Source organism: Rhipicephalus sanguineus, chromosome 8 (assembly GCF_013339695.2).
Source record: "Rhipicephalus sanguineus isolate Rsan-2018 chromosome 8, BIME_Rsan_1.4, whole genome shotgun sequence".
NCBI classification, from domain to species: Eukaryota; Metazoa; Arthropoda; class Arachnida; order Ixodida; family Ixodidae; genus Rhipicephalus; species Rhipicephalus sanguineus.
The window spans coordinates 38,984,004-39,087,151 of record NC_051183.1 but is presented as its reverse complement, the minus strand read 5'-3'; the positions used below and the strand labels follow the sequence as shown (position 1 = coordinate 39,087,151).

The following is a 103,148-nucleotide window of genomic DNA, read 5'->3' as shown; positions in this document are numbered from 1 at the left end:
GGAAAATGATGTTTCTCGTGTTAGTAAAGCACTCTTTCACAATACCAAAATCACCACGCTTGCTGCGAAAAGACGCTTGGTAAGCAACAAAGCGCGTAAAAACAAAATGCGGGTGGCGACGCCACCTTGAAATTATCACACCAATCGCCGCGATGTCACAGATTTTGACGGCGCCTACCTAGTTCCTAATTGGTAGAAATTAAGTACAATGTCCTCTGAAGAAGCCAGGGACTTAACATACGAAGTTTTAGTGAATTTCGTTGAGTCAATGTCGCCAAAATACGAAAAAATTCAGTTTAATATCGATGACATCTTGCGCGGAAATTTCGGTGCGAAGTTCAAAAAAAAAATTTGATCTTGATTTTCTCCTCTATTAATATGCCTGTGATGGTGAAATTAACGACATTAGTGTTTTCAGGGTATGATTAATCAATCTTTTTAATTCTTTGTTTCACTTTTGTGTAAGACAAGGGTGCTGCCCGAGCTTAGAAACTACGGCATACGCTGCTCGACTCGAGGACACCAGTTCGATTCCCATGCTAAGTATTCCTGCTGTTTCTGTGACTGGTGTCCAAGAAACAGCAAGCGACATTGAGCTCTTGATGAATTGAACCTCCTGCTTATTCAACACGTCTTCATTTAACTTCAGTAGAGTACGTACCGCTGCAGACAATAGTTTCGCTGTAGACATCATCATGCTGCACATCTCGTTCGACATGCTTCATTTCGGCGGTTGCGTCGAAAACTTTTTAACAGCGAAGCTAAGCTAGTCTTAATGTGTCCGATCCCGTCTCGAAAAATATATGGGTATGTGCCACAGAAATTGGGTAAATCCCACTACTCGTCACCGGTCCACTAAAAACGAAGAAGGCAACAGGTAGCCAAACACTAGGGAACGGGAAAGGCAACGGCAGCTAAGACCCCGAAGTGATGGAAGGCCTACGCCAAAGACGACGTGCCCGTAGATCTATGAGAGGTGCGAACGCTTGGCTTGAGCGCGAGTTAGTCTCTGGTTGGACATCCATGTTGTGTCTGTGACTGTATGAGAAGTGCGAACACTTGATTTCAGCCAGAGTTTCTGTCTCTGGAGTTTGGACATCCTATCTGTGACTGTGTGGTTTAACTCGAACCTCTCTACGCTGAGAATCAACATAGAAACCTAGCTAAAGCCTAGCAACAACCTAGAAGCAACCTAGGAACAACCCTCATCACCTAGCTAAGGCCTAGACACAACCTAGAAGTAACCAGATTAGTCTTCAGTCCAGTTTCGCTGTGTCAAGCCTTACGGGGCTTAGTGCAAGCTTTGCCAGTTTTTTGTTTACTCTGAAAGAATACAGCCATTAATGAATTGTGCACGTACTTTGAGCCCAAGATTTGATGGAAGAATACACAACTGACTTAGGAATAATTATAATTGGCTGCACTTGTCCCGTCTTCATCTCGCACCCTGTTAATTTTCTGTGCTATGGTTTCTGCAGTACGAAATAATGAGATGTTTAATTACATTCTGATTATTCAATAAAGCACAAATCGGTGCACTACCACACCTTTCTTGCAACACACAAGGCACTCTTTGGAGTAAAGTCGAAAACTTGACACACTTACAGAAAGTCCGTTACAATGTGCACCTGAAGGGGATGTTAGAGAAATGGAAGTGTTGTTCATCTGCATACGAATGGTACCATCTTGTTAGATATGCAAATCCATTAGATATCAAATGCCGAGAGAAAATACAAATTTTCAGTCTTCACTTTCTGCACTTGCCAATTGCACTTGGTCCTATGTTAGCAATCCTGCATCACGTGTGATTGTTCTTTTGATTGGAGCAAATCCAAAATTTGTTTATATTTGCTGCCGTCGGTATGCATGCATGCTTAGCGATTATCAGACGCAGCAAGGGTACTTGTTGAATACAAATGCGTTATTATTACAGCGAGGCTGTGTGGCGCCGGTATCAAGCAGTAGTCATGTAGGCAAGATTTAGGGTTGCAACAACTCCAACAGAACCGTCATGTTGTGTCGGAGCACGCAGACGCCTTGAATATAGTAATGTCAGAGTTCGTTGTTTCTATTAAATTATTTCTGCAGTTTCACTTGCTTGTCTATCATCGTGTTTGCACGTGTGGCGTCCGGGTCACCGACCTTGGCCCAATATGGCGCTCACCTGGACAAAGGGTGTCGCCATCCTGCTCCCGAGGGAGACTGCACAGCCTTCGAGGCAGCCTCATTCAGACAGACACGTCGCTCCTAGGGTTGCCACCTGCCTGGCTGGTTTTAGATGCGAAGCATCTCATGGTGGAGTTCAAACTGGTGGTGGTGATGGTGGTGCGCGGCGTGACCACCCTAACTGCGCATGCGCAAACCCTCACCACTCCCCCTCTGAAACGCGGGCTCGACATGCCGAAATGCTGGTTCGCATTGTCTCATGGTCCCCTTTAGCGGGAGATGGTGTGATTTTTTTTAGAAGTGGGCCGGTCCGCACCTAAGACTGGCCATCATTTGCTGGTTTTCTGGCCATCATATCGCGATTATGTATTTTATTTCTTTTGCATTTTATGAGCGCAAATTCAGCAACTTCGAAGATACTACATATTTTTTGTCAGTCTCCAAAACTCTCACGTAATTTTCAACCAATTTCTATCTTGTGCCCATAAGAACACGAACTGCTCCCTCCAGTTATACCGCTCATTTATAACTAGGACAGAAAATGGGTATCAGTGGCTACGTGCTTGCATCATGACCGCAAATTATGCTCTTTCAAAGCAGCGAAAATTAAGTCAATGTCTGTCACAAAAGATGGGAGATCTCAACCTGAGAATGAGAGCGGGCTTCTGGCTGTGAACGACATGTAATAATAACAATTGCTGGGGCTTTACGTCCCAAATGGATGGCATATATGTAGACAGCATTTATTTTTACGCCAGTAGAATAGCCTGTTAGCTCTGTTTTCTTTTTTTTGTACATGTACATGACATTGCGTGTCAGACTGAACATGGAGTATTCTTTTTTTTTTTGTCGTCTTAGATTAAACCACCTGTATAAGTAACTCCCCCTTCCCCCTCTGCCGAAGAGCCAGTTTTCTTCTAGTAGTAAGGCGGCAACTCTAGTCGCGCCATGTTGTGGCGTCATATGAAACGCCGAGTTGGCGGCGTTCTTAAACTTAGAATTGTAAAAAGCGTGCATCACACCCCGCTTTTTGCAGGACCTTGGGTTTTGCTTCTTCGTTACATGACCTAGCTCAGACTGCCAGCGTTGTGAGCGTGTCTACGCTAGTACACGCACTGTGATTAGCCTAGCCGTCTTTAATAAGGCGTCATAGTTTTTCTCCACTACGTCTCGTCACCAAATGCAGCTGTCTGTTGTATCGTGGTGCAAGAAATTGCACTAGTGACATGTTCAGTTGCTCTTTGGACGCGCTATGGATCGGACACCAAGTGTACATTCCAAAGAGGAGCAGTGGCAGTAGAAGAAACGTCGGCACGCCCAGAAGCGAGAGTGTGCGCGTTGCTGCCGAGCCTATGCCACCGACAATGATCAGGCAAGCGAAGACAAATGCATGCGCAACGCCTCGCCATCGGAACGCTTCTCCAGTTTCACGGGTCTTCCCTGTTCACAAACAGTTGGAAGGACTCTAAATAAGGTCTACATGTTTTGTCTCACAGCCTACTGATGGCTGTCGAATGCCGATTAAAGAAAAAAAAAACTTCAGCCATAGCACACCTTTCACAAATTCCACAAGTATTGCATAATTAGGGCTCTGTGTTTTCGGATGAATCCAAAAAAGTGTGACAAACACTCGCCGGTAAAACTTTTTACAAATCAGATTTATCCGATAAGCTCTGATTTTAACAGTCAGTACGATTTTAATGACCCTGTTCCATTCCTTACCGAAAGGGCACGTCCTAAGCGGTCACTGATACATGGGCCAGTTTGGCCGATCTGAACTTTACTTTTCACCAACAGTATCTCGTAGAGCCGCCCCCATTGCACATTTAACAAAGGGCCCGTTGCGTACGATGCGAGAGACGTGAGTGTATGTAGGGCCCCTGGGAGCACGAGATGTCATCTTGATATACGGTCGCCTTGCGGCACTGGGGCGCGCCAGACAACATCAAATATAAGGATCCTATAAAGTATGCTTGTGCCTATTACAACAAGCTGTAAGGTTGTAATACGCACGAATGTAGGTGTTTTGTATACAAGTATTTGTGCTTGTGTGTGTATGTGTTTGTGCGTTCAAACCTTCTAGACATCTAAAATATGCTTTGTGTGTTATGATAGTTTTCGTGTTCAGATATCATTTCATCTAAGATATTGGAGTATTGAGAATAATGCAAAGTAAACTCTGAGCTTCGGAGGACTGGAGATTTATGAGAACTAAACTCCGATAAATGTCGAATTTCCACCAAAAATAAATTCTGAAAAACGCCCTCCAAATTTCAAGAAAAATAAACTCCGAAAACAGAGCCCTATGTATAATCTATGTTTTAATGTCCAACAGGCACAACATTTACAGGTCAGAAACATTACTTTGCCGGTTCAAAGGTGTAGTGGACGACTCCGTCATTCGGCATCTGTACCGGAATCTGGAAGAGCACCAAAAGAAAGCAGAATGTTACAGAAACCACAGAAGAGCTCTGGTGGGCGAGCAAGGCAAACATGGGCAATGACGACAGTCGGCAATCGGCAGAGCAATGTGTCAATTTTCACAGCAGCCTTCTCTATTCACCTTCACTACTTCTGTTTTAGTATCGTAAAGGGTACCTTGCCAGGCTTACTGCAAATTTTGATCACACCGTCGTAGACGAAGGAGTGCATCGTGTTCACGTGGCAAGCCCTGCCTCCCTCTTTTTCCCTTTCCATTTTTTCATGCGCAATTTCCTATGGTGGCATTGCATGTTCTGCATTCGACAAAGAACAGAAGTCGCGTTCCACGACAAGCTATCTTCCAAGCAGTGTTTGTTTTGCAAGATGTGTGCGTACAGACAAACCTCAAGATAATGAATACAGATGCATCTGTTACGACAAAGTAGAATAGTTCTTCCATTAATACAGTGTTTCGAATATACAATTATGACGTATTTTCGGATGTAACAGTGATTGTCATATCGGATGCGATTTCGTTGTGATAACGTTTGACTGTAAGACTTTCACTCGTTCGAAACGAGATTCCCTTATAAGCAAGGCCATGCAACCTTATGTTCAACTGTTTTCACACCACCGGAATGCTTCATACTTTGTGATCAACGTGTTGTGCTTGCTGTGGTGCCCAAAGCTGGTAAGCGCAGTTCAAAAAAGATCACGCACTTACGATGCAGGACACATTTGTAGTCAAATCTCACAGCAAGGTCTTAATCTGACAAGAAAATATCTTCGTTACTTCTGATGTAAGCAACAGACGTCTTCTGATTTACTCTGCAATATCTGCTCATTCATTACAAGTCGAACTTCCATATTGCTACGTACCAGTGGCATCGTGGTCCACAAGACGAAGAAAAGGACGACAATAGGATAGACTGGCGCGAGCTGTTCCTATCGGCAGCGCTGCTCGGTGAACTACTTGTAAATACATCTGTTGCTAGTCCTTCGAGTCTCTGTTTATATTCCCCGTAACATATTTGGTGGAGCGGTGCGATCCCCGTCCTCGCCACGGAACTCCGCAGCGGGCGTTCGCTCGCGGCTTTCAACATGGCCTCTCAAGACTCGAATGCACCCACTCCGGTCGTCACGCCTCCTGTCCTGCCTTCCAACCCAGCGGCCGCAACAACTTTCGTGACGCTTCCCGTCTTGAAAGACCCTGGCGTGTTCTCGGGCGTCGAGGGTTCCGACGTCGACCAATGGCTGCGCCTTTACGAACGTGTCAGCGCCAGTTACAGGTGGGACCCCACACTCATGCTCGCGAATGTCATCTTTTACTTGGACGGAACCCCTCGTGTCTGGTTTGACACACACGAGCATGACATTACAAGCTGGGACAGCTTCAAGGAAAAGATCCGTGAGCTTTTTGGAAACCCTTTTGGTCGTCGACAAGCCGCAAAGCATGAATTATCTACTCGCGCGCAAACTTCCACTGAGTCCTACATCAGTTATATTCAAAGTGTCCTAGCACTCTGCCGCAGAGCCGACGAAAACATGTCCGAGCCAGAAAAGTTGCGCACATCCTGAAGGGTATCGCCGACGACGCGTTTAACTTGCTGGTATTTAGTAACGTTACGTCTGTTGATGCGATCATTCAAGAATGTCGCCGCCTGGAACAGGCTAAAAGCAGACGCATCTCACATCAGTTCCAACGCCTTCCGAATACCGCAGCGACGTCATCTTGCCTGGACACATATCGTCCTCCAGACACTTGCGATAACTTAACACGACTCGTCCGGCGCGAACTTGAAGCAGCCGCTCCAGCTACAGTGCCACCACCGCACCCTGACCACTCTCCTTCAATCCCCTTGCCCCTAATTCAAGCAGTCGTGCGACAGGAAATTGCCAGCATGGGTATTTGCTCCATTTCGACGCCTCCCCGTACCGACTTCCAGCAACAATTCACGACTCCACGTCCATTCCCCTCTGGCTCTCCATCAACATTCCGCAATCCGTCCGCATGGCGAACACATGATGACAAGCCCATTTGCTTCTCTTGTCACCGTATTGGGCACGTTTCTCGCCATTGCAGAAGTCGCTGGGGTCCTCCTACACAAACTTTCCAGCGTTCTTCCAATGGCCGTCCCGTTTATCGTCATGCGACCAGCCCAGACTACTTTGCCCCTCAGGAACCTGTGCGTGATCCCCGCTACTCCCGCTCACCATCGCCCCAACGTCGCCAGTCTCGTTCTCCCCAGCCCCGCCGACCACCTTCGCCCGCCTTCCCACGCCGCTCCTCGACGGAAAACTAAATGTTGCAGCCCCTGGAGGTGGCGCTGCATCAATGGGACTGACTGCAAATCCTCTATTGACCATACAGACGAAACGGAACCTTATCGATGTACAAGTGGACGGTGTGCATGTGACTGCTCTTGTCGACACTGGGGCTCAACTTTCCGTCATGACCACTGATTTTCGCCGAAAGCTCAAGAAAGTTCTCACACCTGCGACGACTAAGATCATCCGTGTTGCCGACGGGGGAACAGCATCTGTCGTTGGAATGTGCTCCGCTCATGTAAGCATCGCTGATCGCCACACAGTTGTTCTCTTCGCCGTCCTTGAAAAATGCCCACATGACATAATCCTAGGCCTCGACTTCCTGTCTGCACATTCTGCCCTCATTGACTGTTCGGCCAGTACACTCCGTCTTCACTTGCCCATAACAGACCCTGCTGCACCACGGCCGAGTCGCCTCTGCACTGCCCGACATGCTCGCCTTCCAGCCCAAACACTGACCTACGTCGAGTTCGTATCAAGACCACCAGTTCCCGACGGCGACTATGTACTGACACCTATCACCGATGTCCTCATCAGCCGCGGCATTACATTACCGCACACCGTTCTGTCTGTCGCAGGGAACTTCACGTGCCTTCCAGTTGTCAATTTTAGCTTGACACCTCAAGTGCTGCCGCAAGGCATCGCTTTGGCATCGCTGTCCACCTTAGAAGACAACGCAGTGAATGCTTTCACGGTGGCCACTCCTTCCGATACCTCTGCCCAGCACCAATCCAATACTTGCCCCGACAGCGCAATTAGGTCGATGATTGCTTCTGATTTAACACCGCAGCAGACTGACGAGCTCCACCGGGTTCTACTGTCGTACATCGACGTTTTCGATCTCGGCGGCCGTCCATTGGGGCAAGCTACTGGTGTGACGCACCGCATAAACACCGGTGATGCGCCTCCTATCCATAGGCGTCCATATCGCGTGTCGGCGACTGAGCGTCAAATTATCCAAAGTGAGGTCGACAAAATGCTCGCCAAGAACATCATTGAGCCATCCTGTAGTCCTTGGGCGTCCCCTGTCGTACTCGTCCGCAAGAAAGACGGCACATGGCGTTTCTGTGTCGATTATCGACACCTAAACAGAATTACAAAAAAAGACGTGTACCCTCTGCCACGAATAGATGACGCCCTCGATTGCCTCTATGGTGCCCGCTATTTTTCCTCCATAGACCTACGTTCCGGGTACTGGCAGATTCAGGTGGATGACATGGATCGTGAGAAAACGGCATTTATCACACCTGATGGCCTATATCAATTCAAGGTCATGCCCTTCGGCCTCTGTAACGCTCCAGCCACCTTTGAACGAATGATGGACTCTCTGCTCAGAGGCTTTAAATGGTCCACCTGTTTGTGCTACTTGGACGATGTCGTTGTTTTTTCACCTACATTCGAGACTCATGTAGAGCGCCTGTCAGCCGTCTTAGATATCTTCCGTCGCGCTGGCCTGCAGCTGAACTCGTCCAAGTGTCACTTTGGCCGTCACCAAATTACAGTACTTGGCCATTTAGTAGACGCTAACGGCGTACAACCAGACCCAGCCAAAATCAGCGCAGTCAAAAACTTTCCTGTACCACGATCTGCAAAGGATGTTCGCAGCTTTCTCGGACTATGCTCTTACTTCCGACGCTTTGTGAAAAATTTTGCAGACATAGCGAGACCCCTTACGCAGCTCCTCAAACAAGACGTCCCGTTTTCATGGAGCTCAGAAGCGGCCTCTGCGTTCTCCAATCTCATCGCGCTCCTCACTACTCCTCCGATTTTGGCCCACTTTGACCCTGCTGCCCCTACTGAGATCCGTACGGATGCAAGTGGCCATGGCATCGGCGCAGTGCTAGCTCAACGCCAACGTGGCCATGACTGCGTTATTGCATACGCCAGCCGCCTGCTATCAGCCCCTGAACGCAATTATTCCATCACAGAGCGCGAGTGCTTGGCTCTCGTTTGGGCGGTCGCGAAATTCAGGCCATACCTCTATGGACGCCCATTTTCGGTAGTTACCGACCACCACGCGCTCTGCTGGCTGAACTCCCTCAAAGATCCCTCAGGGCGCCTTGGTCGCTGGGCTTTGCGTCTGCAGGAATTTTCTTACTCGGTCGTGTACAAATCTGGTCGCCTGCACCAGGACGCCGATTGCCTCTCCCGGTACCCTGTCGACGATCCTGATGACAATGACGCCAACACGGTGCCCTCCATCTTCTCCGTGTCCGCCTTCATTCACATTGGGGAAGAACAGAAACGGGACCCACTGCTGCTTGACATCATCAGCCGCGCGGAATCTTCCCCAAACGACGCCTCCGTCCGTCACTTTGTATTTCAAGAGGGCGTCCTATACCGCCGCAATTTCCGAGCTGACGGGCCTGACCTTCTTCTTGTCGTGCCTAAGCATTTACGGCGCAGTGTCCTCGCTGAACTTCACGATGCGCCTACAGCTGGACACCTTGGCGTATCTCGGACATATGAGCGCGTACGGCGACGTTTCTTCTGGCCAGGCCTTGCTCGCTCGGTACGCCGATACGTCGCTGCGTGTGAGTTATGTCAACGTCGCAAAACACCGTCGCTGCTACCTGCTGGCCATCTTCAACCAGTAGACATACCCACGGAACCGTTTCACCGCGTTGGGTTAGACCTGCTTGGTCCTTTTCCCGCATCAACATTGGGAAACAAGTGGATAGCAGTGGCTACTGATTATGCTACACGCTACGCTATTACGCGAGCTCTACCAACGAGTTGTGCAACCGACGTTGCTGACTTCCTGTTACGGGACGTTATACTGGTTCACGGTGCCCCAAGACAACTGCTCACCGACCGTGGCCGTTCGTTTCTCTCTCAAGTCATCGCCGACATCCTGCGTTCCTGTTCCACGCAGCGCAAAGTGACCACTGCTTACCACCCTCAAACCAACGGCCTCGCGGAACGGTTCAATCGCACGCTTACGGACATGCTCGCTATGTATGTGTCGCCGGACCACCGAGACTGGGATATTGCCCTACCCTACGCAACTTTCGCGTATAACTCATCGCGCCACGACACAGCCGGCTTTTCACCTTTCTACCTATTGTACGGAAGAGAGCCGACATTACCACTGGACACCATCATTTCATCCAGTACCTCGTCAACCAGCGAGTATGCTCATGACGCTATCGCGCGAGCCGATCATGCCCGTCAGCTCGCTCGCGCTCGCCTGACGGCGTCGCAAAGCAATCAACGACGTCGGTACGATGCCTCACATCGGGACGCACATTTCGTTCCCGGTACCCTTGTGCTACTCTGGTCCCCTAATCGACGAGTGGGCCTATCTGAAAAACTTTTGTCACGTTACACGGGACCTTACCGTGTAGTGCGTCAAGTAACACCTGTCACCTATGAGATTGGCCCCATCTGTCCCTCGTCATCTGTTGTTCGGTCCAGTGATGTTGTTCACGTCTCACGGCTCAAGCCCTACAACACGGCTTCTGAAAACGACCTTTAAAGCTCCGGGACGGTGCTTCCGCCGCCGGGGGTCATGCTACGTACCAGTGGCATCGTGGTCCACAAGACGAAGAAAAGGACGACAATAGGATAGACTGGCGCGAGCTGTTCCTATCGGCAGCGCTGCTCGGTGAACTACTTGTAAATACATCTGTTGCTAGTCCTTCGAGTCTCTGTTTATATTCCCCGTAACAATATGAATCATTGGACATGACAAATCAGTTATGCAGAAGCCTGCAATGAGGAATAAACATTGCAAAATAAAGAAGTGGTCACCTACCTGTTTTATAGCACAAACCCACAAGGAAACCCATACAGATTTCTCGAAACAAAAGTTACCTAGTTGAGAAAAAGTTCGTCCTGGTCCGAGATTCGAAAACAGGAACAACGGATGATAATCTTTCCTACTGAATTTTTCCTATGCCATGCAGGCTTTTACAGAACTGATTTATGACATTCAAGGGACCTGCACTGTGCATTGTCGAATTCACCGTAGTGCTGCAAATTTGTCTCCTAGTTAGCTGGGATGGTAAAGCGACCACCCCAGGAAGTCATTGGTCGCGAGCTTTAATTCCAGACCCGAGATGAAGTCTCGTGCACATTGTATCTCTGTCCGGTTTTTGAACGTTTGCTTACCACACTACCGACCAGCCAGAAGCAGTTAGACGACGCTCGAGGGTAAAACACAAAAACGGCGGACGACGTGAACGAGAGCAGACAGAAGACGCGCTCTCTTCACCCCTCGCCTGTTTTTTCGCAATTTACGCTCGCGCATCGTGGTTTACCAAACTGGCCCAAACCACCACCTTTCTGTTCAACAACAGCAGGTAACTTCTGGCCAATCGCGTGAGTCACAACCAAATAGAGACCCAATGTGTACGATGATCCAATAGAGACAACTTTATTGCCAACGAAGCTTTTGTTTCATGATATTCTAATGGATTTTCTTTGTAGCTTCGTGCTACGAAATGAGTGGACAACAATTTGCCCCCTCTATGAACTGCAGTTACACCTTGCATAAAAGAATTTCTCAATATATTTAACTTTCTATAACATTGCGTGTACAGAACAAGTAACCTCGGTATCCCGGAGCAAGTTTCAACAAAATTCGAATTCATCAAAAGGTTAAACAAAATTGACACATTACTTCAGTTATATTTTTGTACCCTCCTATTATACAAGGATATCTTATGGGGCACCATTTATGCAAAAAAAAAAAAAAACTCATCCGGAATTGTACATTATATAAAAAGTCTAATTTCAATATAACAAAGTGAATTGCTCGTTTCACCAATTCCATCATGTTAAACTGAGATTTAAGCGTATATACATTAAGGGTACAAATAATTGATTGAGACCAGGCTTGCTGGTATTACAGTGTAATGACACACACGTTTTATAAAAAAGGCATTTTTGTGTCGGAAACGAATCCGTTTCAGCAAGGTTCTGCTGCAGCAATATTCGCTGGAAAGACCTACGGTCTAATGCTTCCCTCTAGAAGCGAAGCAAAGTCCCGCGGCCGTTCGTACGTACGTCATTAATGGTGTACTGAAATGCAAGCTCGGGGCGGTTGAAGAAGTCCATGAGGTACCAAAGGCCAAGCACGACGCCGAGGAATTGTGCAATCTGTTTCCGTCTGACAAGAAAAAGATTAGGAAGAAATCAGGCTCGTCAAAGGGGTGCACAAATAATCACTCTGAGGCCAAATCGAGTAGTTTTAGAACACTATCGGACAGCCATTCTTAAAATCATTACAGAACAATCTTTAGATGGAAGTATTCCAGATTTTAGCGCTAAAACAACACTCGGAGCATTAGGAAGTGATGATATAGGTGTTTTATACAGGGGCTATACTCCGTTTCATACATCAAGTGCAATGCTATGGATGCTAGCAAGACTTTTTGCAGTAGATGCGTTTGCACCAAGAAATGGTTCAGTGATTTTACCACCTGTAATGTGGCTTTTTCATTTTTAGACTGAGTAATAACTGAAGGTACCTTGTGTCTTCGTAACAAACAAACCCCGTTATTTACACGGTTGTCAGTGGGTTGTTTTGGATCACCTAGCACCTCTTTGCTTCTTGTATTGAGGCCTCCGTGATCAATTCTGGTAGTGTGCAACTAGAACCAATCGCAGAGGCCACATTAACGACAAATTCACGCGCGAGACGCGCGGACTCGCACATTTTGCTGACCGAACGTCTTGCACAGCTTCCACAGAACTGCACCTGATGAATGAAATGGAGTACAGTTGTGGCCAAAGAACATCAGAACACAGCAATGGTGTGATTTTTTTAAAAAACAGTAGGCGACTGTAAGGCGGGTGCACATGGGCCTAAGACTGTGCACTGTAAAAGCGCATGAAGTTAAATTTACAGTGAAATGTCGATATAATGAATTATCCGTCGTAACAAAGTAAATGAAGAATATTCTTTCCATTAACAGTGCTGCAAATATCAGTTTATAAAAAATTTTCGGATGAACGGAGCTATCTTCATATCAGATGTGGCTTCATCATATTAAGGTTCGATTGCATCTGTATTAAAATCATGACAATGGCGTAAGAGGTGCACAATCAATACAAAAATTTAGCGCGAAAGAAACATCTTGCAAGGTGTCAGTGGCATCAGCATTATTGCCCCATTGCGACCCTTACACACAAGGATGCTTGAGACGTGAATTGCAGATATCGTACGGTCGCGGAAGCATCCTCGGGTGAAAAGTATGCACTACGAATCTCTTGGGCAGCATTAGGAATAGACAAGCAGAATCTTTGCTTGCACAGAACTCTAGCAACAATACAAATGACTCCTGTACAACCGGTAAGGCAGGGCTCCACTAGTGACGTAGCCTAGCTGCTGCAATAAGTAAAAGTTGTCGCGCTTTACGCCTATGCATACTACCTATGAGAATAAAATTTATCATACTCCTTCTATACCAACGCTGTGTTTATTTCATTGCAGTTGACATTTTGGAATATTCATAAACTCTAAGAAAGATATTCGCATATACGAATTGCGGCTATTTGATTTGTAACTGGGGTTTTGCATCTCAAAAGCACGATATGGTTATGGGGGAGGCTGTAGTGGAGGGTTCCGGAAATGTCGACCACCTGTGGTTCTTTAATGTGCAACTAAATCTAAGTGCACGGGCCTCTAGCATTTCGCCTCCATCGAAATGTGGCCACCGCGGCCGGGGTTCGAACCCGCGACCTTCGCGTCTTGGCAGTCGAGTACCATAACCACTAGACCACTGCGGCGGGTATTCGTGGCTGTTTGATTCGATATTCACATTTTTCTAAGATTCCCACACCTCATCTTGTTAGTGTTGACACAGGAGAACCGAAATATTCTTCTTAACTCTGTGACACTGCCAGACTCAATGAAGCCAACGCATGCGGGCACTGAATACACAATTTTAGCTTTTTACACGAACAAAATAACACTGCTCATGCTGCCTGGTACAAGAAGGAAAAACTATGCAAAGTATTGCAACAATAACAATTTCAAAGCAAAGGAAAGCATGGCTCATAATATTTTACAACTGAACTAGGAAATGGTAAACAAAAGAAACTGAAAGCGGACAAAGAAAGAAATGGCCGTAGGTGTAGCAAAGCGCAAAATTTCAACGCGGTATAAACAAAGTTAAACGTGGTATAGACACGTCCCACAATTGCCTTTCCAGCAGTAAATGAATTTGCATTCAAGAAGCAGTTTCAAAATTTGTACGTCCATTGAAATAAATGTCTCTCAAAACCACTGTAAATCCGAAACTATCTCAAACGACAAATTTTTAGCTGACCACATCACCAGGCAGCTAAGGTGCAATTTCGCGATGTCCCTGCCTCCAGTAAATGAATTACCAATCACGAATCCAGGTTGCATATCTTGTTACTTACATTGGAACCTTATACCTCTTCAAATCAAGCCTTTCAGGGGTGTACGCGTCCATGTAGATGTTAACCTAGATGGAAGGAAACAAGGGAATAAAATCTTTGGTGGCATTTTGATAGCCAACAGGTTTTGCAAGCTGCTGCCATTTAACCACCCTTGACACCATTTCGAGACATCACAAATGGGACATTTTTCATTTCCTTGGTACAAAGTGTTAAAGGGGCACTGACACCTTTTTTCGAAGGCGACTTTACTCTGCCATACAAATCTCCTGTATGCAGAGACGGCTCTGAGCAAGTGTGAAGCTCAGCAAATGCTGATATTTTATTTTGATATGAAAGTCACCTTTTCCAAGGCGCACCTACCGATATCGACACTAGCTTGACGTCAGGCTACAGTACTAATTCTGGTGACTTCACGCAGCAGTCCACTGGCTAGCTGCGATGACGTCAGGTACCAAAACTTCCAAGATGGCTGCTTGTGTGTCACCAACGGATCCATGGTGTGAAGCGGCCGCGGAAACATCACTATATATTGTGCGAGCATGTGACGAGGGGCTCATACCGTGTTGTGACGTCAGGGTACAGTAGGAACCGAAACTCGCTTTTAAAAACATACTGTAATTACTTTTTCAGGATGCACTCACACTTAGCACTACCTTTTCTAGGCTCTTGAAGGTTTGGCCTTTCATTTGACGCAAAAGAACAACAGAAAATTTTCGTGTCAGTATCCCTGTAATGTTCTCCACACGCCGAAGTCAGACAAGACGTATAAAATATTTTAATTTGATTTTAAAGTTTTCGTCGCTCAGCATCTGCAAGCCAACCCCACCGCAATGGACATTATCACGACAAGTCAACACAGTTCTACCGAGTTTGCGAACTCTGCGTCCTGCATGCAGCCTAAATAGCGGAAATCACTCTGGGGGTCGCTGGATGACAATTCACTCATCATTGTTTACGTGCACCATGACGAGCAGTCACAGATCTGCCACTAGTACGTCGTGAGTTGCTGTCTCCTCGTGACGTCACACTGTGATGACACATCACTGAGAAGCCGCCCCCTCTATATCAAAAGCAAAAGTGTTTCTTTAAGGTAGAGATATTAAAAACATATTCAACGAAAGCGATATTAAAAATATATTCAATGTATTCCCTGGCACCACAATATTCTTACGGTTCTCCCTGCCCATGTTTTTATTTAGAGCAACAATCTAAAAATATTTAAAATTCGTGTCAGTACTCCTTTAACCACCATTGCTTCACCTTTGTGGCAAAACCGTGACTTTTACAGCGAAGCTATCTAAGTCTACCCTGTGCAATCATCATAGTAGTAGTAGTAGTAGTAGTAGTAGTAGTAGTAGTAGTAGTAGTAGTAGTAGTAGTAGTAGTAGTAGTAGTAGTAGTAGCAGTAGTAGTAGTACGTGACCAGAGGGGGCAGTGAATAAAGAAATGAATAAAACAAAATGATGATGAAAGCTAAACGATGACGATGCTTGCGACCACCTAAGCCCGCTAGTCACGTGATCTCACTTTGCCCAATCAAGTGTAGGCACGCATACTTCATATATAGCGGTGGATTTACGACATCATGTGACCTTACTAGCCAATTACACACACTCGCACGCTTTGCTGTCCCGGCAGTTTTCACGGCGTGGAGCTGGCTGTATTTTTTTTCTATTACTATTAAAACTAAAGGGGTACTGACACCAATTTTCGAAGCTGAGTTTACTACGTCATACAAATCTCCTATGTACAGAGACGGCTCTGAGCAAGTGTGAAGCTCAGTAAATGCTGATAAGATATTTTATTTTGACATTAAAGTAGATATTCGCATGGTGCACCTACTGAAATCGACACTATCGTGACGTCAGGGTACGGTGTCAATTCTGGTGACTTCACAATCCAGTACGCCTAATTGTGATGGCGTCAGGTACCAAAACATTCGATATCGTTGCTTGTATGTTACCAAAACGTTCAAAATGGGCACTCGTGCCTCACCAACACAGCCACAGGGCAGAGCAGTCGTGAAAACATTATGAAATCTTGCGCGACGAGAAGTTCATACTGTGTGTGGACGTCAGGATACAGAAGAAACCGGAAGTAGCTCTAAAAGTATACTGTAATTACTTTTTCAGGGTGCACTAACGCTTACCAGCACATCTTCTAGGCTCTTGAGGGCTTGGCCTTTCATTTCACGCAAAAGAACGACAACTAAAAATTTCCATGTACGTGCCCCTTTAAAACGAAAACATTCATCCGTCTCTCTCACCGGCTCGCCGTAGTTCCGCTTCAGGGTGGGAAAGTCGTAGTCTTCCTCGGGATCCCTGGATCCCGCCGTCACCGTTGGGATCTTGGGGTAGTCACCCCACGTCAGGCCCTCGCTCTCCGCCCGCACCTTGTAGTCCTCGTAGAGCATCTTGTACTTCTTCGCGGCCGCTCTCATCTCTTCCTCAGTCTTCGGCGTTGGACCGGGGCGCCAATCCTTGTTCCAGTCTGTGGCCAACAAATAAAAAGAAAAACAGAGGTGCAGGCTAAGAAGTCATGTCGAGATTTTAAAGGGACCGACAACTGGGCAGAACATGTGACAAGATCCTGGTAGAAATGAAAGGACCGTAAAATATAGTGACAGATTCTAGCAACCTTTTCGCGTTGTGAGTAGGGTTTATATTTTTAAATCGTGCTTAAATGTAACAATAAACCGGCAGGTCACGCAGCCTAGTGGAAGATCCTTGAAGCTTAATATGAGGTCAATCACTTTGCTGTACGTAGTCCGACGCTGTCAGGGCCCCCAAAATTAGAGTATGTATATTATTATCCATTCCCGCTCTATTCTGTGCTGCTTACGAGGTAAAAGGAGTTGCACGGTGAGAAGCAGCGCTGCCTTCGCGGCAACTAGTGGAACATATCGAGCCGCGGCGCATGCGCGCGGAGTGCACGCATGCGCAGTGAACCACCGTGCTCCAACACGAACCGCTCTTGCTCTCAATGTTTGCAGCATGTGTCGTCACATGTGTATACGACTTCATATTGGCCGCAGATAGAAAAATTCCGATTACAAATGTTTTGCGGCGTTTTTCATGTTGCCATTCCGTGATTAGACACTCTGACCGGTAAGCTTTTGGTTGTGCTAAAGAAAATAGGCACCATAAAAAATTGGTTGTCAGTTCCTTTAAAGGAGTAAGTGACACTATTTTGAGGCATCGTAAAAGGGACCTTTTTTTTTTGTTTCCTTGGTAGGCAGCGTTAACGCCGTCCACACACCGGAACCAAGCAAACACGTATGATGTATTCTAGTTTGATTTTAAAGTTTTTGTCGTCCAGTATCTGCAAGACAATCCCACCACAATGGACATTATCATGACGAGTCAACACAGCTCACTGGATTCACGAACTCTGTGTCCCGGATGTGGTCGAAACTGCTGTCGGAGTTGCTGGATGTCAATTCACCCTTTGCTGTTTATGTGCAACACATACAACTAACAGCAAACTGCAGGGTGCTGCAAGAATGTCAAGAGTTGCTGTCCCCACGTGACTTAGACCTATGTGACACTGTGTTTACATGTCACTGTGCTACGACCCCTGGATATCAAAACCGAGTGTTTTTTTTTTAAGGAAGCGGTATTTAAAATATATTAAATGTGTTCCGTGCAACCATGATACACTTTTAAACGTTCTTGACACCAGTCTTTTTTAAGAGCAACAATATGAAAATTTTAAAAATTCATGTCAGTACTCCTTAATCGCCCGATGCTCCCTTGGTACAACATGTTTCTGTTAAATTATGGGTGGGAGTGATTTACTCTAGTTGCAAGAAACCAATATTACAGGAGTATCCAACCACACCAGTAACAGTTCGACCCTTCTGAGTGACCGAGGCAATTAAATAAAAATCCATTACACTAGGCGTTACCACTGCAAGGTCAACTCCAGACACGCTTGAAGAACTTAAGTGTCGGCTTTAGAACTGGAAAGAGTCGCTTCTGAATATGAAATCGAAGCTATCATAATTTTTCGATGCTTCTCCCGAAGCTAGATGCTGATGCCCTTCAGGCATAAGACCGCGTGTGTATCGTGTACAACCACGGATCAGAACTTAGAATTCGCTCGTATATGTATATCTGGAGATTAGCTTTCAAAAGCGTCAGCGAGCGAATTTGATGCATGCAGGATAGCGAGAGTACCAGAACGTGAAACTCTGAAGAGCTCATTGACGAAAGCATACTGGGTTTAGGAACAGGACGGCTAATATTGGCAAGGCACGGGATCGCTAGCTCGCTTCCTCTGGTTCATTTTGGCGGAGAGCAACCCACATTAAATCATTCAATCGCTTCACACTCTAGCCATAGGTCTAGCCGCGACTCTGCTCCTATAGTCGTGTACGAGTTAACTTTTCTTCTAAGCCACGCAACATTCAATCGTCGCTGTTAGCATGTCTGCGTTTTGTGCCAACGTCTAGTTAATGCGAGGCACTAAACAAATACGGTAGGATGGAGACTTACAGCCCGCTGATCGGCATGATGTGATCACCGGAGCCTTGAGCTGGCACCGAGCAATTTGTCCGAAACGACCGGAGAGACCTACGAGGGCAGCCATTTCTTATTACCTCCTCTGCCTCTTCACTAGACCAGAGCGTGCTAGAGAGATGAAAGTAGTTTCTTTATTTCTCTATAATTTTTAGCTACCGGAAACGCCGAGGTGTGCCCTGGCGGCGGAAAAGTAAACTTCGGGAGCCAACATGGCGGCATGTCGTCAGTGGTGTGCCGTGGAGAGGTAATTTCTGCATTTTCTTTGCGCTGCTACTCCGCTCGAAACGGGCTCGAGTCCGCGTCAGCAGCCGCGGTTAAGTCTGGACTCGCGTCTCGGACCCTCCGCGTAGATCCGCGCAATGTATATACCTTCTTGCCGGCATGCTTTTGACGCGGTGCTGCCATTCCGTTGTTCAGAAAGGAACTCTTTCCCCCCCTCCGTGCCCAGCTGAGAAAATGTGTCGAAACGAGGTTGCCTGACGCGCAAAAAAATTCGGAACGTGTCCCCGCAGAAGGGTTAGATAAGTTTCCGAACCACGGAACGGTAGGGACGCTGGAATTCGCGTCGGCGTTGCCCCATGCCTAGCGAGAAGGCCCTGAGCAGCGCTGCAGTAATCATGTGCGCCGTAGGCTCCTCGCCGGTAGGCTTATCACAACCACGTCGGGGGCCCGTCCCAAAGCATTGCGTCGCGTTGTTGCCGACTTCGCCCGCATTGTTGCCGACTTCGTGCCACCGTCTTTGCGCAAACTGTCACCGACGCCTTGACACACTTTTCGTGACTAGGCAAAGTGACCCGTACGCTACTGGACCGCTTTTTCGGCTACCTCTTCTCGGTAGTCGCTCGATTAGTCATTCCTCGCGTGTGCTGGTCGTTGGTGCGTCTTTCCGTGCGATCACGCCGTTTTTTTCGAGGCGTCGCTTTACGAATATTAACGAAGAAGCGTGTTTCAGCTTGGGTCGGCGCTCGTGGCGTACACTGTTTCGTTTTTTTGTCGTGCAGTCGCGTATTTTGTCTCGCGTCGTGATTGCACCGTGACGTAGCAACAAAATCCGGACCTCCCGATTACACGCATCAGCGCGATTAATCGCTTACCCGTGCGTTAATCGCTACCGTGAGACTTTAATGCGTAAATACTAGCCTGTTACGCCCGCTAAGCCGTAAGACTCGTGCGACTCTTAAGTGATCGTGCATTTCGACGTTTTGTTTCTCGATTTTTCTTTCCCTGTATTTCCTCGAGGCCGCGTTTCTTCGCACTACTGCCAACTTTTTTTGCTTTCTCATTTTGCTGTTTGTCGTTCAGCAGCTCCTGAGCACGTAGTCCTGAAGGATTTTCTCACATCGGCGTATTTTTTTTGCTGCCTTTGAAACGCGTTCAGCTACAGGAAAACAGATGACTTGTGTCGGCGCTTCGTAATCTGCTTGCTTCAACACCTGCGCCACTTTATGGCCTTTAATAAGGAACAGTGATCAAATCTTATGCTAATTCTAGTGTTATCATGCGAATACGGGTAGATCAGAGGCAGCGTGTGTCACAGATCTGAAGTCTTTCCCATGGGTTGATCAATCACAGATGTGACTCTGGCTTAAGTACTGGTTGAATTCATTTACCCGAACACTAACTATCATAACTAATGATTATTTGTTATCTGTGTACTTAGTAATGACAAACATTGTGCAGCAAAGCAGTCTTCTTTATCCGGCACATCAATTCATAACTAGTTCTTCATGACTGATGAAGGAATGTGAGGTGTTTATTCATTGGTAGTGTCTTGATTCAGACCTCTCAACCGTGAAGTTGAGCATGTGTTTTTCTGGTAGCTGTGCTCATGTGAACATTTTCAAGAAAGGAATGAGCCAGTTTTATTTTTTTTTATGTTCTAGCAGCTGCTAGCTGGTTACTCATACCAGCTTATAGAGTATTGTAAATTAGGACACTTCAACGCTTGCCAGTGTTTTTTCGATGGTTTTGAACATTTTCGTCTTCACTTAACTTAATTGACATGTTAGTGTTAGTACTAATTAAAAGTTTTGTATCTCTTCAGTGAGCCACCAGCAGTCTGAAACAGATCTAATTTCTGAATTTACATTTGTGCCTTAATTTCTGCATAGTAGTGTGCAAATATTCAAGAATATAAAATAAAATAGTTACCTATTTAAATTGGTCTGCAACTCAAATAGCTGCTATTTGTGAATAATAATAGTTTGCAAATATATCAGTGAGAGCAGGAGCACGTAGTACAGGCACAAAACGTGATAGCTTACTTACTGCTGCATGCAACTTCGCTTTGACAGCCAGGATTTAGCGGCTATTCCACAGTTGCTCGCACTTTTAAGTGTTTAAACGGATAATGTGGCAACTGTTCCTGTTGCTGTACTTATGCTTTTAATGCTGAAATTATAAATGCTTGACTGTGAACATCATTTGTTTTCACTGAAAATGATGGCTCATTCAATTAGATTTTGGTGTCGTTTAATTTGTATTTGGTTGGATCTCAAGCTAATTATATGCGCGGCTCTTGTATTTGGTTGGATCTCAAGCTAATTATATGCGCGGCTCTTGTATTTGGTTGGATCTCAAGCTAAATATATGTGCGGCTCTTGTGTTGTTGGAAACACGTGCTGTTTATAGTCGGTCATGACCTAAGAAAAAATTTCAGCTCCACCCACTGCCATTGCGGTCCCTCCCACAGACGATTTGCATAATTACTTCATTTGATAGCGCTTACTCATTTTTCTTGGCAAGCACATCTTGGTTGTTTCCCACGTTACGTGGAATCTGCCGAATTTTTACTTTGATTTCGAAGTTTTCGGCGCTGGGCGTCTGCAAGCCAGCCCCACCGCAATGGACATTATCCCGACTAGTCAACACAGTTCCACCAAGTCTGCGAATTCTGTGTCCTGCGTGTAACCTGAATCGCAGAAATCACCGTTGGGGTTGCTAGACGACAGTTGACTCATCGTTGTTTACGTGCACCACGAGCAGATGACAGATCTGCCGCTAGTATGTCGCGAGTTGCTGTCTCCCCGTGACGTCACACTGCTGTGACACGTCGCCAAGAAGCTGCGTCCTTAATATCGAAACCAAAGAAGTTTTTTAAGGTAGCAGTATTGAAAGTATATTTGATGCATTCCCAGGCACCACAGTACTCTTTTTAGGGTTCTCGGCACCAGTGTCTTTATTTAAAGCAACATTCCGAAAATATTTAAAATTTGCGTCAGTACTCCTTTAACTCTTAATGTGCATAGTATTTACATGAACCAAGAAAAAGTACCTAAGGCTTGTGTGGAAACCAGCCAGCATAACTTTCAGAGGTGAAGGACAGGCCAATTGGGGTTCTGTGAGCAAAGCTGTCATTGTTTCATAGGTAGTAATAGACTAAAATGAATGATGCCCAACTGCCTCAAGCCTAACGTGCAACTGTTTTCTTCTCTCTTGTTTTTCAGCAAAGCTCACCACTAAAATAAGAAAAAAAATTGAAGCAAAACTCCACCATCGAAAAGGCACTCACACGACAGATCCGGTCCGATTGATCCATATTCCACGGAAGGAAAGAAAGTATTAAAACCGATTTCGCCCTTCATTAGCCCGAGAAGCTGCCAAAAAAAAAAGAGGAAAAGAACCGGTTTACAAAAGAAAAAAAAAACGGTGCCGCGTTTGTCCACAATTGGAAAGAAAGCTCATCAATCCAGCAGCAGCATCCGAATCTTTCGGCTTAGAAAAAAAGAAAAAAAGAGAACCCAAGTTGGAAACAGTGCTCCAGTTTTTTTTTTTCCATCAAGAAGTTTTCTCTTTCAAAAGAAGGAAAGAAAAAAGAAAGCAGACGAAAACCCACATACTGTTGGGAAAGTCCAACGAAGCCAGTGTCTGAAGAAAACGCTAAGCCGCACAAAGCACAAGCCGAAGCCTGTAGTTTCATCTCTGGCCGGTTCAGCACACATCTGGTACTGTCATGGCCAGCGCTAAGTGGCAGGTGAGTTTGTGACCATGTTGTGTGCGATATCACTTGATGGTGATAGTGTGGTAGTGAGAGTACCTTTATTAGCACTCGTTTATCTGAGTGCATGCTTGCAAAGGCAGGTATTGAGCACATTAACAGAGCGGAACATAGTGTGAGGCATACTTAAGTTGTATTGGTTGTGGTACCACCAAGTAATGCTTCGTGCGGTATGTTGGGTGATAATTGGGATATTATTGGATGCTCTGCCACTCAGTGGTACCGTGATACATTGAGAAGGTGCAAGTGGAGGAAGTTACTGAACATCATAACAGAGTGGTACATACGTAAGTGGTATTGTCTGTGGTACCACCAAGTAATGCTTCGGGGGATGTGTTGGGTGGTAATTGGGATATTTTTGGATGCTCTGCCACTCAGTGGTACTGTGATACATTGACAAGATGCAAGTGGAGGAAGTTTCTGAGCATCGTAACAGAGTGGTGCATGCGTAAGTGGTATCGTCGTGTGGTAACACCAAGTAATGCTTCATGGGGTATGTTGGGTGGTAATGGGGATGGTATTGGAGGCTCTGCCACTTGTTGGTACTGTAATACATTGAGCAGACACAAGGGGAGGAAGTCACTGAGCATGGTAAAGAAAATTGTAACATAGTGTGGGGCATATGTGTATTGTATTGGGTGTGGTACCACCAAGTAATGCTTTGTGTGGTAATGGGGGTGGTGTTGGACAATCTCATGCAGTGGTACTGCAATATGTTGAGCAAGTGGACATAGTTACTGAGCATGCTAATGAAGAGTAGTGTGTAGTGTGGCACATGCGTAGTGTGAGATGGTACTGTCAAGTGGTACTTAGTGCGGTACATTGAGTGGTGGAGAGGGTGTTGGGTATGTGACCAAAATATTGTGCTCATTGTGTGGTACTGGCAAGTTGTACTTTGTGTGGTACATTGACTAGTGGTGAGGATGTTATTGGGTACCTGAGAATGAAGTGGTACTCATTGCATAACATTGATTAGTATTAGTAAAAGGCGGATATTGAATAGAGCACTGAGCGGTACTTAGTGTGGTAGGCGTAAGTGGGGACGATATCGTGCATGGTATGTGTTACCTAGGGTGGTGTGTTGAAAAGATGTCGGAAAGTGCTCTGGGTGCGATCGGCATTGCATGGTACATTAGGCCTAGGTGGCTGGCTGTGTAGGGCGTGGTACTGCCGAGTTGTACTTGGTGGGGTACGTTAACCAATACGCGTGCCATCAAAATCGACACCACAGCCTATTGATGGGGTGCTGGGATGTTTTGGGGCTATTTTGAGTGCTTATGGTTTGACTACATTGTTGAATTCTGCCACGTTTTAGTTTTCAGCTGATTGCAGAACAGGATAGCTTCCCTGGAATCCAATCTGAGGTGATTGGATGGCAAAATTTGAGTGCCCTGGATCTGTGTACTCGTAAGACAGGGCAGTTTCGTGCAACTAATGTCAGATGCATCAGCATTTACTAAAGACCGCATTCAAAGCACAGTGCCAAGGGCACCATCTAATTATCGTTAATTGTGGATGCTGTCACTTGTCGACCCGCCACGGTGTCTAGTGCTTGTGTGCTCAGTGACTGCTGAACCGGAGGTCGCGGTATCGAATCTCGTCCGTTGCAGCGGCATTTCAACAGAGGCGGAATGCTCGAGACCTGTGTACTTAAATTTGTGTGCGCGTTGAAAAACACCAGATCGTCAAAATTTCCGAAGCCCTCCACTACGTTTTCCCTCATAAATCATATGGAGATTTTGGGACGTGAAACCCCAACAATTATTATTAACGCTGTTGCTTGTCAACACGTCCTCTGACAAGTCACTCGGAAGACTCAGGAAAGCATAAGCATGATATTTCATGTACAGTACCTCACGGCTAGTAAGACCGATCTCTGAGCTTTTGTGTTATCTCGTTACGTCGCATCTTATTCCAAGCCATGCTATAACTCCACTTTAGCCGCTGTGTTGAGATAAAATACAACCACGGCCTCGTTTTGTGGCATTTAACACCTCAACCGCTGCACGTTTGACAGGCGTCTGGCACTCAACAGGGCGAAGACGAAGCTGGAGACCAGGCATCGTCCGGCTCGCCCAGGCAAAACGGCAAACAAGGCAATGCCCACAGGGAAGCCGGCATTGTTGAAAAACTCCTGGTAAGTTATTAGAGTGGATATAATTCACTTGTTATCAGTTGGTCACGTGCACCCTTCAAGAGTGCATTCGAACTTAAAGGGGTACTGACACAAAATTTCGCGGCCGAGATAGCCTGCTGGATCGATTCCCGTGTACGTGCGTGTACCATCTGCAAAATATCGACAGCGAATAAAGCTCGGAAGGTATTTTATATGAATTTTGAAGTTCGCGAGTGTTATTCAGCATTATAGGCCGCACCTAGTGCATTGACACCCTCGGAGGTAACCCGAGGTGACCCCCCTACTTCCCCTACGTAACCGTTGCAACCGGTACAACAAGTTATGATGACGTCGTAGCCGCCATTTCTGTTTTGACGCGCTTCCCGACGGATCGTCCCTCGCCAGCAGGTCAAACCTGAAGTGATTCGCCACGTCGAAAATTCCTTCGATCCCCGCTGCAAGAAAATCGTCGCCGTCAGACGACGATGAGCCCGACGACGACAGACCGCGCGGAAATGCGTCACTGTTCTGTGTGCTCACGTGACCGAGCGTTTCATTCGCTAGGTGGTGATAGTTGCACCCGGCGGCTTGTCGTTTTTGGAGCTCTGTCAAACCAAAACTGAGGCTGTGTCGGTAATGAGGAGCTTGTAATTAATTATCTGTTGCGCGCTGCAGTAAACGATGTGCCGTGTTATGACTAACAGGCCCCAATCAACACATTGCAGCAAAAAAACGCGGGGCGAAAATTTTTGTGTCAGGACTCCTTTAAAGGGGTCATGAAGCACCCCTTGGGCTTGTTGAAAAAACATCCTGCGGAAAGCTGACACGGCTATGAACTGCTCTGCCAAATATTACAGTCGTGCGCGCCGCGTAATGGCCACAAGCGGAGCGCGAAGTTGCCGTTTCCCCAGGCACCCTCTTTTCAAACAGAGGCCGGTTCTCACTCTCGTCGGTGGGCGGGGCGTCTGTCCGTTTACGTCGCGGATCTGTCCGTTTACGTTGCAAGAGACATAGCATGCTTATTGGCCGATAGCCGACGTAAATCGAGAGCGGCGTTCGGATCAGATGCGCTTCTTGCCGCGGGGTGCCGCCACTTGCCGGCGCCGCACTCCTCAGTACACGGTAGCCGCACTCGCGCAAGCGAATGACAGCGGGAGAGCGATCGCGTTTCATGACGCGCGCCGACATAACTTCTTTCCCCTATGCCATCCCTCCCTGTCTAGCTTCCAGTGCGCTCGTCGGCACGAGAAAAGAGAGCGCTGGGAGCGTGCGCCAAAGCCCCATAACTCCGCTGTTTCTTGACAGATTCGAGAAATTTTTGCGGCAATCGATTCGGGAGGTAGTACACTCCGATACTGAGGTCTTTAGATCATTACTTGGAAAAGTGGTTCATGACCCCTTTAACCCTTTCCCTCCCGTTCACGAGTATAGTCGTCAGGAGATTTTGTACCAAAATGTCCGATGACGATTATACTTGTCATCAGCGAAAATTGGTCTCACATGGAACTGACAACTATACTCATCATGGTTGTGTTTCTGACACTTGTCCATGTTGTGCCATATGTGTCTTGGCCTTCACCGTATTGCCATCTTTCGTTGTAATGCCGTGTGGTGAAGCCATCTTCGAGCTATCTTTTTACGCGAATAGTGAAATAAAGGAACCCCATTAAAACGAAATAATGGTGCCATTTTATTCAGAAACAAAAGCTGTACAAAGTGAGCAAAAAAAAATTCCAGTAAATTTGGTACAATTTTCCTCTTTTTTTTCACGGTAGGGAAAGGGTTAAAGGGATCTTAAAGTAAAACAATAAATTAGTTTAGGCTGATAAGTTACGCTCTTAAAACTCTAGTGTCGTTAATTTCACCACCATAGGTTTATTAAAACATAAAAGAATTGATGTCCAAAATTTTCATTTTTAAATTTTCTGCGGAAATCTCCGATGGTCACGTATGTCAAAGCGCTTTTTCCACTGTGGCCACATCAGCTCAACGAAATATACTGAAACTTGTTATGTGAAGTCTCTGGTTCCCTTGGAAGACAATTTACTTAATTTCTACCGATTAGGAACTATGTAGGCCCTGGTAGTCGCCGTCAAGATCTATAACATCATGGCGACAGGTGCAGAAACTTCAAGGTGGCGTCGCCACCTGCATTTTCTTCTTGCATGTTTTCTCACATGCCAAGCGTCTTCTCGCAGCAAGCGTGAGGTTTTTTGGCATTGCGAAAGATTAATTTACTAATGTGAGAAAAACCTCTTTCTCTTTAGTGTCCTTTTAAGACAAAGTTGCGGTGCATTATGTGAGTAAATGCGGTGTAGAAAAGCCGTAGCTGATATTGTGGTGTATTACTTTAGGTTTTGGCTGCAAAGAACAGACGACTGCTCTTACAATGCCACGCGCAGGTTTTGTCAACTCTTGAGTCTCTGCATAAAGCAACAGCCTTGCTCATTACCCTTGCTTGGCTGGCTTTTATCTTCCCAAAATTCTTATTTACAGTCAAAATCCAAAAATTTCAAAATATCTTTAGCTCGTGGCTGTAAGAGTCCAGTATAGTGTGGCAACACGCACAGTGCCACCACTTGGCAGCGCTAACAACATTTTTTATTCGTATATCTTTTGCCTTGGCTTGGCTGCAGCACTCTTATGGATTCATCCGGTGCTGCGAGCGGTCGGCACGACTGTTCTTCCACTACAGCCAGTTCTCGGGAAACATTGAGCACCTGCGCATTGGAGGTGAGCCACCGCTGAGCGCCTGCATCATTTCTTTTTCGTATTTTCTTCATGGCTTTCATATGTCTCGCATTCTGATGGACAGCTTATCTTGGCAGTGGAGCAAAGGCTGTGAAGGCGGAGCTTCCGTACATTTTGTATTGCTCCACTAGTAGTGTGGAGGCTTGCAGCTGTCTTCAGTTTTGCTCGCTGGCACCATTAACGTGTTTAGAAAGGCAGAGAGACATTTTGATTGTTCAGTGTACATTTCAGTGTCATATTACGAGTATATTTTTCTTGAATAACTAAATGGTGAGTTAGCGGCCGCACACATATTCACGCACATCCTGGACACCATGTTACATTGGAAAACAGGCGTGCAGAAAACCTGGTGCTGTCAAAGAAATGGAAAGAGAAAGAAGATATTATTTTGTAAAGGGAACAATAACTGTATTGTAGTCTCATAAAAAATAAAGCAGTGTTTATTTCAGCAAGGCAAATGAGAAAATCAGGAATAAACTTGGGTACTATTTCCTGGCGCGCTAGCAGGTGTGCGTTTCGGTTCCATAGCTTCCACAGTACTGCAAGAAAAGTTGTCCTCGAGTATAGTCTAATAGCTACGGATGACCTCTCGCTATGGTGGGCGATACAAAACAAACAGTATCGGGGAAAAAAAGAAATGAAAAGGTCAATATTCTTTAGGAATAAGATTGGGCCTTATCAGATACAGATGAACCGTAATGCGAGCTTTTATCATCGTCAGCTGCATATTCTGTGTTCTCTGCAGTGCAAAGGGCTCTCCTACTCTTATCACCGTTACCATTCATTCTGCTTCCTCTTGAGAGATAGTGGTAAATTACCATTCATTCTACTGTATCACTTTACAAAACATTTGTTGCTTGCCTGTGGCCTTAGGGCCACCAAGAAATATGCACCTGTCACGTTCGTCATGCTTGAGTACAACTCCCATGCGTTTCTTTTTTTTTTTTTTTGACCACTTGCCTCAGACCCGGTGGAGTTCGAGATGACCAATGACCGAAAATCGGGAAAGCCCGTAGCCAGCGCCGTGGTTAAGATATCGTCCGAGGCCCTGTCCAGCGAGGTGCTTAGCGATGAGGTGGCAACGGGCTTCATCACGACTGAAGCCAAGGATGGTGCCGAGGTGAGTGAGAGAAAAGGCGCGTCATTTTTAGGCTGCTGTGCTTTGGCGTGTTTTTAATGCTCACCTGCCTCCCAAGCTCAGTGTAAGACACAGTAGATTCTCAATAATCTGCCTTTTTCATTTTCCTCTGATGTTTTGGTAGGGCTTTAACAACCAGTATTCCCAGCACGAAAGCCTCCGAGATAAAGGGGCATTTTGCGATTTTTCCACTAGCGGAAGGGTGAATGGGGGGGTGTCGTGGCATCATGAAAGAGGTGAATTCAAAACTTTCGGTTAATTCACACAAATCTTAAATTTTTGGTTGGCTTGCTACGTTTTCAGTGTATTTTAAAGTCCCTTAAATCAAACTGCCCTGTTGCACAAATTCGTTTAACTCTTTGCTTTTATTAGTAAGTTGTGCTTCAAATAATAGCAAGGACTTTCCCACAGCAGCTCACCGTAGTATTGTAGATTTTGATACGTCTCCTCGGGCTAGTAGGTAAGTTTCTGCTCAGGAAAGATGGGCTAGAATGTATTCCATAGGGCAACCTTGACAAGTTTCCAATAAATGCTCATTCACTGCTGCCCTAAAGGGGAGAGTGGGATGTCAAGGCGAGGTGAAGGGGAAGTAGCAATACAGGAAAGCGTGGACCCTGCATGCGCCATCGGCACACTTGATGACGCGGTCGTCGATGTGCAGCTCCACACGCTCACAGTCCTCCAACACAGTTGATGCCGCTAACAGTTGAAAAGTGCGTTGTAAACTCTTTATCGGAACAGTCATGCATTTTGAGCGGAATTTCAATGCTTTCCTCATTTTTTCACATTTTTGTTCGTATCCCTTCAAAGGGATATTAAAGTTAAGGAAAAATTTATGTAGACTGATGAATTGTTCTCTGGAAAATCTAGTGTTGGTAATTGCATCAGTTCTTTCATAGATGAGGAAATCAATGTCAAAAAGTTTCATTTTTAAATTTTCCACTGAAATCTAGGATGGGGACTTAATAGATTTCAAAGTGTTTTTTCGTATTTTATGCACACTGGCTCAACGAAATTTCCTACAACTTGGCATGTTAAGTCTGAGGCTCGCTCAGAAGACAAATGTTTCATTTTGTCCAATTCATTTCACCAATTCATTTTTACCAATTAGGAACCATGTATGCCGTAGTAGACGCTGTCAAAATCAATGAATTGTGAAAGAGTAGTTTTACGAATGAGAGAGAAACTGCTTTTCTCTTTTAGTGTCCCTTTAAGGGGAGACTCTGGTCTTCTAAAAAAAACTTTTGTTTATTGTCATATTCAAATGAAATTTTCAGGCAATGTATATTTTAACCTGCTATAAACAGATATGCAATCCATTTTTTCTTAGCTCAAGTAGTTTTTGAGATATTAAATAAATAATGAATGATCAAATTGCCCAATTGTTCTGCAATTTAATCATTGAATATCCTAGAAAACTTGATATGGCCATATTCTAGAACAATCAAGGATCACAACTAAACCATTACTGTAATTTTAGCTATATTTTTATAAAAGTTATTGCCATCTGTAATGTAATGGTTGGGAACATGAAAATTTTTATCAGTTTTATCAGTATATAAAAAATTTTCTCTTGACCAAGTCCATAATTTAGTAGTATTATTGTGTATAGGAACTCATAAGCTTTCAATTGCAACAAGAATCATTCAAATCTGATCACAAGATCAAAAGATACTGTGGGCAACAGTATAGCACATAGGCGAAAAATGGATTTTGAGAAAACTCAGAAAGAAGTTTGAAGACTTGGTATAGGTTTCTTCTTGCTGCTAAAAAGCAACAGATGGAAGTCCTTTTCGCTCTAGAAGCCACCAGGCACATAATCACTATCATTTTCTTTCACACGCCTCCTCTTCATGGCATTCCTGAAGTTTTCTGCTCTGGTATGCTTCTTGTCACATGCCGCTAGCCGCCACTGGTCCTTTTCTAGACACCTTTCAACATCTGTGCTGCCTTGACTCAAATGCAGCTCCTTCAAAATGGCCTCAGAGGCACGTTTCTTTCCGGCATTGAACCGGGCGACTGCTTCCGCAACAGCAGTTTCGACTGTGAAGAGCGAGGCGTGTTTGGTTTTTGGCACAAGCGACCAGATTACTGAATGGAGGCTCTCATTTGAATTCTGAATTTTGCCTCGTTGACAGCGCTCCAACAGCTTCCGATCAGAGAGGTGAGTGTACACTGGGAGGAGGGCTTCAGCAACATATTCAGGGAGGTTGTACCGGTGCCTGGGAAGAGCCTGCTGCCTTGCCACTGCCTTGTTGTGTGCACACCATGATTCTTCACCTTTTGGGCACCGTGAATGTTGTGGCTTTGTATCTGTGGAAGTCACATGATATCCACGTGGCAAGGACAGCATTCTCCATCTCATCAATGTTTCCCTGGTGTGCCTTGAGTGCCCAGCCATAATAATTCGTAAGCTTTGTAACAAGCTCAGCAGTGAGCTTGCCTTTGCCACCGAGGCTTGGCCGACCTTCCCCTTTGCTCTTCTGCAAGAGGTTTCTCAGCGCAGCACCCATTCGTTATGAATGTGATTAACACAATCCTCCTTTTCGATGGGCACAAAGCCATACACTTTCTCCTCCTGAAGGCTGTTGAAAGCGCGGCTATCGCCGTCGCACAACATCGTTGTGTAACGCAGTCCATGTTTTTCAAGGGACCGGCCAAACAGAATTTTGGCAGCCTCCACCTCCATTTGGCCAGGCTTGCTCGAAGAGTTTTTTTGGCACTTATGACGAGCTCGCCACTCACTGTATCGTGGGTCACCGTCCTTGGGGCCGATTTCGCAACCCAAACAGAAGTTCGATGGAACTTTGAAGTCCAGCACGTATCCCGAAAAGAGTTCGATCACAGTTCCCACACAAATGTGTGACAAGTGTCCACGAGTGAGCCAAGTCCCGTCAAATGAAACTGCGATATTGCCGGGGTTCCCGAAGTTCAGTTCGGAATAGATGGCCTTCACAGCTGTCGCGCACTCACTCATGACGCCCGCGGATGCGTTCACGGCGGCAGGGTTCATTTTTGTTTTTACGTAGTTTTGGTAGGTTTTGTTGTGCATACCGCGACGAGAAACGTTCAGCGCCGAGAAAATGTCGTTTAGCACGGTCTGCCCATTTCCCGTGCTCATAACTGCCCGAGCAGCAAGCACGTTCACTTTGAATGGGTTGCAGGTCGCATTCCCCCCTGCTCTCGGCGAGCTCCATCCGGTGCTGACATCTCCACAGACGGCACAGTTCACCACTATTTTAACTGCCACTCCGTACTCACGGTCACCTCTTGAAACGTTCAAAGGGCCGGAGCAGAATTCGCATTTCGCGCACCGAAGCAGTTGGTTCAGCAGCGGTAGGCTTAGCAGCGTAAACTCGGTGCCGCACCCCGCCGCTTCCGGGGAATCTCCGATAAGCGACTGCTTTCAGCGCGTAGCTGATAATGAAGAAAGCTTCTGGCGTTGTGCTTCCGCGCGATGCTCAATCGCCACTTTCTCAGCTTCTGAAACAAGGAGCGTGTCAACGCGCATTGTCCTCGACGTGTCGTCGGCCACAGGCATCGCTTGCGCGGCTGCAGCTTCGGTGGATGTCGTACATCCGCTGGCGCATGTCGCAGAGCTCGTCGCCGTCGATCCACTCGATGCTGCTTTAGGTATCCGAGACCGATGCTTGCGTTTTTTGCCATAGGCATGAGCCGTCGCGAACTTGCGTCGCCCGCCAGCCATCATCGCGTCCGAACAATTTTTGACAAGGCGTCTCGCATTGTCGGGCAGACGAAACTCCGGTCGTCCAATCAGAGAGCAGGATTCACCCCACGTGGTACAAACGCGCCAATGCCGTGCGAGTATTTTCTTTTTTTCGGTGGCGTGCAGCTCCATAGTCGCCAGACCTAGAGGTGTTTTCTCGCTAAAAACGGAATGTAGAAGAATTCAGCTCTCGAATGATTCCAAAATGGCCGCGCTGTGGCCAACGGTTACCGCAGGCGACGGCATTGAATTTGCCTGTTTTCGGGGGGCGTTTTCGAGCGAAAGCGATCATGAAGCTCTCTTTAGAGCGCAATAACAAAATAAATACTCGGCGGAACGCGTTAATATCGCAGCAATAGATTCTTTAGGACGTCTAGATTGCGAAAAAAAATATTTCAAAAAGTAGATTTTTTGGCGATTTTTTGTTCTAGAAGACCCGTGTCTCCCCTTAACTCCATAGACCAACCAATCATGGTTTAGACCCGGTGCACTTCTCACATGCCACGCAGGGCCGAGTGGCGTACGAGAACCGTGGCGAGTGCTTCTTCCTGCCGTACACGGAGCAGGATGTCGAGGAAGGCTACACGCTGCACCAGAACGACAGCGTGCGCTTCTACCTGGCCACCTGCAAGGAGACGGGCGCCCCCTGCGCCAAGCGGGTACGCCCTGAGAACGCCCCGGCCAAGGGCACACCGGAAGCCCGGGGGCCGCGCAAGAGCCTGCCGTCAGCCTCACCGTCTGGGCAGCGCAAGCAGGGTGTCGTCTGCGCCCTCAAGGACACGTTTGGCTTCATCGAACGGGGAGATGTCGTCAAGGAGGTGAGAAAGACTACCCTCTCGATAGCACAAAAGGCTTTGTTCTCACCGAGTGGGAACGATGTCCTAGGGCTGTCACTTTGTAGAATGCGGTCACATCATACGTGCATTACTTACGCAAACTTGCCCGATTATTCTGGAACTTCTGTTGCTCCAGCACGCCTCGCCAGTGTTCCAGTGCTCGCTCTGGGAGAGCGTCATCTGCTGCTTGTGCATCGCTATGTCACGGCTGTAAAAAATTGTGCTACTTAGTGATTCGTTTGCACTCGTTCTGTGTTCGCTGGTCGACAATCATTTCGAATATACCGTATTTACTCGCATAATTTGCGCACTTTTTTTCGCGAATTTGGAGCTCCAAAAAGGGGGTGCGCAAATTACGCGGAGATTTCACGAGCACATCTGAAAGAACGCACAATATATAGTCCTAACGCGCGCGATATAATCTATTAAAGAAGAAAATAAATTATAACGCAAACGAAGAGTTTTTAACAGAATTAGCACGTACTTTAACCAGCCAGATTCGGTCATGCACGGTCTAGTCAGAATCACTGGTTGAGAAGTCCGACTGAGAATCATCGCCGCGGCCGCTGTCACCGCCCTCCCAAAGCGCGTCGTCCTTGGTTCCGTCGAGTGCGTTGAGGTGTCTTCTTGAAGCTCTTCGCGACAATGCTGGGAGTAACGAGGTGCCACGGCACGGCGATACCGGTGGGCCTAAGCTCTCGCACATATTTGAAAAGGTATTCTTCAACGGCAGGAAACTTTCCATGCTTCGGTCGATCCTCGGAACGGTCTCCTTCCCGGTCTTGTATTAAAAAGCGAACCCTTCTGCGGCACGGTTCCCGTTTCCTTAGGCAAATTCTATAACAGTGAGCTTGAATTTTGCCGAATAGTTATTGTAGCCCAGCGCAAGAGAACAGTGAAAACGCAACTGGCTGATCGCGAAACCTAAACTTCCGAAATCAACGAAGGCTGCGTCAGGCTGCGTCGCAGCGCGGACGCCATGGCGGACGCAGAGGAGGAGGCGAGGAGGGTCAGCGAGGGGAAATGTTGGCGCGACTGGCCCTCGCGCGCCTCCGATGCAGAAAGTAGTCCGTGCCGTGTCGCGTGCATGCATTCTCACGGCGGGAGAACGCTCGAACAGTTCCGACAACCCGTGAACACGTTTGGGTGTTCGGGTACGGTTGGTACGGTCTCGGCGGTTTCCGGAGAATAGAACGAAGTAATCGGAAGAAAGGACTTTGCACTCGCGGCCTGTCTTGTGTATGACTGCGCTCGCCTGCTCGGTGAGGGCCGCGGGAACGCGGCGACGCGGCCGTTCAAAGTTTCCCCGTGCGCGCGGGCCGGCGAGCTGGCTCGAGCGGGGCGGGGAGCGCAAAATATGCGAGTAAATATTTTTTTTAGCAAAGCTGGCTAAATATTAGGGGTGCGCAAATTATGCGAGGACGCAAATTATGCGGGTAAATACGGTAATTAAGCTTTTGTTTGGCAGCTGCAAGCGGAAGCTCATTCATCAGATTACGATAGCACACCGCGCTCGTTGCGGACATTCCAGGCACGCATCTCAGATCGACTGTTACTTTACTTGTGAGACTCTCAGTTAGAGGTTCTACTTATAGTTATCAGCACTGTGAACCTCGTGACAAATACCATCGCAGAATAACTCCTTGTACTCGTGATCGAACGTGATGTACTTTGAAACATCGGGCACCTCGGCCACCCACATCATAACCGAGCTTATTGCTCGGAGTCGTGGCTAGGCCTAACTCTGCTCGTGGTGCCGATGTACGAGGTGAATCCGAACTTTGCGGGCAAGGACATAACGCTAGTGGACATGTGAAAGAAAACAAGTCGCAGTGCATTACATCACAAGCAACGAATCACATCCCCCACTGACTCCTCGACACCGCAGATGGGCATTCGGCAGCGGCGTATTCATCATGAAAATAACAGTACATCATTGTTATAGACACGTGTTTATTTTTTTCTTGATACATTAGATCAATTTCGACATTTTTTCCGGTCCCATGAAATCCAAATTAACAAGTTTTTACAGTACAAGGTTAGGATATTGTGATGCAGAAGAACCAAGTGGCGTCATCAATGGCATGTCAAATCTATCGCCTCGCGTCTTTTCCAGATCTTCTTCCACTCGAGCGAGTGCAGCGATTTCCGTGCCCTCTCGCTGGGTGAGGACGTCGAGTTCACCGTGCAGCTGCGCAACAACAAAGAGGTGGCATGCAACATCACTCGCCTGGCACCTGGCACGGTCATCTTCGAGGACGTCGACCCCGAGGTGCTCCAGGGCCGTGTGACAGTCGTGGCCGACCGGGGCCGGCCGTCGCAGGCAGCCGCTGCAGATCCTCTGCCAGGACGCATCGTCTACATGCGAGGCGAGGAGTGAGTGTCGAAAGAAGGTTGCCGTACCTACTGGAATCTAATGCGGCACCCTATTTTTAAGAGAGCGAAATATAATTGCCAGAACGTTACCAGAATTTTTGCGGTTGAACCCATTTATGTAGAAGAGGCATGCACCAGGGAGCAGTTCTTGTCCCTTATACGAGCTGTCTTTTTTTGTGAGGAGGGTGCCATGTTCTCATTTTCTAATTACCGTATTTACTCGAATGTCACGCGAGTTTTTTTCAAAATCTCTCTGAAGTGACATGGGGGTCCGCGTCATAATTGAAGCACCTCAAATCGTGCCTTGGCGGTGCCGCCCCACTGGTTCCTTAAAATGGCTACGACAAACCTAGCGATCTTTCAACCTTGTGCTGGCAACATATGCACGCTGGCAACATCGAATCGAATCCTATCCAATCCTATTGTTCACGACGTGTTTTGTGGGCGGTTCATTTCCTTTGTGCTTCCGTGACTTCGGCTCGAGCAAATGGCAGCGTGACGAGTTCAGTACGATGACCGCTTTAAGAGAAGTGCAATACTGATGGCTGAAGAAATCAGGAACTCAGCCGCGGCTCGACGGCTAGATGTGGCGGAATCTACTATCCGTGGGTGGAGGCTCCAGCGTGAAGCGCTCTTCAAGAGTGAGCCCGGCCAAAAAGGCTTCCATGGACCTCATTGTGGCCGTCACACATAACTCGAAAAAAAAAGTGGCGGAGTTTGTGATTGAGCAGCGAAATCGCCTATTGGGGGTCAACGTTGAGCTGATTCAGTGGAAAGCCCGAGACGTAGCTCGAGAGATGGGGATCCCGCGGGAGAACTTTAAGGCTTCACGTGGATGGGCACAAAAGTTCATGTGAAGAAATGGATTTTCCCTCCGGCGAACAACATCGATAAGGCAGACGCTACCAGCAGATTGCGAAGCGAAGCTAGTGGAGTTTCAGCGCTATGTTGAGGATAGAATGCGGCAGCTGTAGGGAGAATGGATGCGAGAAGATCGGGCTTTGACACCTACGGGTAGGATAAAGCAACCTAGCGCCGCGAAGATTGCCGAGTGGGTGTCCGCTGCTTGGTACGGCCTGCCGCACGACATGATACAGCATAGACCGCTTATAACGTAAGTCGCCGGAGTCGCGAATATCCGCACTATAAGCGGTACCGCACTATAACCAAAACAACATTTTTGAAAGGTTGCGCATGTGCAAAACATGACCAACGGGTAGGCGCGCGATTCCGACTATCGAAGCATGCGACTGGGACGTAAGTTTGCGTCTGCTTACATTTGGGAATGTTGAACGGTTAGCGTCCGCGGACCTGCGGTGCCGACATAACGAACGCGGAAAAAATGTGCCGTCATGGGAAGTCGCCGCGGTAGCGCACTGCGCGTGCGCCATGTCGAAAACGGTGGCGACGACGAGCCACCACTTGAGTGTTTCACACGCACGCCCGCGTTTTCGTTAAAGATGTAAGTCACCCCTTCTAAATGCAACAACTGCAAAATGTTTCATTGACTCGGCACCAAACCGCAACTTCTGTAGTCCGCGGCCACTGACATGGCAGCTGGCGCTCGTTAGGCCTAGCGTGCGCGTTGCAATTTGGCATGCCGCCGCGAGAAGCTTGCCCTAGGAAACACGGGAGATCGGCGTAGAAGAGATCGCACTGGCGAGCTAAACCGAGGACATCACGCGTGAAATGCAGTTTCGGTTCGCGGTCGGGAGAACAGTCGCGGCAACTATCCTGAAAAAGTCTCTCAAGCTTGTAAGTCCGCCTGTTGGTGGCAAAGGCGAAAGGTCAATCGCATCTCAAAGCATTGTTACTTGCGGGGGAATCGAGGTTGCACGCGCGATATCTGCGCTCTACGACGAAGCAACTATTTTCCCGACGGAGACAAATAGCGGTAACGCGCTCTTGATGCGGAAGCGGGCGCCCGTACGTAGCGGAGCGCGCATGTCATGCGGCCGGGGCAAAGCGCGCATGTCAAGGGGGTAAAGGTTTCTCCGTCGGCCACGCAACCAACGCAACCGCTCCCCCTCCTAACACCACGCACCTGCGCCGGGCTGCTGCCCCCCCACCGCCATCCCCCTTTTTTTTCTCCCCCCGCTCCTTGTTCGTTGGTTCCGCGTCCCCTCCTCCTTCGTAACGCCGTCGCCGCTCTCTCCCTCGCCGGCGCATCTCCGCTGAGAAGCACGCTCGCTCCCTCACATCTCTGAGAACGTTCCGGCAGCCGCATTATAACCGGTCTTTCATCTCGGGGGACTGCACAATAAGCGGTATGTGTATACATGGAGTTCTATGGGAGGGTAAACGGGAGTCAGAAAAAACCGCATTATAGCCGGTACTGTACTGTAAGCGGTTACGTTATAAGTGGTCTAAGCTGTAGTTCGCGCGTTCAAAAAGTGCTGTATATCGAACTATATGGATGGCACGGAGGATGACCTCATCTGGGAGGAAAAAGTGACAAAGAGGGCTCGACCACCGGTGATTATGGCGATGAAAGCGACGAATGAACAAAACTCACTTTATATTTAGAAACTGGGATGTCTTTGCCACTACAGTCGAGCCCGACTATATCGAACCCATTTATATCAAATTATCCCGTATATCGAACAATTTCTAAGCACGGTAAATTTACATTGAGAATATATAGCAAAAGTTACTGTTACATCGAACGAAAATAGCAACGACAACCGATATATCAAACTCCATATGCCTCAAAAGTGCCCCAGCAAGTTGGCTTTCCCTCGCGGTGGCGGGGAAAACTGCCGGCGCCACCCTAGAAAAAGTGGTTTAGACCCGGCTGTGCACGGGCGAACACCCCCCTCCAAAAAATGATCATGGCCTGCTCGCTGCACTTACAGCCAATCAGAGGCCGTCGAGCTTTCTCCGAGGCGCGAAGGCGGTACAAGTGAGCACCATTTTTTCTTTCTTTATGCTTGCGTGCCTGCTGGTGCCTCTTTTCCTCGGGTCCTCATTCAGCGTGGTCCATGCTGGTGGTGTTGCCTGTTGGCGCTCTGTGATCTTTCTTGGCGCGCTGTTGTCATGGCTTGTGCAAGGAGGCAGAATTTGCCGTTTGCTGCGAAACTCGATGTCATAAATCGAGTCGAGCGCGGTGAGAAGAAGTTCGACGTCGCCGCCGCGTACAAGATTCCAAGGAGGTTCCAACTGCTTTAGGCATGCCGGCTTCCGCATGCCTCCGTAGCTGACACCGCAGATGTTTCTGCCAAAGTTTGCAGCCAGTTGGCAGAGTTCCCGGGTGCTATTAACGGATCGACATTCAACGAGTTCGTCAGTGCAGACGATGATGTCGCCATCATATGGCAGCTACAAGATGAGGACTATGTTGCATACGTTGTGCTGACCATGAGCCAAAGCGACAGCAATAAGGAAATTGACGATGGCCCGTTGCCTACATTCTCCGAAGGAATTAGTGCACTTGCGTTGGTACGGCGCTATTGCGTGAATATGGAAGGTTGCAGCCTCAGCTGCTCCGACTCGGACAACGTGGAGGCATGCGTGCTGACCCAGGCAGCGAAGTCATTGAAACAGAAAATCCAAGACTATTTTGTTCCAAAGTAGGGCACGCAAGTAAGCCACCATATTAATAAAGTGCTTTTCTTATTGGCATGTGCCTTTGTGTCATCAAATCCTATAGCAGGCCTATATCGAATTATGCCATATATCGAACTAATAAACGTTTTTTGGCGAGTTCGATATACCCGGGTTCGACTGTACCATGTGCAGCAAATAAAGGTACTTTTTCCCCCCCGCTTTACTCGCGTTACATTCGTGTTCTTCTTTTTTTTTTTTTTCGGCACTGAAAAGTCACCCCTCGCGTTACAATTGCGGTCGCGTTACATTCGAATAAATACGGTAGCAGGGTAGCAGCTTGGGCTAGTTGATAGGTCATGACAATTGTTATAGCGCAGAAGCAGGACAAAGACAAAAGGTACACGAAGACGAGCGCTCATCTTCGTGTACCTTTTGTCTTTGTCCTGCCTTTGCACTACAGTCGACGTCCGATTTCCCGGACCCTCAAGGGACCGCGAAAACGTCCGGAAAATCGGGCAGTCCGGAAAAACGAATGCACGTGAAAACGCACATTTTTGGTGGGTATTTTTCGCCGACGGAGAGGGTCACAGCCGGAGTACAAGATTCCCATAGCAATTCAGCCAATGCATTGTTTAGGTGGCTCTGAAAAGAGCCGTTTATAAAAAAAAGTACGACGTGGCCGACACTACCTCATAGGTCAGCACTTGGGCGCAAAGAAGTCGCTTATTCTCTTTTGCACGGTCCGCTTGCCCGCGATTATGTCTGCCTCAATTTCAGTCAACGTCATGTTGCCGCTGTACACCAATGACAGTGTCATCAGTGCTCGCGTCAACTCCATGTTCGTTGGCTGTGTAGGAGCTGGCTTTTCGTTCTCGGTGTCGGAATCATCGGAATCCTCCGTAACTTGATGAATGATTTCGTCATCGGTCAACTCCGCACATAGCTCGAGAGGTAATTGTCAGCGTCGGCGAAGCCCTCAAGGGTTATCTCGGCTGGAATCAACACGCTGCCAGCGCGCAGATCGTCGAAGGCAATGTCCGCGGATGGCAGTTCGTCATCGTGAGCCTATGAGGTGGCTTTGTGCGCTTCGAAGGCGCGGACGAAGACGAAGGAGCAGTCGGTGCCATTGTTGTAAACGGCGAATCCGCTCGACGAAAAGCGCAGCACGAAACAGCTAGGAACTCGGTGGATGCTGAAGGTCTGGAAACGTGATCACTGAAGGTAGCGCGCAGCAGCAAACGATCAACCGCAGACACGACCGCAGAGCTGGCACAGCTGACAAAACAACATGTGAACGAACACAGTGAGGTTTGGCTTGGCTAAGCTACGGCTGGCAACGGATTGACACGTGCGGTTTCGAGGTTACGGCGGCTGCGGCGCGATGCGGCGTTGCTGCTGATGCGAGTATGGTGGGTTCAAGGATATGAAAATGAAAACAACCAAAATGGCGGCGTCGGTGGTGACTTTGGGTCGGCGGTTAACAGTAAAAAGTCCGGGAAATCGGATGGTGAAGGCTATAAGCGTCTGGAATTTCGGACTTTTTAATACATTGACTCTACGGGGAACTTGACGGTGCCACAGATGAGTCCGGGAAATCAGGCATGTCCGGAATTTCGGGCGTCCGGGAAATCGGACGTCGAATGTATAACAATTGTCTAATCAGTGCCCGTTTCAATGTAGGCACACTGGTGTCTCCTGTACCTAATTGGCTGTTACATTATTGTCCCTTATAAAGGGGTTCAACTGTAAATGAAATAGTGTGTGGATTTGTGTATATGTTGTGTACCGCTTATGTTACCCCCCAGCTCGTTTCCGTTGCGCTTCGGCTTCGCGTTGCCTCGCAGCTTCGAGATTCGCTTGCCGACGTTGCCGTTTACGTTCAGCTTCGCGAGCGTCCATAGCGCCGTTGCGAAGGAGAGTGCAATGGGAGTGAGCGCGCTGCATTATATACGAGCGCACAGCTATGGCGGAGAGAGAGAAACGGGAAAGAAGAAACGAAGCGAAGGCAGTGCACACGCCACCTCCTCCCACCTCTCGCTCACGTGAGGAGAGGGGGGAGAGTTGGCGCATGCGCGTGGGGGAGCGGACACGTGAGGGAAGGACGGACACAGCCCCGAGTAAAAGCTGCTTTGCATCTAAAATCATTGCTCTGTGTCATCATGCTTCAAGCTTGCGCCTAGTATGTGGGGCCGCGTCATTTGCTCTTCGTTTTCGATGCCGTGCGCGCGTGATTTCAGTGCACACACATAAAGCAGCCCCTACGACGTGCAGCTTTTTATTTATTTATTTTTTTCGCGAATTACTGCGCCGTTACTACTGAGATGTCAGATTAGGCGCTGGTGGAAACTGTCTGAGACGAGGGATCTTCGGAGGGCGACTCGTGACGCGCTTTGCCGTCTTGTGCATGCCGCGGGTTTGTGAGACCATGGCCTTTGTGATTAGCTCCAGCAATGCGCCGTCGCGTTGCCGGCGCTAATCTGGGAGGCCGCGGCTAGACGATGACAGAGCAGTGTCGTATTGATGTCCTACGAACATCTAGTGTTGCCATCCCCCACAAACAAGCAAGGGAGCAAAATAACGTAGTTTTTTGCTGCTAAATGAATGTTTTGTGTGAGCTCTGCCTTCAGTTCTCCTTTTGTTTCGTTTGTGCGTTTCTTTTCCCAATTTTCGTGCTGAAACTGCTTATAACGAAAACCCGTTTCTAATGAATTTTTTCGGGAATTTGAGTTTCGTTATATCCAGGTTTAAGTGTACAAACTTTACTGGCAGTCATTGAGAACTGTTCATGACGTTACTTTGGCCCTGAGAAACAATAAATTAAAACGTATGCCAGCTTTCTTGTGTTGCGTACTGATTTTCCATGTTTTCTGTTGATAAGAATTTCGGATGCAATGAACATTTTTTGTTGCCCCGTGAGATTCGTATCACCGAGGTTTTACTCTGCAAACCACAAAAATTCTTTAAGAAACAGATTCCAGTGTATTGCCGTGAAGCCATCTTTATTGCATTGCCACAAACCCACCTTGCACACTCAAACCCACATACCGTATTTTCTCACGCATAACCTGCACCCTTAACAATGATTCGCAGAAAATTTTCCAAAAATGATCCCCGCGTATTGTCATAAAACCAGCTTTCTTGCATGGCTGTATAGCACCTCCGTGAAGCCGCCTTTGCTCACTGGAATTCGTGTTTTTTGTCTGCTTTACCTCAAAATTTGCAAGATTTCTTGTGCTGGTTATACGCGAGATAATAGGGTATGTCCCGCACCCCGACTCTATTTCCCAACTATATTTTGTGCATGTTATATGCAACAAAATACAGTACCTTTATAGCATGGGAAGTTTATTCTCTTGGCAGTTCCTTTTATTCTGTGATTGTTGGTTCTTTTCTTTTTTTTTTTCCTTCAGGCTGAATGGTCTCACCTGTTAATATGTTGAAATTAGTGCGTGCGAACTTTTGAACCCACTCATTGCGCACCACCTCTTCCACAGAGAGCTGGAGATGCCTTACGGGGAACGCGACCCAAAGTGCGAGTACTCCCTTCAAGTCGGTGACCAAGTCCAGTTCAGCATCGCCACCGACCGCCGGGATGGCCTCCAACGAGCTACCAACATCGAACTGCTTGACCAGTCGTTTGCCAACGAGGCCCGGCAAGTGGTGAGGCCACTCTTTTCCTTAGTGTTGCAAAACAACATCAGTTTATACTTTGTCCCATAAGTCAGGTTTAAAGGGACCTACAACTGGCCTGAATATGTGATTAGACCCTGGTAGAAATGAAAGGACCTTGAATTATAGTGACATATTTAAAGGGGCATTGCAGCACTTTTCCAAGTAATCGTTTAATGGCTTCACTAAAAGATCTTATTGCCTCACGAATCGACTGCCGCAAATATTTTTAGAATTCTTCAAGTACGAGTAGAGTTACAGGGGTTTGACGCATGCTTTTAGTGCTTTCTCTCTCCGTTCGTACCAGCCAGCGCGCTGGAAGCTACGAAGGGGGCCGGGATGACAAGGGGGCAAGAAGATGCGTTCCTTTATCGGCGTGCGTCGTGACCTTGAGCATTTCTTTTAATTTTTTTCTTTTGGAACTCACGGCTTCAGTGTGAACGCGCGCGTGGCCACATGGCGGCATTCTGCTGCAGCCACGGTAACTACGCAGGTCACGATGCTCAAATCAGCCAACGGCCGTGAGCTTTTTGGGTATAAGGTGCAGTAATTTTGGGTATATAGCATCATTTGTAGCGAGAAGAGGGAGCTATTTATAGCTGACTTTGAGAATTAATTGTAAATTCCAGACCGCGTGCTGCGGTATGTTTGGCTCGCATGTTCTCGTGAGCCTCGACTGCCAATTGGCAGTGTTTTCTGACCATGCCGAAAAAGTGTTGCTGGGCCCCTTTAAGCATGATTTTTGAGATTTGAATAGAATTGTATCTTCAAATCTCATTTAAAAGTCACTAAAAATTGGTCCGTCACGCAGCCTAGTGGAAAAGCCTTGATGCTGCACCATGGAGTCGTTCCGCTTGCTATACGTTGTCCGATGGTTTTATGGGCACGACAATTAGTGCTCAATGTTTGAGTATGTATATTATTTATCCCCCCTATATTCTATGCTGCTTACGAGGTAAAAGGAGTTGACGCTGAAAAGCGGCGTTGCTTTTGCAGCAACTGTGGAACATGTCGAGCTGCAGCACATGCACGTGGAGTGCACACATGCGCAGCAAGTCACAGCGCACTAGTACAAATTGCTGTCACGCTCACCTCCCACTGTTTGCAGCATGTGTTTTGTGTATACGACTTAATAGTCGCCGCAGATTGAAAAATTTCTCTTATAAATGTTCCACGGTGTTTTCGCGTTACCATTTTGGGATTAGACACTTAACTGATAAGCATTCTGTTGCACCGAAAAAAAAAAGAAAACTATTGGCACCATCGAAACTGGCTGTCGGTCACTTTTAAAAGGGCTCTGTAAAGTTGCGTGCTTCAGTATTTGTCACACGTGCGCTTGGGATGTTTGAAATCCTTACTGAGCAAAAAGCAAAGTGCTGCCATTTTTGGGTGCAGTATTGTTGCGGTGGGTGCAGCATTGCAAGAAATACTGCGTGCAGTGCTACGGAATGTTTAGGTGCTGCTTTACGGAAAATTAAAAACTGTGTCTAGTGTTGCAGAACACTTGTATGTGGCAATGTGAAAGAGCTTTGGTGCAACGTTGCGGAAAATTTGTGCATAGTGCTGTGGAATATACGGGTGCAGTTTTACGGAAATGTGTGCAGTGTTACGGAACAGCTGTATGCTGCAATATGGAATGGTTGGGTGCAAAATTACGGAAGAGTTTGATGTGATGTTGCAAGAAACGTAATGCACAACCAGGTCTTGGTTTCCATATTCGGTGGCCTGCACATACAAGGCGTAGCGAATAAAGGGCTGAGGGCTTTGGTTTTGCACTGCTCCACTAGATTCCATCCGAAGCTATTCACTCCTGCAAGGCTGCACTGTAGTGGTCTTTGACTTCAACATTAGTACCTGCTTGTGTTTAATCATTCCTCTCATATTTTTATCTGCTTTGTATTTTATGTATGAAGGAATTTTAGCGCAGTTGTGTTCAGTATAGTCATTTTTAACTATGGCACCCTGTTATTTGCCTTAGCTCTGTTACGCGTTGTGTTGCTAGGTCTTGTCACGAGAGCAGGAGCCACTTTTGCATTTGCACACCGAAACTCAATCTTGGTGCACCAGAGGCTTGCCTAATGTCTGGTATGTTGGTAACATTTGGCAAGCTTAGAAGTGGTTACCAAAGAAACGGGTGTCCTTGTGGTAGCAGTGGCCTCGTTTTTTTTCTGTGTGTGTTGAGGTTTACAACCGAGGCTTGCCTGATATTTTGTCTAGTCATCGCCAACGCTTGGAATTTCCTCTTGGCAAGACTAGTGGTAATCTCTACACTCAACATTTTTGGGGTTTAACTTTTGGTGCTAACAGAGGTGCTGTTACCCTGTCATTATTCATAGCCCTGCGTGGCAAGGTTGTTACATTTGACCGTAGGAATTAACAAAACAAGGGAAATTTTTTCAAAGGGCTCGTTTCTTTGTTATACTCAACCAAATGGGTCCAACAGGCAGTTACACCAAGGTAAGCATAAAGGACATTGATCGTGGCTTTTTACTGTAGTGTAGTAATAGCACCCTCTCCGTTAGTGGGATGAACCTACAACCTTCAAGTTACGTATCGGATGTTGGCTAACACTTCCAGGGATTACACGTACCGAAATACCCAACGAAGTGGACGGGGAAATACCTTTTTTTTGTAGGCAGCTCAATTGGCAGAGTATCATACACGTGAAGGTTGTGGGTACGAGTCCCACTGACAGGAAGGGTGCTTTTTCATCCACTTTAATTCATTTTAATTTACATCATAATTAACTACGCCACAGTTAAATACAACAATTAATAACCTTTATGCTTTCCTTGGCTTGATTGCCTGTCGGGTTCATTGCGTAGGAATGAGTCTCTTGGCAAAGAACTTTGGCAAGCGGCGAACTTTCCTTGTTCTCTTGTGCCTTCCCTCCTGGCGTGCGTTGTAGGGAGTTGTGGCGACCGTGAAGGAAAGCTTCGGCTTTATCAGCTGCCAGGACCGCGACAGCCAGATTTACTTCAAGACCTGCGAACTGCTCGACCCAGACATGACCCTGCATCCGAGCGACGAGGTGGAGTTCACGGTGGCTCAAGTAAGGGACCTTCTCCCGACACCCGCCACTGCCGCTGCGCTCGACTTGCATATGCTTCGCGCCAACGCACGTGCATGTTTGCGATATCGGTGACGCTGCCTGCAAGGCTTGCCGCTGCTACGTGCAATGTTGCATCGTGAACCAGGAAAAGGGGTTCTTTGCATGCCTTGGTGTATGTGGAGTCGTGCGCTGTGAAGAGCTGTTTTACAGGGAAGTATAAGTCCGGTTTAGATTGTGCGTCGTCAAAAGGTTGGAAATGGTGTGAAACACACGGGATCGCTAAAAAGACAAGAGACAATACAAGCTGTTTTATCTTGAGGTCTAGTGCAAGATGACAGAGGACAATTCGAGGACACCGCTTCTGTTATCCTACATCATTTCTTTGTGCTAGACCTCAAGATATGCATTACCGACTACATTCCAATACGGTGTGTCTCATAGCCCGAGTCACATTAAGGCATTGAAGGTGTACTGGCACAAAAATTTTCAGCTGTCTTTTTTCTTTTGCATCAAATGAAAGGCTAAGTCTTCATGAGCCTAGAAAATGTACTGCTAAGCGTGAGTGCAGCCCGAAAAATTAATTACAACATGTTTTTAAGAGCTAGTTTTGGTTCCTACGGTACCCTGACGTCACAATACTGTATGAGCTTCTCGTCACGTGCTCATGCAAGGTATAGTGACATTTCTACGCCCGCTCTGCTGTGTGGCTTCGTTGTTGACACACGTGTGGCCATTTTGAGTGTTTTTGTTGATGCGCCTGCGGCCATGTTGTATGTTTCGGTACCTGACGTCATCACAGCTAGCCATACTCATACTGGTGCGTGAAGTCACCAGAGTGGACATCACGCTAGTGGCGATGTCAGTAGGTGCGCATTACAAAAATTGACTTCAATATCAAAATAAAATATTGGCGTTTACTGAGCTTCACGCTTGCTGAGAGTGGTCACTATACAGGAGATTTTTATGACAGAGTAAATTCAGCTTTGAAAATTAGTGTCAGTACCCATTAAACCCCAGAAATGAAACCTAACCATAAACCTGTGTAGTCATGTTTGGAAAGGCAGCTGTTGTGTGCTGGTACACTGCTGCGATATAAAAAGTACCTCAGATGTCATGCTGTAGTGCACGCTTGTGTGTTTTGAAGTGTTTAGTTAGCATGGAATGTGAAAAATTCTGACATGCGATTCATGTGCCTCTAAATGTCTTTCTCTCTTGCGTGTGGTGGTGGTATTGTGCACGTGGAGCCAGTGGGGGGAGCCCAAAACATTATTCGATGAATCCTCATAAGCTGTTTGCTGCAAGGCATGCATCTGCACATCTGCTTGCTGTCGTCAGGTGGTGGTTGTCGTGGGTGACATAACCAGCAACAAGATACATGTACAGTTGTTGCTGTGTTGCTTAGCAGTTCTGTCGTAATTGCATTGTGGGCCACATGGATGACTAATGTGACGACGTTATGTATATTGCTGTGCTTGCCAATCGTAAAGAGCTCTTGGACTATACTCCATTTCGTACATTAGGTGCAATGCTGTGGAAGCTATGCAAGAAGTTCGGTCAGCAAAATGTGCAAGTCCGTGTGTCTTGTGCTTGGCTTTTGTCGTTGCAAACGCTCATGCGAGACGAGCAAGATCGTGCGTGAGGCGCCGCGACGGGCCGCAAATCAAACACACACAAAAAAAAAAAATGAAGAGACACTAAGCAATCCAGAACAATGTATTGACAAGCATATAAACTGGGTTTGTTTGTTTCTAAGGCACAGAGTGTCTTCATTTATTACTCAGTGTAAAAATACAAACCAATCACGTTACAGTTGGTAAAATCATTGAACTATTTCTTGGTGCGAACGCACCTACTGCAAGAAGTCTCCCCAGCCTCCACAGCTTCGCTCCTGGTGCACGAAACAGTATAGTTTTATGGAGCTGGCTTATCTTTGACACTGTTTGGTTTTGGCAGTCTTCTCTCTTGGACACTCACTGCGTGGCAATGTTCAAAACAACAGAATTTAGTGTTCTGTAAAAAAAATTTTACAGCATCATTTTTTCTAGTCTTAAACCTTGTCTTGTGCATTCTGCTATTGACCTATATGTAATTTATATGTATATTTCTGTGTAGTGGTTATCTATTCTAGCAACAACAAAAGAAATTGTTTTCTTGATAGTATAATGAAATAATGAACCTACAGCAAAAGTAACTGCACTTTTAGAATTGGAAGAAGCTAAACAAGCGTGCCAGCTTTTATTGAAATTGGTTGAAAAACAAATAAGGACAGCTTTAAGGGGGGACGTGGGAACGAAAACTGCTTTTATTATTTATAGGGGATAAATCAATGAAATTCGGCAGCAGAATGTTATTTGTTGTACTGATTTAACTGCAGCCGGTTTGAGCTATGTGTAGTCATTCCCAAATTAATTTATTTATTGTACAATAGTTGATTGAAATTCTCGCATAAGCATATTCGCAAGGGCCCATTCTGTACTATAAAGCTATTGGTTTTTTAAAGGGGTCATGAACCACTTTTCCAAGTAATAATCTAATGACCTCAGTATCGGAGTGTACTGCCTCCCGAATCGATTGCCGCAAAAATTCCTCGAATCCGTCAAGAATCAGCGAAGTTACGGGGGTTTGGCGCCCGCTCCCAGCGCTTTCTCTCTTTTCTCGTGCCGGCGAGCGCACTGGAAGCTAGACAGGGAGGGATGGCATGGGGGAAAGAAGTTACGTCAGCGCGCGTCATGAAACGCGATCGCTCTCCCGCTGTGATTCGCTTGCGCGAGTGCGGCTACCGTGTACTGAGGAGTGCGGTGCCGGCAAGTGGCGGCACCCCGCGGCAAGAAGCGCATCTGATCCGAACGCCGCTCTCGATTTACGTCGGCTATCGGCCAATAAGCATGCTATGTCTCTTGCGACGTACAGCGGACAGACGCCCCGCCCACCGACGAGAGTGAGAACCGGCCTCTGTTTGAAAAGAGGGTGCCTGGGGAAACGGCAACTTCGCGCTCCGCTTGTGGCCATTACGCGGCGCGCACGACTGTAATATTTGGCAGAGCAGTTCATAGCCGTGTCAGCTTTCCGCAGGATGTGTTTTTTCAATCAGCCCAAGGGGTGCTTCATGACCCCTTTAATGTTCAAATATGCACGAAAAAAGAAGTAGAAGTTTGAAGAGCCCTTATATGTTTGTACCGGGACACAATTTTCGGCTCTCACATAATTTTTACATATTCTTTTTACTTGATGTAGGATCCCGCGTCTCCCAGTCGTTTCTTGGCAACCCGAATTCGCCGCCTATGGTCCGTGTGTGACGACCAAGACGGTCCTCGCACAAGACGCTCGCTGTCCAACGGCGATGGGTCTGCCGTCAACGGCGACGAGTCCAAGAACTTGAGAAACAGGGTAAGGTCCGATGATTGTCTTTAGATACAGAGCCACAGATATTCAAGAAATATTCATGCGTCAAGTCACATCACTAAGGACGAAACATTCCTTTAGTCATTTGATCTACCACACTTGTGCCATCGTTTCACATGCAAACATGTGTTACAGCTTCCACATCCCTGGAATGTGTCGCTACTCCTCTAACCTTGCATGTTGTCTGTCTCTGCAGGGAGAGTCTGGCAAAGGCCGTGGTGGGCGAAATGGCTTCCGGTACACGCACCGTGGCTACATAGCGGCATTGAAAGAAAGCTTTGGCTTCATCGAAAATGAAGAGCACAACCAGGACGTATTCTTCCATTTCAGGTACGCTGTCAGCTGTGAGAGATTTGTAACGGATATTTGTGACCAATATATGCGGTTTGCACCGAAGGGGACAAGATCAATGGGATACAGCAGAACCCCTTTATAAGAGGCATGCACCGGGGAGCAGTTCGTGGCCCGTTTGTATGAGGTGTCTCTTATAAGCAGGGTATCACAATCTCATTTTCTGATTAACGCCCATTTCAATGTAGGCACGCTGGTGTCACTCATACCCAATTGTCTGTTACATCTGTGCCTCTTATAAAGGGTTTCAACTGTATAAATAAAACTTCATTGCAACAAAGTCGCATCTGACGTGGAAATTGCTCCGTTATATTAAAAATTTTTTTATAAATATGTATTTTTCACACTGTTTTTGTAGCAGGAATTTTCTTCCTTTACTGCGGTATAACCGATAATTCGTTATGTCGAGGTTGGACGTTAGGTACTGGGCTCACCGGTTGAAATGTGACATCAAAATTTTTGGCATAATACAGTAGAACCCCGCTGATACGTTTTTGAAGGGACCGTAGGAAATAAACGTAAGAGACGGGAAACGTAAGAGCCGAAAAAGAGGAAAAACGGCAAAATATTTAGTGGTACAGAATTTTATTTCAATTCTCACGAGCAGCACGAAAATTGGCGCGCTCAGCCGCGATCTAGTCGATGGATAGAAACGCGGAGCTTAGGACGGCCTCATCCACAGAAATGTAATCAACGTATGTGATTTTTTTAACACCAACAGGTGTAGGCATGAAAGAACTAAGCACACGCAATCACGACCGGCGCGGCGAGTCCGACCGCGAACCGCACGCACGACCATGCGAGCTCCAACCAGCTCAAACTCCTCCCGTTCTCCGACAAATAACGATGATGATGAGTCTACGCCAACGCGATGGCAGAAGTGAATGCCAATCTCAAAGGCCTTGCTTTCGCAAGCAATTACGTCATGCACGCTATGTTTGTGCAATGCAGATCTCAAAGGCTCTGCTTTTGTCAATAGTAAATGCCAATCTCGAAGGCCATGCTTTTGTTTGCATCAATTGAAAGATTCCGTTGCTTGCGCCTCTCGTGCGGCTAATATTACGGTCAAACGAGGCCAAGCTGCGTGAAAATGCACCATGGCCGCTCTCTTTCGTAGTCACACGGTCGGCTCCGAGCGCACTTCGCGACGTATCATACGGGAACGGTCCGACAGTTACGACGTAACAGCGGGGTTCCCAATACATTGTATCCTATGGGAGCTATGCCGGGACCGGCGGAAAACGACGTAACAGCCGGGAAAACGCAGCAGTGAGGAACGTAACGGCGGGGTTCCACTGTAACTGGTATGTGTGATCGCTTGGGATAAGTGCATCATGTTGCTACGAATCTGGCCGCTAAAGGTGCTTGCTTTGACGCGAGTGTTCAAGTTCAAATTATGTCAGTATGACTCGAACTGAAGACGGTGCCAACAAAAGTATGTGCATTACATGGCCCCACGTTGTAGCTTTTCAATCTGGGAGGACTCTACGTACCAGTCAACTGTTAAGGGGGGACATGGTACCTGGAGCTATTTTTTTTATTTATGAACCAAAATCAATTTAAAATCACAGGTATATGTATTTTGTTGTGCTGATTTCAAAAATGCAGTGATTTTTTCTGTGACTCAATTAGTTACCGAAATAATTAGATATTAATTACTAATAATTGGTGAGACAATAGATAAAAATCTACTGAGCAGAAAGTTAAATTTAGTGCATGAATGCAAAGTAGAATACATAAGGATTGAACTGCTGCAAGCAGTTTTCAAATCCAACAACAATTAGCAATTTAGGAGCTCATCAAAGCTTAGATGTTTATGTCACAGCCACTAATGAACTTGAACAAAAGCAAATAAAAAATTATAGAGAGAGAGAACAAATAATCTGCTTGCAGCAGTTCAAGCTTTAGGCATTCAGCATCACATATAAAAAAAATTACAGCTGTAGCTGTCCTAGGAATTTAGATATCACTGTACCAAACAAGAAAAAGGAGTAAAAAGCTTGTTCTGAGAAAATCGCGAAAAACGTAAACAGCTCAATTTATTCCAGAATATCATAAAATATTTACAATTTACCAGTTGTAAATGATCAGTAGCCCCCTGGCACATAGTCTGTCTGCACATTGTTGCCTGTGTGGCGTTTTTTCAGGGCTCGGTGCATATTTTCTGCCGATGCACGCTTTCGAGTTGAAGCTTCCAGGCGCCGCTGATCTTTTTCAGCCATACGATTTCTGCACAGTGTGCTGGGGCTTAGGCTCAGCTCCTTTAGTATTGATGCAGTTGCTCTCACATTTCCTGCATTAAACCTTAGCACTGCCTCCGCCACAGCTGCTTTTACGGTAAAAAGGGAGGCATGGCGCTCCTTTGGTGCAAGCGACCATATGACCGAGTGGAGGCTCTCATTGCTGTTTTGAGTCTTCCCTCGCAGGCATCTCTCAAGCAATTTTCTGTTGCTCAGGCGTTCGTATATAGGCAACAAAGCCTGACAAACATGAGGAGGCAGGTTGCGAGGGTGTTTTGGTGCTGGCTCACCCCTAGCCTCTGCGGCATTTTGGCGGCACCACGAATTGGGGCCTGTTGGGCAGAAGGAATGGTTTGACGCAGTGTCATTAGACGTTATGTGATGGTAGGTTGCCATCACTGCCTTGTGCATGGCATCCACATCTCCTTTGTGCGTTTTTAGTGCCCATCCGTAATAGGAGCTTAGCCGCGTAATTAGGTCAGCTGTGAGCCGACCTTTTCCGCCAAGGCTCTCAAGGCCAGAAGCTTTGCTTCTTGAGACGAGGTTGCGTAGTGCCGTGCCCATACGTTTTTGTACGTGGTTCACGCAGTCCTCTTTTTCCACTTCTACGTAACCGTAAACTTTCTCCTCTTGGAGTGCGAGATACGTACGGCTGTCTCCATCACTAAGTACTGTAGTGTACCGAAGACCGTGCCGCTCGAGGGACCGCTTCCATAAAATAAGAGCTGCCTCCACTTCCATTTCTCCTGACTTTTTGTTAGTGTTCTTCTGACACTTGTGGCCTTTCTTCCAGCTTTCGAAAGACGAATCGCCTTCCTTTGGGCCCGTCTCGCATCCCGCGCAGAAATTGCTCAGGACAACGTAGTCCAAACAAAGCCCCGTGAACAGTTCTATCACGGTGCCGACGCCGATGTGCGAGGAATGTCCGCGAGTCATCCACGACCCGTCGTACGAAACCGCGATGTTTCCGGGGTTGCTGAGGCACAAATCTTGATAGAGCTCGCGAACCGAGCGCGCGCACTCGCTTGTCACATTTTTGGCCGCACGATCCGCTGCGGGAACCAGCTTACCTTTGAGGTAGCTTTGCCACGTCTTTGTGTGGAGGCCGCGACGGCTAATGTTCATCAGCGAGAATATATCATTAAACGCTGTTTGTCGGTTTCCTGTAGCTTGCATGGCGCGAGCCGCGAGAACATTCACACAGAACGGGTTTGCCTTCGGTTCACCACGGACGCGCGGCGAGCTCCAAGTCCACGTCACGTCACTGCAGTTCGTGCACACGAGACGCAGCTTGACGGCGAGGCCGTATTCACGATCGTCTCTGACGATTTCTAGGTCACCAGCACTGCATAATTTACATTTCGCATGCACAAGCAGAGTGTTCACCAAATCTAAGCTTACAATTGTAAACACACTCGCGTCAGGCGTTTCACATGCGGCATCGGCGTTGTCGGTCAGCAGATCCCGTTTCCTTTCCGTCGCGGGGGTGGACGACAGCTGCAGCAGTTTATCTTGAGCTCTTTTTCTGCCCTCTTCCAATTCTGCGGGCTGCAGAAACTTCGTATCGCAACGCACGCGACCGTCGGCACCTCCGCACGACGACGGGCTTGTTAGGCCTAGGTCCGTATCGGCGGCGGCCGCGACGCTTTCGACGTTCGGCTGCGTTACACTCCTCTTCCTGATGTTCTCGATAAGTGCGCGCCGCACTTTCTTCGCCCCAAATGCTTTTTTTGTGTGCGACTTCTTCCGAGCCATCGTTCTACACTTCAGCCACACCGGCGTTGGTCACACACTGAAAACATGGCGCATGGCCGACAGCGCAGATGAGCGCTGTGCAGACGACAAGAAAGGAATTCCGCCAATCGTATGCCGAACTCAGGTCACGTGCGCTGGGCAACGAATGAGGGCTTGCGCTGGGACTCTTTTTTCGCGCGCTTTTTTGAGAAAGCCAATGGCAGCATAGAACAGGAGTTGGCGGGAAAATGAAGAAGAAAGATAGCTCTTTCAAACGAGACCAAGATAGCCACGCTACGACGCGTGAAACGGCCGCTGCGTTTTGCGAAAAAAGGGCCTTTTTAGCAATAACTTCGGCTGCAATTCTGCCAGTATTGTTGAAATAGAGTTATGCTACGGCTAAAATATTAATGCAAGAGCTGAGAAACTTTGTGTAGTCGTGTAATAAGACCTCTAGATTTCGAAAATGCCATTTTCCAAAACTCGATTTTTTCGCGATTTTTTCGTCCCAAAGACCCGTGTCCCCCCTTAAGGGGAGATGCGGGTCGAAAAATAGCGATTTTTTCGGAAATTTTCACTTTTGAGATATTCCTTCTAAAATTATTTTTGGTCATTCAACTCTCATTTCCCCAAATATCAAGGCTAAATTCGAACGAGAAATCGGTGAAAAACCGATCTGCTTCAACCAAGGCAGCTCTCTAAATCACAAACTCGCGCATACAACGGCTATTTTTGAAAACCCGCCTCTCGGGAACTCGACGTCGGCCGCCATTGCGGTTTGTTCGGTGACGTAGATCAAGCCTTCTCCTAGTGTACAAGCGTCCCCCCAGTTTCGTATTTTGGCAGGAAAATAAAAAAAAACAGCGGTTTCGAAGTCTGTTTTCAGCCAAGTTGCAGCCGCTCCGGGGTCACGTGGTACGCTACCGAGGCCGCCATTGGCTACATCTGATCGGCCCCGCTGGCGGCGCGCTTGCGACGATCAGCGCTTGCCGTGCGTTTGTGTGTTTTTCGTAGTCCGCAATGGATCACTCGAAGAAACGCGACTTTCGAGCTCGGAAATTCGGAAGCAAGAACCAGTACCGAGGACGTCGTCGTAGGCCGAAGCGCAAAGCAATCGTAGAAGAATGCGAGTCACCGGCCGCTAGGCCTAATCAAGACAGCGTGGATACGGGGGCTTGCGGGAACTTCGACGAGATCGACGCCGCGATGAAGTTCGTCAGCGCATCCGAAAGAAAGATAGGACAGTTCGAAAATAAGAGGACGATGAGTGGTGGTGGGTCTGTGAGCGGTGTAATCTGCGACATCGGTGCTCTGACAGCGATGGTAAGCGGTGCCGTTTGTCCAACGTGCCGCACTACTGGACTCGTCGTCCGCGACGCCGCAAGCAAACGCAAGGGCCTCTCTGCGTTTCTCGAGCTGTACTGCGATAACAGTGAATGCCCAGCGTCAGTGCTTTCCGCCGCGCATAGTTCACGGCGTGTTGTGCCAGAAGGACATCCCATCGGTGCCATTGAAGACCGGAGCTATCGAAGCGGCAGCTCGCGCGACAGCTTCGCCGTGAATGTGAAAGTAGTGGTGGCCGCGCGTGCGATAGGCATCGGACATGAACAGCTATCGCGTTTTTGCGCTATTCTTGGCCTGCCAACACCTATGCATCACAAGACTTTTATTGCAATTGGCAAAAAAGTTCATGCCGCGGCTGTTGAAGCTGTGCAAGAAAATCTTGCGAAGGCAAGAATCAAAACAAAAGAGATGATGGATGGAGCTGATGTTGCTGTCATGTATGATGGAACTTGGCAAAAGAGAGGGCACAAGAGCCACAATGGAATAGGCACTGCCGTGTCTGTGGACACTGGTTTGTGTCTAGATTATGAGGTGCTCTCAAACTACTGCCTTGCCTGTAGCCGACATCAGGACTTGGGTGCTGAGGAAGAAATATGGCAGGCGTTTCACAGTCCCATATGTGAAAAAAATACTGAATGCTCCTCTCATGCTATGGAGACTGAGGCAGCTTTGCGTATATGGGGTAGGACGCCCTCATATGAAACACCATTGCGCTTCACCAAGTTCCTCAGTGATGGGGATAGTAAAGCATACACCGCTGTCGCTGAGGCCAAGGTGTATGGTGAAGCAGTTGTGGAGAAGGAGGAGTGCACAAACCATGTGGCCAAGCGTCTGGGCACTGCACTTAGAAAGCTACCAACACGACTTCCACGAGGAGAAAAATTGAAGGATGGCACCATTCAGAAGCTTCAAAACTATGCCATAACGACAAACAGGGGTGATCTTCTGAAGATGCATCGTGCCATCTGGGCGTCTTACTTCCACTCATCCTCCAGCAACAGTGCAGGCAGCCACAGATACTGTCCAGAAGGGGTGAGCTCCTGGTGCAAGCATAGGCGAGCCGAAGCTCTTGGAGAGCCTACACCAGACCACACACCGATCTTGACTAAGGCACAGGGAATGGCTGTTCTTCCTATTTACAAGCGCCTCACAGAGGAAAAGTTGCTCGTTCGCTGTCTGCAAGGAAAAACACAAAATGCTGCAGAATCCTTGAACAGCAAGATCTGGCTTTTGTGTCCGAAGACAAAGTTTGCCTCCCGGACAACAGTGGAAACTGCAGCTGCAATGGCCGTGTTGTGGTTCAACAAAGGTCACTCAAGCTTTGAACAGGTCCTACAAGAACTTGGTGTACTGCCACCTAATGAACTGATCACCCTCGGCCAATCCCGTGACCAGAGAAGGATCCAAAGAATGTCTTCATGTGAGACAGCTGAGGCAAGGGCTCATCGTCGCAACATGGTGAAAAGAGCGCGCCTTGATGACTCCATTCTCAAGCGGCGAGAAGGAAGAACATATGGAGCTGGACGTTTTTAAGTGCTCTGGCTGTTTAAAGGGTGAATTGTTCTATGCTCTCAAAAAGTTTCATGCAAATCGCACTGTACATTGAAGAATACGTGTATTTATAACTTTCAAATGCGTTTTTCTCAATTTCCATTTTGAGGCAATTTTCGCATGTTGTGCACAAACTTTCATGCACTTAAAATAGTCCCATCTTAATGAAATATTGCACAAAGCTTTATCAGCCACTCTAGAATACAGATATCTATATAAAGTTGCAATATATGTAACAGATTTTTTGTTTCATTACTTGATATGCTGATAGGGGAGCTGTAAAGTATACGTTTGGCACTCTTGATTTTTTTAAAAAAAGGTAGCAAGTAAATCTCTCATTTGAGGTACTTTTCAGTATTGTACTGCTCATTTGCAGCAAAATGAGCCATATTGGGATTCTGTGCGAAAATTTTTAATAACCTTAAAAGTGTGCACAAAAAACCCTATATTTTCTTATCAAAGTTGTAGTAACTCTGGAACTACTATGGCTATCAGAAAAATAATTACAGTTTTGAAATCAGCAATGCAAGCTCTACTAATATCTAAAATTTCAAAGATCTAGGTCAAGAAATAAAAAAAAAAACCTTTTTCGAGTAGCATCTCCCCTTAAAAGGAAATAGTCAAATTAGTGAAAGTTTTTAACTAAACAATTTGTGTACCCCTGTCATTAAAAAGCCCCTTATCAGTCGATTGGACATACTTTTAGTCATTGTCTCAGAGTCCTTGCACTGCATCTCAAGCAACTAGAACAGAAACCAAATGGTGTGTTACCTTTGACATTGGACTGCACATCACCGATTGGACTGAATTTACCACCGATTTGTAGATTATGCTGCTTCGAAACGCTTCTAAACTTGTTTGCCTTAAATTTGCTCACTTAAGAAGCTCGCTCTACAGACTGTTTATGAAATGTGATACCCATTTCTGGCATAGTTATGATCCTGCAGTCCTTGTGTATCAACGAACTTGACAAATACGGTTTATGGGTATACAGTGAACTCCCGTTAAGACGAACTCGGTTAAGACGAATTCTCGCTTATACCGAACAACACGGGACCATTTGTTTGGTTTCCCATAGACTCAATGCAAAAAAAATTCGCTTAAGACGAACCGCCCAACTGTACTCTTCTGTTAAGACGAACTTTCGCGATGATCGACAACGCTAGCGATTCTGCGAAACGAACACTGCAGTCTTGGTGGGGCATTCAGGCGACCGAGAAAAAGCAAAAAAGACGAAAAAAAGCACTTCCTGGAGCAAACGAAGAAGACTGGTCAGCGGATAAAGCTGGTATCCCCTCTCAACCCCTGCCTGTGGGTAGGGGGCAAAGAAAGCAACAAAAAGAGTGGGGGATTTACAACTTGGACCCCCAAGCCATTGCGTCCTTTTGTATCCCCCCCCCCCCCCCCCCCCCCCCCCCCCCCGTTCTTCGGCTTCCCAGCTGGAGTACAAAGGAAAACAGAACAACACAAGGGCTTGGGGCCCCTCCGTGGTCAGAGGGGGCAAACGAGGGGGCAAACGCAAGGGGAGTGGGGGAAAAAAAAAGAAAGCGACAACAGGAACAAAAATGGTCTGTGCATTACAATCGAGTACAAAACCGAAACCACCATCGTCTCAGGTGCATTGTCATCGCCATCACACAATGGCGGCCGAGCACATGTATTTTGTGGTCAATTCGCGTTGGTTCGCGTAGGACGTTCTATCTGTTCCCAGTGAAGTGCAAATTGTGATGAGTTATTTTGATTATGGAAGGGCACGACAAAGGAAGGCTATTTTGCACAGTGAATATAGCTGCGTCGTGACCGTGAGTAGCCCGATGGGATATCTTCAGCTGCACGTCGATCAGGAAAAGTTCCTACGGGCCGAAAACGGGAAAATAGCCAGACCTCGAAGAAAACCTTGCAGACTTTCTTAAGCAACTCAGCATATAATGACTTTGTCAAGGCAACAGCACGCGACCGAGGCGTATCCAGAAGTGATCTTAGAGCCAGCAAAACAGGCTCACAGAAGAAAACGAACTGCCAGGACAATAAATTTTACATTCTTTGAAGGAAAATTGTGCTTGTCTCTTAATTTTTTTTTCTAATCGTCAACATAGGAGCGTGTTACAGTTTTATCATTAAAATGTGGTAGCAAATATCTTCACGAGCATTTTTATTTTTGAACACGCGAAATGGGTGCTCGTAAGATTCGTGTAAATGCTCTGCTTGAAGGCATAGTCTTTATCTAGATGAGCCAAATAAATGCTTTTTCTTGTCTTTTTGCCGCACATTGTAAGTCTACTGCATTCAGTGTTTCAAGTAACATATTTGGATGCACTTGGCATGTTAGCATCTCTCTTTTTGGGGGCACTTCTGATAAGCCGAACTCCTGATAAGACGAACAGATGACCGCGGTCCCTTCGAGTTCGTCTTAACGGGAGTCTACTGTATATCCGTTTTTGGTACAGTTATGGGTCGGCAGCCCATATGTTTTAAGAAGCTTGGAAAATGTAGCTTACGGAAATAATCCGTTTTTTGGCGGAGTTAGAAATTCGTGATGCTTGCATTTCCAAAAGCTCGACAAACATAGTTTATGAAGCTGTGATATTTGCTTTTGGCACAGTTATACAGTCAAACCCACTTATAACGATCTCAGATATAACGATCTGTCAGTTATAATGACCATATTTTGTGCACTTACAATATTTCTACGCTACCCATTGAAATTGCGTCCACATATAGCGAACATTTTTCAAAGCCTCCTACTTTTACAACGAACACTTTAGACACGGTTGCGGTAAAAATATGGCGTATACGAAGCGAAAAAATGTTAAAGCAGGCCTTCTAAAGCATGAGAGGCGCGCGCTTGCGTGTGCCCCGATCCAGTTTACTTGTGACAAAAGATACCTGAGATCAGCGAGCACCACATGGGCTGCTTTCGGCCGCTACGAGCGAGGTCGCTCATGTTCCAGTCGTTTCTTCAGTGGCAGAATGGCAGTGGGGAATAAAAAAGAAAGAAAGAAACAAAGAAAGAAATAGGAGGCAGCATGAAGCCTTGCAGTCAGCTTTCGCACGGCAACCCTTCCTGGCTCCGTTCTCTGCAGCTATGACCGCCTACGATGAACCTATGTCTTGGAACGCAAGAAGCCATAAAATGTAATAAGCGATGACCGCGGTAACTTTTCGGCGCTTAAATGTTCACTGCGTCAACGTCACAATGTGCCGTAAAATGTCTTTCATCTTTTCGGTAATGGCAGAGATCGTCCGATCAATGATTACAACTTCCGCACAATTGCGGCCATTCTTTCACGGATAAGCATCAGAAGAGAGCGAAGGCGATGTGGCGGCCGGCGATGAACATGCCATTATGATTTATCGCCGACAACCTTATCACAGTCATCTGCAGCTATCAGCTTGGCTGCACGTGTGGCGTAAACTGTTCGGAGTGACGACGGTACAAGCAGTACAAGCGCGCGATGCCATTGCCGTTCGCAAGTTCGCCACCGCCGCGCTGTGCGAGATAAAGTGCGCGTCGCTTCGTGTAAACGAATTTAGCTCGCTGGTGTTGAGCAACATGGGCACCGAGAAACATTGATGCACTTACAGCAAGCGTATACAGTGTGTTTTATTAGGTGGCAACCCAAGCGCGCCGCTCGTGCAGGGCCGTCAGAGCATCGCAGAGACGTAGAGTGCACGTTGCTTGCAAAATGCTTGTCTTCGCCACGTTGAACAAACAGGCTGCTCACCGCACCCGTGCATGGTCCGAAATGAAGTCGGCACAAAGAGCGCACAAATGCGCGTACAAATGCAAGCAGCCCGGCAGTGACAGCGTGAGCCGAGTAGGCGACGCGCTGCACGCAACTAGCCAGTGATGATCGGCTCCACGTAGCTGTACCACGGTTCAGTGAAACGGTGTCGGTTCACTGCAAAGGCGATTTAATTCGCTCGTGCATGCAGTGGGCATCGCTTCCCGACGCAAAAAAGCCTAATTTCTCACCGGAGAAGTTATCACTTTTCAATAAAAATGTGCAGAAAAAAAATGCTGCTTGGTCGATAAGTGCATGTTTTTGAGGGCGAGTCCATTTAAATCGAACTACTGATATAATGACCAGTTTTCGCGGCACTTTCGAGTTCGTTATAAACGGGTTCGACTGTAGATCTGTAATCCTAGTGTATCATCTTTGTTTTTTTAACGTTTCGTCATTTTCTCAAAAAGCATTGGGGCCTTAAATATACATACCGTTTCCACCAGTCAGTAGAATTCAGCTTTTCTTATGGCAGTGAATTTTATTTAAATTCATTTCTCATTGCGCTTGAATAGGAAAATCAGCATTGCCCTTGAAATGCCTTTTATTAACACACGTTTTATTTTGTACCTGGATTATTAATTAAAATTCTGGGCACCTTAAAGGGGTCCTGCAACACTTTTTGAACATGGTCAGAAAATGCTGTCAATAGGTAGTTGAAGCTCCGGCAAACATGTGAGCCAAACATTATAGCGCAGTACGCAGCATATAAATAAAAAATAAATTCAGTAAGCTAGAAATCCCTCACTCTTCTTTTGACAAAAGGTGGCATATACCCAAAGTCAACTGCATCATATGTTCAAATGCACATGGACACGGCTGTTGGCTGATTTGAGCATCGTGAGCTGCATAGTTACTGAGGTGTGCTGCGGCATGCCCGCGCTGCACTCTACATCAGCGTGTTTGTGAACACACTGAAAGTGATATAGGGAACCAGCGCTGGAGTTTCCGCGGCCGCCCTGGCGGTCAAAGCGCGCATACTCCAGCCGCTCCCGCGGACGAGAGTGGCGACTGGTTGAGGCGATGCGGGCGCGTATCGCCGAAACAAAACAAGAGGATGCTGGCGGTACTGTTGCGCATTCAACTGCCACAATACAGTGCAGACCACTTATAACGTAACCGCATATAGTGCAGGACCGGTTATAATGCGGTCTTTTTCGACTCCCGTTTACCCTCCCATAGAACCGCATGTATACGCATACCGCTTATTGTGCAGTCCCCCAAGATGAAATACCGTTTATAATGCGGTTGCGAGAAAATATTTCTGACAAACGCGGTAGCGAGTGCGGTTCTCAAAGGAGGTACGCCGCTGGGGAGGGAGCGACGCGGTCGTTACGAAGGGCGAGGGCACGCACAGTGAACGAACGAGGGGCGGAGGGAGGAAAAAGACCGCGGCAGCGCTGTGCGGGCTCGCAGAGTGGGGAAGGATGGTGGTTGCCTAGGCGACGGAGTAGCCTTTGCACCGGCGGCGGCAAGGCTCCGCGGCCGCTTGCCGGCAGCGCGTTTTACGCGTGGAACGTACGATCGCGTCCTCATCAAGTGCGCTTTAAAGTAAGTTTCCCGTCGGGAAAAGCGTCGTCGTTATCACACTTGCTACAGATATCGCGTCTGCTACCTCGTCCGCAAATTGAAAAGTTTTGCGGCTTCATGACGCGAGCTTTCGCCTTTTCTGCCAGTGCGCGGACTTAAACGAGCTTGGCGGGCTTTTGTCGCCGTTGATCTCCCAGCCGCGAACATAAACCGCACAAACTTCGTATCATGCGCGCTGTTCTTTGGTTAGTGCTTGAGTGCGATCTTTTCGACGTCCGATCTTCATGTTGTCTTGGAGAAATTTCCCACGACAACATGCTGAACCGCACGCTAGGCCTAATCAGCGTTGGTTGCTTTTCGGTAGCGGTCGCGGGCGATGAAAGTTGCGGTTTGGTGCGGAATCAACGAAACTTTTTGCGATGGCTGCACTTGAAGGGAAGAGAATCATATCGTTAATGAAAACGAGGGCATGGTTGGCACATGCAACTCTCGAATGGTGGTTCCGGATTCGATTGCAATGTCTTGGACATCGCGTGCGCGCCCGTGATATCGAACGATCGGTACCGCTCAGCACGTGAAATTTCGGTCGCGATTCGACATGGTTTCTGTGTAATACGCATACCGCGAGGTGGCCTGAAACGTAGTCGGCGAATTTCCGCGATGGCACTTTGTTTTGTTTGCTTTTCCCCCCCGTGTTCATTTCGTTGGCAATGCGGGTCTTTGGCGGTTAATTTTTGAACATTCGGAGATTTAAGTGGTTGTAAACGCCCCACATCGCATATGTCGATTATGGGACACGCGAGGCTACATGCTCAACACGTTTTGTGCAACTGCAGCCTTTGTAGAAGGTTGTTTTGGTTATAGTGCGGTACCGCTTATAGTGCGGATATTCGCAACTCCGGCGACTTACGTTATAAGCGGTCTATACTGTACGTAGAAATGAGGGAGGACGTATCCTTCTATGTTTTTCCTTCTAAAACATATGAATATGAACAGATGCGGCGTTGCATCCCGGCAGTCAGGCGAGCACAGTATGTTCTGCTCTTGCTCTACTGTCTAGTGACGTCGGGCTGGTTTCTAAACCGAATTGCGCGTGCCTGCTAGATTTATTCGATAGTGAGGGCCACCAGTGGAAACCGGGGCCAACGAGAGGAATTTAATCGGTGTTTTGTCGTAAAAAAACGTACATATTATGCAGGATGCAGCATTATGCAGGATGCAGCATATGTAACAATTTTTTCATCTGACCACCACCAAGTTCATTTCTGATGCCACCGCGTGCAATGAATGATACAATAGGCAGGTAGTCTGCATCATTTACAAACAGTTACGCAGAAGGAAAGCTGTCTGTCTACGAGATGTGTACGGGGGCAGGTTCGCCGAAGCCGCTGCAAAGTTATAAGAAATACGCCCGCGATGGATGCCTCCGTTGAACTTTACTTGTGCTACAGACAGAGTTGTCACGAACACATCAGCGGACTACTCAAAGCTTAGCTTACTGGAGTCAGCCGATGCGGTAAAGCTTCTTTGTATATTAGCTGCCGCGGCGAAGTGCCATCGCAATTATGCCTCGCTAGAAAAGGGTCAAATATCTTGGATTTTTACTCGCCGTTTAATTCGCCTAACGTACTGTGTTAGTTTTTTCGCTTGCCTGTGCCTGCTTAGAATAAACGTATATGATCAACATCGACACTTGCTAGCGTTTTACGTGCCAAACAAGGTATGATTATGAGGCACGCCAAAGTGTGGGAATCAGGATTAATTTTGACAGCCTGGGGTTCTTTATTGTGCACAAAAATCTCAGTACGCGGGTGTTCTTTGTATTTCAACCCCATCGAAATGCGGCCACCGTGGCCGGGAATCTGTCCCGCGCCCTCGAGCATAACAGCGCGACATTGTACATGCTTTGCTAGCACGGTGCTTTGCTTGAACGTCCGCGTGCATACATACCGCAGGCTGGGCATACATACCACGGCAGAAAAACGTTGACGCAGATACCCCTTGCCTCTTATTATTATATTTTTTTACTGCAGTAGTGGGCAGCTGGTATCGACGCAGCTCGTACTTATCAATGGAGGCTTGTGAGCCTGTACTGGCTTGACACAAATCCCAGGACGCAACCAGAAAATGGTGACGACGGAGTCGCCACCAAGGCACAGCATTGTCTCTTTGACGCCGTATGCACAGACGTAGTCTGCTTTGTAGGACTTCTCTCCGTTTTCCAATGCTTTCCTGAGAAAGTAGCCTTCAGACAAAGTTATTTTTTTCTAAACCATAGAGCAGTATTACTGGCGCAATGGCTGCTCGAGCTGTTCGCGCCAAAATGAAGCACGGGAACGGCACACGCGCGTGCGCTCACCGCGGTGCAGTGCGGCCGGTCGTTTGAGTGCGAGCGGCATGGCCTCCGAGATTAGCCGGCGGCGCGGAGGCCATGCGAGCGGCTGAGTTATGTCGCGACTCCCCACCAGGCGCCCTTTTTCGGCGCGCCACCTATCCAGCGCTGGTCTCCCATATGCGTTCAATGAAAACAAGGAAAAAAGTGCTTAAGGTCACGATGCACGCTGACATATGGACATAAGGCAAGGGAACCCCTTTGTCATCCCTCCCCCTGTGTAGCTTTCACCAGGCTCGCTGGGACGAAAGGAGATCAATTCCTGTAATTCCGCTCGTACTTGATGAATTCTAAAAATTTTTGCGGCAGTCTATTCGTGAGGCAATAAACTCTGGTACCAAGGTCCTTTGATGATTACTTGAAAAAGCGTTGCGCGGTCGCTTGTGCCCCTTTGGTAAGCGTAAGTTATTCTTTTGCTCATCTCTCATAACCCTTTGTTTCTACAGCGTGTTTGAGGGAAACCCACAGACCCTGGAGCCCGGCCAAGAAGTGGAGTACGGCATGGTGCTAAAGGGCACCAAGCGCAGTGCCGAGTGCGTGCGCAAGCTCCCGGCCGGCACCCTCGCCGATCCCCAGGAGGTCGTCAAGCCTGAAATTCTCAACGGCACCGTCGAGCGCCCTGTGCGTTGCTTCAACCCGGATCAGGAGCAGTACGCGGGACTCATCCGCCTCAGCGTCTCAGGTGAGTCGGCCAGTTGCAGAGGAGGGAGAAATGGGACTGCTGGTTAAAGGGCCGATTGCTAGGAAACTCCTAACCGTGGAGCTGTTTAAGCTCGAGGTATGTCCGCATAGTGTAGACCAGGAACGCTGCGTCTAGCTGTGACGTCACTGCGCATTGCCTAGCAACCACTTGACACAGCTGTGCCAAGCCTCACATAACTTCACGCAGCTGGAAGAGGTGGGAAAGGGAAATGAGGGGGAGGAAGCGGGGAGAGGGTAAAGCATAGCATAGCCTTGTATAGCATAGCAAGGGGGTGAGAAAGAGAAGTGAGGGTGAGGAGGAGGCAATAGGATAAAGCATTGCATAGCCATTGTGGCATAACAGCACAGAAAAATAGCACGAAGAACATACAGGTTCTTCGTCCATACATGCGTCACATTTTCTTTATCCCGTTTTCTGCGCTGCCCTGCCACGATGTTCATGAACAAACGATGGCCATGTATAGCATGGTATAGCAAGGGTGAGGGAAAAGGACGTGAAGGTGAGGAGGATGGGAGAGAGTAGAGCATAGCGTTGCCTTGTATACCTCAAACCTCGATATAACGAACACGGATATAACGAAGTAAATGAAAAATACAGTCGAACCCACTTATAACGATCCCAGATATAACGATCTATCGGTTATAACGACCATATTTCGATGGACTTACGATTTTCCTATGCTACCCATTGAAATTGCGTCCACATATAGCAAACATTTTTCAAAGCCTCCTGCTTTTACAACGAACACTTCAGACACGGTCGCGGTAAAAATATGGCGTATACGAAGCGAAAAAAAAGTTAAAGTAGGCCTTCTAAAGCATGAGAGGCGCGCGCTCGCGCGTACCCCGGTCCAGTTTACTCGCAACGAAGATACCCGAGATCGGCGAGCACCGCACGCGCTGCTTTCGGACGCTACGAGCGAGGTCGCTCGCTTTCCGGTCGTTTCTTCAGTGGCAGTATGGCAGTGGGGAATAAAAAAGGAAGAAAGAAAGAAATAGTAGGCAGCATGAAGCCTTGCAGTCAGTTTTCGCACGGCAACCTTTCCTGGCGCCGTTCTCTGCAGCTACGACCGCCTACGATGAATCTATGCATTGGATCGCAAGAATCCATAAAATGCAATAAGCGATGACCGCGATAACTTTTCGGCGTTTAAATGTTCACTGCGTCGACGTCACGATGTGCCGCAAAATGTCTTTCATCTTTTCGGTAATGGCAGAGACCGGCCGATCAATGATTACGACTTCCGCGCGATTGCGGCGATTCTTCACGGATAAGCATCAGAAGAGAGCGAAGGCGATGTGGCCGATGTGGCGGCCGGCGATGAACGTGCCATTATGATTTATCGCCAACAACATAATCACAGTCATCTGCAGCTATCCTCGGCTGCACGTGTGGCGTAAACTGTTCGGGGTGACGGCGGTACAAGCAGTACAAGCGCGCGATGCCATTGCCGTTCGAAAGTTCGCTTCCGCCGCGCCGTGCGAGATAAAGTGCGCGTCGCTTCGTGTAAACGAAACTAGCTCGCTGGTGTTGAGCAACACAGGAACCGAGAAACGTTGATGCACTTACAGCGAGCGTATACAGCGTGTTTTATTAGGCGGCAACCCAAGCGCGCCGCGCCTGTCGTGCAGGGCCATCAGAGCATTGCGGAGATGTAGAGTGCGCGTTGCTTGCAAAATGCTTGTCTTTGCCACGTTGAACGAACCGGCCGCTCGTCGCACCCGTGCACGCTCCGAAGTGAAGCGGGCACAAAGTGCGCACAAATGCGCGTACAAATGCAAGCGGCCCGGCAGTGATGGCGTGAGCCAAGTAGGCGACGCGCTGCACGCAACTAGCCAGGGATGATCGGCTCCACGGTACCGCGGTTCAATGAAACGTTGTCGCTTCACTGCAAAGGCGGTTTAATTCACTCGTGCACGCAGCGGGCCTCGCTTCACTACGCGAAAAGGCCTAACTTCTTCCCGGAGGAGTTGTTAGCACTTTTCAATAAAAATGCGCAGAAAAAAAAGCGGCTTGGTCGCTAAATGCATGTTTTTGAGGGCGAGTCCATTTACAACGAACTACTGATATAACGACCAGTTTTCGCGGCACTGTCAAGTTCGTTATAAACGGGTTCGACTGTAGTCCTGTCATAGATACAGTGTTGCGAATACAGTAAAACCTCGGTGATACGATCGTACGAATTTCAGGGTGATACGAATTTTTCTGTGGTCCCGGCCAAGACCCATTAGCCTGCAATGTATTGGAGTACGGTTGTTTCTAACCGACTTGCACCCCGTGACGTTTGATACAAACGTACGCTAGCCCACAGGTACAAAGAGGTGCTGCCCACGCTGTCGCGGACGACGTGGCAGTCACGCGCGGGCATGCGCGCTGCGCAACTATCAACAGTGCGTCATTGCCTCTGAGATAGTGCGTGCGAATCTTGGAGCCTTTTAAGTGCCTTCACGTTTAGGTTACAGATGACGTTGACGTCGCGCTTTTTTCTCCGACGCGTTGACGCGTGCTCCTGTGCTTGAGGCAGCAGCGTCTTTGTACTGTGTTAACACGTGCCTGCCACGTCGATGCAAGCCATGTCCCCGCAATCAGATGTTCTATAAAACAAGACTGAAACTTGGGCTGCGGGTCCGTCATGAAGTCCCAATAAAGGTGGACGAAGACCCCAACAGATGAAGGGACGGTCTTGACAAAGGAGCTTGGCCTCTATCGTGTGCAAAGCGCTTAAAGGCCAACTCCGGCGATTTTTCAAAGTCGATGGATCTCAATGAAATTCGCTGGGTACGTTCCTTTGCATGTTTACGTCATTTATGCCAAATTACAGGCTTGAGACATGCGCAGATTGTTTGCAAATGAATTTTAAAGATTGTCTGCAAACGCCCTCCTGGCTTCCCACAATTATTGGCAACATTGCGTCTGTGACGCCAGCATTGGGAAGGCGGTGGAAGTGATGGTGGTGGTGCGCAGCCGAGGGCACTGCTAACTTCGGTGCTTCGGCCGCTGCAGCGAGCGTCTGCTGTGCACAAGGCGACAGGCAGCGTTGGTTTGGCCGGCGCTTCGCAGGTCGTCCCGGCTGTCACAGTTTTCATACTCCGCGCCGGCGTGACCGGCATGCCTTGCACGACTTCCGGTTCGTTCGTAACAACGTCTACGTCATACGTAGACAGTACACTCGGTTGGGTTTCGGTTTCGGTGTTGCGCTTGTTTGCTTATTTAAAATTATTCTCCAATTTGCCGAGTATTTCTGCTATCGGGCCCGTAACAGGAGCTTCTCAGGAACATAAAAGCACCATTACTTTGACATGGCCAAAAAATCGCCGTAGTTGGCCTTTAAGTCACTTTCGCCGCAGTACTCTGGTGTCATGCGGAAAAGCGTAGTAAGAGTAGGAAGGGGCTACTAGCGTTCACGGGGCACAACATATCTGGTTCAGTAATTACACACGCGCGCATGCACAGTATATTTATAAGTACAGGTATGATCGTTGACGTCTAAAAACATTACTGGCCATCATTCAAAGCTGTTCATGACGTCGCTGCGGCCCTGAGAAACACTGAATCAAAACGTATGCCAACTTTCTTTCGTCGCATACTAATTTCCCATGTTTTCTGGTGATACAAATTTCGGATGATGCTAATATTTTTGGTAACCCTGCGAGATTCATATCACCGAGGTTTTACTGCATACGTTTGTAACTAATTTCTGGGTATAGTGAAATTATTTTCATGTCAGATGTGACTGTTGTAATGAGGACATAGAGTAGTATAGCACAGTCAGCTGCCGATTTTTCGGACATGCTTGAAAGTTCAGACGCTTTCGCAGCACCGCCACAGGTCCCGTAGACGTCAGTGTATAAAACGCCCAAAATTTCGGATGCTGAAATTCTTTGGCTAGGAGGCGCATGCCTTTAAATGCTCGCTTGCAGCAGTTTCCCCTGGTGTGCCGCAGCACTTTCATGCAAGCTTTTGGAGGCATATACACTGAAACCTCGATATAACGATTGTGGATATAATGAATTATCGGTTATAACAAAGTAAATGAAGAATAGTCTTGTCATAGATACATTGTTGCAAAGAAACGTTTACAACGAATTTTCGGGTATAACGACGGTATTTTCGTGGCAGATGTGACTTTGTTATAATGAGGTTTGAGTTTAACATAAAAAGAAGGGTGCAGATTGTGTCAGCCAGACATCATTGTGTTTGCGGGAAAGTGAGTTTCAGCTGCTTTGCCGTAATCTGTAGGAGACCTTTGGATGGATTTGCTTTTTGATGGGTGCACAAGTGCGCTTGTGATGTAGTGAGTGTATATTTCCTTCAATTTTTTCTTAATAAACCAGTTGGCAACGAGTGCCCATCTTCTTGTCTCTCTTGTCCTGTCTTCTTTTTTATTTTGCGCTCTGCTTTTACTTTTAGACAGTGATCCAACTCGCCCAGCAAAGCAGTCTATTACGTAACGCTGATAACACGTGAAGCTTGCGATTTTGAAGTACGGACCACGCAGCAAATATGCATGAAAGGGCCCATGGATAGATGTTGATTACTGCTTCAGTACAGGAAGATTCACCGAATGCGCCCTATCTTTTTAGAGCATAAGAAACTTGACAATTTGACTTGTTTGCAGGAGAGAGCGCCGAGCCCACTGCCAGCTACCCGTTTGGCATCACCAGCCTGACGGACAAGCACGAGCTGCTCCAGAAGAACGATGTGGTGCAGTTCCAGGTGGCCATCACAGGATCGGGCGTGGAACGAGCCGTCAACGTTGTGGCTGTGCGAGCTCGAGTGCAGGTCAGTGCTGCATTTCTTTTCTCACCGGGTGAGGAAATTAACGCTGGCCACTTTCGACAAATACAACCTGAATGCATATGCATGTTTATACTCGAGGCCTGCAGAGCTTTGTGGTGCATTGTGTCTGAAGCCCCTCATGCATCATTTGTGCTTCTGAAATCCATTGATACGAGACGTACGTTCTCGAGAAGATGGTGTCTTGAAGTGATGAGACTTTGTTGCATCAGAACGGTTAACTGGGTGAGCTAGTGTGCTTCCACCTTGAGCAAATAAACAGAGCTCATCCTCGTTTTTTCGCGTTGTTTATTCGTTCGAGACAGACCTTGTTGAATGGGGATTGTCGTTGGAGCTACTGTTTCGACAAGTGCACTCCTCTTCGTCAAGGGGGCCTTGACGAAGGAAAGTCCACTTGTTGCAACGTTGACTGCGGCAACGATCCTTGTTGAGCAATTTTTCCTTGTTGAGCAAATAACAAGCTTTTAAACTTAAAAAGTGATGAATTGATGTCAGTGTTATTTGTTCATTTAACCTTCAAGTCGGGCTTTGCGGCAGTGTGGATTTTCTCTGGATAGGTGTTTTCACGGCATACCACGCCTGCACTGCAGTGAAAAAACCTTTACAGAGGGTTACATGCGGCTTTGTCTATTCGTTCATTTCGAATGCTTCGGAAGTTAGAATAACTTAAATTCTTTTTGAAGCGAATTCGAATACTGTAATACTCATTCGAATATTCGAACTGCTCGAATATTCACGCAAGCCTAGTCAGTTGTCTCGCATGAGAGGTCATGCTGTGGCATAAACTGGATTTGCAGGCTACGGTGGAAGCGATCAAGGGCCAATTTGGCTTCCTCTCTTACGAGGCCGAGGAAGGGCGCAAGCTGTTCTTCCACACATCCGAGGTCAAGTCCGGCAACCACCTGCAGGTGGGCGACCGTGTCGAGTTCGTGGTGGTCTACAACCAGCGCACCAAGAAGTATGCCGCCTGCAGCGTCGTCAAAGTCGGGTATGCTGATGCTGCTGCTTTTGCTACACTGTTTCGCTATGGCTCGGTTGTACAGTCAAAGCCCGTAATAGCGAACGTCATATTAAGGGGGGAAGCGGGTCTTTGAGACCGAAAATCAGAAAAAAAATCGAATTTTTGAAAATGTTTTATTTGGATTCTGCCGCTACCGATGCATAACCTCGCCAATTTTCATTCGTCTTAGATCAGTATTTTAGCCGTGACAGCATTTTATGTGCCATCAGCGAGCTAAATTTTTAACGATGAACGCGTAAAAAACGGGCTTATTCAGCGCTGCGTTGTTGCCGTTCTACGTTCCCTACGGCAGCCATCTTGGTCGCATTCGAAAGAGCCGCGCTTTTTCTTGAATATCCCGCCGCCCTTGTTTCCAACCACTCAGAATTCATGTAGAAAATCCGCGCCAAAAAAAGGTCCCTCCGCGTGAGCCTATTGGCACAGTGAGCCCACGTGACTAAACAACGCCTTCCGATTCGTCGGGCCTCCCGCGCTGTCTGCTACAGTGCACGCAAAGCGGCAAGTGATGTCGCCGTAGTAAAACTGTGTTCTCGTCGATTTTCGTCCGTAAAGTTCCAACCCGCGCAAGCTGGCAAGAAACTGGAGCAGGCATTTTTATCATCCTCAACAAAGACTGCACGTTGCGGCGGCTTACTGGCACGGCGCCAAGCGAGCTAGACGAAGTGCGCCGCAGCCGCCGGGAGTGAATTAGGCCTACGCTCTCGGCCGCGTTTTGGAACTTTGATCGTGGCGAAGCCACATCGAAAGTTGCGCAGCGCTCATAAATTCGAAAAAAAAAAAAAGCGAGATCACGGCTCGAGTGCATCAGAAGCACATCCAGCGGAGGACGGCGTGCCGGGGGAACGCGATTCATCGGTCGAAATGCCGACTTCACCTGTGTCGGCGGCCGCCTCGACGACGTCAGTGATAGGCAGCGTGGTAGAAGGATCGACACGACGTTCTTGACTAGCGCCGATCGTGCGCAACAGCAGAAAAAGACTGAAGATAAGATCTCCGGCTTATCGGCAACTTCCGCTAGCGAGCGCAAGCTGCGGACGCTCGCAACAGCGTGCGAGGGCTCTGACCCGTCGGCGGCTAACTACGGCATCGTCGACTTCTCCGCAATCAACAAACTGCTTGAAAGGACATGCACTGGGGCCGTTTCGATTGGAAAATGTGATAAACTACTCTCCTGGTGTCTTCTAAGGCATTTATTTGCAAAGTAAAGCATTTTTAGTTGTGTAGCGCTCCTTGAAGATACAGAGCTTTGTTTTTTGCTTTTTTCTCAGTTTCAATTTTTTGGCCACCTTTCATTTTTTAGCGAGCGTTTCTCAGCTTTGGTGCACTTGATTTTGATCATTTTTGTATTACTGAAAAGCTGGATGTTTAGTGAGTGCAACAAAGTGTCATATGTTACTATAGAAAAGCGTAAGTTTTTACAAGAGAGAAAATAACAAAAATATATTCTCGGTAATCGAATGGCGAACTTTGAAGCTTCATAACTTTTGTTGTAGGAAAGCTAGAACCATAAAATTTGCTTTTTGAACTCTGATAACTGTAGAATGCAATGACATTTAATTCAGCAGGATCCGAGTAGCCAATATATCAAAAAGGTGATTAAACAAAATTTTAATGAATGATTAATTTAAAAAATTGTCATAATTGCTACATAAAAACTGAGTTCATATTTGATATTTACACATGTAAATACATGATCACCGAAGTTTTCATCATCCTAACTTAAATAAAAAGATGCTTCATGTCAAAGTGCCTCTTCCCCCCTTAAAAACAATGCTTTGAGTCTTTTCTGATTTTCTCAGTTTCATTTTTTCAGCCAGTGTGCAATCTTCTGATCACGTTTTCTCAGCTTCCACAAGTCCAATTTTAATCATTCTTCTTTTGTTTAGAACCTAAGTGTTTGGTAAGTGCCGTACTACTACCAAGTAATGCAAGATAATGTTATTTATTAAAACAAATGTCACTTTTGATCAAAGTAATTGAGCTGGTACTGCAAACATGAACTTCAAATGCCTACAACTTTTGTTCTAGACAAGCTAGAATGACGAAACTTGTTGTTTGGCACTCCTTGGTTACAGTAGGTTATAATGACATGGAGTTTAGCAAAAACTATGCAGTACATTTTTTTGGAAAGATGACAAAAGATTTTTACCAAAATGTCTCTGTTAAGGAAGAATGGTATAACATACATTAAAACAAGCTGTGTATTTAAGATCAGCATACAAAACTACATAAACCTTGAAATTTTCATCATTCTAACTCAAATTTCGAAAAATGTTTTTCAAAGGCCCACATATCCCCTTAAGGGGGGACGTGGCTTTCGTATTGCGAAAAATGGCAAAAAAATCATTTTTCTGCGAATCAAATTTTCAGTTTCTGGAACCCTTTTTCTATCTAATTCCAAAATATCTACACTGAAAACCACCCAGAAGTGCTTCGAAAAATTTGTTTTGCCCTCCGAGGTGGCGAAAATTATTGTGGAAATCGCAAAAAAAACAGCGATTTTCAAAAAACTGTAGCTCCGCGATGGCGTGACCGCGAAGCAACTTCTTGGGCTTGTTGTTCAAATTCCCCGCTTCAGCGGGCTCCTCCATTCAGAAAGAAGCGCACAAAAAGCAAACACTTGAGAGTCGTTCCGAGGCCTGCGATTGGCCGCGTCCGCCATGTTGCCCCAGCTCGCCTCGCCATTGGTCCGATGCTCGGTCCGGGAGATCGTCGTCTGCCGATTGCGTGTCGCAAGTTCACGGCTGTCTAGAATCGCGCTACTTCGTGACACGTTTGCAATTGTTCTGTGTTCACGGCTCGACGATCACTTAGAATATAGTTACGCTTTAGTTTGGAGCTGCAAGAGGAAGTTCGATCTGATTACGATGGTGCGCCGCGCTCCTAGCGAACATCGCAAACGCGCGTCTCGGACCGACTCTCTAGCATTGACTTCAGCGTCGGATTCGCGTTAGATGTTTTTATTTCTGCTTATCAGCACTTCTGACATCGTGACGAAGGCCATTGCGGAACAACTCTTTGTACTCACGACCACGCAATATGCTCTTCGAAGCAACGGGCACTACGGCCTGCTCACCTACTGCTCAGAGTCGTCACTAGGCCTAACGCCGCTCACGGCGCCGTTTAGCGAGACGAACCTCGAACCTTGCGGGCAAGAACAACGCGCTAGCGTACCCGCAGCTATGTGCGTCTTCGCAAGCGAAGAAGCACATCGCTCGCCGGCACTTCGAAGCCGCGGATGGGCATTTTGCGCATCGGCAGTGAATTCCACAGCCAAGCTCGTCAGACCCCACGGCCACGAACTGCTTGGAGCAGCGGTAGCAATTTCGCGCGTTGGCACCCGAAAATGCGAGACCAAGTATACTGCGCGCAGATTTTTCGTCATCGTAGCTTCGCATTCGCGCATCGTCACCGAACGCCGCCATCAAGCCTATCACGCGCCGGATCCACGGACCCCGCGGCCGAGCACTTCGCGGTCGGAGTGCTGTCAATAAGCACCAGCGATGTAATTTAGACGTGCTTGGAGCCGTGCTTGGTATCGCTGCAGGCGTTTATGAATGTTCTGAAACAATGAAAGCCTCGTAGACTAGCGTTGCCGCAGTCGGCCGAATGATAATACGCTTCATACGCGAGAGTGGCAAAAGAACGTGTATCAAGCAGGGGGACGAATTTTTATCTGCCCGACTCGCGTCACTGAATAAACTGCTCAAAAATCCCTGTGCCACTAACGTCTTGGCCATAACTGCTTGTTATTTGGAATGAAGGCATCGGCTATCATGGTGTGAGCCATTTTCTGTCACAACAAACCTCTCTCTCTTTATAAAAATTATTCAATCATTAACAGTAATCAATAAGCAAGACTTAATTATGCTAATGACAGCATAAATACAAGAAATATGTGTAATTATTTCAGTATATGGCCTTATTAGATTGCAATATCTTCTTTTCTGTCATGTCTATCACACCACACCTTCATACAGAGAACTTGGTTTGAAATCCAGACTGGTTTTTTGTAGATAAAAAAAAGGAGGTTATGAAAAAAAGAACAAAGGCACACTGGAGAAAGGCCACATGTCCAAGAAGTGAAACATCATAAAAAAAAGCCAAAGATCACAATCTTTAGGTGTTTTAGAGAAGGCCAAACTTTAAACGCAGTTTTCTCATTACTGTTTTTTGGCATGTTGCTCAGCTTGTGGAGCAGATATCTTGGCAACTACAGTGAAATCTCGGTATAACGAACTTCAGGGGACCGCGGAAAAATGTTCGTTATTCTGAAAGGTCGTTATAGTGAAAGCCCAAAAATTTACCATAACAATAGAATTTCAGTAACGCAAACGTCCTACCTTTGCAACGGTACGTCCTTGAACTCGTTTCTCACAACAATGCACACGTGAACGTCAGACAAGGCACGTTTATTTGAAATAGTCCGTGATCGTTTTTTTGACGGGTGCAGCACAATCTCTGCGTCACGAACGATTCTAGACCGTCCGCATTTTTATCCGCCGCTTCGGTCGCTTTTTTTTATGAATATGCGGAGTTTCCTCAAGTAGTCCAACGCATCTGTGGCCGACACGGACTCGTCGCGATCTTCGGGTGCTACCGTCGCTACCGTGACATCGTCGTCCATGTCATCGCTGCAATCCTTTAAGGCCCAACTGCATGCACGCGAGTTTTGAGCGACGGCCGACAGGATTTGCTGTCGCGGAGGGCCATCCATCGCCGTCGCTTGTCGCAGGGGTGCAATCGCGAAACGATGCTATTTCCGATTCCACACGGCTGGCTGATCGCGCTGATAACGCGGACGGACCGTCGTTCTGACCACTGGCCAAGCGCGAAAAGCACGAAAGGCATTGGAATCTGAAATAGAATCGTTCCGCGATAGCATCCCAGGTTTCTGGAAAGCCAGAAAACATCGCTTGTCGCCCGGAAGTGAGCATGACGATATCCAACAACATGGCAGCATCTCTGACCCTTGCTTCGGTTGCAATTTGCTCGTGATGCTTCCAATCGGCGCGTACTTCAAGGAATGCAAGTTATAGACTACCTTATTTACAGCCCCATCTCACGCGGAGAGCGAGGCAGCGGCCGTATTTTGTCGTTATTTATGATCGACGGTTCGTTTTGATGTTTCGGTGGTAGCTTGCTGCATTGGTGGTAGCTTGCTGCAATGTCAACATCGTCGTCGTGTGAGGTAGCCCTTCTCCCTGCGAAGCAACGATGTGAGGCGCTGCGGCTTTTCTTAAACGTTCTATGACAGCAAGAGGAAACGTTGTCGAGATGCGCCTCGTGGACTAACCCCAACATAACGCAGTTTGCAAAGTGCGACGTAGCGTAGGCAGCGTACGCTTCCGGGCGCCCCATGGGATCACAGCAGATACTACTGCCGCGGTTAAACATAAGATTGCGAAAAAAGGAAGTCCCGAAACGCTTTTATGTCATCTTTATCTCAAACAAGACAATAATAAATTTGGCATGTTGTCATTCATCTACTCTGTAATTCTTTTTCGTAATTTGCCTGCGTGCGCGCCATAGTTTTCAATCGAGCAGCGCGACGGAGCCCGTTTGTCGCAGTCGCCTTCGCTCGAAAGTCGCGTGCTATGCATGCGGTTGGGCCTTTACAAAACCTGATGCGTTGTCGCCTCCGCAACCGAAGGGGGAAAAAAAAAAGTTCTCCGCCCGCGTCTTTCTCCTCCCGTGCCATCTCAGGTTTTAGCGGGAGGGCGTCCGCTCTTCGCGCTGCGTCGTCTGCTACCTTACAGCTCCGACTGCCATGACCGATACACTGAAATCTAAGAATCCTCGCATTTCGGGATATAAGTTCGTAGTATTGAGGTGTTGTTAAGATTACACGGGAATTAAATAACGATCGTTATTCTGAAATGTTCGTTAATCTGAAGTTCGTAGTAGTGAAATATTTTTACATTGAAACTATAAGCAGTCGGCACGGGATTTCTTAAAAGTTCGTTAATTTGAAATGTTCGTTAATGTGGTGTTCGTTGTAACGAGATTTGACTGTACTGCACAGATTTTGATTCCGTTTTTTTTTCTTTTAATCCTTGAAGTCTTGTTGACAGGATGACATTATTCTTTACCTTGCTTAGGGCCTAGTTTTTTTTGTATGTGATAATTAGTGCATGAGAAGTTCTGATGCAATACATGAAACTGATGGGGATGTTATTTGTAAAAAAACTAAAAGGAATAGACAATTTTTAATAATGTCATCCAGTGTAGTGTTCTTTTGAGCAAAGATCAAAACCACTTGGACGTTCCTGGCATGTTTTGTTACAGTGCTAGGCTTTTCACCAGCAGACTATGTCATCAGATTATGTAACACAGTGTAATTTGAAAACTAGTCGAGTTATCGCAATGAAACTTCATATATAGCTATTCAAGACACTATTCAGTATGCCTGCCAAATTTCATTACTCTAAGTCAACAAACAAAAATTTTTTTTCGATCGCCACCTTCCCCCTTAATGTAAGAATATTTCACTACTACGAATTTCAGAGTACCGAATGTTTCAGAATAACGCACCAAATTTTATCGGTTTGTACCTCAACAACACCTCAAAGTACAGTCGAACCTCGTTAATACGCACCCGCTTTAAATGTGCTACAGTCAAATCCCGCTACAACGAAATTGACGGGACGCGCGAAAAAGTTCGTTGTCGCGAAATTTCGTTGCAGCGAAATTTCATCTATAGACCACAAAAGTTAGGAAGATCTGATGATCATGACTCGTCCTGGTCCCGGCAAGCGCATGCATTGTCCTTTGCATTTAACTGTCGCTAACTCGGACGCACTTGGCCGCACACCGTGTGAATGTATTTTCTCGCGTATAATACGCACAAAATATACAGAAAATTTAGCGCTAAACTCGGGGTGCGGGTTATACGCGAATTTCGTTGTGCAAGTTGGCTTCACGGCAACGCAATGAGGCGGCTTTGCGTCAATAGGCGAGTTATACACGTGGGTTATACACGAGCAAATACTATATGCAGGCTACCCTCGAAGCCTGCCGAGCGCGTAGCGCCGCGAAGGAGCGTGCCAAAGTTCGGTAGAGGCTAAGTGAAAACGAAGTGCCGAAGCTCCGCACTACCACAGTCATAAGCGAGAGAAAGGAAAGTCGAAACGCTTCGTGCCGTTTTACGACTTTGTTGCCTTTATTTCTTCCGGTGTGTTAGCTGCGTACTTCAGCATATTCGCTATCGATAATCGTGACGATAGCGACCGCGGTCTCTGCCGTGGTTTTCTGCGCAGCACTTCCGGCAAATGGTAGCGACGGTAGTTCCGTTTTCAATCTGTGCGCGCTGGCCGTGCGTGTGCCTTCAGAACTGCGTCGTTGCTATCTGTGATCGCGTCTACCGTGGTTTTGGCCGCAGCATTGCATTGAGTCGGTGCGCGTACGTTCGATGGATGCGCGCGTACTTTCGTGGTCGCCCGTGATCGCGTCGACACAACCGCATTTGTATTCACAGCGTTTGCGGCAGAATGCAGTTACGCTTGGACTAGGTGCGCGCTGGCGGCGCGTGTGCCTTCAAAACGCCATTGATATCATTCACGGTCGCAGGGCTTGTGACGACGAGCAGTAGTTTTGTTTTGAGAGCTACGTCAAAACAATGGCGGGAGTTCATCAACGATTCTTCCGCGGCCCGCACGCGCATCAAACCCGCCGGCAGCATCATGGCGGATGGACGATCTGTCGCCGAGCATCTCAGTGGCGAAAAATTTACCAGGATGTGCGTGAGGTGGCAGAAAGCATGTCTCCGATGAAGACACGGGTCTTGCGATGCGGCCGCACGGCTCTGGCAACGAAAAATGGTCGAGTTTCTAGCGGAATTTCGCGGCAATTCTAGGCAAGCTCCTTTTCCTTATGTGGTGGCACTTGCGAAAACTTCGTTCAAGCGGAAATACCCAGAAAAAGTATTCGTTGTGATGAGACATTTTTCGCATTGTTTTCTATGGGCGGCTGACGGGGAATCGAAAATTATTCGTTGTGGCGGAAATTTCGTTGTAGCGGTATTCGTTATAGCGGGATTCGACTGTAGCAGTTAAAACGTAGTTGAGACAAATCCCTCACCTAGTCTCACAGAGCCCAATGCAATCGCTGACCGCGTAAGCCGAAGTGGTTGGTCCTATGCCTACCGGTTAGTGCGTATCCCGCCATAACTTTTTTTGCCATAAAAGTTGACTGCGCTGTGGAACTTGCCGATGCCACAATCTGCTGCAAAAGGTTTTCTGTTTTTTCGAGAAATGCGCATATCGGTCGATCAGTGTTTGAACATTAGGCTCAGAGAGCATTTCAGCTCTCTCAAAGGTTCACCATACACGCATCTCGTGATGCATTGTCGGCAGTGCGGCTGTCAGCCGCTTTTAACTGACACTACAGTGGTGTACTGAAACCGTAATAAGGTGCCCAGAGAGATTGTGGAAGCGTTTTTGATTCAAAAGAACGAGTGTGTCAGCCAGCCTTCCTTGAGCGTACACCCTTGTGAGTTAGCGTTCCTTACAGCTAACCTGGCACCTACGCTTTCCGCGCGATAAAAGTCTCTAGTTTGAGCACGCGTACAGTGGAACCCTGGTACAGTAAAAGCTCGTTAATTCGAATTCCACGGGAACGCTTAGCAATTTCGAATTAAACAAAATTCGAAATAATGAAAGTGAGCAAAAATGGGTGGATTTCGGGGGTGGGGGCACGAAAAATATTTATTGGCCAAAAAAGTCGGTGATGACCATCTGCTTCTTTTCTCTGTATGCCACAGCTGCGGCTCTCTGTTCCAGCGCGCGGACGCGGCGCAGGGAATCCTCTTCACCCTCTTCAAAGCTGAAGAAGAGACGCGCCACATTAAGTGCCTCGATCACCGCAGAAGCTGACGGGCACACAGGCGCTTCGTCATCTTCGTCTTCCTCACCTTCTGGCTCTTCAGCAACAGGCTGCGCACCGGCTACTTGAGCGATAATGTCCTCATCAGTCAGGGCACCACACACCGATGCACCGGTGTCAACTTCAACGAATCGGCAAAACGTACGCCCCGAAGAGTGTTGCGCAATGCCACTGGCATGAGCTCCTCAGCCCCGTCCACGTCGACGTCACAACTATCCTGCGCACTTCCAGCTGCAAATCCACTGTGGCAGAAACAGTTTGCGATTGTGGTCACGGTCACCTGTTCCCATGCGCGCACCAACATGTGCATGGCAGTGAGCAGCGTAATGCCGAAGTCCTTCCTGTCGCCCGCGCACAAAATCATTCTCTCCAGCATGTGACGCCTATAAAAGCACTTGATGTTCCTTATCACACCCTGGTCCATTGACTGTAGGGCCGCAGTCGTATTTGCTGGAAGGAACACTAACTTTGTTGCTCTCAGCTCAACGTCGACTTTGTGCGCCGAACAGTTGTCGACGACAAGAAGAAGGCGCCTGCCGCCCAGTTCCATTCGCCTGTCGAATTTCAGTAGCCACTTCCTGAATAGGTCACCTATCATCCAGGCTTTCTTGTTTGCGGCGTACTCCGTCGGCAGTGACCGAATGTTTTTGAAGCACCGTGGCTTGAGTGCTTTGCCAATCACAAAAAGGGGGACCTTTTCCGTACTGGTCATATTTGCGGCGACCAGAACAGTGACATGCTCTTTGCTGCGCTTGCCGCCGGCACAGCTGTCTCCCTTGTAGGTGATCGTCTTGTCTGGCTGCAACTTGAAAAATAACACTGTCTCGTCAGCGTTAAACACATCCTGTGGTGAGTAGCTCTCCAAGTACTGCTGCAGGGTGTCGCTTCTCCAAGTAGCGCATGTTTCGGCGTCCACTTCCTTTGCCTCGCCGGATAACGTGCGGAATACGAGATTGTGCCGCTCCCTGAAACGATGAAATCATCCCTCGGAGGCGACAAAGTCTTCAATGTCCAAGCGCAGGGCGAAATCGGCTGCCTTGGCCATGATGATAGGGCCGCTCAATGCGATACTCTGGGCTCTCATTTCTTTAACCCAGATAATCAAAGCCGACTCCAGTTCCGGGAACTTCGCTGTCCTTAGCCCTTTTCGACTGGCGCCAAAATCCTCGGCTTCATAGGCGTTTTCAATGGCCGTCCTGTTGCGTATGTAGGTTGACAACGTGCTCGGAGGTATGCCGTGCTTCCTCGCAATTTCGTATTTGCTCGAGTTCCCTTGGTCAACCTCTCGCAAAATCTCCACCTTCTCCTTGACAGTCTTCGCGCAGTAGTTTCCCCGCGGCATCTTGCAACTTTGATGCGGAATAAGACGGCTTGACGGCGTGAACGAACAACGTGCTCGAGGAACAAAGTGACACTGCCGAGTGTGGCCTAGGATTGCTAGGACTACTCCGCCGACTCCTCAGCGTCCCGCGGGTCCCGCGTATACAAGTGGCGCCAGGCGCTGAGATAGCGGGAGGGCTACGGAGAAAAAAAAAATTGCTCCCTGGATTTCGGAGGCCATACTTTGCTCGCCCTTTGCTCGGAGGCCACTTGAAGCTTGAAAAAACCGGTCGTGCCACCTATCGTTCGGCCGTAAAAGCTTCCACTAGTGTTTGACGATGATGACGCTCGGCGGCGCGCGCTTCGAATTATCCGTCGAGGCGGCAATTTCTGTTCGAATTAACGAATCGTTTTACACATGGTCTCCTATGCACTGCGGACCGGACTGCGGCGACCATTTTGAATTATCCAAAATTTCGAATTAATGAGGTGTGAATTAACGAGCTTTCACTGTATATCTAACTCGCCAAAAAACGTTTATTAGTTCGATATATGGCATAATTCGATATAGGCCCGCTATAGGATTTTGACACAAAGGCACATAACAATAAGAAAAGTACTTTAATAAATATGGTGGCTTACTTGCGTGCCCTACTTTGGAACAAAATAGTCCTGGATTTTCTTCTGTGTTAACGACTTCGCTGTCTGCGACAGCACGCACGCCTCCATGTTGTCTAACGAGTCGGAGCAGCTGAGGCCGCAACCTTCCACATTCACGCAATAGCGCCGGACCAACGCAAGTGCACTAATCACTTCAGATGATGTAGGCAATGGGCCATCGTCAATTTCCTTATTGCTGTCGCTTTGGCTCGTGGTCGGCACGACGTCTGCAACGTAGTCCTCATCTTGTAGCTCACCCATGATGGCAACATCATCGTCTGCACTGACGAACTCGTCGAATGTCGATCCGTCGATAGCTCCCGGGAACTCTGCCAGCTCGCTCCAAACTTCGGCGGAAACACCTGCGGTGTCTTCAGTGCTGTCATCAGAATTTGGGGTGTCATCACCAGACATGCGGAAGCCGGCATGCCTAAAGCAGTTCTGGATCGTCTCCTTCGTGACATCTGCCCGCGATCTACTCAACATAGAAAGAGCTCTGAGCAAGTCTATCTTCAGCTCCCTGCCGACACGAAGGTTCTGCAGCAGCCTCTCCACCAGGCGCTTCCGATAGCCGGCTTTCAGTGCGCGCATAACGCCTTGATCCAGTGGTTGCAGTACAGACGTAGTGTTTGGGGGGGAAAATCGCAGCTCGATGTTGCTGAAGGTCGTACTGCAGTGGTGCGATGAACAATTGTCCACGAGCAGGCACACCTTGCGATTTTCGCCTACCAAATCGTCATTCCACGACGATAGCCACCTGCCGAAAAGCTCCCCGGTCATCCACGCTTTTGAGTTTGCTCGGTAGGTAACTGGAAGCGACAGCGCGTTTCGAAAACACCGCGGTGCCGTGCTTTTCCCGATAACCAGAGGTCGAAGTTTTTTCGATCCGTCTAAATTAGCGGCCAACAGCACGGACACACGAGCTTTGTTTGCCTTGACGCCGCAAGTCTTGTCGCCACGACACGCAAGTGTCTTGTTTGGCAACATTTGCCAAAATAGAGCGGTTTCATCCGCATTGAAGATATCTTTGGCTTGATATCTTGCTGCGATATCTCGCCAGTTTTCCTCGAGTCATTTGTCTACGCTGTCCAGGTCCGCCGCTCTGCTTTCACCTGTAACAGCTTTGCCAACGATGTCGTGCCGTTCTTTGAACCGTTGGAGCCAGCCTGAACCGCCTTGGAAACCGTTCCTGCCAAGCAGGAAAGCAAGGTCCTTGGCTTTCTGCTCGATCACAGGGCCGGACACCGGGATGTTTCGCGACCGAACGTCCACAAACCATTTGTAAACGGCCGCTTCAACATCTTCGTACACAGCAGTACGCACACGTCGGGCGCCACGGGCACTTGGCCTTTTGTCTGACTTGGCCCTGATGTCTGCCTTGTTCTTCAGGATAGTACTCAAGGTGCTCCTTGGAATTTTGTACGCGGCGGCGACGCTGGACTTCTTTTCACCGCGCTCGACCCGATTTATGATTTCGAGTTTCGCGGCGAACGGCAAATTCTGCCTCTTTGCACAAGCCATGACGACAGCGCGCCAATAAAGTTCACAGAGCACCAACAGGCAACACCACTAGCATGGACCACGCTGAATGAGGACTTGAGGAAAACAGGCAGCAGCAGGCACACAAGCATAAGGAAAGAAAGAATGGCGCTCACTTCTACCGCCCCCGCGCCTCGTAGAAAGCACGACGGCCTCTGATTGGCTGTAAGCGCTGCAAGTGGGCCAGGATCATTTCTTGCAGGGGGGTGTTCGCCCGTGCACAGCCGGGTCTAAACCACTTTTTCTAGGGTGGCGCCGGCAGTTTTCCCTGCCACCGCGAGGGAAAGCCAACTTGCTGGGGCACTTTTGAGGCACATGGAGTTTGATATATCGGTTGTCGTTGCTATTTTCGTTCGATGTAACGGTAACTTTTCCTATATATTCTCAATGTAAATTTACCGTGTTTAGAAATTGTTCGATATACGGGATAATTTGATATAAACGGGTTCAATGTAGTCGGGCTCGACTGTACTTGAATTGCTCGCATTCAATTTTTAGCTTATCTTGGCTGCGTTACATTTTGCTTGTATCGTTTTTGTTGTAAGAGCCGATCAAGATGTTGTCATACTATTCATTGTGGAATACAATGTACGTTCTTGGTTGACAATGTGCTGTTTTGATCTCTGCTGGTTTATAAATAGCCGTGGATTGTGAGAACAAATTTCAGTTTGAAGTTAGCGCTTGTCTCGTGTGTATGTTGCTTTCTTGTGTCCCCGTAATTTTTGCGCTACCTGCGCTATGATGAATTCTTACAAACTCGCCCAGATTTCCGTTCTCATACCGTGTTTCATGAAACTGTGTCAGTTTTCGCTTAGTGGCAGATCACGGTACAGATGCACGCACATGTCGCGGAAAGTCGACTGCCCATTCTGTCGCTGTGTCAGTCACTGCATATCCCGGACCCTGCGATAGTATCGAAATGCTCCTTGGCGTTGCCACCGCGCGCTAATGGAGGGTCATGCAAGCGAGCCAGAACCTTTTCTGCATTTTGGCAAAAAGAAAGAAAAGGCTTTGCTGTGGGTACCTTAGGCAATATTTACAGTGGCACTGTATTTGTTTCTTTGTTGGCGGCGATGGTGCATGTCAGGAGATGAAAATTTGTACTTGGTGGTTAATGCGTAATCCCGTTTAGTGCGAAGTTATGCTGCGTTTCCAGCAAGTACATATTAATGAGGTTTAAATGTAGTTTCATTTTTACTTTGTGAGCCATGGCCGGGTGCCTTCAGAATTGCATGGTCGCCATCTGTAATTGCGTTGTTGGTGACATGGGCTCCAGTTCCGGCTCATCACTAGCGTGCAAGCACATCTCACTTCATGATACGGATCTCGCGTCACAGCCGTTTTGGGAAGGAAGTCGCAAGATGGTGCGAGTAACAGGTTATACACTAGTGTCATGTATAAGAACGGCATTTGCAGATTTCAAAAAACGAGGGTGTGTTGATGTGGTTGGCAATCTTTCTCTTTTTTTTTTTCTTTTTTCCTGATGCCCTTTATGATACGGTTCATTTGGACATGTGTCTGAATGCCACGGAATCTGAATTAATGAGCTTTTACTCTAGCTTGTCCCTTTTTTGTTTTGATAAGCTGTGACATCTTTAATGTTATGCTTTAGTAAGGCTCTTCCAAAGCCGATATGAAGAGGTGATCTGAAAGTGCATATGGCTAAGAATGAATTTTTTTTGTTTCACTTCACCTTTACAGCGAGTCGCAGCCAACACAACGTCCGGAACGTCTCGTAAGCCGGCTACGAACCCTCTCCACGGAGGACTCCGGTCCCCGCATCATCATAGTGCGTCAACCGCGTGGTCCAGACGGCACAAACGGGTTCGCCAGCCGCGGAGCAGAGGCCAATCCGGCGGCAACGCTCGTCGAAGAGACCGAGGAGGCCGTTGAATACGAAGAAGGACGAGGCGACGGAAATTCTCAAGACGAAGCCGAAGCCAAGCCTGACGAAATGGAAGTCACCGATAACGCGCTCGGTGCTATGGCTCCTGTGGAGGGCGAAGTCCAGGCCTAAAAGGTTTTTAGGCTTAGCGAAGGAAGTCTAAAGATGTTGTTATTCTTCTGTTCTTTTTCCATTGCTTTTTCGTGTTCCCTATTGGCACCGGCACCGTTCTCTTCTGGTGCAAGGAAAAAAAAGAAATGGCAAAAAAAAACAGTGGGTGCAACGAGACTTTAACGCGATTTTCTTCTGTATGCCACCAGTTTCTAGGTTCTGCGCTGGAGCGCGTTCGTGGCGAGTTTTTTTTTTTTTTTCTTGGTTTTTTTCTTTCCTGTGTCTGTGTATGAAAACGAAAACAAAGTGGCAAATCTTATCTATTCTCTTTGTTCAGTTGAGCATGTATGTTGTGTGTGCATGTGTGGGTGTTTTTTTTTTAACAAGTGTTTCTTATATAAGTTTCATAGGATGCAAGTTTCAAGGAAGCTTGTTTTTCAGGTATTTGGAATTGAAGTCAGAACTGTGGGGAGAAAGAAGGAAGAATGGTGTGATTGCTGTCTCGTAGCACTTTTGAAGCGACAGAGAAAGTGGTGTGTGCGTCTCTTCTCAAAGACTCCATTCTTGTTTATCTGCGGTCCTGCCTCGGCTCGGATTTTGTCTTACAATTTTTCCCCGTACCTTCACCCCTCCTTTTCACCTGTTTCAACGGTACAATTCGACAGCGTGCTCGTTTTGAAAACTTCGAAACGGTGCCATTTCTAAAAGTCCGGCCGGGGCAGACCATTCACGTTTCTCTCGCGTTACATGACTGGTGTCCCGCCTCTGTCGAGGCCTGTATCGGCGCGATTCTTTTTTTCCGTCTTTTCATATTTCTCCGTTTGGTCAGCTTTTCATGTTTCTTTTGCATCTCTCGAAGGTTATGTCTCTTAAACTATCATTTTTTTTTCTTGTGGTGGTCTGTAGGAGTCGGAGAACAACTTGACACGTCTTCTTGTGTGTTTGTGCATGCATATCCAAGCAACGAACGACAGTAGCACTTATAAAGGAAGAAAGGCGAACTACCTGATTGAGTTGATCGAGCGCGATATTCTCGTTCCTGTCCCTCTTGTCAAAATCGGGGCGTGTTCCACCCCGTAAGTTTTTCTTTTTTTTTTTCCATTTGCCTCCACAACCACGATGCCACCCCAATACCTTCTCGTGAAAGCAATGACCTTTGGGATTAATACTCAAGGCAATATGGCCGACATCTGTACTTGCACTAACCCCTTTTTTTTTTGCCTTTCCCATCGCAGCTGCGACTTTCTCTCACTTGGGATTCAAGTGACTCGTGGCAAGCCCCTGTCGAAACACTTCTGGTTCAGTATGGTTATTATCTGGTGTTGACAACCCGACTACTCGCCTACTTTAGCAAAGTTTACCGGCACCAAATTTGAAGCAAGATGTATGATCAGCAGCATAATGCGACTACACGACTACACCAACGAGAATTGAAATTCCCTGTTCCCCAGTATAATTACTTGGCAGTTGCACGTCACCACGGCTTGCCGATTTCCGCGAAGTTTCCTTACGTGATCGTTGTGCACAGGCAGCAAGATTCGTGCACGAGGAATAAGTGGCGCGGAAAACAACTCAAAATTTTTCCTGACTGACCTCAATTCAGTTGCCACGGCCCCCAGTATATTTACCTAGTTGGCTGTACCACTCGGCACTGCAAGTGTTTAGCAACGTTTTTGGGGGGGCAACAGATTTTCTACTGTTTAATTCTGAAACGTACAGCAAAATTCATATCGTAGGTCTGAAAACGCACGACAAAATCTAGAAATCTGCACTGTTGAGAGAAAAGGAGAAGGAATATGCCTGGATGAGACTCCTCATTGCGTGTATTGACTTCTGCAGCTTGAGTTCACTTAGGAGTGAGGTGTAATTGTCGGAACAAGCCACGCTTAACTAAGCACGCGCATAGTGCTTTTTCGTAGTTCTTAGTGGCGACGAGGAGCGAGTGTATTGTCGAACATTTCACGCAGCCGACGTACGGAAAGCGCGAGTGAGTGATGCAGCTGCCTTGATTTCATACAGTTTTCAGGCGCACGCCGAACAGTCTGCGCGCTTCTGTTGCATCATTTCGGATGCTTAGTCATAGCGAGTGGTGTTTGTGGCATGTTATGGATTTTGTATGCCTCTAGCGTGCGTATGGAAGCGCGTTTCTTTGCGTGTTCATTTATTCACGACCCCTGCTGTACGAATAAGGCCTTCCTATTAAGGCTAACAACTGCTATGCCTTCATTTTATTTACATTGGTTAACTGTAGTGTCTACTCTCTTTAGCTGCCTTGAGCGTTCTTGTTCCCTTTGTGTGCAGCAGTGTAGAAGTGGAAAGTTTTTATATTCAGGTTGAAAGTGGCGTTGGGCGTTTTGTATCCTTTCCCATTAGTAGAATAAACGAAAAATTAAAAGAACGGCACATTTTCCAAATTCGCAGCACTTTAGGAATGTTGGTCAGTTTTGTAGCCTAGGAATCGCAATACTGTGCTTGAACATCAGGGAAACATATTTTTCTATTTGTTTTTTCGCGTTCCCATTTTCTGAGTTTAGTATATCAATGTCTTTGTTGCCCCCTTGTCGAGGCATGCACTCTGGCAGGTTCTGCAGCATTTGAACTTAGTTTTGCCAACTTGTACATTTTGCTGCGGGTTTTTTTTTTTTTTTGTGAGGCATTTTTATAGTCCTCGAGGCATTGATACGCCGAGTCAAGCAGGAGCTCAATACCACCACTTTTGTCTACGCGTAGACCATTTTGAGCTCTCGTCGACTTTCGAAAGAGACGGGAGTGCAGTTGATGGATGGATGCTATTAAAAAAAGTGTGCGTAATGTCCTTTAGTGTAACGTAACATTATGCAAATTATTGTTTTGTGCCCGATTGCCTACCACTGTTGAGGCTTGAGAGGTTGGCCAATACTGTTCTGACATTGCATCTCTGGTGTAATGTTGCGACGGCTTTACATTGGTTAACTCTGATGCTCTTTTAGGGAAATGTTTAAAACAGCGCTCATGGCTTTATCGTTGATATAATGTCTATAGTATTGGGATGTATTAAATTTTGCTTTGGAAGGATGTCATTCCTTCGTAAAGCTATGTATTCAGTGTGCCTTTTTTTCTCTGTCCTCATTGCTTTGAGCAAAGCAGTACTTGGCTGTTCGATCGACGAGCACTGCAAGTTTTTTCAGCGTTGAAGCATATCTTGCAACTTCGCTGCCGTCAAAATCTTTTACATGCCTTGTTTCTTCATGTTCTTTCTTAGGAAAACAAGGAAGCTAAAATTAAGACAACATGCACAGAACTTTTATTGATACAGTCGGCAGGATCTGGAAATGTTCCGAGACTGACTGACTTTCAGAAACCATATTTTTGGAACTTCCACTTGCGTGTTTTGAACGTAGCCTTGTAAAATTTCAACCAGAACAGTTTGTGCTTCGCGTGTAATAATCCTTTGAATCAGTAGGAAGAACTTGCATGGCTCTAAAAGGAAAGTATGAAAACAGTCTTACCGTTAGCATACGCAACTTCGAAAAAAATCACACTTCCCCGGTGCGTTGCTGTCAAAAACTGTTCACTTGTACAGCATGGGCATCATTTGGGTGTGCACTGTCCAAAAATGCTCTCCTCGCTTCTTTTAGATGTTTTTCTGTGTATCTTTTCTTCATATGTTGCGAGTGTTTGATGTGTCCCGCTCAAAATCAAATGCAAGGAGTCCCCTTTTCTTTAGTTGTTCTGGGATAGAATTGCTTTTGATAGTGAAAAGTCAATTCCCATTAGTGAAAGAAATACACCCGGCATTGAAAACGCTGGCCGCCAGACCACTTGCTGTGTCAGCAAGTTTCCCCAGTGCCCGGCCAATGCAGGCATGGCCGTAAGGTACCAAGAAAAGCGGCCATCGTTGCAGTAACGTGATGATGCCGCAGCATGTGATGTGAAGGAAGCGACTACTTTGTATAAAGGGCTGAGGAAAGATTACTAATTTGTCGCATTTCTTTTTGACATACTTATCCAAGACAAATTGGGTTTAACAGAGCTCTGGAGATATTGCGGAACGATACATCGGTGTTCTAAATCGAAAGATGTCTTCGTGCCTCGCAGTGTCGAAGGAGGCCTCTTGATATTTTTTTTTCCAGTGTTTCTAAATGCCTGTGGTCTTTCCGGATTGTGTGCAAAAAGAAGTCTTTGTAAGGGAAGACATTAAAAAGAAATGTTTCTAGCCACTTTTGTGTCAATGGGTGCTTTCTCAAAGACAATTCGCGTGACGCCCACATGAACAGAAAGCCTTACCAGGTGCCATAAGCAATGCTTTATTGAATACACATGCATTTACAGTTTTTACTGAACCAGAGATATTACGGCGCGAAATTTCATGCGTTATGACAAAGTGGTGAAGGCGTTCTTCAAATGTACCGGCAATTTGTGACAACTCGGAATGCAACCCCAAGGCACCACACTGTAAAAGCACTAAGGAATCGTGCACATATCTAAAGATTCTTAGAGCTTTGGTTTCCTAGGAACAGCTGCTGCTTGATTCTGTAGCGGAGAAAAGGTTGAAAAAAAAATGACTGCAGGGGAAGCGCTTGCTCGGTCATTGGTGCATATTTCAAGTCATCGCAGCACCCCCCCCCCCCTCCCCCGTGCCCTCCTGTGACCCTGCCTGAACATCACCCCTAATTTCTTCCCAAATCTGTTAACGCAACAGTGTTAAAGAGCTCGTTTCGCAGAAATTCCCGTGTCAGTGTCGATGTCCTTGGTTGTCAGCGGAAAATCAATGTTGTCCGTTAGCGAAAATTCGCAATAGACGCAAATAAAATTCTTTTTATAAATCTTCGGGTCAGCCCAGGTAGCGCAAGACGGATAATTGACGTTTTATAAATGTTTATCGGAGACAATAAAAGCGTCTAGAAGACGTCACGAAATTGAAGCTAAAGGTCTAGAAAACGTCGTATATCTCGTCTAATGACTCGGGCTCGTGTGGTTTTCTGAGCTGATGTGCTATGAAGACAGACTCCCAAGATGTTTCCTTCAGTAAAAGGCCGACCATTGAAGGATATGACACCTAGTTTTCGATCATAATTTGTGTCATGTGGATCAATCCTTGTGCGTTCACAAACTAGCTGGCGAAACTTTAGCCCATTTGGTCGAGAGCTTAATTTGTAACTGAATATTTTTATAAACATGCGAATGGCCTGAGAGTCGGGCAACGCTGGCGCGCTTGCGAGCCGTGACGTAACAGTTCTGCTTGCTGTGCGAGCGTCTGTATTCCAGCGAAGGATTTTGTTCCGTGTCAGCTGAGCGTGCAATTGACCTATCTCAGATTGGTTCAGCTGGGCATTGAAATTGAAAGATTTGCAGCGGCTGAAACTTTGGTAGAAGCCGATGGCCCCGCTCCAAGCAGCACGTGACGTCACACACGCCATGACAAAATGGCGGTCGCTGGCGGTGGCGGGGTCTATAGCCGGCAACTTCTAGGGCTAATTTTCCTCTGAAATATTCTTTTACAATCTATTTTTCATACATTTACAGGCACAATAGACCCTTTACTTTTGTTTTTCGCTGAAAACCACAAATTGTTGGTTGACCGTCTCATGGCCCCTTTAATTCTCCTGAAGGCACACTGGAGAGTCTGGTGATGTTGAAATTGGGGACAGCGGCACTACTACTACTACTACTAAGAGATGATTGACAGTCTCTACACAGTTGTGGTTATCGCACATTGATGAATCTGCCCTACCAATCCGATAGGTGAGTGAGTTAGAAGACGCTACACCGAGCCACAGCCAACGCAACAAAAAAGACGTGGACAGTAGAAGTGGACGGGATAGCGCTTGCTCCTGTCCACTTCCATTGTCCGCGTTTTTCTTTTTCTTCAGTTTCAGCAACCTAATTTTCCAAACATGAACGTAAACCAACAGGCCCAACTCGCCATCTTGCTTCAACGCAGCATTCTAAGCAGGAAAGGAGGCATGCATCAATCGCCTGGTGTGTGTCTCCCATCGTTTTAAAACAATCGTTCAGTAGCGCTACTTACGACTTAAGTTAGTGGAAATTGATTCCAATGTGTTGGAAGCACTAATAACAAAACAAAACAGCAGAATAATATTTGGCCAATCTAACCAAGAATACGTAATAAAAAAAAAACGTAAATGGCTTGCAAAATCACTGTTGCTGATGTGTATTGCTCACAAAATGGAACTTTTAGGAACTTTCTTACAACATGCCTCTGCTGAAAAATTCTCACTGAAAAAATGTTGGCAAAGTGCTCTGACATCATTACAGAAGTTAGACTAGACGTTCGGAACAAAAGGCGGCATCTTAGATGTTAGCTAAAAATATTTGTGGATGCAGCATCCATGTTTCAAACTGCGCCCACTAAAGAAGTAACGGTTTCAGGCTTCGAAATGCAGCGTACAAAACTTATCACAGGAATTATGGTCTGGCATTCCTAGACAGGACACAGTTAAACTGAAATGTGCCACGGTTAGCAGAAAATATGAACAGTGTAAATTACACCAACATATAACAAAAAGCATAACTAAACAAATTGTAGCGCAAAAACAATGTAAGAACAGAAAACTAACAGAAACGACCACAAAAATTGCAATGAATGGGCCACTTACTAAAATGAACAAATAAAATTTAAGAATATGGAAATACCAGCCTGATCAAACAATCAACTTTGTTTTATGATGCCTAGTATTAAAATATGTCAGGCTAAAGGAACAGATATAAAGATAAGACACATCATTTATTTATTTATTCAAAATGCCTTACAGGCCCATTAAAGGGCATTGAGTAAGGGGGGCATCAGTATATACATTGCAAAAAAATACAGACAAAAAGTAAGAAACAAAGAACAAAAAATACAAATGATAAGCAGCAAAGTGTAACAAAGTTATACAATAGAAAAACGCAACGAAATCAGGTTATCACGAAAAGTTTCACAATTAGAGATGGATGCAATGTGATCTGGAAGGCCGTTCCAATGTGCTATGGCTCGAGGTAATGGTGATGAGTTAAATGCCTGTGTGTGACCATGAATGCGCATGAAACTACGTGCGTTGTGAATGCGTCGAGATGTGCGCAGAGGAAGATGAAGCGGCAAACAGTGGAATTTGTTACTCTAGATGTACCTATGAAATAAACATAAAAGGGCAATGACGCGTCGTTGATCCAGTGACATGAATGCAAGGTCTTGTTTTATTAGGGTGACGCTTGAATGATAGTTGTAGTTACCGGCGATGAATCTCGCGGCCCTATTCTGGACGGCTTCCAACGTACGGATAAGGTAATCTTGATGTGGTGACCATGTGGATGAAGCATACTCTAATTGTGGGCGAACATAAGTTAGATATGATAATGCGCGTACGTGAGAAGGAGCGTTGCGCAAATTTCTGCGCAGATAGCCGAGAGACTGGGAGGCTTTTGAAGAAACAGCTGCTATGTGCGTAGTTCAAGATAAGTCTGATGAAAGGTGGACGCCGAGATATTTGTACGATAGTGTGGCTGAAACAATGTTATTATCAATAGTATAGAGAAAGGATGAGTTAGTACGCTTTCTAGTGAACGAGAATAACTTGCATTTAGAGGCGTTAAGGGACATCTGCCAAGCTTCGCACCACCTGTAGGTTAGATTAAGGTCATTTTGGAGAGTGCGATGATCGTCAATTCGGGCTAGTTGGAACGTACTCGCCATGTTCAGCGCAAACAAGGAACACGAAAACACAAGGAAGTGCACGACACAAGCGCTGTCTAACAACTGAAATTTTAATGGAAGAAACGTGTCATATATAAGCACAAAAAAACCGAACAAAAAATCTTATCCCCCACCAGGCATGTACTCACGTATGCTGTAGATATGTAATCTCAGCTTCTGTGAGAGTGATTGAAGGCTGGCTCACGCTCTTGCTTTTATAATTGCTTTTATAATTTCAAACGCTTCAGCAATTTCACGCGTGCGATGGTCCCTGTGCCTCATCATCACAGTGATTTTATTTAGCTCGGCTGCGCATCCGCACTGCCGGCAATGGAGGGAAAGATGCGTAGATGGTGTGCCTTTCAGAGAGCTAGCGTGCTCCCTTGGACGTTAAGACAACGACCCGTCTGCCCAATGTACGCACCACCACATGACAAAGGGATGGCGTACACCACTCCGCTCGCACATTCAGTGAAACGCTTAGAGTGCTTCATAGGGCAACTTTCAGTGCTGTCAGCGGCCTGCCTCTTCTGCGCTCTTTTTTCAACTCTCGCGCAAACGCTCCCTAGCTTCTTGCCGGCGCGAAAAACAACATTTACGCCATAATGACCACCAATCTTCTTCAAACGGTGGGATACCGAGTGCAGATAAGGGATAACAACGAATTTTCTTCCCCTATCCGAGGGCAGAACCACTGGATCTAGACCCTCTTCTTTTTCTTTTTTCAAGCGATGAAACAATCGATGTGATGTGGAAGCTAGGACCATGCGCGGGAAATCAGCCGCTTCCAATCTATCAACCTGCCGTAAAAAACTGTCACGTACTGTGCGAGGACAGGACTTTTTTAAAGCCGAATTGAGACAAGACCAGCAAACATGGTCCCTCTGGAACTCTAATGAAAGATCTAAGAATTGCAAGACATTTTCTTTTGGGATTTCAGAGGTAAAGCACAGACCTTTGCCCCTTTGCTTAAACATACTTAGGACCTGGATCATGGACGCCATAAAATTGACGCGATCGACAAACACCAAGTAGTCATCGACATATCTAAAAACATGTCGTGTAACACCCTCGAAATCTTGTTCAAGGGCACGGTCCACTTTTCCAAGAAATATATTACTTAATACTGGGGCTACCCTTGACCCGATACAGACAGACAGACAGACAGACAGACAGACAGACAGACAGACAGACAGACAGACAGACAGACAGACAGACAGACAGACAGACAGACAGACAGACAGACAGACAGACAGACAGACAGAGGAACTTTATTGTGTCCTGGGACGAGGGTTCCTAAAAACCCGCGAAGATCCCCGATTTCTGTACAAACAGACTCTGCCCAAATGAAACAACTGTAGAGCATAGGTAAAACCAAAGTAGCTCTAAGAAGCTTTCCACTGGAATACCAACATTATTCCTAAACATCACTTCATCATTATCCTCGACAATAGTTTCTTTCACACAGCTCATGAGGTAACCATGTGGCAAAGAATAAAACAAGTCCTGTACGTCTACGCTAAACGCCTTACAACTTGAAGGGTTGCGCTCAGCCAACAGTGTCACCACCTCTTCTGAGTTGCGAACAAGGAAAGGATCAACCACATGCAACTCCTCTAAATGCTTCTGTAAAAAACCCGACACAACGTGTTGCCATGAGTTCCGCTCGGTAACAATAGCCCGGAATGGGACTTCAGCCTTATGGGTCTTTGCAGTGAAAAAAACAAAAAAATCACCGCCATATCCACGAAGTGAATGATGTTAGAGGAGCTTGCTCGGAGATGATCGCGTAACCCACGAATGCTCCGTGCACATTCCTCTACCATCATATATAGACGTGACAACGTTGTTATACATACATTACATCCACAATGCTTATTAATTTACGGTTGGATGCACTATATACATTTTGATGAAGTATATTTACATTTGGATGAATTATAAACATTATATATACACAAAAAATGTTGTTTTACCAAGTTCAAACACATTCCTCTACCACTGTATATATACGTGACAACGTTGTTATATATGCATTACATAATGTTTATTAATGTAAGGCTGGATGCTCTATATCCATTTTTATGAAGTATATATACGTTTCGATGAACTATAAACATTATATATACACAAGAGATGTTGTTTTACCAAATTCAAGAAGGGCGTCCCTCGATGAGTTCGGAATTGCTTTATGATGGATGAACTATATGCATTACATATACACAAGAGATGTTCTTTTACAAAGTACAAGAAGGGGCGTCCCTCGATGAGCTTGGGGACTCGTTTCCCTTTAAAGATGATTGCTTTATGATCAGTAAAGTATGTTGCCAAGGGATCATCGATGAGGGACGCAATGGAAAGTTCGAGAAGGCAACATCGATACAGGTGCCCCTGATGGTGGTGGGATGTTTGCAGTCCTGCGATACGCATCGGAGAGCGTAACGTGACATCATGTGTTGGCTGGTTATTGGCAAGGCGAGATCTTCCCAAGCTGCTGCTGCATTGCGAGCCCGTCGCGCTGCTGCCATTCATGCTGCGGAGCGGCAACAAAGAGTATTAGCTCCCGGCGAAGAGAAAGGAAGCCAGCGAAACGAGAGGTGCGGCCCTCGAGCAGTCGCGCTTGCGCCGAGCGTGGTGTGTGCCGCCTTGAGCGGCGGCGCCATCTAGTGAGCATTCTTGAAATCACCAGAGAGAGCCACGGCCGGACTCGACTCTCTCCTCCGCTCGGAGGAGAGAGGGTCGAGTCCGGCCGTGAGAGCGCAGCTGCGCTGAGCGTGGTGTGTGCCGCTACAGTGGCTGTAGTGCCGCCGCGCCGACGGTCACATAGGTGAGGACAAGGCGCGAGCATAAGAAGCTTGGCGAGCAAGCTCCTAAAATCTGCAGCTCAAGACCTTTAGCAGATTTAACACCATAATACAGGCGCTCTAAATTTAACTGCTCAAAAAGCGCCAGGGCACGCTTCTTTATCTTAGAGGCCTTTTCATTCACCAGCTTGAAGTTCTTTTTCACAGCATCCATGGCTTTCTTATTAAACAACTCATTCGGCAAGGCAACAAAACATCCTTCCTTGTCAGATAGCACGACCTGAAGGTCGTTATCTACGAATCAGTCCACAAGTCCCCGCAGGTTTTGCCTGCATCCTGCCTTCTCAACCCCTTTGCGGATAGCTAACACAGATTCTTTAATGCAATGCACATTTTCCGCCTCGGGAACCTGGCGGGAAACCTCACGTGCTAGGGCCACTTTTTCAACTGGAGAAAGGTATGGTTCAAAACAGAACTTTGGACCTAAACGAAGAGTATACGTTCGAAACGTTCCGGTACCTGAGTGTCCCCCAGAACAATCACACGTCCTTCACTGGTAGGTGGCTTTGGTTTTGAAGGCAGATTCGGTAGCACGGCTTTCCAAAGGAACTCAGAGAGATCATTTGATGTCCTAGTCCATTCGAAAAACAGACGCCGTTGTCCAATATGTCACCGATAACACTACAGCGAACACGAAGGCACTCACGAAAGTGACGGCTTTGTCGCCACCACTCCGACCGCAGCAGGCGGCAAATCCTCCTTGCATGGCTGGCCGAAGGTTGAAGCCACCCACAGATGGCTTGAATGTCTCGTGGGCACAGAGAGCGCTTTGCGTGCCAAGATGCAACCCGCGCCCGGCATTCGCACACCGCAATGAGTGAAGACAAGACCGCTGCATTATTGAAGTCAAGGTTGAAGGTTAGTAAACCAAAAGTTTACGGGTTAAAGAACTTTGAAGTCTTCATGATTGCTGGTGGAATGTCGACACCACACGCCTTTATCCTCTTGCGCGTTACTTTCTTTATCGCAATGAGAGATGGCGTGCGCAGGCTCGAGTTCAAATTTCAATTCGCGGTGGTTACATGCTCATGCATGCATGGACTAAATGGCGCGCGATCCGCTGCTCGGCGATGAAAGTGCGTCTTCTAGACGTCACAAACAAGACGTTTTTGAAACGTCGAAATTGCTTAGAACCCAACAAACGTCTTGAAACATCTCTGAGACGTTGCGGACCAAAATGGTCTTAAAAAGTGCGTTTTCTAGACGCGACCAAAAACAGATTTATTACGGCTTTTCTGTGACGTTTTTAAAACGTCGAAATTGGTTTAGAATCCATTTTATCCCATTCGCTCTCCTCGTCTTCGCTCGTTCGTCCAAATGCTGATATACATAGGCATGCGCAGGGGGGGCGCCCCCCCCCCCCGGTTGCATAAGAGGGGGGGGGGGGCGGCGAAATCTGCCCATACATTGACCCCCCTAGTCACCTAAGAGGGGGGTGGCGCCAAATCTGCCCAGTACATTGAGGAGTAGGAGGGAGGCCCTGCGATGAACCTTCGCCCCCCCCCCCCCCCCCCGATGGGGAACCCTGCGCACGCCTATGCTGATATATAATATGGAGGATTGACTGTTATACTGACTCCTCTAAAAAATTCGCTCCGTTTTTTTTTGTTTTGTGCCTGTCCTCTCCACGGAATACGCATTGGTTCATTTTCGCATGTCACATACATCTTGAAAAATAGTTCGGTTATGGTGATGACGACGATGATGATGACGAAAACGTTTTATTGAGCGGAAAAAGGGAAGGGGAATTAGGGGTGAGATATCACCACCGACCAGCTAGTCCGCTTAGCGACGATCGCGCCATGGAGCGGACCCCCCGCACTTGAGTGTTCCCGCTCCGTTTGTCACGACTCTCCATTTAAATCAATTCCTCGCCGCTCGTTTCTTGGGTGGCGCTGCGATCGCGGGGGGCGCCCCCTCGCAGCAACGCCCGAATAATAGTCCCCTGAAAAAAATGACCGGGACTTCCCGCGTACGCCTCGCGGATTCACTTTGCGCGCTTTTGTGCGTGGTCCAGCTGCACGGGCCGTCAACTGTCGATCCTAATTCATCGCTTTGCGGGCTGATCGTGCCTTGGTTGCTCGAAATCGTTCCTAGGATGGTCTATGAAAGCAAGCAAACAAAATAATGGGGCGAGAGAGTGAGTACTATCTATCATCCCCATACTGAACTAACTGATCACGTGACAGACACGTCCGTAAATGCACCTACATGCCCACAGCAAGCGGCCAGTAATTTTGCCGTGCCATTTCGTAGCCGGATCATCTCCGATGATATCGCGATGTAGCGATACGCGAGCGTTTGTGTGGTTGGGTGTACAATTGCTTGCTACGTGGTCCCTTCAGTGTGTACTCAGTGCGCAGGGTGCTCTGTCGTGGTTCTCATGAATGAATCTCCCCCTCGGCTTCTATACTACGACTCACGTACGCACGCCGTTCGTACGCATGCCCGTACAAAGCGCACGTGGTTCTGTAGCTGCAGTTGTCGTGAGAACGGTTGCCAACTCCACGTACTACGCCGGATCGTCTCACTGTACCTTCTCGTGACGTGGGCACCAGGAGGCAAACGTACGTACGTTGAGTATGCGGGGAGTTGCTTCTATTGTTACTGTTTGCTTCGCAATCGCTGTGACGATTAGAGAGGAGCACCCAAACGTGGTCTCACGACTTGTGGGACTTGTGTTCTGGAGCACACCGAACGTGGGCTTTTAGATTCGACTCCCGCTCGATGTTGCCAAGCGTACAATTATAAACGCGGTCGGCTTCCATAGCTCGCCAGTGCGGATTCCGTTGGTCCTCTTGCATGGGCACCCAACGCTATATGCGTGCAGATATGCCCGGTGCAGTTGAAATAAATGAACGGACCGGAAGCTTATTAGTGAGCCATCTGTAGGATACGAAACATTCTGCTTTGGCTTGCCGTTTCGACCACCCAGAGAGTCGGGCACTTTGCATCGTCTTATGCGTAAGTGTGCCATCTCTCGAATGTTTCTACAGCTGCTTGCTTAGAAGACACGTTGGAGTTGTTGAGCTTGAAAGGTGATTCAAGAATTTAGCAGAGGGAACGTCTCACGAACATGAGGTGGGCAGATGACGTTGCCCTGTCTCCAACAGGACAACGTCATCACGTCAAATTCAGACGTAAGGACAGGAACACAGCAGTTCGGATTAGAGGACAAAAGGGAGTATCCGATATTTTAGATGAGATTATTCGGATAAATGAAATTTGACGGGTCATTTTAGTGCGTATGACAGATAACCGATGATGTAGTTACAGTGGGAGCCTAGAGAAGGGAAACGCAGTCTAGAGTATGAGAACTGGGCCAGGGGCGTAGGCAGAATTTTTTTCCGTGAGGGCACCTCCTTGATCTGAAGTGGGGGCCGGGCAGGCAGATGTGGTCGAGTGTCATTTTGTGCTCTGTATGCCATGGCAAAAAAAAAAAATTCGGGGGGGGGGGGGGGGGGTGGTGGACCCCCGGGCTACGCCACTGAACTGGACGGCATGGCGAAATCGGGAATGTTTCAGGCGTAACATATGGCCGCCTTGGTATGTTGGAACTAAGTACCTTGCAGGCAAAAGATAGCGTCAGCTTGGTATGATCAAATTGTGAACGTTGGAGGCACAGGATAGGGTCCTCGGTATGATGAAACTAGGAACCTTGCAGACATAAGATAAGATCGGCTTGTTAAGATAAAACTTGCAACATTGCACACATAATTAAGGTAAGGTTAGCTTACGCAAAACAAAGGTAATTCAAGTTTGCTGGCGGTAGCCTTCATACTGAAGTGGACATAAATTGACCGGTGGTGCTGACGGCAGCGTCTCTTTCGAAGCAGCTGCAACTAGTCGTTTGACGTTGTAACCACCAAAGCGATCGGATGGATTCGTTTAGCTAAAAGGCCGGCCCCGTGTGACCAAGAGGTGGAACCGACCAAATTTAATACATTCACAATCGGTCAACGCGAACGTCGTCATGGCGACACAAGTTCAAATGACACATGCATGACAACTTGCCAACAGCGTGGCATTCAGGCGCCGTATCGCCATGCAGTTCTTCAGTGACTTAGCTCGGCTATGCCAGGATATACGTAGCGTTAGCAAAGGTTCAGCTGATTATTCTTAGCTTCCCAGATTGTCTAGGATTGTTAGCCTTCTTTTGTTCATTCTTCGTACGCTGAACCGCTAATTGCCAGGCAACTACTTCGTGATCCGATGAGATAAGCTTCTCAGCTCTTCTGCGCCGTTGAGCAGCATTTGCGCTCTCCTTCTCCATGGCGTTACCCACCTGCAAACGCCAGTCAGAGGCGCTATCAATCGGCTCCAGCGCAGTGTCAGACGGCGACTGCACAGCGAAGGCGAATAGCTGCGCGCGCACTGGCGCCAATACGTCTGCCAAGGCTACGACGTCACTCTGGAAAGCGCAGACCGGTGGCGGCGGTGGAGTCAGCGCGCGCGCCGGCGCCAGTTTGTCTGCCGTGGCTACGACGCCACTCCTGAACGCGCAGACAAGCGGCGTCGAGCCGCTCGCGGCGCTGTCGGAGAGCGCGTGAGATGCCAGCTCCGGTGACCCAGCTTTGTGACATCACTGATCCTCGCGCATGCGCAGCACGGCTCATGACGCTCCACGCGAAATCGGCTCCGGCTAGGCAAGTGTATCGCTAACGCTACAAAAATAATAAACCACGAAAACTAATTGACTTGCTGTTGTGGACGCTAACAGGAATGTTCAATTACTTTTCTTTGTTTACTTATACATTTGGTGTCTTATATGATCGCGTTGTGGCGCGTGAGAAATGCTTCCTGAAAGACGTTCCCTTCTTGTTCGCAAACCGTGTGCCGACCTGCTTTTTACGCTCTCCTATAAATTTCGCGCACCGCTCCTCCGCACAAACGCACACTCAGACAAACGCAAACACGCACATGCAGAAACACGCGCAAACATATAACATACGTGCGCGCATACATAACGTACACAGACAAACATACAGGAGCTTCCGTCTATGCGCACGTTTCCTCGGTGGTACGGTTCGGCTACCATACACCGGTGGATCATTTTCAATTTTCCACTCGGGTATGACGCGCACACGCTGAAGCGTTAAATGGCTGCGACAACCCGAACCTCCCACCCCCCTCTCCCCTCCTTCCCTCTACGCTTTCCCACATCGCTGTTGCGCCTCCCTCGGACTGCTGCATCTGAACCGTGACATTGTCTTGACGGCCGTTAAAGAACTATAGTGCGCACGAGACCACGCCGCATCTTCTGGGAGGCCGCTGCCAAAAGAGCAACCACTCACAGAAATAAAAAAAAAATGTAATCAAGTAGCCAGACCCTACTCGAGAAAAACCGGCGAACCCCTCCAACCGTATCACCTCCTTCCGTTGTTCCTTCTTCTTCAACTCTTAGTCTCTTTCATTTCCCGTTACCCTCTCTTCGAAACCACGGTTTGAGGTGTTCACCAGTGTGTCAGACACTGCTGGCTGGCCGTCGGCATTCACGTCAGTCTTCAGTTCGGCTGCTTCTCTTTCTCTACTAGGTATTCGTTTGTTCCCCCCCCCCCCCCCACCATTCCATCTACGCTGCAGTTGAGGGGTATACTCAACTAGAGACAGTTAGTGCAGTGTGCTTTCTTTTCTGTTTCAAAAATCACTTGCACGAGTGCGCGGGACCGTTACTGCGGTCTTCCTCTGTTCATAGCACACCCTTCCTCCTTTTCCTTCTTATTCTTCTCCCCCATACCCACTCACCGCTTCTGTATCTCATGTTTCCGCTACACACACGACACAGCCATTGCTTTCTTCCTTCCATTACATGTGCTGCCTGTGAAAGGAAGTGTGTGCCATCAGGCTAACCTATACCTGAAGCCCAACTTGAAGAAAAAACGAAACTAGATAAACGAGACTGAACAAAATGAGACAGGACGGGTGCACGTCGCCTTGTGTTTTCTATAGGTTGGTTCCACTTGTAGATCTGTTTGTTTTTGCAAGTCATTTAGGAACTATAGCTCACCAACGCACGTTACGGCGGCTTATCGAAGAGGCAGAGAGGAAAGAGCAAAATTCAGAGCGGAAGTCATGCGAGTGTGCTTCCCACAAAGACCGTGACTGCAGAGTTGAGACTACATATACGCAGCAGTGGCGTAGCCAGGGGGTGGTTTGGAGGGTCCGAACACCTCCCTCCACTCAGCATATGTCCATGCAGCATACGCGTGATGTCGTTGCTAGTACATAGTTGTACATGGTGGTGAAGCCACCATTGGACTTGGGATGTCTATGCAATATACGCGTGATGTAGCTGCTAAAACATGGTGGTGCAGCCATTGTTGGACATGGGATGTCTACGCAGTATACATGTGGTGTAGCTGTGATGCATGTAGCTGCATGTAGCTTTGATGAGCTGTGACGTGATGGTGTGTGATGCAGTCACCATTGGACATGGATGTCCTTGCGGTATACCTGTGATATAGCTGTGATGCATATAGCTGTGATGAGCTGTGATGTGATGATGTGGGATGCAGCCACCATTGGGCATAAGATGTCTATGCGATATACGTGTGATGTAGTTGCCAGCACATGGTGGTGCAGCTATCATTGGACATGGGATATCTACGCAGTATACGCGTGTGTAGCTGCTAGTACATAGTGGTGCTGCCAACATTGGAATGAAAGCCAGTGCACGGATCTCGCGAATCGCGAAAACTTCCTATTTTATGGCTTCAGACAAATCTGATGCTTATCAAATTGTGTATGTTTCAGCGAAGCTGCGCGTTTCGTGTGCAACAGTTCGGAATGTGAACATTTTCACGTGCTTGAGGACTTAACCGCCTTAGTGGCGGTTCTTTAGATTACGATTGTTTTGAATATGAGTTTGGGAAGATACGCAGCCACAACGACGTCTCCGAAGCACACAAGACAAGACGAGGAAAAATTAATTTTACTACACTCGCCGTTCGCACGGTAGCTGAACGGTCAGAAACGTATAGAGTTCCCTCTAGTAATTTTTGTACCTGCGGGAACACTCGGTGGAACGAAGAGGGTTTTGCGACTATCGAAAAGCACGAAATCTCTACGCGAGGTAATGGAAACTCGCGCTTGTTTTTTTCAGCCGAGGGTTCACGATGCCTATATATAACGCACGCACACGCGCACACGCGAACAGATAGGCGTTCGTCCCCCCCCGCGAATCTCGGGTTCACACCAAGTATAACCCCGGATGAACGTGACCCCACCTCCGGTCGACCGGTCGATTGCCCTTTGATCGGCGCCGAAGATAAAAGGGCGCCGCCGATCTCCACTGAAAGCATGGCGGCGTGCGTGTGTGCGCATGCGTGCGTGGCGTATTGT

The 103,148-nt window shown here is 47.3% G+C and overlaps 3 protein-coding genes across 5 annotated transcripts; 2 read left to right on the top strand and 1 right to left on the bottom strand.

The window, feature by feature from the left end:
- Positions 1-4,494: 4,494 nt before the first annotated feature.
- LOC119401741 (NADH dehydrogenase [ubiquinone] 1 beta subcomplex subunit 8, mitochondrial) lies at positions 4,495-18,969 on the bottom strand. Its single transcript, XM_037668695.2, has 5 exons — positions 18,786-18,969; positions 16,556-16,779; positions 14,290-14,354; positions 11,926-12,028; positions 4,495-4,586 (listed from the first exon to the last, which is right to left on the bottom strand). Exons 1-5 carry the CDS (start codon positions 18,877-18,879, stop codon positions 4,527-4,529), a joined length of 546 nt encoding a protein of 181 aa, XP_037524623.1. The 5' UTR covers positions 18,880-18,969; the 3' UTR covers positions 4,495-4,526.
- LOC119401739 (cold shock domain-containing protein E1) lies at positions 18,925-89,467 on the top strand. 3 transcript variants are annotated; one of them, XM_037668692.2, is made up of 15 exons: positions 18,925-19,056; positions 22,259-22,785; positions 24,845-24,946; positions 27,562-27,658; positions 28,642-28,796; positions 33,051-33,359; positions 35,494-35,753; positions 42,794-42,959; positions 45,877-46,020; positions 49,255-49,407; positions 49,619-49,752; positions 64,796-65,031; positions 69,671-69,834; positions 70,647-70,837; positions 84,974-89,467. In XM_037668692.2, the coding sequence occupies exons 2-15, from the start codon at positions 22,765-22,767 to the stop codon at positions 85,287-85,289; spliced, it is 2,448 nt and encodes an 815-aa protein (XP_037524620.1). In that variant the 5' UTR covers positions 18,925-19,056; positions 22,259-22,764; the 3' UTR covers positions 85,290-89,467. The 3 variants fall into 3 exon arrangements, with proteins under 3 accessions (XP_037524620.1, XP_037524617.1, XP_037524621.1); XM_037668689.2 differs by having other exon boundaries at positions 24,827-24,946; XM_037668693.2 differs by lacking the exon at positions 45,877-46,020 and having other exon boundaries at positions 24,827-24,946.
- Positions 55,077-56,660, top strand: LOC119401740 (uncharacterized). The gene has a single exon (XM_037668694.2). It carries the CDS (start codon positions 55,398-55,400, stop codon positions 56,622-56,624), a length of 1,227 nt encoding a protein of 408 aa, XP_037524622.2. The 5' UTR covers positions 55,077-55,397; the 3' UTR covers positions 56,625-56,660.
- Positions 89,468-103,148: the final 13,681 nt, after the last annotated feature.

Coding starts and splice junctions, on each gene's coding strand:
- LOC119401741 (XM_037668695.2), bottom strand. CDS start 18,879: ATGGCTGCCCTCGTAGGTCTCTCCGGTCGTTTCGGACAAATTGCTCGG. Junction 16,780..18,785: donor ATCATGCCGATCAGCGGGCT/GTAAGTCTCCAT, acceptor TGTTGGCCACAG/ACTGGAACAAGGATTGGCGC. Junction 12,029..14,289: donor AAGAGGTATAAGGTTCCAAT/GTAAGTAACAAG, acceptor TTTTCTTGTCAG/ACGGAAACAGATTGCACAAT.
- LOC119401740 (XM_037668694.2), top strand. CDS start 55,398: ATGCATCACAAGACTTTTATTGCAATTGGCAAAAAAGTTCATGCCGCG.
- LOC119401739 (XM_037668689.2), top strand. CDS start 22,765: ATGGCCAGCGCTAAGTGGCAG. Junction 24,947..27,561: donor GCATTGTTGAAAAACTCCTG/GTAAGTTATTAG, acceptor GCTTGGCTGCAG/CACTCTTATGGATTCATCCG. Junction 69,835..70,646: donor CTGTGCGAGCTCGAGTGCAG/GTCAGTGCTGCA, acceptor CTGGATTTGCAG/GCTACGGTGGAAGCGATCAA.